The 144,179-nt window shown below is 36.9% G+C and overlaps 2 protein-coding genes and 3 non-coding genes across 5 annotated transcripts; 4 read left to right on the top strand and 1 right to left on the bottom strand.

Annotated features, from left to right (window-relative positions):
• The first annotated feature begins 19,385 nt into the window (after nt 1–19,385).
• On the top strand, nt 19,386–19,492 carry LOC145560965 (small nucleolar RNA R71). Its single transcript, XR_014093553.1, has one exon. It is a non-coding gene; the product is annotated as a small nucleolar RNA R71 (small nucleolar RNA).
• Nucleotides 19,493–38,384: 18,892 nt separating this feature from the next.
• LOC145559549 (zinc finger CCCH domain-containing protein 24-like) lies at nt 38,385–48,384 on the top strand. The gene is made up of 14 exons (XM_081620962.1): nt 38,385–39,066; nt 42,569–42,661; nt 42,748–43,041; nt 43,160–43,232; nt 43,643–43,775; nt 43,860–44,013; nt 44,141–44,230; nt 44,458–44,580; nt 45,778–45,951; nt 46,027–46,161; nt 46,470–46,565; nt 46,794–47,099; nt 47,669–47,712; nt 47,898–48,384. Exons 1-14 carry the CDS (start codon nt 38,518–38,520, stop codon nt 48,139–48,141), a joined length of 2,508 nt encoding a protein of 835 aa, XP_081477088.1. The 5' UTR covers nt 38,385–38,517; the 3' UTR covers nt 48,142–48,384.
• A 29,680-nt stretch (nt 48,385–78,064) lies between these two features.
• LOC145559548 (uncharacterized) lies at nt 78,065–87,646 on the top strand. The gene is made up of 8 exons (XM_081620961.1): nt 78,065–78,412; nt 80,558–81,028; nt 81,484–81,658; nt 82,569–82,866; nt 83,260–83,332; nt 83,414–83,504; nt 86,356–86,435; nt 87,084–87,646. Exons 1-8 carry the CDS (start codon nt 78,341–78,343, stop codon nt 87,339–87,341), a joined length of 1,518 nt encoding a protein of 505 aa, XP_081477087.1. The 5' UTR covers nt 78,065–78,340; the 3' UTR covers nt 87,342–87,646.
• Nucleotides 87,647–99,158: 11,512 nt separating this feature from the next.
• Nucleotides 99,159–99,265, bottom strand: LOC145560941 (small nucleolar RNA R71). Its single transcript, XR_014093532.1, has one exon. It is a non-coding gene; the product is annotated as a small nucleolar RNA R71 (small nucleolar RNA).
• A 42,875-nt stretch (nt 99,266–142,140) lies between these two features.
• Nucleotides 142,141–142,247, top strand: LOC145561003 (small nucleolar RNA R71). The gene has a single exon (XR_014093586.1). It is a non-coding gene; the product is annotated as a small nucleolar RNA R71 (small nucleolar RNA).
• The last annotated feature ends 1,932 nt before the right edge of the window (nt 142,248–144,179 follow it).

The following is a 144,179-nucleotide window of genomic DNA, read 5'->3' as shown; positions in this document are numbered from 1 at the left end:
CAAATAAATAAATAGACAAATTATTATGCGTGTGCACATCATTCGTATGAAATCCGAATTCCAATCCAATCAAAACCTAATTATTAAATCGGAGCAAATCTTAAACTCAATTCCGTTGTAAAATATTTGACACATGGCTCTAACAGTTACTTCTACATAAACTATGTTAGTAGGACTATCTAATAATTAATTAATGAGGTGATTTTAAATTATTGAAATTAATAATGATTCAGAAGATTTTAATAATAGTACATAATTATTTTAATAATCGTTTTAGACGCGATTTTTTATTGTATTATAATTCAGATATTCTGATCGGACCCAATTAATTAAATTAAAATTCAGATTGGATTGGGAGGCATAAACAAATCATATCGGTTTGGAGAATTTGTAAGCCATATTATATTTTGGATTGTAGCTGCTATGTGCTGCACCCAAGTCTATCTTGGTACTTTGAACGACTACAAATTATTACAATATCCCTGATCGATAAGCTGCCTATACGTACCAATCTTAGCACTTCTGACGATTGTTCGAACATTTAATCCCATTTCACATTTATTTAAAATGAAATGAAAAATGCACAACAATAGCTGAAAAGAGGTTCAAAAAGGGTTGAGATTGTCAATTTAAACTTATTTTTTACTGGTGAAGTTAGCGAAAAACAAAGTTGATTCAATTCATGCCCATGTTATAGATGTTGTTGGCTACCCAATGGTTTTTGACCAGTAGATCCCGAGTAAGAGGATTTAAGGGAACTGCCAGGGTAAATTGTTCTTTTACTTTTGTTCTGGGCATGACAGTAATGTTAATGCAGCCCAACCACTTTCATGAGTCCTAAGGGCCTATATAAAAAGGTGACCAAAAAAGTTAAGCAGGCATTCCTTTCTCAAAATAACAAAGTTATTCAAGTAATTAGTTGAGCTTGGGGAAAACTTCATGGAAGGTTCATCCTACAAAAGTGTTGAAAGAACTACTTAAGTGAAGTCCACTATTTTCGTTGGACCAAGAGATCGGTTGACGACTCCTGTGTTCACTGGATACGATCCAATTAGAGATTGGGGTTCTAGCCAAACGTCATTGGACTTTGACGAAATCCTGAGGGAAGGTGAGGAAGAAGAGCATGAGATAGGTGAATCGGAAATTGGAGAAGAGGAGGAGGAACATGGGGATATGATTACACTCAGAAACCTATTGTTGCTCCTTCCATATTTATCTCCAACGAGTGATTTGCCGATTTGTAGTATGGATGAACGTGATTGGGAATTGAAGATGTCTCCAAATTTAGAGGGACCAAAAACAAATTGGAAATGGGTCGCTTCCTACAAGAGTATGTGGTCAAGTGTCACTAGGAAACTAAAGAAAGTGCGTGTTGGTAAGGGGTGGAAGTTTAACCCTTGGTTGAAGAGGTCTCATAAGTGGAAAGAGTTGGACCATGTTTCCGAAGACGAAGACGGCGTTGCTAAATGCAAAAATACTGGTGGACATGGTCATAAGGCAAAAGGTTTGGGTTTCTGCGTGTGTTTCAAGGCTTGATATCGCATCTCTCATTAAAAAAATTGTAATCTATCTAAAGTCTTTGAAGTCGCACCTATTAAACATATTAGCATCATGTATGCGTTTGAACAATAGTGCTTTATTCTATATGTGAAAATTAGCGTAGTATTTTGCCTTGTTTATGTCCTCCTCCCTTAGTTATGTTTTATGGACTGGGCCGCTTTTGATGAATCATGTATCCTTTTGGTTTGTGGGCCTATAAACTCAAGAATCAGTATTGTAAGATACCCACTATATTACGGTTCTATGGGCAGACTACCTTCTATTTGTGTGGTTTATTTATGAAAATCAAGTTTGTGATTTAATTTTGTTGTTTTTTTATTTATTTATTTTTATCAGATTTAACTAATGGTATTTTCTATTACGTTAATTATGTTTAAATGGTTGTGTACGTTTGGGAACAGCTGCGTTCCTGGTTAATTCGACATACAATTCAACAATATTAATTAGGATTTTTAGCATTTTGGGCGGTGACGCAAAATATGAACTTCCTTTAGAACAAGATCATATCCATATAACACAAACAGATGAAATGGTCTGTCATGCTATTTCATTTTTCGCCTTGGTCTGTTGAGGTGGACTAACTGGATTGGGCCCAATGCAATGCAATGCGTTAAATAGGTTTCAAGTTGGGGTGGTTATTGGGAGGGTCAGTGCGGTTCGGTGCGGGCCATTGGGGGGGGGCGGGTCAATTGCGGGTCAATAGAAATAGTTAGTGGGTTAGGGTCGGGTAAGGGTCAATGCAGGTCAGGGTCGGTGAAAAACTGAAGCGGGTCATTAATGGGCCTTTACCCACTAAATGATAATGCATTATAGATTGGGCTCTTAGCCTTTTCTGTTGGTGACGATAAAAATCATCAAATCATGAAAAAACAAGAACCCTAACCCCTAAAATTCCAACAACATACAACAATGTGATTTCTAAAACAAAATAAAATGCGCATACATACCACTAGAATTACGCAAACGTACGTGGTAAAAAAATTGATGTCTGATAAACTGCTTCAAGCCTTCAATGGAGGAGATGAACTGCTTATGTTCTTATTGGGCTACTTATTAGATTTTCCTTTAATTAATGGGCTGTAATTTAAGACCCTATAAAAGCCCTATAAGACATGACCCTTTAAAAGCCCTGTCCATTAAAATTAAAAGGGTCAAAACCCTTTAATTATAAGCCCGACCCTTTTGCCATTGGGTAGCCCTGTCCAATAACCAGGCCTAGTTTAAAGTCAAGCAACTGTAACACATAAACAACCAATTTCAGTTTTACAGCCAGTAATTTAGAAACATACTTAGTGTCATATGATTACATAAATTAAACCAAAGAGTAGAGTCTACGCATAGGCTTGAGATAAACAGCGTAAAGAAGTTAAAGGTGATTACAATAAGCATTAGCGCAAAAATGTAAAGAGATTAAAGGTGCATTACATAAATTCAAAGTCGTAACACTGTCGTCTGTGGTCGCTTAAGAACGCTTGCTACGCCTTCCTTTTGGCCTCCCTCTGCCCTTCTTCGGTGGCACCGGGTCTTTAGTTAGGGAGACCGTATAATTAATCTCATTCGCTGTCGAACAACTAGCATTTGGCACCTGTATTATAAAATATTAATATAAATATTTGTTTTAAATTGTGAGGTTTTGTATGAAATGTTTTTGCTAATAATGACAAATAAGCAAAAACTACCTGTCCATTGTTGTGTCTAGCCTTTTTGTATCCCATACTAGCTAGGCCCTTGTTAGGCGATCCTTTCGGCCTCCCTCGGCCTCTCTTATTAGGCACCGGGTGTAAAGGAGCAGTGCTAGGTAAGAATGTATCAGGATTTGGATTATGCACCGTAGAAGTAGTCCTATTCTCAGACGAGCATCCAGCGTTCTGCACATGTAATCGAAAATAGTTTGAAAAATGTTGTTATAAATTGTGATGTTATGTAAGAAAATTTAATGCTAGAAATACAAAATGATCACAAACTACCTGTCCAAAGTTGTTGCTAGCCTTTTTGTAACCACTACTTGGTAGGCCCTTGTTACGCGATCCTTTCGGCCTCCCTCTCCCTCTCTTATTAGGAACCGGCTGTATAGGAGCATTGTTAGGTAAAAATATATTATGATGTGGATTATGCATCGTGTAAATAGTCCCATTCTCAGCCGAGGATCCAGCATTCTGCTCATGTATTCGAAAATATTTAGGAAAAAATTGTTGTATAGTGTGAGTTATGTATGAAAATTAAAAACAAAATAATCTAAAACTACCTGTCGATTGTAGTTGTTAGCCTTTTTGTATCCAATCTCAGCTAGTCCCTTGTTACGTGATCCTTTTGGCCTCCCTCTTCCCCTCTTTTTAGTCACCGGGTCTTTAGGATAGACTAGATCAGGATTTGAAGTATGCAATGTAGAATTAGTCCCATTCTCATCCGACCGCGTATGCTCAACATTGGCGGCACAATCGTCCGGTATTGTATTAGGGCCCGTTTGGTCCCTCTTGCGCTTACTACAGGCGCTAACCTTGGATTGAAGTTGATCTAGTGTTGTGAGAACGTTCTTAACCATACCATCATCCACCATTGCAGCCTCCTCGCAGATTTGCTCAAATGCATTCATCATCGTGTTATACCTTTTCCACACCCCAACCTTTGAAGGATCATGGTAGGAAACCTTAACTCTTGTGTGCTTCCTCAACAAGTCTTTTCGCCAGCATTTAAGAACATACCTTTCTGGAATGTCAACAACTTGATTAAGGTCAAGAATACGAATGACGTGCCTGCAAATTATCCCGTCAGTTTCAAATTTTCGGCAATCACAGCAAACTACTTTCGTTTCAGTATGGAACGTAGCCGAATAAAACCTCCTCCTATATGTGAGAACAGCCTCACTCTTACCCTCTGGAACAATCCAAACCCAGTCTTCGATCAGATACTGAACTAGGGTCTCAGAGAGTATATTCTCTTCACGAGGGTAGCAATACATCAATCTGCGACACTCTGTTTGGACTTCTTGGAACTTTATGTCTGTATATATTTTTTGGAATAACTTTTCAACCGCAAAACCGGTGACTAGTCTTCTAATGTACTTTCCACATTTAGCATCAACATCAGTCTCATCATCAATTCGCTTCTCCATTGCTTTGTCGTATTTTTGTGGAAACTCAAAAAGCTTTGTTTTTCGATTCAGAAATCCATCAAAAAAGCTGTTGATGCTCTCTACCCGTTGTGTTGTCTTCATACCAGCCCAGAAAAAGTCCCTCATAAAGGCCGGTACCCACATATGTCGTTCCTTGTACAATATTTGTAGCCACTCATTGGTTTCCAATGAGTATTTAACAACAAATTCACTCCATCTATTCTCAAATTCCTGAATGGTAAAGCTTTCATATATCAAACACTTTAGCTCGCTTTTAAAATCTTGATACCTGTAATACAAAACACATAATTCAACCATGAATACACATACATTTATTAGTAATAAACACTATATTAAACAATTTAATCTACTATGTTAGATCAACAATTACCCATCACATTTCCCTAGCTTTTCTGGAAGTTTTCTCATTATGTGCCATATGCACCAACGGTGTCTCGTTGTTGGCATGACCTCCTCCAGTGGTTGCCTCATCGCAGCTGCCTGATCAGTCAGAATTGCTTTTGGAGCATTTTCATTCATACAATGTAGCCATTGCTGAAATACCCATCGGAAAGTATCACAGTCTTCGTGTGATACTAAAGCACAACCGAGCAGAATTGATTGACCATGGTGATTAACACCTACAAAGTTGGTAAACGGGAGATCATAGTTGTTTGTCAGATATGTTGCATCAAAACATATAACATCACCAAACTCTTCATAGGCAGCCCGGCTCCGAGCATCCACCCAAAGAACGTCCTTTAACCTTCCCTCAGCATTTAACCGATGTGCATAGTAAAAATTCTGATTCCCGCCTTGCATTTGTTGAAAAAATTTCATCATTGCAACTGAGTCTCCTCCCTCCATTTCCAGCTTCCTACGCTTGTAGATCTCATGCTCAAGGTCCTTTACTGTGTACGGCAGAGGGTCATAGCCAGCCAACTCCGTGCCCATACACCCATGAATTTGCTTCACAGGAACCCCTTTGTCAAAATAGTTATATAGCGTCTTCCTGGCTCTTGTAGTAAAGTGTTTCATTCGATACTCTTTGACAAGACGAGCATCGGAAGGAATAGGAGCGTGGCCTGTATGCTCCAACTGCACTCTCCTAATTACCCATTGACCTTCCCGATTAATACTAGCATAAATATTAGCTTGACACTCACATTTCTTCGACCTTCGTTTACTACGACTAAGCTCATCATCCCCCACAACTCCACCAATGACTCCACCTGAACCACTCGCCTCCATAGCTTTTGCTCTCTTTTTGGCTTCTCGTTGCGCCCTCATATCAGGTCTGCCATAACACTCACACCTCCATGTCGTAGATATCCGATCCCTCACCTCACCCTTGGAATAGACACCTTGCACCCTACTTACTCCAAATCCCTTTTGCTCAGCATACTCCTTATAATATTCTTCGACCTCTTCCCATTTCCTAAATATCATCCCAATCTTTGGTTCTTCCAAATAACTAACTACACAGTCATGATTACTTGCTACTGCTGTTTGTACTGACTCAAATGTTTTGGTTGGTGATACGTATTGCATCCCATCATCATTGACTTCATTGGGTTGTGTTATCTCACCATCGAAAGAAGGAACCAACACACGACAGTTATCTTGACACTCGATCAAATCATCCTCCTGAACCAAACCCCTACGACCCCGAACACCACTACCCTTATCTTGGACTCCTACTTCATTGCCACCACCAATAGGAGGAGATTGTACACAATTCTCCATGTAACCAATTACTTGTATATTTCTGCACCTACAATGAATCACAACCATTTATATAAAACACACATGCTTGTTAGCTTTCAACAAAAATACAAATGACAGAATGACATAGCACTAAACAAGCAAATACTACATCAATAACCACAATTTCAAACCAAAGTACTAACCCTCGTCCATAGTATATATGGTCCAATTTAATAATTGAGTATATCAACATAATAATCTTGTTCAAAGTCACTGAATATTAAACACTGGCATGATTACTTAATATACTTGTTTACTAAAATTATTTAATAAAAAATTAAAATAGAACTATCCATATGATATTGCAACTTGTAAATAAGAGCTTTACCCTCCAGACCCTACAACAATATATGTCTAACTCTATAAGTAAGAAGTTAATTCAAGCAAGCACTTAAAATGAAGACACGAATGGCATCCACGAAAATGAAATTCATCTTATCGATTCACTCAGATAATAACACTATTTTGCATTGAAACTTCCCAACATCATCAGCATACAATAATGGCTACCACATAATCTACATGTTGATATGGTAGTCTCTACCCAAAAAAATCTTTTACTCCATAAATTTTAAGACACCTTTCACCCGAATAAAAACTAGCTATTTATTTGACAAATTTCTAATAATTTGTATATTCATAATAGTAGTCAGCTCATAATAAAATTACATAAATCGAGGTGTAATTCAGCTATATCCTTGCAATGTGAGTTAAAACTGACTAACAAGTTGCACAATTCAAATTATATCCGCATATAACCTTCACTAATGCACAATTACGAACAAATGTTGTAGATCTTACCAGCAAACTCGACTACACGTTTACAAAGCCATCATTGCGAAAATGTTCATGCCACCTTCCTCCTCAAGTATCGTTCGATATTCTAACACCCATAGGCATTGATAATCTTTAAGCTTTCCCCCCTTTCACCCGGATTTATGACACAACTACTAACCATCTTACCATGTGCTAATGACTTTTGGCAATTAATGAGACGTTTCACAATGTCAACGAAAGGCAAACAACCTTTACAAAATATTTGTAACGGAGTTTTATTAAACGTTTGCACATGAGTCACCACCACCTGCCTTAGTGTCCTCCAACATCTCTATTAGACATCCTACTTGTACATGTCACTGTTTGCATTAATTATGAGCATGCCACAAGATGAACAAGCCCCATTCATCATAAAGATGAATGGGGGCGCCCTCTTATTATTATTATTATTATTATTATTATTATTATTATTATTATTATTATTATTATTATTATTATTATTATTATTATTATTATTATTATTATATCTCAAAAACAAAAGTCATACAACCTACAATAAATTAGTGGGAAGCCGAGATACAATCTGGGCCCCTAGTTCTCTAGCTATAGCAAAGCCTACCGCCCTAGTAAAGATATGGCCTGCAACACGAGCCCCAATGTCTTGCGTCGTTGAGAACCTCTTAATCCGCTTCAGCAATGCAACAACCTCACTCTCTAATTATAATAAATTAGTGAATAGTGGTAGAAAAAATTTGGATCATATCATCAAAATATTGAATAATAATAATAACAATAATACTTCCTCTGTTAATGGTTAATTGCAACAAAGGAATATTTTATATCTTACAAATAATACCCCTTTGTTGCAATTAACCATTAACGGAGGAAGTAATAATAATTAAAATTATAATTATAATAATAATAATTATAATTATTATTATTATTATTGCTATTATTATTATTATTATTATTATTATTATTATTATTATTATTATTATTATTATTATTATTATTATTATTATTATTATTATTATATACAAAACCTCGGAGATTGCTAAAATTAAAATTGAAAAATAACTGTTAATAAATTACTATTTTGGTTAAATTGAGGATTTGGGAATAGTTGCACGCTCCGATAGAACTCAACTGTGCATGATGAGCTTACTGATAGGATCACCGATAGTGAGATAGTTGTCGATGGCCAGTCTTCTCTATTAATCGCTTCAGTTTTCCTATTATGTGAGTCATAGCTCATACGGCTTCTTTTTTAATATAGGGGGTTTTTGCTTGAACTCATGACCTCGTATAAAATTTTAAGTGCCAACACTAGTAGAAAAAACAAAATTGGCACCGGTTCAAAACCCCTCAATGCCACCGGTTTTGAACTGGTGCCAATTTGGAGGGTGTCAATAATTGCATTAAAAGCCACCGGTTTAACCGGTGGGAAAACTTGTTATTGGCACCGCTTAACCGGTGCACTCTAGTGCTAAAACTTATTGTGCCCAACTGCCATTGTTGTATGTTCTATAGCTCACTTAATTAGATCACAAATTAAGGAAAATATTGATGAATGCGAGTAGGTGTAAGATAAATTAAGAGAGGATGTAAAAAGGTGAATTTGTGTAAGTAAATGATGAATGAAATAAGAGAAAATATGAAAATGTGTAATTATTATGAGGTTGAAAGGTAAGATTTAAAAGAGGTATGCTATAAATTAAATAAAGCAAAGTGAGTAGAACATAAAGAACAATCAATCTAAATTGAAGAGTGAGTAGAAATAAAAGAACGGAGGGAGCATGAATTAATTTGGTAAAAAAAAAAAAAAAAAAAACCTTATAAGGATATATGCTTTTTACCTTATTGAACTTAAACTAATCCGAAGTGAACTTATTAGATCTAATTAAACCTAATAGAATCTTATTAGACCTTATAAAGCTAATTGAAAATTATTATACTTGATTGAACCTAATTTAAACTTGTTAGACTTAGACCTGGCAAATGGGTCATTCGGGTCGAGTCAATTCAGGTCGGGTCAAGTTCGGGTCAGCAAATGTTCGGGTCGGGTTGATTCGGGTTTCGGGTTAAATTCGGGTTTCGAGTTAAATTCGGGTCTGTACTTCGAGTCAAGTTCGGGTCGTGTCTATTAGGGTCGGGTCAATTTTTAGGATCAATTTTCGGGTCAATTTCGGGTCGAGTCAATTCGGGTTGGGTCTATTCGGGTCAAGTTTGTGTCGGGTCACCAAAATAAATTCACTTAGAAAAATAGTTGCAAAAATAAAGTAAAATCGTTAAAAAATATTAAAAAAAATCGTGAGTACTTATTACTTAGGAAAGAAAGAAGCCATAAACTAAGTGTTTAGGGTAATTTTACCCCGCCACGTGGTCCAATAAGAGAATGACACGTGTCAGTCTCAGGATGGCCCAAAGTGGACCAATCTCTGCTTGACACGTGTCACTCCAGAAAACAAGGGAAAAAAGTCGGCCTTCAGGCCCAAATCCCGAGAAAGCCGCAAAGCGGCGCAGCCCACCACTGATTAGGGTACAGTGACCTAATAAGGGGCACAAATCCCAAAGAACCTATAAATAGGGAGATATCCCTCTTTTTGAGGGGACGTTTTATCGTTTTATTACACATTTACTCTTTGATAGAGACATCCTGAGCTTGGAATCTGAGCAGATCCCTACCTAAATTTCCGCACCTTTTTCTACCTTTAAGTTTCTAACTTGTGCGTCGGAGGCGGAGCACCACCCAACTGGTGTCTCCGTTTGTTTTGCAGGTACAGCTCACCCCGAGGGACAAAAACACCCAAAACATTTGGCGCCGTCTGTGGGGAGAGTACCTCAAAGATGGTTCAAGAGTCTGCACCACCCCCTAACCGTCTGGGTGATGACCCAGAAGTTTTTACAGACCAGGAGGATGAGGATCCTCAGCTCAAAACCTTTACAGCCGAGGATGGCTCGCTCAGAATCAAGAGCATCCGGCCCAGAGATATTCTAGAGCGGGGTGCCTCCCAGGCGGGTCCGAGCAGACCCACTGGGCAGCCGAAAGGGGAAACCCAAACGGCAGCTGGATCAGCCCCTGTCACCCGAGACGAACTCATGAGATTCATGACAAGTTTCAAGGGTGAAATTAAAGAGTTGATCACCAAAAGCCGGGTTGGCCCAAGTAAAGGTCAGTCGGCGAAGAAGACTCCTCCAGAGAAGGGGAAGTCAGTCAGAGACCGGCAGCCCACTCCTCATCCAAAGGAGAAGGCAGCCGGGACCATTGATTGGTAAAAAATTCTCCTTCCTAGGAAGAACACCAGTAACACTCGCCGAACTCAGCAGCCGGTGAGAAGTAAAAAATCAACTCTTGATGCCCGGGAGATCATTAACCGGAAGAGAAACCAGTCGTTGTCTGAGTCGGCTTCAACGTCGAACTTTCCAGACAGCTTCAACAATACCTCTGCCGGGAATGCATCTTCCTTGCATGAGAGTCAGACAGGTGGTAATACCGTCCATTCTGGCCCTCATATGATTGGAGCTGTACCGTATGTGCCTACTCAGGTCTACGGCCAGTATCCCCCTCATTTCATGCAGCCGGCCCTCTTTGGAGGTCAGGCGACATATCCAAATGTCCAGCCATTGGACTGGCAGCTTCGTCTGCTGCGCCTGGGTGAACAGCCTTCTGCATTCACCCGGGAGATAACCAAGGCGGCCCAGCCGGCCAAGGTTAAGAATGTGTTGGTTGGTACCTATGATGGTACCACCAACCCGGAAGACCACCTTATGGATTACACCAACCTCATGTATCTGCAGGGGTTGGATGATGCCACTTGGTGTCGGTGCTTCCCGGCTACATTGAAGGGCATTGCCCAACAATGGTTTGGCAACTTGTCGGCCGGATCCATCGATAGCTTCAGGAAGCTCGCCTTCCTGTTTGCTTCCAACTTCTCAATGAACATCCCTGCTAAGAAAACAAGCCTTGATTTAAGCACTATTAAGCAGGGAGAGAGAGAAGGGCTGCGCTCCTATGTCAGGCGGTTCAATCTGATCAGAATTCAGATTCAAGGACTGTCTGACGAGGTAGCTTTTATAGACTTCTTCAAGGGTCTGAGAGACGGGTCGACTTTTAAGTTCGACCTAGTCAGAAAAGGGGCTTTCACCTTACAGGCGGCCCTGAGGGAGGTGGAAAGCTACATCCAAGCTACCGACCTCTGCTCGCCTGGTAACCAGTCGGACTCTAAGAAGTCCGACAAACAGAAAGACAGCCGGTCTGCTCAGCCGGTCAAAAACAAAGAAGAGAGCAAGAAAAGAAAAGATGTCTGGGCGGTTTCTGACTCTGACCAGCCGTCCCAGAAGAAAAAGAAAGTGTTTAAACCGTACATCCCCAAGTACGAGTTTAACAAAGACTGCAACTCCATCCTCATGGAGGTAAAGGACCGGCTGTCCATTGAGAAGCCGAATCCTATGAAGAGTTCTGTCCAGTCACGGAACAAAAATAAATTCTGTCAGTTCCATGAGGAGGTCGGCCATGATACCAACGACTGCTTCAGTCTTCAGCGGGCGTTGGACCGTCTGGCTGACAAAGGGCTGTTGAAGTCCTACATTTCTAAGTCCCCAGCCGGGGCAAAAAAGAAAAGCAAGGGTCAGTCCTCCAAGACTACCCCCCAGCCTGCTAGTAGCTCGGATACCGACAAGGAGCCGGTCTACACAATAGCAGGCGGGTTCTCCTGTGGTGGCCCTACCATCCGGGGCACCAAGAGCCATCTTCGAAAGATTTACAAGCAGGCGTCTGCAAGCACCTCCTTCCCAGACGTCTTGATTACTGAGAAGTATAGGGGCAGCGTCCGCCGTCCGCATGATGACCCGGTTGTCATTGAATGTAAGGTTGCCAACCAGCTGGTTGGACGGATCCTTATTGACACCGGCAGCTCATCAGACATCATCAGCCTCCGGTGCCTGCAAAAGCTGAAATACAATGTCAGCAGCATGCATCCGGTCACCCATCCCTTGGTTGGTTTTGGGGGTGGGATGGTCTACCCAGCCGGAAGAATTGACTTACCCATCCGGCTGGGAGAGAAGGGCCAAGGACGACACATTGTCGTCAGATTCTTGGTTGTTGAGGAGTTGACCGCCTACAACATTATCCTTGGCAGGCCAACCCTCAACGTAGCCAAGGCAGTAATCATCCCATCTCTCATGCTCATCAAGTATGAGAGGGATGATGGCACTGCTGGTTCCCTGAATGGGGATTAGAAGACGGCTCGAGAGTGCTATCTTTCAGCCGTTAGAGACACTGTAACCCCAGGCGGCCAGGAACCAATAGACCTTGACAATGTCAAGGATGCTAACCCAGCACCCGCCCCACCAACAGCCGGAAAGAAAAGAAAGGCACCTCTGCTGGTGGAGGTGAAGAAAGAGAAAAAATAGCAATCACTGACCGGTGAACGGTCAGATGAGCTCCGCCCTCAACCGGCTGGTGAAAGTATTGATCTCGTTCTGGATGAAAGCCGTCCAGAACGTACTGTAAAGGTTGGGACAGTTGCTCATGCTACTTTGGGTGCAGACTTGCACCTTCTGTTGAAGGAATTCAAAGACATTTTTGCCTTTGAAGTGGAAGAGATGCCAGGCGTCAGCCCGGATCTTGCTGTCCACAAGCTTGTCGTGGATCCTAAAAAGAAGCCCATCCGGCAAAAGAAAAGAAACTACGGTGAGGAAAGAAGTCAGGCGGCAGCTGCCGAAGTCAAAAAGCTGCTAGACGCTAGGTTCATCCAGCCTTGTAATTTTCCCGACTGGGTGGCCAATGTGGTCCTTGTTAAGAAACCGAATGGGACCTGGCGCATGTGTGTTGATTACACAGACCTCAACAAGGCGTGTCCAAAGGACAGTTACCCGCTTCCAAAGATCGACAGTCTGGTCGACTCTACAATCGGTCACGCCTTAATGAGCTTTATGGATGCCTACTCCGGCTTCCATCAGATACCCCTGTGGAAGAAAGATCAAGAGAAGACGGCCTTCTTCACTGATCAGGGGTTATTCTGTTATACTGTGATGCCGTTTGGCTTGAAAAATGCGCCTGCCACTTTCCAACGGATGATTAATACGGTCTTCATTAATCAGATTGGGAGGAATGTGGAGGCGTACATTGATGACATGATAGTCAAATCCAAGCTACAGACGGATCACCTTGCTGATCTCCGAGAAACATTCACCACCCTCAGGCGGCACAAGGTCAAAAAGCTCATCAATGAACATATAAAACATACTTCACCCCAATCAACAAATCAAAAGCCAACGATTCAAGGTAAGATTAAACAAACATGCTTCAACGTCAATCAATCTTATTCATCTAATCACCTTTCCTCCCCAACCATTGTCAAGTAGAGAAAACCACAAGAGCATATAGAATTCAAGACTAGTGCTCACACACTCGACTCTCGTTTATGTGGCGAGTAAAGAATGTACTCGATCGCTCTCCACCCAACCCCTTTAATGTGAACAATGCCCTCCCAACTCACACTCTCGTGTGTATAAAACAATGAACGCTCATTCCTACTAGTTGACTCGAAATATGCCAAGTCATAACTTGCATTGAAAAACAACACTTTCACATTTACACAACTTCCATGCACAAGGTCGGAAGGTCTTTTAAGCTTGTAATGTAAGGTTAGGGTAAAGGGTACGATACATTTGGGATCATGTGAGAGAAAAGCTATACATTAAGGGAGCCAAATCCTAATAAAACCCATGATAAAAAATAACGATCATACACACCTCCAACATAACCAACTCCAACATCAACCAAATATACTCCAAACAATAAAACAATCCCAACACTCACAAATTCACTCATAAAAATATGATAATGTAGAACAAGAGTGAATAACAAACTTTGAACTCATAACTTGAAATATTTACATTGAAACTCAACCCTTTTTTTTCTTTTCTTTTGACTAACCTTCACTTAGAACATTTGAACATCAAACATTTTTTTTCTTCTCTTTTTTTTTTAGAAGTTCACTTTCTTTTTTTTTTTTTTTCATATTTCTCACTTTTTTTAACTTCTTTTTTTTCCATCACACTTTTATTTTTCAAATATATACAACTTTCAAACTCATAAAAACAAAAATATGATCAAGAACAAATTACTTCTCAAAACCCACCCAAATTGTGCAAATAAAGTGCACACTACAAACTCCCTCACCTCACTCACTAATAGCTCCCCCAAGCCAAGCTTGGGACTAGTAACCAATGGGGCAATTTAGGCTTGTAATGCGGCTATGAACAATAAAAGGGCACAAGCAACAACATGGGTGACAAGAAGGGAACAAATGTATCTAAATATCTCTGAAGGCTACCTAAGGAACGAACGCCTTCGTCCTCCTCATGTGCATATTATAAAGTCATGAAACACTACTCATAGTTGCAAATCAATACTCAAATTCATTGACATACCAGGAATTATGGAACTATCACACATTTCCTAACCAAATCAACTAGTCAAGCACTATATTCACAAGTAGTTGGACAAAATTGACGCATATTAAGGGTTCAAGGCAATCAAACATCAAATCATGATCAACAAATCCACAATATTCATCATCAAATACCAAGAATCAAAACAATTTTCTCAAGTATGGGGCACAGGGAAGCATGATTTACAATTCATTGGAACGTATTTTTGAATTTTTATTTTTTCAATTTTTTTGTATTTTTATATATAAAGAAAGCAATAAAAACTACACTAGGAAAGCAAATAAAAACTATGCTAGAAAGCAAATAGAAATAAAGAAGGAAGAGAATTTCCAAGTGAAAGAACACCCCCCCAAGCCAAATCAAGCAATGCCCTCATTGACTTGGGATAGTAGCCTACTCCTCATCCTCATCCATCCTAGAGTACCCCCCACCGCGGCTAGAGCCAGCTCCTCCATGGCTAGAGCCACCACCACCATACCCCGAACCACCAGCATAGTAGTTAGGGTCTATAGTCCCCCCAAACCCACCATAAGGAGCATCGGCCCCATATCCATGGACCGATGAATAGTCCACATAAGTACCGAAGGCACTTGGGTCCGTGTAACCCCCTTGGGGGTATTGGAACCAATCAGGGGCAAGTGAATCGGGGGGAATAGCCCCCCGACGGGCATAATCATCATACATGGGGTATAAACCCCGCCCTAGGTTCCTCTCCACAACCCCAACCCTAGCATCTAGGGCTCCTACCCTAGAGTCCAAATTCCTAACCATACCCTCCATCCTCCCTTGCCCACTCTCTATCCGATCCAATTGGCTTCCAAAAGCCGAAAAGTCATATGGAGCGTTAGGGTCGATGTTGTAGTTGGTTGAGGAAGTGGGGATGTTATGTGTGTAGTGCTGGGGTGATGGTTGGTGGAAATGTTGTTGTGGTGAGGGAGGTGCTTGGTGGTGTGCTTGGGCCTCCCCTTGGTCTCCTAAATCAAAGGTATAGGAGGGAAGACCCTTCTCGAATTTGGTCGAGGCCGGGTTAGGCAAGGTGAAAGCGTTGTCTTTCCTACCCGACTCCCTATGAATTACCCACCAAGTCTCACCCCCTATCACATTGATCCAGTTAAGGCCTCCTAAGTAGGGTGCGTCCATTAGGGTTGGTCCGGCTACCTTACCATCATCATTAGGGGTCCAACTAAGGTATTTGACCGCAATGTGGGTTACTAACCCACCAAAGTAAATTGGGACCCTAGACCTACCCGATTCAGCTGCACTGGCCACCCTCTGAAAGTGTTGGGCCATCCTATGAACTATGTTAAGCTTGTCACTCTTAGGAATCATGTATGATCCTAATAATTCTAGTTCATCTCTCCTCACATTAGCCGGTTCGTGCCTCCCAAAGATGGTGAGGCCAACAAACCGTTGCCAAAGTTTTGGCACGGGATGTTGAATCCAAGTGCCCTTGGCATGTTGGAGATTTAAGTTGGGATTCCCTGTTAAAGCACGATAGACAAAAGTAATGTTGTCTTGGGGTGGTTCAATTGGTCTATCGGCTTTCAATTCAAACAATTTACCAAAATCCTTCAAAGACAATCTAATATCTTTAATAAACAAACGAAATTGAACATGAGAGATTAGAGCATTTGATTTTATGACGTTAAAACTAGAAATGAATTCTAAAGTCAAATAATCATATGTATCATAATGTAATTGGAACAACCCACTCATGCCAATTCCCTTGAATAATTTTTCAACATATTTATCAATTCCTAGTCTAGAAAGCGTAGGATGATGAATAAAACGGGTAGGAATTACCTGTCGCGTGACGAGGTTGAGCATTCTTTGCATTTGCTCTTGGGTGGTGATGACCACCCTCTCCCACCCCGGAATTTGCAGCTCCGGGTCAATGGTAGGTGCTTGTTGCCTCGATCCTTCACCCCGAACAGTCCTAGACCTCTTGAAAGCCATTTTTGAGTGAAAATTTTAGGAATTGAAGCTTTCTCTCTCTTAGGGTTTGAGAAGAATTTGAGAGAAAGTGTTGAAAATTTAGTGTAGATTGTAGAGGAAGATGAGAGGAGTTGGAAAATATAAGAATTTTTTAAGTTTGGATGGAAGAATTGGAAGAGCTCTTGGATTGAAATGTGAGTTGAAGGTATGAGAATGGAGGTTTTAGAGAGAGAAAGTGAATGAAGAAGATGAAATAAGGAGAAAATGAGAAAAGAAAGAAGAGAAAAGAAAATAAAAGGGGGAACGGCCTAAAGGCGCGCCCGATCGGGCGAAGTTGCGAAATTCCAGAATGTAAGTTGCGCGCCCGATCGGGCGAACCTAGCCCGATCGGGCCCGTACCAAGCACTGGAGTTTCTCCGATTTTTTTCTTCTTCAAAATTTTTCTAAGTCTTTATACCTGTCAAATCCATACCTGTACAACGACACTTAAAACTGGTGAAATATCACTCTCCTCACCTCTCTAAAATAAAAATAAAAAAATGAGAGAAAAGAAGAACTAATCTAGAAAGCATAAAATACGGGTTGCCTCCCGCAAAGCGCTGGTTTATATAGGTCCCGCACGACCTTCTTACCAAGTACAATTCTTAGGACCCTTTGCCTAACGCTTGATCTGGTGGTTTCCCACCCGGTCTAGTGATGTTTAGGCTACGATGCGGCTTCCTGACATAACATGTGGGACGCCAAGTTGCCTTATCTAGTGGATCCTCCTTGACTTGGGATGGGGGATCTTCAATGCTATGCACTAAAAACCCTTCTTCGATCGAATGTTGCTTCAACTTGTCATTGCGTTCAACACTTGCAACTCGATCTGGCGGAACACTTACCGTAGGCTCGATTCGCACAACTAGCTCGATCGGTTCCACTTGTTCATCCTCGAAACCAAGACCAACATTGTAGAGTGCTCCTTCTATTGCATCGACTTCCTTCTGTCATTTTTCTATCTCATCTTAAAAGGATGCAACACAAGATACCGCCTCCAAGAGATCTTTTTCAAGAGCTTGGGGCTTGTTAGAATAATTTACAGCCACATTAACACTGAAACATTTCTCCTCAGTCATGGAGCTTTTGGGGGTATTATTCAGATTAAAAACCACTTTATCGTCCCCTACTGATAGCGTTAACTTACCACTTCTAACATCTATGACTGCTCCTGCAGTGTTAAGGAATGGTCTACCCAGAATAATTGGGGTTTGCATATCCTCAGCCATATCAAGAACAACAAAATCTACAGGTATATAAAATTTACCTACTCTAACGGGGACATCCTCTAAAACACCTAGGGGTATTAGAAGGAACGGTCGGCCATTTGTAGAGTTATATTGGTAGCTTTTAATTTACCCATATTCAACTTAGAACACACAGATAATGGCATGACGCTAACACTAGCACCCAAATCACATAATGCATTATCAATCAGAAGATTACCAATATGACAAGGGATAGAAAAACTACCCGGATCTTTCAATTTAGGCGGAGACTTATTTTGAAGTACGACACTACACTCTGCAGTGAAAGCTACTGTCTCTACCTCACTAATAGACCTTTTCTCGTCAATATTTCTTTCATAAATTTTGCATACGAGGGGATTTGTGTGATCAATTCAGTAAAGGGAACTGTTACCTTCAAATCTTTAACCACCTCCAGGAACTTACCAAACTGCTTATCCAAGTTTGTCTTCAATTGACGATTGGGGAAAGGAAGTTTGATGATTGGCTTTGGAGCATTCTTATATTTGTCTGGAGTAGCCACCTTCTCTGGAGTTTTACCCTGCAATGTAGAATTGGATGTGTTAGTATTATCCCCTAGTCGTGCAGGGCTAGCAACTACATTGTTTGGTTTAATGGAATCAAGATTAGCATTATTTAATAAAATAGGTTCATCAACTCTGGGCATAGAGGGCCCTTCATAGTTTGAACCAATCCTTAGCGTAATTGCAAATGCTTGATCCGTAGGCCTAGTCGGCTGTGCCGGCAGGGCTCCCTGTTGGCGTGCTTGTAGAGTAGCGGAGAGTTGCGCAATTTGATTATCTACAATTTTATTATGCGCTAAAATTTGATCAATTGTCGCATCTCTGCTCTCCATGTGCTTTTGCATATTGACCAACATTGCTCTAATTTCCCCCAAAGAAGGGTCTGAAGATGAGGGGGGTTGTTGTGGTTGATTCTTCTGACTAGCATTGGGATGATAGTATTTCTGCTGCTGTTGTTGTGGCACCTGTGGTTCTTGTGGTGGTGGATTTTGAACATTAGTGCTCCGGTAGGAAAGGTATGGATGATTCCGATACCCAGGATTGTAAGTGTTGGAGTATGGGTTATTCTGCCTACAAGCTTGAAAGGCAATAACTTGCTCCACGGAACTCCTGCAATCCTGCTCCCAATGACCTACAATACCACAATTTTCACAGAAAGCCTCATTAGAATTATTATTAATTGCAGAAACATTAGCTACATTAGCAGTGCTCAGATTATCTAATTTTTGACAAATAGAGGTCAATTGAGCTTGCAAAAAGGATACAGAGTCGACACTATGTTTCCCCTTGTTAGCAAATCCTCTAGGATTCCCATATTGGGAATTGTGTATCGCCATATCTTCAATAACCTGACCTGCATCATCAACATTAAGATTCATAAATCTCCCACTAGCTGCTGAGTCTAAAATTATTCTAGAAGAATTTCCAATTCCGTTATAAAAGGCTTGGATTAACTGCCATTGTGCTAAATTATGGTGAGGGCATTCTCTTTGTAAGTCCTTGAACCTTTCCCAAGCCTCATATAAAGACTCATCGGCTTCCTGGGCAAAGTTCTGAATCGCACTTCGTAGTACTGTTGTTCTCTCTGCAGGATAATACTTGTTATAAAAATTCAAAACAAAGGTTTCCCAGTCAGTAATACCAAGTGTAGTTCTATTTAAGCCATTAAACCACAGTTTAGCTTTTCCAGTTAAAGAAAAGGGAAAGAGAATCTCCCTGATTTGGTCTTGAGTGACCCCGGCTTGCCTTATGGTGTTGCAATATTGACAATAGTCGGCAATGTGAAGATTCGGGTCTTCACCCTTGGCTCCACTAAATTGCTTCCTCTCTATCATCGTTATAAATTGGGGTTTGATTTCGAATTGAACCCCATCAAGAGCCGGAGTAGGGGTGAGATGTGGAAAATCCGTGAGCTTTGGTTGTGAATAATCACTAAGCTTCTTTGGAACCGCCATCTCTGATTTTGTGTCTGATGATACCTCTAAATCGCTAGAATCAGTTGGAGGATCGCGGTGATTATTGTTAGTATCACCAGAATCCGCCAGAATTTGCTTGTAGAAGTTTTTCTGTCTATGGAAGGAACGTTCGATCTCAGGATCGAATGGGATATAACCTGATCTGGAACACCTGGGCATAAACAAAAACTAGAAGCAAATATGAGATTTGTCTCAGAGAACTAACGCTCTCTGAGACAAAAAGGGAAATAATCTAGACTACAAAAACAATCAGAAATAAAAAAAAAATCGTCTCCCCGGCAACGGCGCCAAATTTTTACAGGGTAAAGTCGTATCCCCTAATAAAAAATAATTACCTAAATCACTAACTAAGGTAGATAGGGAAGTAGGGTCGATCTCCACAGGGAAACAAGTCTTTTTACTCCTAATTAAATATTATAATCTAAATTATTTAAGTAACCAATATTTATGAATGAATAAGAAACTAAACTAAAAAGAGTAGGAATAGGGAGAAAATAATATATAAAAGGATCTAGGGCATAGGTTCACCAATAAATAATACTCCGGGGTAAAATAGGGTAATCAATCATTGACATTGCATAAATAACATGATTAACAGGCTCTCGCAATTTATTAATCAACATAGATCTAACAGACTCTCGCAATTTACTAGATCTAAGTTCTTATTGAAATAGCCTTTAATATCAAATTAACATCTGCTCGATTCATCAATTTAATATTGCCATACTTTTACAAGCCGCAATTGTAAAACATTAAAACAATCCAATAAGAAATCATCATGCAATACCAACAATCAATAATAGTCAATCATCAATGCATCAACTAACCAGATTGTAAAGGGCTCACGCTACTTATTACAATCACACAATTAATTTATCGGTATTAAATCTCATCTCTCGATTCTTGACTTAACCATTTATAAATTAACTTGCCTATTGAAACTAGACCTAAACGTTAATTCTCATCTCTCGATTCTTGAATCAATATTGTCAAACTCATGCATAAAAGATAGGCCTAATCTAGTCACAGAGCATTAAATCAATCAAAAGGAAATTAATCTAGCATTGATAATCAACAACAATAATTTACCCCTTCATATTATTTATGAATCCCCACAAACCCTAGAAATTGAACTACTCACACATATTAAAAACTAAACTAAACAAAATAATATAATAAATCATGATGAAAGGAATAGAATAAATAACTAAGATTAAGGGAAGAGGAATCGTTACCAAAAAATAAATCTGGAATTAATTAAAGAGTTAATAACAAAGGTTTAGAGATAGAGTTTAGAGAGAGAAGTCTAAGTAGAGAGAGAAAACTAAGAGAAAGGATTAAGAGAAGAAGAAGAGGTAGAAGATAGCTTCCTAAAAATCCGTACAAAAACGTATTTAAACAAAACTAAGAACAACTCCTAATTAGAAACTAATTGCTCGTCCAAAAACACCTCTCCAGAAACACGCGCCCGATCGGGCTAGAGGCCGCCCGATCGGGCGCGCCTTTTTGCCAGTGCTCCTTCTAAGTTGCCGCGCCCGATCGAGCTAGCAGCTCACCCAATCGGGCGCGCCTTCCCTTGATGGCACTCCCACACATCCGCCCGATCGGGCGATTGCTTTCCCGATCGGGCCCGGTCTTTATCTTCAAGGCTTTGGACTTCGATTGGGCTAGATTTCTCGGCCCAATCCATATTTCCTCTCGGGTCTCGAATACATGGTCCAATTGCCTCGCGATCCAAATAACCGAGCCCTTAATCACCGACTCGATGGCTCTAACCGGCCTTGGGCTCCATAAGTGGTTGTGTTCTTCCAATGCTCGTAGTCGCTTCATAAAAATCCCGGGAAAATGCTCCAAAGGTGCAATTCCCTGCAAAACTCAACCAAAACTACGAAAACACTAGAAAACACACATTAGTAATAAAAGTGGCCCTAAAGGGCCAAAAACACTACTAATTATGACCAAGGGACGGGGGTAAAACACTATATAAAATAGACATATCATATGTTAAATCCTAAGAAATGCGTCTTTGGTGTTAAGTCTGGGAAGTTTCTCGGATTCCTGATTGATCAAAGGGGGATAGAGGCTAACCCTGAAAAGATACAGGCGGTGATAGACATGAAGTCACCCCGTTCTGTCAAGGAAGTGCAGAGGCTCACCGGCTGTCCGACTGCCTTGGGGAGATTCCTCAGTCGGTCAGGCGACAAGTGCCTCTACTTCTTCCAAGCAATCAGGAAGAAGACCAGATTTGAATGGGGGGAGGATGCTGAGGCGGCATTCCAGAGGTTGAAAGAGCATTTACATTCTCTACCTAGGTTGGTCAGTCCTTTACCTAGGGAGAAGTTGTGCATGTACTTAGCCGTCTCAGATCATGCCCTCAGTGCCGTTCTCCTTGCTGAGCGAGACGGCGTGCAGCTCCCGGTTTACTTCATTAGCCATGTTCTTAAAAATGCTGAACTCCGGTATTCCATGGTAGAAAAATTTGGCCTTGCTCTGTATATGGCTTTCAAAAAATTGAAGCCCTACTTTCTGGCACACCCGGTGGTGATTTACACCGACCAGCCACTCAAGCGGCCAATGTCTACCTTGGACTCATCCGGGAGAATGTTGAAATGGGCTATTGAAATGCAAAGTCTTGAAATCACTTACGAACCAAGAAAGGCAATGAAAGGCCAGGCGTTTGCCGACTTCATTGTTGAAATGACCCGTCCGGTGGCTCCGGATAATCTTGATCAGGTTTGGAAAGTGTATGTAGACGGGAGCTCTACTAAGAACGGCTGTGGTGCAGGCGTAATTTACGAGTCTCCTGAAGGGGACAGATTTGAGTAAACACTACGCTTCAAATTTCAAGCCTCTAACAATGAGGCGGAATATGAAGCCCTGCTAGCCGGCATTCTCATGTGTAAGGCGGCAGGGGCCATGAAAATTGACGCCTACTCTGATTCTCAATTGGTTGTTAGCCAGTATGAGGGAAGCTACGAGGCTACTCATCCGGCTACGATTAAATATCTTCAGGCAGTCAAAGAAGAGACCAAGGCACTTGAGGAATTCCGGCTGAGTCAAGTGCCTAGGTCGGAAAACAACCAGGCGGATGCATTGTCAAAGCTGGCATCTTCCGCCTGCCATGATACGCCTCGGTCAGTCTTTTGGGAAGTTCTTGAAAAGAGAACCATCTATGAGGATCCCATTGGAATTCTGGACCGAAGCTCTACCTGGATGGATGGCATCCGTGAACGAGTTATGTCTTCGATAAGCGCAATTACTAGATATATCAAGGATCACTATTATGGAGATAATAAGTTCATTCTATTGGGTCGTCAATGTTTGGTGCTAGATATGACAATTGATCGTTGGGCTAGCTAAATAGCCCAAAGCCTTATAAAATGGATCCTACAAGGTCACACATAAGAGTATTGGGTTAAACAAGTTAAGGCCCATTATTGGGCCTCATGAGTTCATGACATACCACATTGATATTTGGGCTTGGATAATTAGAAGAGTCTAATGGGTTTTAGACATGACATGGTTTTATTTCTAGATATGATCTATAAATATAAACCATGCCTGAGGTTGCATGACAGAGCAATTGACATACAGTAAATTGTCACACAAGCAACCAAGCATCCCAAAACCCCAATTCTCTCTCTCTCTATTCGGCCCTCACTCTCTCTCCTCCCTGTCCGTACGGCTCTCCCTTGTGGGCGGCGCGTGTGGTGGCGCGTGGGTGGTGGTGTGGTGTGTTCGTGACTCGGATCTCCGTTGAAGGTTGATTGAAGCGTTCAGTCATAACTAACTAGCATTAGTGGAGGTTTAATCCGTGCTCGTGGACTAAGTAGAGGAATCACACGTGGGGTTCTTGTTCTCCTTATTGTTCTTGCTCGATCACTTGTGGAATCACGCTTCAAAGGTATTATTCTTACTCTTTATGTGTTATGCATGAGATCCTTGGTTAGGTGCTATATGAATATGATTCATGATTATTTCCGCTGCGTAGTACCTATAATCCCCTACAGTGGTATCAGAGCCTCTTGTAATTACATATATTGAGTATTAAACCTTTGTTGATCCACAATTTCAATTCAATTAGGAGGGAGAATAATTTAATTATGGGTCAATTATTATATTAAATGTGATTTAACAATATAGAATCATTAAAGTTGTTTAATTTGCTCCATATTAGCCCTAATTTGATTCGAAAATTGCCCTAGAATATTCGAAAATTCGACCCCCCCCCCCCCTTAATAATTTCGAAATTTTCGAAATCATTAACCATAATTTGTGAAATTTATGTTTTTTGATTTTGATTTAATTCGAAATTTTAAGTTTAAAGAATTTAATCTAATTGATTTCATGATAAATTATGAATTTTTCATGATCAACCTATTTAATTTAAAAGTTAAATTGAATTGGGATTAAATTCATGAAGAACCCTAATTTTAAAATTGAATATGATTTAATTTTAAAATTAGATGGACCACACTAATTTTAATTTTAATAAAATTGTTTTGTTTTAAATTAAAAATCATCAAAAAAAAGGGGAATTGAGGTGCGGCAGCCGCGGCTGGGTGGCGCAGCCACGGCGACTGCCGCACCGGTGGTGGTCCAGGAGGGAGGGCGGCTGGGCACGGGTCAGTCGAAGGGGCAGCGCAGCAGTGCACCACCCCGATAGGTGTGCTGCTGCTGCTGTCCGCGCGTCGCTGCAGGGGCAGCGCACACCGCAAGGTGTGCGGCCACCGTGGCCGGCTTCGGCTGGCCACACCACGGTGGCTGACGCAAATTTTCAAAAAAAAAAAATTTTATTTTATTTTATTTTGAATAAAATCAGTTTTCAAAATTAAAATTAAAAGATAAGTTTTGATTTTGAAAGGATAATTAACAAAATTAAAGTTGTTAATTTTGTTAAGATAGGATAATTATGGAGCAAAGGATTCTATTTGGATAATAATTGATTAAATAATGTGATTATCCCATAATTATTTTAGGATATTAATTGATTAAAAATATGTGATTGGCAAGTAATTAGGATAGAATCTCCTAAAGGTTAGGATAATCATGGAAAATAAATATGATTTATCTTCCATAATTAAAATAAGATTTGATTCTATCTCATACCTAAATTAAAATATATGATATTTTATAATTGGTTATGAATAATATATGATATTATCTAATTACAGTAATTAATTAAAATATGAGATATTTTAGGAGCCATGTTTCCTTTATTGCGAACATTCGACTTTGTAGTCTAGGAAAGCATGATGAGTGATTTATTATATGGCATTTTATAATATATGATGTTATATCTATTTCTATATAGACTAGTATGGCCCATAGATTCTAAATACGATCTGCGCATCGTTTCGTATTTTTGTAATCTAAATACGGTCTGCGTACCGTTAAGTATTTTTGTAATTTATTTTATTTTATTTAAGTAGTAGATAGAATAGAATAAAAGTACAGGTTGCAGTTAATCCAAGAATCCATGGAGTGGAGGCCCAAAGGAGCAAGGTGGATGAGATCCACGAAGGTTCAAGTGGGAGCTTTTGCTTTATTAGTTTTCTTAGGATTAAGGGGCCATACTATGTCATGCTTTATTTATGCATTAGTAGATTATGCATGTTAGATTTTATTTATGTTGTTTGATGATGCGCTAGAGTTCACTAAATAATCACAACATAATAAATCTAGGTCCCAGTAATATTGAGGTAGCTTTTCCAATCAAAAACCCGATGAAACCTTTGATATTTATGATGGGTCATGCCAAAGCAGGGTGTCATATTATATCTTAGGGGAGTGGGGGTAAGAAAAATTTTACACTTTTGATTGGTTATACTCAACAAGGTTACCTAAAGAGTTTAGAACCTTGAAGCTAAGGGTAATAATTAAACATGTGATGGTTAATTATTCAACCAAGAATTACAAAGAGTTGTAATCAGTAAAGAGTTTACTCACCTTGAAAATGTAATAGTTGATGGTAGGGCCAAAGTCCGGTCAATTATTGCACAAATAAAGGATCTTGGAATCATTCTATTCAATAGGGATCAATTAAATTGAATGAATGTTTTAAAGTTACCAGTATTATAATCGCTTATGGTACTTTAAAAGTTTATTAAACATAATTATTGAACTTTGCCTCGTTTGTTTTTTATTTGTAGATGAATAACTTATACGACAACACAATTTTACCAATGAAACTTAACTTAAGGATGAATCTCAGAAACTTCAGGGAATGGGAAAAGGAGTTGAGAAATGTTCTCACAAGCCATGGGCTTGAATCTCGTTTATACATTCCTGTTGAGAGCAAATATACAGAAAAGTATGGAGCTGAAAGGCATGCTGAAATTGTTTCAGCTGCAGAGAAAACCAGAGAGCTCATTTTAGAATCTATTCCAACTTGTTGGAAAAGAAGATTCAGGAACTATGAGTTAACCATCTTGTACAAATGTCTTCGTGCTATCTGTCGAGGTGGCATAGGAGGATTAGGAAGTGGAGGCATAAATGATCAAAATGTAAGAGAGGTCGTTAACTCGATCCCTCAGATTTACTATTCCTGGACTGACAGTGTAAGGTATGAGGCTTACAATGTCCATTGTAAAATAATGGCTAAAAGACTCATGCCTGGTCAGTCAGTAAGGGCCCATGTGAGGGAATTGATTGAAATGTTCAATCAAATGGATGTCCTTGGAAAACCGATCGATGATGACTCTGCTCATGATATTATTTTGTTCTCACTCCATGATGGTTTTGACATTGTCAAGCTCACTCATAATGATGAGGGATCTTCGGTGACATTGATCAATCTGTTGCTTAACCATGCTGGGGAGTTCCTGAAGAGGAGTGGAAGCGAATGCTTCTTTTGCGGTAGTTGGCCATGCCATACACCAGGGTGTCCCCACTATACACCAGTGAAAACTGAAGGTAAAGAGTTACTTGATGTTTTCGTTGTAGAAATTAATCTTACTTCTTCTTCCACTTGGGTATTTGGTACCGAATGTGGTGCTCATATCGTTAATAACGTGCAGGGCTTGAAAGAAAGTAAGAAGTTGGCAAAAGGGGAAGTAACGCTTCGAGTAGGAAATGGAGCAAAAGTTGCTGCACTTGCTATTGGAAGCTATCATTTGAGACTTCCCTCTGGACTTATTTTGGTGCTTAATAACTGTTATTATGTACCAACAATAACTAAAAACATTATTTCAGTTCCTGTTTTAGATTCTGAAGGATTTTCATTTGAAATAAGAGACAAGTGTTGTTTTATTTCGAAAGAAAATATGTTATATGCCAACGCCAAATTAATTAATGGTTTGTATGTATTAGAATATACAACCCATGTCTACAATATTGATCATAAAAGGCAGAAAACAGATGGTTCAAACCCAACTTACCTATGGCATTGTAGGCTTGGTCACATAAACCAAAAGCGCGTCCAGATTTTACATAAGGATGGACTTCTTTTTTCATTTGATTATGAATCATTTGAAAATTGTGAGTCATGCTTGCTTGGGAAAATGACTAAGTCACCCTTCACGGGTATAGGTGAAAGAGCTAGTGATCTTTTGGGACTCATACATACGGATGTGTGTGGACCAATGAGTTCAAAAGCAAGGGGTGGGTTTAACTACTTCATTACTTTTACTGATGATTTAAGTAGATATGGTTATGTCTACTTAATGAAGAACAAATCGGAATCCTTTGAAAAGTTCAAAGAATTCCAGAATGAGGTACAAAACCAACTTGGGAAGACGATTAAAGCATTGCGATCAGATCGTGGTGGTGAATATTTAACCCAAGAATTTGATGAACATCTGATTAATTGTGGAATACTTTCACAGTTAACTCCTCCAGGAACGCCACAGTTGAATGGTGTGTCAGAAAGGAGGAACAGTACTTTACTTGATATGGTGAGGTCCATGATGAGCTTTACTGATCTTCACATATCGTTTTGGGGATATGCATTAGAAACAGCTGCCAGAGTACTAAACAGAAGCCCGTCCAAAGCAGTTGAGAAGACACCATATGAGATATGGACTGAAAAAGTTCTAAGGTTGTCTTATCTCAAGATTTGGGGTTGTGAAGCCTATGTAAAACGTTTACAAGGTGATAAACTACAACCTAAATCAGACAAGTGTTTCTTTGTGGGCTATCCAAAAGAAACAAAAGGGTATTACTTCTACAATCGCGAAGATAACAAAGTGTTTGTTGCTCGCGATGGTGTCTTTCTAGAAAAGGGATTCCTGTCTAGAAAGCCAAGTGGGAGTAAAGTGATTCTCGAAGAAATTCAAGACGAGCAACAAATGGATGTGGATAACACCACATCAGAGGCGAGGGCGCATGAATCGATTAATCATGCGTCGGAGCAAGCTAATTCGACTAGCAAGACTCCTATCGTCCCACTTGAACCTAGTTCTTATGTGGATAACACCACATCAGAGGCGGGGGCGTATGAATCGATTAATCATGCGTCGGAGCAAGCTAATTCGACTAGCAAGACTCCTATCGTCCCACTTGAACCTAGTTCTTGCGAAAATCTTCAAAGAGTTGGAGAGAATATTTCTATTATTGCTCCTACCCCTCGTAAGTCTGCCAGAATCAGAAACAAACAGTTTGTTGAGGTTCTGATAACTGAGGATTCTGAAATCTTCTTATTGGAGAATAAAGAACCCACAAACTACAAGCAAGCTTTGGCGAGCCCCAACTCAGATAAATGGCTTGAGGCCATGAAGTCCGTAATGGAATCAATGTCTGAAAATGAAGTGTGGACCCTAGTTGACTTGCCTGATGGGGTAAAACCTATTGGTTGCAAATGGGTTTACAAAATTAAAACAGACAAGGATGGAAATGCCTACATCCATAAAGCAAGACTGGTTGCGAAAGGATACAGACAAATTCATGGTATTGACTATGATGAGACCTTTTCCCCAGTAGCCATGCTTAAGTCCATTCGGATACTTCTAGCGATTGCTGCATTTTTCGATTACGAAATTTGGCAGATGGATGTCAAAACCGCCTTCTTGAATGGGTTCTTGACGGAGGAAGTGTATATGACACAACCTGAGGGTTTTGAGGATCCAGAAAATCCTAGTAAGGTATGCAAACTTCAGAAATCCATTTATGGATTGAAGCAAGCATCCAGGAGTTGGAATCTTCGTTTTGATGAAGCAATCAAACAGTTTGATTTTCTCAAAAGTGAAGAGGAACCTTGTGTATACAAGAAGTCTAGTGGGAGCAGCATAGTTTTCCTAGTCTTGTATGTAGATGACATACTACTCATGGGAAATGACATACCAATGCTTGAGTCAGTCGAGGAATGGTTGAAGAGTTGTTTTTCCATGAAGGACTTAGGTAACGCCGAGTACATTTTGGGAATCAAGATCCATCGAGACAGATCTCGAAGGATGATTGGACTAAGTCAAGAGACTTATATTGATAAGGTTCTTGATAGGTATTCCATGAAAGACTCTAAGAGAGGATTTCTCCCCATGTCTCATGGCATTACGCTCAGTAAATCTCAATGCCCTAACACGCCAGAAGAGATGAGACGTATTGTTGATAAACCTTATGCTTCGGCAATAGGGTAAATCATGTATGCCATGATATGTACGAGGCCGGATGTTGCATATGCTCTGAGTATGTGTAGCAGGTTTCAGGCAAATCCAGGAGAAGCACACTGGACAGCTGCCAAGAACATCCTTAAGTACTTGAGAAGGACTAAAGGAATGTTTCTAGTATATGGTGGCGAAAATGAGTTGGTTGTCAAAGGTTATACTGATGCGAGTTTCCAAACAGATAGAGATGATTTCAGATCACAATCTGGATACATTTTCTGTCTGAATGGAGGAGCAGTGAGCTGGAAGAGTTCGAAGCAAAGCATTGTCGCAGACTCTACAACAGAATCAAAATATTTAGTTGCTGTTGAAGCAGCTAAGGAAGCAGTTTGGATTAAGAAGTTCCTAACTGAGCTGGATATCATACCAAGTGCTCAAAAGGGAATCGAGTTGTATTGTGATAATAATGGCGCCATTGCTCAGTCAAAGGAGCCTAGGTCACACTTCAAATCCAAACATATAGAGAGGAAATATTACCTCATTTGAAAAATCGTTAACAGAGGAGATGTGAAGATGTGTAAAGTTCATACGGATGAGAATATCGTTGGTCCTCTTACTAAACCCCTTCCACTACCTAAGCATGAGAAACATGCTAGTGAACCTGGATTGAAGCAAATGATGTAATTAGAAATTGTATTTATTTTTGGAGAAAAATAATTTACATGTGTAATACATTCATTTGCAGAATTATGTTTAATCAGAAATTTTATTATTTCTCTTATTTAATGATGGTTTTCAATATTAAATAAAATGTCCAAAATAATTATGGATTGATGGGCTCATCAGGTTGATGACCTGGTGAATGAAACCCCACAGGTGAACAAAATCCATATATTATTCAAGTTCCTAGTTCAGAATCATTAAATTTGACATAAATGATTTCTATTAATGGACTAGCATGTAAGATTGATTGGATGGCGCAGTTTCATGGGCTATAGGAGCATAGTGAGGCTCGGTCAATCACATGGATATGCATGAATGATGCATGATTGAACTATAGACCTATTTGAAGTTCAAGTATAGAACTTCCGGATATATTAGTGGATTCCTTTGACATGAGTGGAACATTGATTTCACTCAATGGATGTTATGGCTGTGGTACACTCAAACGTCTGCCCGTAACTGGAGATTATAAAGGGTGTTTCCCGGTTATTTCAGAAATTGAGTGGGAGCTTTGGTTGCCACAAGATTGGATTGAGTCTACCTATTTAATTAGGAATGTGTCTTGGCCTCTTGAAGAGGGAGAGTTCAAAGAAATGCATGGCCGTACTCAAATGGATTACATAGTAATCAATTGTTTTGTAATTCTCACTCAGTTTTCAAGAAAAGATTTGTGGATTAATATGATCACGACATGAGATGCAATCATATTATCAAATCGACACACATTGACTTAAGGAATTTGAATATTGCGCACTTGTCCCAGACAAGTGGGAGATTGAAGGAGTTATGTCTTCGATAAGCGCAATTACTAGATATATCAAGGATCACTATTATGGAGATAATAAGTTCATTCTATTGGGTCGTCAATGTTTGGTGCTAGATATGACAATTGATCTTTGGGCTAGCTAAATAGCCCAAAGCCTTATAGAATGGATCCTACAAGGTCACACATAAGAGTATTGGGTTAAACAAGTTAGAGGCCCATTATTGGGCCTCATGAGTTCATGACATACCACATTGATATTTGGGCTTGGATAATTAGAAGAGTCTAATGGGTTTTGGACATGACATGGTTTTATTTCTAGATATGATCTATAAATATAAACCATGCATGAGGTTGCATGACAGAGCAATTGACATACAGTAAATTGTCACACAAGCAACCAAGCATCCCAAAACCCCAATTCTCTCTCTCTCTATTCGGCCCTCACTCTCTCTCCTCCCTGTCCGTACGGCTCTCCCTTGTGGGCGGCGCGTGTGGTGGCGCGTGGGTGGTGGTGTGGTGTGTTCGTGACTCGGATCTCCGTTGAAGGTTGATTGAAGCGTTCAGTCATAACTAACTAGCATTAGTGGAGGTTTAATCCGTGCTCGTGGACTAAGTAGAGGAATCACACGTGGGGTTCTTGTTCTCCTTATTGTTCTTGCTCGATCACTTGTGGAATCACGCTTCAAAGGTATTATTCTTACTCTTTATGTGTTATGCATGAGATCCTTGGTTAGGTGCTATATGAATATGATTCATGATTATTTCCGCTGCGTAGTACCTATAATCCCCTACAATCCGGGCCTACCTCTCAGACGGTACACTTCCTGATTCGCCACAGGAAGCAGCCGTCCTGAAAAAGCGAGCTGCAAGATTCGAGTTGAAAAATGGAGAACTCTTCAAGGCGGGTTTTCTTAAACCTCTGTTGAAGTGTGTCACCCCTGAAAAGGGGAAGGAAGTCCTCGAAGACCTGCATGCGGGATTCTGCGCCTCCCACATAGGCGGCAAGTCCCTAGCCGTCAGAGCCAGGCGACATTATTTTTGGCCCACTCTTGAGGCAGACGCCAAGGAGTTGGTGAAGAAATGTGACAAGTGCCAAAAATTTGGCAAACTCATTCACCGTCCGGCTACTGATCTGACGGCCATCCACAGCCCAATCCCGTTTACAAAATGGGGCATGGACATTCTAGGTCCTTACACGCCTGCTCCAGGCGGAAAGCGCTACATCTTGGTGGTTGTGGATTATTTCACCAAGTGGGTAGAAACTGAGGCGGTTAAAAACATCAAGACCTCAGACGTAATTTCCTTCATTTGGAAGAACATTATCACCCGGTATGGGGTACCTATGTCTATCGTGTTTGATAATGGTCCTCAGTTTGAGACGCCTCAGCTAAAAACTTGGTTGGGAGATCAGGGGATCTCAAGCTATTTTGCATCTGTTGGCCGGCCCCAAGCAAACGGCCAAGTTGAAGCCTTCAATAAACTCATCTCAGACGGCATTAAGAAGAAAATAGAAAGAGCCGGTGGCTTATGGGCAGAAGAACTAATCCATGTCCTATGGGCCATCTGGACAACAGCAAAAGGGGCAACCGGTGAAACCCCATTTCTCATGGTTTACGGTGCTGAAGCCGTCTTGCCCATCGAACATTACGAGTCGACTCTTAGAGTCATGCTATATGATGAAGAGGCAAACTGGGAAGCAATGCGCCTGGCATTGGATTCACTCCCAGAACGCAGGGGCAATGCCGCCTTGCGTCATGAGATTTACCGTCTGAGAATGACTAGAGCCTACAACAAAAAAGTACACAAGCGTCCCTTGAAAGTTGACGACTTAGTGTTACGAAAAATGGAGGCAACCGGTAGGGCAAATGAGCTGGGAAAGCTAACCCCAAATTGGGAAGGCCCCTACCGGATCTATGAGGAAGTGATAGACGGCACCTACCGTCTGGAAACTCCAGACGGCAGGCGCCTGCCTAGAACTTGGAATGTAGACAATCTAAAAAAGTACTACTTCTGAGAATGTAAACAGTGAGTCAATTAATGAAGATTCAGACTTTGTTTGCAAAATTGAGTTATTGTTTGATTAGCCATCCGGGTAATACCCAGATGGATTTTTCATTTACCTAACTAAGTTCGATACTTAGTAAAGGTTACATTTGTTTGAACGCCTGGGTAATACTCGGATATTCGGATCTCTTGTTTATTTAAGTTTGATACTTTGTTCATTTAACTAAGTTTGATTATCCGCCTGGGTAATACTCAGACGGATTTTTCATTTACCTAACCAAGTTTGATACCTGGTAAGATTAAATAATTGCCTGTCCGTCTAGGTAATACCCAGACAGACTCGTTTGTTTAAACAACTAAGTTCGATACTTAGTGTAAATTCAATACTTCGACTAAAAACTAAGCACAAAAACGTTTAGTGGTTATACAACCGGTCTCAAACAAGACCAAAGGCTAAAATGGTCGGATGGTTGCTCATTTTATAAAATCGCCTGTCCCGACATAGACAAAGGCGTCTGGCGACACCCCTCCGGGTGCAATCGTCGCAGAGAACAGACTTTGTCGGTTCTACGTACCCATGCAGACGGCAAAAATTGAACGACCAAATTGGTCAACTCATAGCCGCCTGACCAAAATGACCGGTGAAGAATGATCAAGTTGCCGAATACCGAATGCCCTGGGGCATCAGTCGGTCACCGGCTGAAGATCTCACTTGGTTATTTATTCCAAAATTGCAATTCCTACCTCTATTGGGGCAAAGGAGTCGTGCAATGGCTATGAAATCTCTACCAAGACAGATAAGAACCGTCTGGGTAGTGACTGGAACGCCTGTTGGTGTACGGCTGTGCACTTGGTTTGGGGAAATCACTATTGTGATTGATTGACTTGCAAACATATCATGCTCTTTACAACATCAGACGTTTTCAAGTCAATCAACCAACTCCACTTGAAACCAACCACACAGCCGTCCAGGGGCAAGGACAGCCGGACTATTGATTAGTTAGGCAAAAATGAAAAATCGCCGCATGCTTTTGATAAGTTGGGAAAAAATGAAAAATGAAAAATTCAAATTCAAATGCAAAATGATCAAAACCGACTCAGTCGGTGCATTTCATAAAGATCACCCAACCAAACGGTTGTGATGGATCAAATGTTAACCGGACCTCGTCCGGAAGAAAGAGAAATTGTTAATTAACCCGGCTCCTTAGCCGGTAAATACAAATATACTCGACACGCAGGCCGGAAAAAACAAGTTTTGGCATACTGCCGCTGAATAAAAGAAAGACAAAAAACAGAGTTTGGCATACTGCCGCTGAAAAGTCACTTCTAGCCTGCAGGCGGCTCCTCCTGGTCCTCCTCATCATCATCTGAGGGTATCTCCTCCGCTTCACCCGAACCAGGTAGCTGAGGCACGAGGGGCTCATTGTTGGCATTAACCCAGGCGTCGAAGGATTCAGGCTCTGGGTCACCCTTCTCTCTCAGGTACACCACGTCCTCGGCGTACCTATGAGCCAGTGCCCAGACGCCATAATCCGCATCCAGGTACAGGGCAGCCCAGGCGATCTTCATCCGAGCGTCATTATCAGCGTCATTCTCAGCAACTAGACGGTTTTGCTCCGCCTCCAGGGTTGCTGCAAAGTTTATCTGAGCCTGAGCAGCCTCCTTCTCCAGTTTTTGAACCTTGGTCTTCAGATTGGTGTTCTCTTCAGAAACACCCTGAAGATTGCCAAGGTCCGTCTGGGCCTTCTTGAGCGCCTCATCAGCCTTTTTGGCACTCTCAGTAGCCTTCTTCTGGGCCTCTTCCGCCTCCTTCCGGACCGTCTCAGCATCAGTCGCCCATTGCTTGGCCGCCTCCAGATCTGACTCCAGCTGCTGGATTCTAGACGCCCGTGTCATAATGATTGCTTTAGTTTCAAGTTCATTTACGATAGTTGAGTGTAAAGCAATATTGTCAGCGTCTTTGGCGGACTTCTTGGCCCTCTTTACCTCTTCCCGTTTGCGGGAATAAGGACGTTTGAGCCCGTCCACCCGCAGCATAGCCTGCAGAAAAGCAAGCGGTGTGAGTATTGCAGGCGGGATAAAACACTTGGAAAAATTAAAATTGAATTGACAAGTTTCTTACCTCAGCCAGAAGGGATAGAATGCGTTCAAGATTGAACGTCTCTATCCCAGGGATACTGTCTTTATCCCTCTTCCGGACGGCTTCCAGCATGGCCTTGGCGTGCTTTTGGACGTCTGGCCAGCGGGGAGATTGATCTGCACCACAATCAATACGTGATGAGTGCGAAACTAAGGCAACACCTATTTGTTGCCGGCCGTCTGAAGATGACGTCTGTTGAGAGTGGGATTTCACCCACAAAGGCCACCCCAGCTCAAGCGGGGATTCAAAAGGGTTCTTACCTTCAGAGCCAGCCAAGCGGGAACCGTTTGCAGGCGTGGAGAACCCCCCGGTCGCTGTTACGGGGTTAACGAGGCTGAGGCCCAGGCTGCCGCCTACCTTCTCGTTACGCCTCGCTATCCGCATTTGCTGATGCCCGGCTGAGGCGCCAGGAGTTGACGCAGAGGTGGAATTTTTGATTTTGTTGAGAACGGCAGGGGTCTCCTCCCTAGCCCGTTTGAGTTGTTTCTCAAACGACTTTCCAACCTCTCCTCCCTGCAAAAATAACCAAAGTTAAGGTTAGCATCCGGGAAAAATGATTTTAAAAGATCAACTTATGAAAGGGCCAGGCGTTTGTTACCTTGGCCTTAACCTCAGCCGCAGCCTTCTCCGCAAGCGCCTTGCGGATGACAGCAGAGGATCGCTTTGGGGTTTTCTCCGTCTGCAGCATGTTTAATGCTTCTTCTGCAAAAAGAAGGAAATTGGTCAATATCCTAAATCAATTCTAGTAAAAAGCTACTACAGACGGATATAAACTCAGGCGCATACGTTTGGTAAACATGTGCCCTAGCCCGCAGGCGGCTAGGAAGCACTCGTCCCTGAACCAGGAGCTCTTGGGGATCCAGTTCTTGGAGACTTTTATTGTTTCCCCGGTTGATAAGGTCGCGTCTGTGAGGCCAAAAAAGTCTGCCTCAATAATCTTGTCAAAGTCTTCCTCTGGGATCCGGGGAAGAGCACACTTCCGGCCCAGCAAGTCGGGCTTCTTATTGTATAGACGGAATTCATAATTCTCCCGTCTGGTTGGAGCTGACATCAGGAAGAACCTGTGCTTCCAGCCGTCGGATTTCGAGACCTTGTCCAAGGTCATCATATATTGGGGTTGTGTGGTTAGAGTGTACCACGCCCTCCAGCCGCCTGGGCTTCTGCTAAGATAGTGCATACTAGCAAAAGCCTCCCAGCCGGGGTTAAGCCCCTGGAACTCGCAGGCGGTAACATACCCCAGAATGTTTGTCCAAGAGTTGGGGGTAAGTGCCAGACTCCGAGGCCGTAGCCTCTCAAGATTGCCTTCACCGCCTGGTGAAGGGGAAAGCGGAGACCAGCCTTGAACGCCGCCTCATAACAGCCGAAATAGTTGTTGGCGTTCTCCTGATCGTCCTCCCAGGCGACGGTGCCATTCTCAGGCGGCACCCGGATCCTATACCCGTCTCCAAGCGGGTGCATTTTAGAGAAATTCTTCAAGTTCTCCTCCATTTGGATCCGGTCATTGGAGGAGACGTGGATGTTGAAGGGATCATCCTTCTCGTTCCACTTTTTTCTTTCTTCCTCCTCGCTATCCGGAAGCGGGGGTAGATCGTCACTGCTCTCGGAGGAAGAGGCGGAGCTGTCGCTTTCCGTCTCCTCCTCACTTTAACCCAAGGGGGCAGAGACGACCTCGTCGCCGCCTTGGTCACATTCCTCCAAGAAGGAATCAGTAGGAGTTGAAGGGGCGCGCGGAGGGGATCTCTCCAGAGCCGTCTGGTCTCCCTGACCAGACGTTTCTCCCTCAGGCGTTTGGCCGCCTGAGCCTTCGCTTTTGTAATTTGGATCAGTTGCCGTCTGCATTGTCCGAGCCATGGTGTCCTGCACAGACACATAACTGGTCGGAATCCGAGGCAAAGGGTGGTCCCAACACCCCGAGACGGCACTCCCAGTCCTAGACTCAGCCGTCCCTGGTGACCGGCTGGACTCTAACCTAGGTTGTGCCGTGTGTGTTGGTGATGCATCCATTTATTGCAAGAAATATGTACAAGCGTAAAAAAAGAAAAAGAGCTGAGAGAGGCAGAGACGGTACCTTTTGAAGAGATATCTGAAACTAGGCGGGTCCGGCTGGGTCTCTGGAGGACGAGCTTTCTTGCTTGCGCCTGACTCAAACGGATGACTTCTGCTCTCTCAAAGTTCTCACTAGAAATTTTTTTGTAAACGTACCAAAAATTATGAGGGTAAACGGCTATATATAGAGGGTAAATACGGGGGCATTTCCGTAATTTACCCGGAAGGTGAACGGTTACTCTTTAATGGTAAAAATTACCGCCAATCGGAGCGTGACACATGTCACAGATGCCACGTGGCGTGCCACGTCACATCTGTGAGGGGCAAATGTTTAGGGTAATTTTACCCCGCCACATGGTCCAATCAGAGGATGACACGTGTCAGTCTCATGATGGTCCAAAGTGGACCAATCTCTGCTTGACACGTGTCACTCCAGAAAACAAGGGAAAAAAGTTGGCCTTCAGGCCCAAATCCCGAGAAAGCTGCAAAGCGGCGCAGCCCACCACTGATTAGGGTACAGTGACCTAATCAGGGGCACAAATCCCAAAGACCCTATAAATAGGGAGATATCCCTCTTTTTGAGGGGACGTTTTATCATTTTATTACACATTTACTCTTTGATAGAGACATCCTGAGCTTGGAATCCGAGCAGATCCCTACCTAAATTTCCGCACCTTTTTCTCCCTTCAAGTTTCTAATTTGTGCGTCGGAGGCGGAGCACCACCCAACCGGTGTCTCCGTTTGTTTTGCAGGTACAACTCACCCCGGATCAGTCTTCGTGTTGTAACTCTCCCGAGGGACAAAAACACCCAAAACACTAAGTAATTCAGCATTTCACCCTATTCACTTAAGGACCCGAGTCAATTCGGGTCGGGTCATTATGGGTCGGGTCGATTCGGGTTAAAATCGGGTCGGGTCACTTCTGGTTTCGGGTCATTTCGGGTCGGGTCAAGTTTAGGTTTTCGGTCAATATCGGGTCGGGTAAAGTTTGGGTTCGGGTCGATACCGGGTCAGGTCATTCGGGTCATGTTCGAGTCAACTCCATTTCGGGTCAGGTTAGTTTGGGTTTGGGTCATTTCAGGTCAACTTTCGAGTTACAAATTGGGTCAATCAAGTCGGGTCAGAATTACCAGGTCCAGACTTGATTAGAACTTATTAAACCTTATTATACAACTAATACCCCGGCTACATAACTAACCCTCTATCCGTATTTGTTGGTTACGTTTAGAATTATGTTAGGAGAGCAAATGGTCAAAAACTCAAAACCTTGCCAACAAAAAGGAACCGAACAGTTTCGGACTCAACTCAATCATAGTTCCCTTACTCAACTGTACTACGGAGTACTAGTATTACTCCCTAGTCAGTTTCTCAGTTAACCTTAAACCCCAATTCCCTGAAACCAACTATGGAGACACCACAATCTAAAACCCCTTCAACAGACACCCTTAACCCTTCAACCACCCCAATAACCGCCGCTGAAACCACCGCACAACCCACTTCCGGCAACCCACCACCACCATCACCACCCAAGTCCCCTGATTCCGCCGTCAAGCGTAAGCGAGACGAAGAAGATATAGAATCAGAATCAGATGACCTAAAAAAGCCGAAACCCGCCTCGCTCCACCCCCTCCACAAAACAAGCCTTTGCTCCTACTTCCGCAGCAATTCTGGGTCTTGTAGTCATGGAGAAACATGCCGATTTGCCCATAATGAGGAAGAGCTTCGGCCTCGCCCCGACGGCTCGTGGGACCCCACTTCATTGCGGGTGAAGAGGAAGGAGAGTGAGGAGAAAAGGGATGCTGAAGATGATGAAGAAGGGGATGTTGAAGAGGAGAGAAGTGCTATGATGACTGAGGTTTTGGGTGATTCTGGTGATCCTCAGCTTAGTAAGTGTTTGATTCATTTGCCTAGGAAGTGGACTTCTGATCAGTTGAAGACTTATCTTGATGAGCAGGTTTGTGGGTATTTTTAGTTATTGTTTTTTAATAGTACGTGGATGTCAACTGGCTTAGTCGGTAAAGTTATACGTAGTATGTATAAGGGCGGTATGTATCATTGTCCTTCGTGGCTCGCTTTTTACTGAATTTGTTTTGATAATGAAATTTGTTTGAGTAGTTTTTGTTGGTGGATTGCAATGTTTCATGTAACTGTTGTTGAATGTGTAATTGAATAGAAGTATGAAGCTAGGACTTTTAATTGAAATATTTCATTGTTGAATTGTGAATAGTCTACCGTCTACTGTTCCTTAAATGATGAGGAAAAGAACCACCTTGAAACATAGAAAGATACCAATGATTTAGGAAGCTCATTGTTGCTAATAGGCTTATTTTTGGTGGGTGAATTCATTAGGGATACCCACCTTATTTTGTGGGGCAAAACCACATAGGTTGGTTTTGTGTTGATTGGGTTTTATTGTTTCTTTGTTAGGGAGATACACTGACTCAATTGAGTAGTGTTTAAGTGTTAATATTAAAGTTGTTGTACATTGACTTCAAATGCAGTGAGCGCATGTAACAAGCCCCGCAATTTGTCCAGGCACATTGATTTTCATATTGCTGGCCTTGCTGCATTTGCAGGGCCATCTCAATATTTTTGCTCAATAAAGAATAAACTGGCCTTCTGATTACTTAACTGTATAAGAGTAAATGCAAACATTCAACTATTGCCATTGTTAGCAAATTGTGGGTGTCATGTACCTTAGTTGGTAAGAGTCTTGTGGGTGATATACTCAAGGCACGTGTTAGATCAAGTGTACATCAATTTGCCCTCGTGGCTCTTTTTATAACACAACAACAACAAATCAAATGTGATTGTTAATTTTTGGTTGGAGTGTGTATGTCAGAACATTAGAAGTACAATAGTGAAGTGTAATCATTAGTGACATGGTGGCTTTCAGGATGAAGTCTTATCACCTAATCAAAAGAATCTCTAAAGTCCTCTAACTAAAGTAGATAGGGAAGTAGGGTCGATTCGAATTTACAGGGACACAAAGTCTTTCTATTCCTAAATAATTAATATAATCTAAATTATCAAGTAATCAAGTATTTTAATGAGAGTTAAACTAAGGGAAAATAAATAACTAATGCAAATAAAATTAAGGAGAAATCAATAAATTAAGAATAAATCAATAAATCAAATAAAGTAGGGTCATATCACAGAATTAATCTACCGGCATTAAATCGCATCTCTTGAATCGTGACTTAACCATTTCTAAATTAACCTATCTATTGAAACTAAGCCTAAACATCAATTTTCATCCGTCGAATCTCGAATCAATATTGCATAACTCATACAATTAAACTAATAAAATCTCATACAATTAAACCTGATAAAATCTAATTGCATAACATTAAATCAATCAAAAGGAAATCAATTAAGCATTGACAATCAACAATAATAAATTACCATTTCATATTATTTATGGGTCCCCAATAACCCTAGAAATAAACTACTCACGCATATTGAAATCTAAACTAAGCAAAACAATAAAACAAGACCTGATTAATCAAAGCAATTAAATTACTTAAAATAAAAGGGAAAGAAATCGTTACCAAAATAAAAGGAAATATTGAATTGCATAAAACCAAAAGAGTTGAGAGAACAAGAGTACTAACCAAAAGCTTAAAACTAAAATCTGGAATATAACTAATGAAAAAGACGTAGTTGTTTCGTTTTTCTCCCCCCCTCCCCCCTCTAGGCTGCAACCCTTGAATTTTTAATGGAAAATTTCTAGTAAAATTTTGAAGCAGGGCACTGACATTGTTTAGTGAATAATATATTTAACAACCTCTTTAAAGATGGCATGCTGTACCATGAGATGACATTTAACTTTCATTATGTTTAAAAATCCTCTGTTTTGTTATTCCTGAACTAGAGGGGTTTTTGGGGGAGTTTGGGTTATTTTGTTTATGGAGACATATACTGAAGGTCCAAGTCACCTTTTATGTCACTTTTTCTTGCAATTGATACCTCTAACTCTTACTAGGGTGCTCCAAAGTGGATTTTGAACTAAAATGTGTCCCCTGGACTTAGCATTGTTTAGAAGGTTTTGACTTTTGATTGAGGGAAAAGGTCATTACAGTGATATCCATGAAAATCTCTATAATTCTTCAATGCCAATCCCTCCATATAGGGAAGTTGAGAAAATGTGACTCTTATATCTGGGGTCAAAGTACTCGCTTCATACCATATCTTATATCCACCCTCTCCTTTTCAGTGCCTCTCATACTAATTGATGGGGTCTCAAAGCTATATATTGCTATTGGTTGAAAGGTTTAATTTGTCTTAAAAAAGCTCCAAGAAGGTGTATTCTCTGTTCCTGACAACCTTAACATTGTTATGTTTCATGTCTATTAATAATGAGAGATTGGAATTTATGCTTTTTGGATGTTAGAGATAGGAAGATCCCAGTTACTGAGAAACGAATATAGATGTTCTGAAACAAGCCAATATGGAAAATGTTGAGGCTATTTGGAAACAAAGAGAGTATTTGTTGAGGATTTGAGGTGCGGGAGGAAGGAGATTATAGGGATGCAAAGTTTGAGTTATTGTGCTTGAGTATGTGTAGGAATCTAAACCTAATTCTAAGTCCTTAATTTTTCATATTTGGTTCCTACATAAGAGTAATTCCCTTACATTACCTTTCTAAGAGAAAATGCAAAACTACATGTTGTGAGGCTAGTAAGTTTACACCACGGCAAAACGGAGTTGCTCACCAGCCAACTTCTTAGTTCTTGTTTGGGCTTTTTAGTGGACATATTAATTGCATCCCCTCCCACAATTTTGTACCCACGTTGTAACATATAAAGGTATTTTGTGTAGAAAAGTCCTCATAATCTCATTTTCTTACTATTAGTTATGATGATGTTCTTGCCTTTTGAGGTTTGCACAATATTTTTTAGGTTATTTGGGTTTGGGTAAATAAGGGTCTCGGGTCGTGAAATTAGAGTCCATGACCCACTTTTTCCGGGTTGGGTTTTAATGGGTTTATTTAATATATATATATATATATTTGTGCTTGTTACGTGAGTGAATATTGTGTATTAGAGCACTGATTTTTTCAAGATTTTGAGAACAAATATTATAAGTTGGGTTATGCTCCATCATGAGTGAAACTTACCGTAGGACATGATTTGCTTTTAACAATGTTCAGATCTGCTTAGTTTGATGGAGTTGATAATATTGACTGATTTCCTTGAGGTTCCAGGCTGAAGTTGTCTATTTGACATAGCGCTGATCAATAAACTTATTAGATATAACATTTAATTTTGGTTATATTCTTTAGCCGACCCCAGTTATGGGATTATGGCTTTGATTGATTGATTGATTTATATTCTTTTCTAAAAAGCAAACTAGTTATATAAATGTATAGTTCCTTTGTTTTGCAGTGTCTCTTTTGACAGATGGACATGTTATAGTGTTATACTAAATTTGTACATTGGTGCTTACATTTCTAGGGGGTCGTCTTCAAATTAGCTAAGAAGAAAAAAGGTATGTCAGTTGGGTTTCTGACATTTGAAGCTGCTGAACAAGTTAAAAGTGCAACAGAGGTATTCATATTTGTTATAGGATAGACCAGTGATGGGGCTTTTTCAGAACTTAAGTTTATTTCTAACTCACAATCTGATTGTTTTAGCTATTGGGAGGAAAATCTATTGGCAAGGAGAAACTAAAGATTGGGGATGTCATTCCACGATCGTATGATGAGAAGATAAAATCAGCCCAAAAGAGGTATCTAAACGGGATGCCTGGAGTAGCTGATGAAACAGAGGCTACTTTGGCTTCAAATGATACTGAAGATGGTGAAGGGAATAGTTCATCTTCAAGGGTAAAGAGTGTACGTGATGCAGTGACTCCTCTTGCTCACCTATCATATGCAGAGCAACTAGAGCAAAAAAAGAACTCCTTGACGCAAATGCTCAAAAAACTTGTTAGTTGTTTATCCTTCTTTTTTAAACTAATATGTATGTCTCTTTTGTTGCTTTTATGATCTTAGTAATGTCAAGATTTCATAAGTGAAGCATTGACGGACTTATATTATATTGCAGACTAGAAATGCACGTAAAGCATGCCCAAAAGATATTCAACTACCTGAGTGGGTTGTTAAATCCAGAGAAATAGGTGATTCACTTGTCTTATTAAAAAAATTTCTTTTGTTTGGATTACCCCTTGCTTTTTCCTTGCCTGTATGCTTTTAAGCTGGCATGGTTATATTTAGCAGATCAGTATATCTCCTTGTGTTTCTCATGTGTAATACTTCCACCATCCCTCAAAGATTGCCCAATTTTCTTTTTGATCCGTCCCTCAAAGATTGCCCCATACAATTTTTGTTATGTGATCCTCACATGTCTTACCTCGGTACAATATTAATTAATGTAGGAGAATGACAGACCTACCAACTCACTTGCTTTTATTTGCCCAACTCTTAAAAAAAGTATTTGGGACAATTGGTAGAGGACAGTGAGAATATTTTTTTTCATGATAGTACTTTATTGGATTTACAATGCCACTTCTCCACTTTTATGTCCTAGGTGGACTTCCATGCAAATTAGAGGGGATAATCGAGTCACCGCTTATTAATGGGTATCGTAACAAGTGTGAGTTTTCAGTTGGCCTTTCAGTACAAGGGAAACCTACTGTGGGTTTTATGCTTGGGAATTTCAGGTAAGGTCTAGTTGAGCTATTAATCTATGGGTTCTCTAGATCTGAGCAAGATTTTAATTTAACTTTACATCTCTGTCCTTGCAGAGAGGGCGTGACAGCAGTTGAGGAGCCTACAAACTGTCTGAATGTTTCTAAAATTGCATGCAATTACACCTCGTTCTTTCAGGAATTCTTGCGGGATTCGGCTTTACCTATTTGGAACAGATTCAACAATAGTGGCTTCTGGCGTCAATTGACTGTCAGTGATCTCTTTTTTAGACTTGGTGGTTTTACTCATATTGAGTCCTTGTTTCCAATGCATTGAAAAGAACCATTGAATGCAAACTTTTGTATGTTTGTTGGATGTATGTTTCTCTCATCAACAGGTTCGGGAAGGCCGGAATCCACAGAAAAATGTTGAACTGGAGGTTGAAAATCACGAGGCTAATATTACAGAGGTCATGCTTATTGTTCAGGTCTAATTCTCATACTATAATGTCTTTCTTTTGTATTCTGAATTGGTTTAACTTCTTAATTGTTCCAAAGGACTGGGGAAAGGAGTCTTAGCAAATAATTGGTGATGTGTTGGCTGTTATATGGACCTTCAGTACCAAAATTTTCTTGTGCATAAAGAAGTAAATTTTATCATTACTTGTGTAGTGAACAAATTATAAACATTTTTATAACCATTTTTGTCTTTTAGGTTTCGACAGAGGGCTGTGATGATGATCTCGTGAATAGTGAACTCGAGAAATTGACTCAAGCATTTGTCAATGGTGCTGCTTCAACATCTCCACCTCTGCCTCTGACTGTATTAGCTCTGCAGGTTAGTACTGAATTCTCATTCATTTTTTTATTTTGCATATGGAAGGATACTCCATCAATCCCAAGATAGAGTCCCTATTTGATCTTGTGGTCAAAGTTTGGTTGATTTGACTATTAATTTGTCTTAATTTTATGCGATTAACAGCATAAAAGTATTACTTTTAGATCTGCTTTCACAGGTACAATTTTTTTTTTTTAGAAAAGCTTGTCAATATTCGAGCTTTAAGTCCCCACAAAGTCAAGTAGGAAGTTTATTTTGTAAGAAAAGGAGTATATATATTTGTATAAGCAATCCACCTGTTGTGTGAAGTAGGCTATGTAATTATCATTCATCTATTTCTTACTCCTTTATCATGAGTTAAATAAAGAAAGCAATCTAGTAGCTTCACCGAGTTAATGTTACTTCCTCCATTCTTCAAATATTGTACTATAAAGGGATGCACAATTATTAAGGTGAAGAGAGAGACAATAGAGGGACCGTTGTGATGAGGAGAGTGATAGAGAGAAACATTTTCCATATAAGGTAATGATGCAATAACTTTGCAACTTTCCAAAAGGAAAGTGTTGTAATTTTGAAGAACTGAAGCATCTTGGCTAAATTCATACTTGTATGTTACTCCTATTTTTGAAGCATCATGGAAAACTTTGAAAGATGCTTAGCATCAGTATGATTTCTGGTTTGTATGAACACCTTCCTATTAGCTACTGACCTATGCTTTGTGTAATATTGTTCTTGCAACTGTTTTGTATTGCTAATTCTTGGAAACCTTTTTCAAGGTTTGGTTTGTAGGCCTACTGACCTAGGTCTCTGTGATATGTTATCTGAGAATTTTATTTTATTTTTTTGACGAGTATGGTGATTCCTCCTTGAGTCTGATTCTCTATAACGTTGAGTTCTAGATGCATGTGAGGACTTTAGAAGGATGATTGGTATCCACTTGTAGAATACATGCATTCTGCATTTTAAATATTTTTTGCTTATTTATCTGTTTATGAAGTAGTTGTTTTGGATCAAGAGATTAGAACTAGCCTCTTTGTACTGGAAAAGGTATAGCTATGATGAGTAATTACATTTCTCTCCAAACATATCCCTGGAAATACTCACTGTTGAGGCATTGGAGTAATGGTGGTATGGTGCATAGTATTGTGCACTCTGTCAGAAGAAACCTTTGAATTTGATTTGTTCCCACCTTTTCAGGATCACAAAGGCATATCCAATGTAGCTCCCGCTGATGCTCCTTTGCGTACACTACCAATACATACAACTCAATCTGGTTCTGATACAGAAGTGGTCATGGCTACCAATGAATGCAGGATTCATGATTACATTGGCAATCTTCGGTTCTCTATATCACCTACTGCATTCTTTCAGGTTTAGATCTCTTGCTTCTGTTTAATTTTACAATACAGATGATTTTATTGACAATAGCTATGAATTGATTTACAGGTTAACACTTTAGCTGCAGAGAAGCTATATTCTCTTGCAGGAGACTGGGCTGGTCTAGGTCCGGATACTTTACTATTTGATGTATGCTGTGGGACTGGCACAATCGGCCTGACATTAGCCAACCGTGTTGGTATGGTAATATTGTGAATCTTAACTTCTTTTATTTTGTCTCCTATATCATATTAGAATTCAGCTTTAGGCACTGTAGGTTCCTAATAGATGGTCTGACATAGCTGATGCTATTGGTATTGTGGTATATCCGTATATGTATCCTGCACCTTTTTTAAGCCTTAGGGATACTTGGTGAAATAACTGTTAATAATTTTCACAATACTTTCAGCTGCCCAGCAGTTTTCTGTGTAATTTCTTGTCTTTTATATTTCAATTTTAGTGATGATGTTAGTTGATTCCCACCCTCTTAAGAAACTGTGATCCATTTCCAGGTAGTTGGTATTGAGATGAATGCTTCTGCTGTATCTGATGCGCAAAGGAATGCTGAGATCAATGCCATTACAAACTGTAAATTCATCTGTGCAAAGGTGGGATCTCAATCCTTCTTGATGTGTAGGTTGTATGGCAGTTAAATGCTATATATAATTGTTTGGTTATATATAAGACTGTAAGTTATCGAGTTCTTTAGTTTGTAATGCCTATTCTGGTAGTAATGCCAATTAATATTCAAGAACTTTTAGCTATTGAAAATGTAACCCTATGCCATGGTTAACTAGTTTTCGCTCATTTTGTCTTTGTTTCTGCTGCTATATCAGGCTGAGGATGTCATGGGGTCTCTACTGAGAGAATACTTGGATGATACTTCAAATCCTTTGGATGGTGACGAAAAAGAAAATGGTGCAGCAGAAAGTCAGTCTGTATCATTGAATGAAGGAGACCCTGAGGATTGTTCGAATGAAGTGAATTTGAATACTAACCATGCATGTGGTTCTGATATAGGAGAGCAGGATCTGCAGAGCAATCTCAAGGACTGTAACACTAAAAATGGGATTGCCCTGAAGCAACACTTTAAAAACGTTGTTGCAATTGTTGATCCTCCACGCTCTGGACTTCACCCTGTTGTAAGTGTCATTGTCTTCGTTTTTCTTGTGTATCTTGCCTTGCAAATTTCAAGAAGTATTTTTCTGCTATCTTGCGTGTCTTTATTCTGTTAGCCACCATATCATTGTATGTTGAAACATGAATCTTTTTTATTTGAGATAAACATTAAAGCATCCCAAGTTAATTGTTACACTGGACCACTGGTCCCTGGTGATTGCATCTCCATTCAAAATCTGTAATAAATCTTGATTTCACAAGTCAGATTATCCTTGCATAATCTGTTTGCCTTTTGATGTCATCCACTCATGTCAAATTTCCTCCTACTGTTACTGATAGGTCTGTACTCTTGACAAGCTATCAAAGTGTCAAGTCTGCCTTTGACCTCTCTTCTATAATTTTTGGAATGAATTTCTGACAAATGGTTTAGAACTTTATGGACAATTTTCCTTTTCTTGGTGTATGGTTGCTGTGAGTAACGTTTACGTGTTGTCTCTCATCTGCTTATTGACAAAGTGTCATGGATTATTTTTTCAATCATAGTATCCATTGGAAACGAGCTGTATGTTCTAACTGTCTTTTATTGGAGTAGGTTCTAAAAGCTCTGAGAACTCATCCGCGTCTGAAGAGGCTTGTGTAAGTCCCTTGCTTTTCTGTACTTTTTTTTATTCCATTGGTCCTGTATTGTCTAAATTGCCAGCTTGATGGAAGGACTTTATTTATATATTTTTTTTTTAAAAAAATCTTTTGAAAGTAAAGTTGATGGAAAATGCGACAACTTTATAGAAGCCAGTACATCTAATGTTTATTTCCATCTGCAGGTACATTTCCTGTAATCCTGAAACACTGGTGGCAAATGCTATTGAACTGTGCACACCGTCCTTAGAAATAGCTGAGAAAGGTCGCAAAGGCCAGGGATGGAGGAACATGAGCAATGCTGGTTTGGCTCGTCATAGACTCAAGTCCATGCCGAAGTCTGAGCCATTTCAACCTGTGAAGGCAATGGCGGTTGATCTCTTTCCTCATACGCCGCATTGTGAATTGGTAATGTTGCTAGAGAGGTGAACGCCTTACTTGCGATCATAGTCCTCTCTCATGGCTTGTTTCCAGTACAATTTTGAAGGCAAGGTCAATTTTTTTATTTTATTTATTTCCCCTTTGTATACATATATTTTAACAGCGAGTACTTAGGGAATTTGACGAGAATATTACTACCTCATGCTGGTAACCTTTTTTTTGTGGTAATTTGTACTGTAATTTTGATACCTTATATCTCTTGCAGCTATAATATTTTTATTCCAATGTTTATTGTAGTTTAGTTTTAGCAGTTCAAGACTTCTATTGTAGTAACTAGATGTATAGAAATTGAACTCGTGTCAATGAATTAACTAATATGAAGGTCCTACTGTTAATCTAGTGTTATTCTTTACATAGGAGATTGTTTAAGTCGCCCTTATTGTTTGATCAAAGAGGACGAATTTAATTAATTATGTCTCCCTTATTGATCAAATATAATACCCCCCCCCCCCCCCCATTTTTCGCCCTCTTTGATAGGAACGTAATTGGGCAAGTCACGGACGCCCTACTTGATGGTTTATAGGAAGGTAAAATTCAAGTCGCCCTCTTTTCTAGAATAAAATCGCCCTCCTTGAGCTATCTTCCTTCATTATGTTGTCAACAACTAAAAAGCTTTCTGAAAATGGCTAGTTATGACGTGCGCGCGGGTTAACCACTCTAGTAGGGTAGAAATCTTTTCGTACTAGGTTTTTCTCCATTAAGCTTAGTTGCTTGCTTAATAGTCTTCAACGATGTTAATTATGTGGGTAATCTATCTATCTATATAATATACCTATAATAATGAGAGTTTTTTTTTTTTAATTTTTATTTTAGAGGGAATTTTCCCTCCTGAACTCTACTTTATTCTATTTTTTTAAAAAAGAGATATTTACAGAATTATTAATTTGTCTAAAAACTTTATTATCTAATTATTTATTGTTATGCACATTTTTCTACACACTTCTATATTAAAATTTCAATTACCATTAATTTTAAAAATCAAGCATGGGTGGGGAATTATGTAATTACAAACTAGTTATCGGTATGATTATCAAGTTATTTATATTTTCTCTTGAGAAACTTAAAAGCTACTGATAATGTTTTAGGAACCAATGTTTTATGATTAACATTATTTTATGCTAAAATCAATTTTAAATTGTAAAGACTTTGGTGCAATTATAAAAATTATAATTCCATATTTGGTAGGAAATGTCCAAAGCTAGTTGGTTATAAGTGGAAACTCCAGTCACCTTGGAGAGGGAGAGAGATTAGTAAAGCAACTTTTCTGATTCTATTAGAGAAGAATTCCATTATACGTACAAACTTTTTTTTGTTACAACTCATACTTGGGCTACAATGATACATAAAGTCTAGTAAAGCAACTTTTTCTTTCTAGTATAAGAAATGAACTTTGTATAAGCAACTTTCATATTATCCTCAAAACTCACTTTATTATCACTACCTCCGTTACAGGTTATATGCAACAATTTGACATAAAGAAGAGAAGAATGGGTCAAAAAAAAAAAAAAAAAAAAAAAAGAGAAGAAAAATGTCTAATTGTTGCACATAACCTGTAACGGAAGTATTATTATTATTATTATTTTTGATGAAGTAATATTTCTTTTAAAAATACCCCTGTTTATTGATTCCCTTGTTAGCAATACATGTACAACTTTCGTATTGCTAACAATAGTTTTCTTTTAATAGTTAGCAATACATGTACAACTTTTTAAAATAATTAATAATTATAATTTTGCAGTGCGGTTTGATTAGAAGTGCAGTTTAAAAAATTTACAAATTGCATTTTTGCGGCTTGGTAAGGTTTAGCATCCAAACCGCACTGCGAACACACCTAAATAAGGTTGTACATGTATTGCTAACTATTTATACTTAGTGTTCTCTAGGGTTTACAAGTATTTACAGAATATATTCAAATGAGGAAGATCTTCGTTTGATTATTCTTCTTTCCTTACGACATTAGGTATTTTTGGTATGCTTCCCTTGTTGCCTTGCTTATTGATTCCCTTTTCATACTTGATTTCTTGGCCTTGTCCTATGTCTTTTGGGATCCTTAGGAGTACGGGTCTAACAACCCTCTCCTGCCGTTTGTCTTTTAAAAAAGTAAGGTCTGATTATATTCACATTCGAACTATAAGATAAGTCAAGAATATATATATATATATATATATATATATATATATATATATATATATATATATATATATATATATATATATATATATATATATATATATATATATATATATATATATATATATATATATATATAAATAAAGGGTTTTCAAGTATTTTAAATTTGTTAAGTTCATACGAATTATAAGATAAATTTAGGAAAAATATATTTTTGAAAAGGGTGATAAGGGTTAAGTTTAAATTACAAATAAAATACATTTTATTAAGTTAAAATAAATCCTAATAAAATAAAATAATTTCAAATTAGTTGAATAGAAAACACCAGTAATATATATATATCTATCTATACTATATACTAAAGTAATCACCAGAGTTATCCCTTAAGTACACATGTCACAATCACAACAAAAATTTTCCCGCCCAAATATTTTTTAGCTTTTTTTTTAAAATTTCTTTTTTTCCCTTAAAAAATAACATGATAAAAAAAATTTAATGAAAAAAAACTTACAATAATTTATAAAATATTTTAAATAATGTATCTAACATGAGAATTTTAAGGATAGACATGATATGAATTCAAATTCAAAAATAAAAAATGTTACATATAAGCCATTTCATTTAAACTAACTCCATTTTAATTGAATTTTATTAATTAATTAATTTATTTTTATTTTCAAGTCTTATTATTAAATCCGTGCATTTGCACGGGGATAAAACTAGTATATATATATATATATATATATATATATATATATATATATATATATATATATATATATATATATATCCTATCACTACTTTAATATGTAAAAAAAAAAAAAAAAAAAAAAAAAAAAAAAAAAAAAAGAATTTTCTAAACCAGTATTCCCTTTGTCTCAAATTAGTTATTCAATATGTTCACATTATACATAAATAAATTCTTTTCCCTCCTTTCTCTCTCCAAAACCCTAGCCTCCATTGTTGAATTTTGAAGGGGCTTCCATCGATTTTAATCGGTGGAAAGCCCCAATCCTTGTTTCTTTATTGTTTTTTTTAGGTTTATAATAATACTTCCTCCTTTTAGGAGGAACTTTTTTCCTCGAAAGAAAGGGTTTCCGATCTCCTTCGAAAGACAAGGGTTTTTCGACCTCCTTCGAAAGACAAGGTTTATCTCCTCTTTTCGAGGGAGAAATTTCTTAGTTTTGAATCCATGGTAGCATATCTAATGGATTGTCGTGAAATTATTTCGTTGGTGAAAAAGTTATCAAGTTTTCGAATACGAATAGATGAATCAGAAGAAAATCATCCTCACGGCTACAAAGGATCGTTAGATTGTCTCTCCAACAAGGCTGTAATTTTCAGCGATATAAGCGGGAGATGCTCCGCAGTGCAAGATCTACTCGACGATCGTAGTATTTATGAAGGAAAATTCTATTTGATTCAATATCTTATGTATTTTTTAACGTTGAATCTCTATTGTAGATGTCGTATGACTTTTAATTAATGAAATATTTTTGCTATTCAAAAAAAAAAATGTTCACATTATAAGAAATCTAGTTGCATTAGCATGTGTTTTTAAAATATTTACTTTATATATATATATAATTTTATGGAGAGACAATCACAAATATAATTATTGATGAGGCGGTCTTTTATTAACTTACTAGATTAGGATCGTACGATGCACGATTTTAACAGTAATTTTTTTGGCTTTTTAAAGTGTCAACTATATGTACATAGTATAAATAATTTAAGCAAATCTAATAAATAGATAAATTAACAAAGAGTGGAAACCCCAATCCATATAATCTGTATAAAATATACGGAGTAAGTAGAAAAGATAATGTGTGTAAAAAAAATAATAATATGACCTTCCTTTAATTTCTCCTAATGGAAATTGTGTAATTAGTCAATTTAAATATAAAATTTGTTAGAAAATTTGTATAATTAATTTACCATTTTTAAGCTTTTGTTTAGGTTTTAAAAAAAAATAATGATGTCATCATTAATTTTGACAGGAATTTTTTTTTATGAGAAAGTGCCATGTAGGGTTTTAGGTACTTTAATTATATTTTTTAAGCTTTTAGTTAAATTTTTTAAGCTTTTGTTTATGTTGAAATCAATATGAGTAATGATATAAACGGTAAGTAATTTAGTTATAATATTATAACACGAGTTAAATTTTAATATTGTATAACACCGTTTTAAATATACATTATCATATTACAACTCATTTCTTTGGCTGACAATGATAGATTAGTAAAGCAACTTTTCTCTAAAATAAAAAAAAAAAAATACAAGATTTAATTATATTGTAATAACTCAATGTATCCCAAAAAAAAAAAAGCAAAACTATCAATGTATGTTTGGCCGACAATGAGATAGACTAATACACTGCATCAATAAAAGATACGACTTTTTAATTGGCACAAAAAAAAGATAGACTAATACACTAAAAAGAACAAATTAAATCCAGTTTGTTATCACTTAAATGTATATATTTGCAGAGGTTTTTCAGTGTGGCAAGTCCCATGGTGCGGCACGAATTACTTGGATTTTAGGGTTACTTGTATTTTGTGGTTACTTGTATTATGGGGTTACTTGTATAGGTTACTTGTAGGGTATTACTTGTATTATGAGGTTACTTATATGGGTTAATTGTATCGTTGGGTTACTTGTATTCTGAGTAACTCCTACAAGTAACTCCAAACCAAAATCCCATACCAAACCAGTAATACCCTACAAGTAACCCCTGATCAAAATTAGTAACACCCATACAAATAATTCCTATAAGTAACCCCTGATAAAACCAGTAACACCCTACAAGTAACCCCGACCAAAACCAGTAACCCATACAAGTAACCCCAGAATACAAGTAACACCTACAAGTAACCCCTGACAAAACCAGTAACACCCAAGTAACCCCGACCAAAACCAGTAACACCCATACAAGTAACCCCAGAATACAAGTAACACCTACAAGTAACCCCTGACAAAACCAGTAACACTCTATAAGTAACCCTTGCCGCACCATGTGGCCAGCCACATACAAAAATTTGTAATATATTTGTGGCTTTATTATCTAATGGAGATTAGGTCGTTTGGATATGATTAGACTTACACTAATGCTAAAAATGGACTAAGTTGTAATAAGCAGATTGTCTACGTGTCAAATTTATACAAAGTACTAAATTATTGTAAACGTGTCAAAACAACTCAAGGTATGTAAGTTTACAGCTAGTGGCGGATCTTGAAACATTTTCTTTCGGGGGCCAAGTTGTCAATTGATGGATATTAGTAAATAAATAAATAAAGATTGAGATACCAATCGTAAAAAACGTACTCTAACTTTCAAGTGAGCAATTTATCAACCTCATAACGTCTTGTATTCTAAAATTGGTTTTGAGTGCTCAAACTAATCAAAATAACAAATAAATTAAATTGAAAAAATAAAAATTGAAAACTGTTTTTTTTTTTTTTTTTTTTTTTTTTGAAACAATACGAAGTATAGGACATAATAATAATTAATAACATTAATTATTTAATGTAAAAAAAACAGGTTCAAGGTGCAAATATTTTATTAATTAATGGTTTAAAAGGAAAGAATAAGTGTAGAAAGAACTTTTAAGGGTTGAGAGTTCTTTAATGGCCTGAGAATTGGGTAGCTATAGACCTAGAGTAGTAGACTACAATAGTAGATTAGCAAATTAATACTTTTATTACTACTACGTTATTTCCCCTTCCTAAGGAAATTAAAAATAAATAAATAAATAAATAAAAAATAAATAAATAAAAAACAATTCATTTTATTGGGCCTTTTACCTACTACTGTATATTTTTTCCCCAAATCTTTCAATTGGTCTTAGGTGCAACAGGGAAGGCTTAAAACGCGCGGCCCAAATTAATAACCTAGACAACATATTCGCGATTCGTCAAAATCAACACTACGCTCTACAAAATAAACATTTAGTTAAAAAATATGAACATGAAAAAAAATGAACACGACAAAAAAATGAACATTTAGTACTTATAATGTATATGTTTCATAATCATATTATTTTTATTTCTTCAAATTTTTATGTTCATAATTAAATGCATTATATTCATAAGATTATTTTATATGTTCATATATAATTTCAAATATTCATAATGTAAATATGTGTTGTTCATGAAATATTAAGTAAATCTGTTTATGCATATGTTGTCTTTCTTAAATGTTTATGTTCATATTTTTTTTTCTTTTTTTTTTTACGTATATGTTCACCTTTTAAATGCTTATATTCACTTTAAGAAAACCAATGTTTACGTTCATATTTTGAAATGTTATGTTTACTTTCTGAAATGCATAAGTTCATATGTTTTATGCCTATCTTCACTTTCTGAAAAGCTAATGTTCACATTTAAGGAAACCTATGCATATGTTTATATTTTGCATGATTATGTTCATTGATAAAAAAAATGTAGAAAATCAGATAAAATTCAATTTATTAGAATTAAGAAAATCATATACTACCTCCGTTAACATTTAGTTGCAACTTTGGAATATTTTATGTCTCTCAAATAATACCCCAAAGTTGCAACTAAGTGCTAACGAAGGTAGTATAACCTAATCAATCGAAGTTAATCACAATGTCACCACATAAGAAATTGAAAATCACACATTTTTATGCCTATGTTCACTTTCTGAAAAGTTAATGTTCATATTTTTATGCTTATGTTCACTTTTCTGAAAAGCTAGTGTTCATATTGTGCTGTTGTTACACCTATTTCTAGGTGCATGAGTGTGAACCTAAGAATATGCGCAAATCTTTCAGGGGCCAAACCCCATTGAGCCCTAACAAAGGTTCGCCTCTGTTTACAGTCAAATCAATCTATACTAATATATTAAAACGAAGGGAAAAAAGGGGTTGGGATTCGAACCCTTGACCTTTGTCCTAAAAAGCTACACTTTCACCGGTAGGACGCGCGTAGTATAGGTTAAATATGAAGGAATTATGTCTTCGATAAGTGCAATTACTAGATATATCAAGGATCATTATTATGGACATAATAAGTTCATTCTTTTGGGTCGTCATTGTCTGTTACTAGATATGACAAATGATATTTGGGCTAGTGAAATAGTGCAAAGTCCAATAGAATGGATCCTATGTGGTCACACAACAAGGGTATTGAGTTAAACAAGTTAGAGACCCATTACTGGAACTTATTATGACATACCATGAATGGTGTTGGGCTAGAGTAGTGAGATTAGAGTTAGGAATTTGGGCTCTACTGATGTGTCTAATTTATATAGTGTTTTATCCCCATCCCTTGGTCATAATTAGTAGTGTTTTTGGGTCTTTAGAGCCATTTTTATTACTATTTGGTGTTTTCTAGTGTTTTTGTAGTTTTGTTTGAGTTTTATAGGAAATTGCACATTTGGAGCGTTTTCCGGGTTTTTCATGGAGCAACTACGAACATTAAGAGGACATGACCATCTTTGAAGCCCAGGACCGGTTAGAGCCGGTTATTAAGGGCTCGGTGTGTGATATCGGGGCATTTGGACCGAGTAATCAAGACCCGAAGAGGAAATCCGGATTGGGTCGAAGAATCAAGCCCAATCGAAGTCCAAGCCTCGAGGAAGAGACCGGGCCCGATCGGGCAAGCTTGTGCCCGATCAGGCGGGCGCGCAGAAGAGGGCATCAACAAAGGCGCGCCCGATCGAGTGAGCGTTAGCTCGATCGGGCGCGGCTGCCCATGAGAAATTTAAAGAAAAAGGCGGGCCCGATCGGGCGCGTGTTTTTGGAGGCACCTGATTGCCGAGATCTTAGTTTTCAATTAGGATTTGTTTTAAGGATGTTTAAGTACGATTTTTGTACGTAATTTTGATTTACCTTCTCTTTTAGATTTTCTCTCTCTACTTAGAATATTTTCTCTCTCTAAAACTCTCTCAACTATGTTCTTAATTTCATTCCTTAATTCAGATTACTTTTGGTAACAATTTCTTCTCTTTTAATTTTAGTTATTTTCTTTAATTCTTTCATCATGTTTTATTCTATTGCTTTGATTAATTTAGATTTAATTATGCGTGAGTAGTTTTATTTCTAGGGTTTATGTGAAGGAGTTGTGTCTTCGATAAGTGCAATTACTAGATATATCAAGGATCACTATTATGGAGATAATAAGTTCGTTCTCTTGGGGCGTCATCATCTGTTGCTAGACTATGAGAGATGATCTTTGGACTAATCAAATAGTCCAAAGCCCGCTAGAATGGATCCTATGAGGTCACACACAAGGGTATTGGGTTAAGCAAGTTAGAGGCCCATTAATGGGCCTCATGAGCAATTAACTAATCATGAAATGGATTGGGCTAGCATAGTTAGATTGGAATTAAGTTTTGGGCTTTTGACATGGGCTCTTATTTAGAGATGAGATCTATAAATAAGATCCATGCCTAGGGTTGCATGTAAGAAGCAGTCATAATTCACACACAGTGTATTTTGACATCAAGGCAACCAATCCCAAAGACCTTAATTCCTCTCTCTAACTCACGACTTTCTCTCTCCTCCCCTCGTCTGTACGGCCGGCCACCTTGGTGGCGCGTGTGGTGGTTCGTGGTGGTTCATGGTGGTTCGTTGCTCGTTCTTCTCCGTAGAAGGTCAATTGAAGGGTTCAATTGCAACTAACTAGCATTAGTGGAGGTCTTAATATGTGCCCGTGGACCAAGTAGAGGAATCACGCTTGAGGTTCTTTATCTCCCATTGTTCCTGCTCGATCGCACGTGGAATCACGCTTCAAAGGTACGATTATATGTTCTTTATGTGTTATGCATTAGATCTTGGGATTAGGTACTGTATGAATATGATTCATGTTTTTCCGCTGCGTAGTACCTATAATTCCCTACAGTGGTATCAGTTAGCCTGTTGCATTTACGCATATTGACTATAATTCTTTGATAGTTCACAATTTTAATTCAATTAAGAGGGAGATTAATTTAATTATGGTTCAATTATTATTTTAATGTGATTAAACTTTTAGAATCGATTAAATGTGATTTAATTATGCTCAAATAGCCATGAAGATGACCGGTTTTAGCCCTAATATGTTCAAAAATTTCGAACCCCCTAACCCTAAATTTCGAATTTTTCGAAAATCCTAGCCCTAAAATATGATTTTTGTGCTTGATTTTGATTTAATTCGGTTTACTTTATGATTCATAATTTTAATCGGATTGATTTATGCATAAAAATGTTTTATGTATGATGATCAATTTAATTTTAAAAGTTAGAATTAAATTGGGATTAAATTCATGAAGAACCCTAATTTTGAAATTGAATATGATTTAATTTTAAAATTAGATGGACCACATTAATTTTAATTTTAATAAAAATGTTTTATTTTAAATTAAATCACCAAAAAATAATTAAAGGGGGATTGAGGTGCGGCAGCCGCGGCTGGGTGGCGCAGCCACGGTGACTGCCGCACCGGTGGTGGTCCAGGAGGGAGGGTGGGCTGGGCTCGGGTCGGTCAAGGGGCAGCGTAGCAGTGCATCACCCCGTTGTGTGTGCTGCTGCTGCTGTCCTTGCGTCGCTGCAGGGGCAGCGTACACCGCAAGGTGTACGACCACGGTGGCTGACGCGGCTTTTAAAAAAAAAAACTGTTTTGAAAAATTATTTCAAGATAATTATGAACTATTTTGGGATAAAATCAGTTTTATTTTGGATAAGATAAAATATTTTGAAAATATGATCTTTTAATTTTAAAAGATAAAATTGGTTTTATTTGGAAAAAATATTTTATTTTAGGACAAAGTCAAATCTTTCAAAAGTTGGTATATTTAATATTATCCATATTTAAAGTTGTTAAATTGGTAATTATCCATAATTAAAGTGGTTAATTTTGGATAAGATTTGTTAGGATATTCTGAGCATATTCCAAAAGGATAATAATTGATTTAAATAATGTGATTATCCCATAATTAATTTTGGATAATAATTGATTTAAAATTTTGTGATTGGCTAGTAATTAGGATAGAATTTCCTAACTTTGTTAGGATAATCTTTGAGGATAAATATGATTTATCTTTTAAGATTAAAATAAGATTTGATTCTTTCTCATGAATAATATATGATATTATCTAATTACATTAATTAAAAATATGAGATATTTTGGTGCCATGTTTCCTTAATTGTGAACATTCGATGTTGTAGTTTAGGAAAGCATGATGAGTGATTTATTATGTGGCAATTTTATGATATATGATGTTATTTATTGCTATATAATGACTAGTATGGCCCAGTAGATTACTAAATACGATCTGCACATCGTGATGTATTTTTGTAATCTTATTACGGTCTACGTACCGATAAAGTATTTTTGTAATTTTATTTCATTTTATTTAAGTAGTAGATAGAATAGAGTAAAATTACAGGTTGCAGTTAATCCAAGAAGCCCATGAAGTGAAGGCCCAAAGGAGCAAGGTGGATGAGATCCATGAAGGTTCAACTGGGAGTTTTTTGCTTTATTAGTTTCTTAGGATTAGGGGCCATGCTATGCCTTGTTTATGCATTCAGTTTATTATGCATGTTAGATTTTATTGATGTTTTGTGATGATGCGCTAGAGTTTACTATTTAATCACAACATAATAAATCTAGGTCCTAGTAATATTGAGGTTGCTTTTCCAATTAAAAACCCGATGAAACCTTCGATATTTATGATAGGTCATGCCTCAGCTGGGTGTCATATTATATCTTAGGGGAGTGGGGGTAAATTACGTTCTACAATTTTAATTGGTTATACTCAACAAGGTTACCTAAAGAGTTTAGAACCTTGAAGCTAAGGGTAATAATTAAACATGTGATGGTTAATTATTCAACCAAGAGTTACAAAGAGTTGTAATCAGTAAAGAGTTTACTCACCTTGAAAATGCAATACTTGATGGTAGGGCCTCAGTCCGGTCAATTATTGCACAAATAAAAGATCTTGGAATCATTTTATTCAATAGGGATCAATTAAAATTGAATAAATGCTTTAAAGTTGCCAATTTAATTCGCTTATGGCACTTTAAATTTTATTAAACATAATTGAATTTTGCGTTTACTTACAAGTAACATGTCGTTCTAATTTTATTATTATATATAATCTCCTCGATTGAAAATAAAGTTGAGAAACGTTCTCAAAAGGTTAAAAGATAATCCATAAACCTATATTCCAATTTTGCTAAGATGGTTCTAAAAGGCAAGTTTTAGAAATCCATGTCACATGTCTAAGGTTGGTTTTATTCAAAATGTTTGAGTAAAATGTCAACACATCTTCATTTTGAAAATGTTTCAAGGGATATAATGAGATGGGAGGTACAAACCCTCTAAAAGACAAGTATAAAAGTCCAATAACATCTCTTATCTTCAATATGATTGAATATAAGAAAGTGATTGGAAATCTCTATGATCAAAAGTTGATCAAATGACGCTATTCTTCATCCACTTTATAGAAGAGTTAAATAGTTGATTAAACTCTATTATAAATAATGATTGAATAGACTTAGCAAAATCATGAAAAGTGCTTAAAGTAGTTAAGCAAAACATCATTTTGAACCTAAGAGAAGTGTTCTAAGTGGGTCAAATGAGAAAGGTTTAGGAATATATGAGGATTGCATTAAGAAGTTATAGGCCAAGAAATGCAAACAAGTTGCTACTTCTCAAACCTAGAACTACTTACATGCTAAAAGTTGTTATGAATAACAAATGTTTCAAATTAAATGGACCAATTCCAATTGATTAGAAACTACCTCATATAGTTGGAAGGTAAAAGAATGGAAATGTTCCAATTTAAGAAGTATATTATAGAAATTGATTTAGCACATTGATACTTCTTGAACATATGATGTCTTGTTTAGTTCTCTCATTGAGAATGAGGTTGAACTAAATGAAGAAGTATGGCTAAAGGAGAAATAAATCTACAAGTTTAGAAGCAAATGTTGCTACTTCACAAGTAGAGTCTACGAGTCTGGAAGCAAAAGTTGCAACTTTACAAGTAGAGCCTATATTTCACCTTACCTTGTTATTGGCTAGCATTAAATAAATGTTAATTATTCACTCTTGCCATTATAAAAACACCATTCAATGTTAGTAATGACTAAGCATCGAAGATTCAAAAACGTGGAATAAATGTTATTCTATGCTTCATTGAGTCCTAATGTGTTTTGAGATTGCTAAATAGGTTCAAAGTTATATATGATAGAAATAATTAAACAATTTCTATATATATAAATTGTCTCTAAAATGTCAATTAATTCGAATGAAAAATGAACATTGCATGCGAAAGATCCAAAGGGATGGACTTTCAATATCATTGGATTATGAATCCATTGATATATGTAAATATCATTCTAATTTGAAAGTATTGACAAAGTCACCATTTAGAGAAATGATGATGAGAACTCAAGGTCGAATACATGTAAGAAAACCAAAGGTTCAAAGGCTAGAGACGGACAATGAAACTTCATTTGTGATATGATCACATGTGCTTAGTTGAAGCATAAGAGTGAAAATTTTGAAAATGTTCAAAAGGTTCAATATGGAGTTCAGTATCAACTTGATAAGATAAATGTTTACAGTACAATATGATTGTAATTGTGAAAATTTAAGTCAAGACATGTACTTGGAAACACATTCAAAATATTGCGATATGATCGTAATAATGAAAATTTAAGCCAAGACCTTGATGAACATCCAAGAGTTGTGAAATCGTTTTACGACAAACTCCGAAAGAAAACCTTGTGAAGTGTTTATGAAGGGAGCTATCAATCTATATAAGATATATTTTGATAATGGATAAAATTACCTATCTTCCAACCATTAAGCAGGGGATATACTTTTAAGATAAGCTACAAAACTAAACAAACCTACATAGGTCAAATCAAAATGTAGCAAAGGCTTCATATGTGATATGGATAAGAAAAGTTCTTATTAAGTCTTTCTACAAAGCAAGGAATAAAAGTTGTATTAAATTGTTTAATGCACGACCAATTCCTATACAGAGCACAGGGTACTACTACACAAATCATACATAGCACAAAATGTTTGTTGCTCAAGTAGGTGCCCTTATGGAAATTGTTCCAAAAGGTCAAGTGGGAGTAGTGTAAATCTTGACAGAGTTCGAGAAAAGCAACAAACAAGTGGTTCAAACCATGGTTGGTTCACCTTATGCTAAAAAGTGCCTCCTCAAAAAGGCAAGTGGGAGTATAAGAATCTTGAAAAGTTCGAGAGCCCTCGAAAGAGTTCAAGAAAAATGATTTGAAAATCTTGAAGAAATCTTGAAGGATGAGCATGATTCACCTCATGTTACAAGTGACAACGCATGGTCTCATTAAGTGTAATGGGTATAATAACCATGTGTCGAAGGTAGTACATTCCAAGTGCACATCCTCAATTGTCGTTTCTCATTGAAACTAAACAAAGTTGTTGTATAAGTTTCAATTGTTGCATAAAAACCCACAATGATGACTAGCATATGTAAAACTTAGCCAAAGAAATATGATTTCATATTGAATAAGAGTTCTAAAATATTTATTTTGGAACATGATGATTATGCAAGTAACAAAGATGATTTGACAAGTTATAACTCCAAGTGGTTTAAAAAAAAAACAGGAAATCTGAAATAGATTCTAAGTCTGTAAGCAAGTGTATGACACTTGAATAATTTGCCTAATTGGGTGAGACCCATTATAAGCAAAACAGACAAGAAATAAAAATGTTTTCTAACTAAAGCAAAGACTTGCTAAAGGATTCAACAAATTCATAGTATAACTATGATTATGATGAAACCTTTACATTAGTCACGTTGCAAAGATCTATTAAAGATATTTTAGTGATTTCTACCTTATAAGATTTGGTAGATGGATTTCAAAAACGCCTTCTTGAAATTGTTCATGAAATAAGATTTGTATATGATACAATCAAAAGTTTGAAAATCCAATAATCCTAAAGATGCATAAAAGATCCTTTAATGGATTGAAGTTAGCATCATGGAGTTGATTAATGTTCTTAATTTTTGAGTTAATCAAATCGTTTAATGTTCTCGTAAAATGAAGAAAAGGTCTTGTGTGTACAAGATGTTTAGTGGGAGCCATGAAGTCTTCTTGGTCTTGTATAAAGATAAATTATTCATTGCTTGAAGGGTCAAGTAATGGCTGATGCATTTTGTATGAAAAACCTTGAAGAGAATGATGAGTACATTTGGGATTCAAGATCTATAGTGATAGGTCTCGAAGGATGTTTGAGTTTGGTTAAGAAGCTTATATTAATAAGATTCTTATAAGGTTCAAAATTATATTGAAAGGAGTTTCAATCCCATGTAACATGACACGTTGCTTAATGATTCAATGCTTTGAGAAAGGTTGATGAAATTAAGGTTTTGAGTGATGATCCTCATGCAATATGCAAAGGATGCATCATGCATGTCATGGACTATACTCGTCTATTTGATCACGTGTTTTAAGAACAAGTGATGATAGATTTCAGTCGAAATCCAATGTAACGTTGGAATACAAATTAGAAATTTCTAAGTTCCTTGTGAAAGGACGAAGGAAAATTCTTAGTGTATGGAGATGAAAATGATTATAAGATTTAGAAATTGCAAAATTCATGTTTATGAGAATGTCTCATGAACTCTACTTACTAAACCCCTTCCATTTCCAAAGCATAAGAAACATGCTAATGAAATTGGATTGAGGCAAATGATGTAATTAGAAGTTGTATTTGTTTTTGGAGAAAAACAAGTTACATATGTAATACATTCATTTGCAGAATTATGTTTATCAATTGAAACAAAGTTTCAATCTTATTTAATCGTGGTTTCAAGATTAAATAAAATTTCCAAAATAATTATGAATTGATGGGCTCATAAGGTTGATGACTTGGTGAATGAAACCCCACAGGTGAACTAAATTCATATATTATTTAAGTTCCTAGTTCGGAATCATTAAACTGGACATAAATGATTTCAATTCATGGACTAGCATGTAAAATTGATTGGATAGCGCAGTTTCATGGGCTATAGGAGCGTAGTGAAGCTCGGTCAATCACATGGATATGCATGAATGATGTATGATCGAACTATAGACCTACTTTGAAGTTCAAGTATAGAGCTTCCGGATATATTAGTGGATTCCTTTGACATGAGTGGAACATTGATTTCATTCAATGGATGTTATGGCTGTGGTACACTCAAACGTCTGCCCCGTAACTGGAGATTATAAAGGGTGTTTTCCGGTTACTTCAGAAGTTGAGTGGGAGCTTTGGTTGCCACAAGATTGGATAGAGTCTACCTATTTAATTAGGAATGTGTCTTGCCCCCTTGAAGAGGGAGAATTCAGAAAATGCATAGTCGTGCACAAATGGATTACATAGTAACCATTTGTTTTGTAATTCTCACTCAGTTTTCAAGAAAAGATTTGTAGACTAATATGATCACGATATGAGATGCAATCATATTATCAAATCGACATACATTGACTTAAGAAATTTGAATATTGCGCACTTGTCTCAGACAAGTGGGAGATTGAAGGAGTTGTGTCTTCGATAAGTGCAATTACTAGATATATCAAGGATCACTATTATGGAGATAATAAGTTCGTTTTCTTGAGGCATCATCATCTGTTGCTAGATTATGAGAGATGATCTTTGGATTAGTCAAATAGTCCAAAGCCCGCTAGAATGGATCCTATGAGGTCACACACAAGGGTATTGGGTTAAGCAAGTTAGAGGCCCATTAATAGGCCTCATGAGCAATTAACTAATCATGAAATGGATTGGGCTAGCATAGTTAGATTGGAATTAAGTTTTGGGCTTTTGACATGGGCTCTTATTTAGAGATGAGATCTATAAATAAGATCCATGCCTAGGGTTGCATGTAAGAAGCAGTCATAATTCACACACAGTGTATTTTGACATCAAGGCAACCAATCCCAAAGACCTTAATTCCTCTCTCTAACTCACGGCTTTCTCTCTCCTCCCCTCGTCTGTACGGCCAGCCACCTTGGTGGCGCGTGTGGTGGTTCGTGGTGGTTCATGGTGGTTCGTTGCTCGTTCTTCTCCGTAGAAGGTCAATTGAAGGGTTCAATTGCAACTAACTAGCATTAGTGGAGGTCTTAATCTGTGCCCGTGGACCAAGTAGAGGAATCACGCTTGAGGTTCTTTATCTCCCATTGTTCCTGCTCGATCGCACGTGGAATCACGCTTCAAAGGTACGATTATATGTTCTTTATGTGTTATGCATTAGATCTTGGGATTAGGTACTGTATGAATATGATTCATGTTTTTCCGCTGCGTAGTACCTATAATTCCCTACATTATGGGGATCTAATAAATAATATGAAGAGGTAATTTGTGATTGTTGATTATCAATGCATAATTATTTTCCTATTGATTGTTTTAATGCTATACAATTAGGTTTGGCCAGATTTAATTGTATGAGTTTAGCAATATTGATTCGAGATTCGAGAGATGAGAATTGATGTTTAGGCTTAGTTTCAATAGGCGGACTAATTTATAAATGGTTAAGTCGAGATTTGAGAGATGAGATTTAATACCGGTAAATTAACTCCGTGGTTGTAATACGTAGCGAAAGCCCTTTATAATCTAATTAATTGATGCATTGATGATTGCTTATTATGATTTACCCTGGAATATTGTTTATTGGTGAACCTATGCCCTAGGTCTTTCTTTCATTAATTTACTTCTTATTTTATTTCCTTCCTACTCATACCTTTAATAGTTTAATTACCCTTTTTATAATAATTTGGTTACTTGATAATTTAGATTGCTTTTAATTAATTAGGAATAAATTGACTTGTTTCCCTGTGTTTCGACTCTTCTTCCCTATCTACATAGTTAGTGGATTTAGGTTTTATTTTTTATTAGGTGAATACGACTTGATCCTATCATCTACATGGACTCTTATTTTCTAGATATGATCTGTAAATAAAGTCTATGACTAAGGTTGAATTAAGTCACAATTTACAAGTCAGTAAATTGGGAAACAAGCAACCAATTCCCAAAACCCGAAGCTCTCTCTTTCCTCTCTCACTCACGGCCCTCCTTTCTATCTCACCCCTCCGTACGACCGGCCACCCAAAGGTGGTGTGTGGTGTTCTTGGTGGTGGTTCTTGGTTGGTTCGTTTCTCTCCTCTCCATAGAAGGTTGGTTGAAGCGTTCAATCACGACTAACTAGCATCAATGGAGGTTTAATCTGTACCCGTGGACCAAGTAGAGGAATCACGCTTGAGATTCTTTATATCTCATTGTTCTTGCTCGATCGCACGTGGAATCATGCTTCAAAGGTACAATTATATGTTTTTTTATGTGTTATGCATTGATCTTGGTGTTTTGATGATTATAAAAATGATTCATGCAATTTTGCTTATAGTATCTAAAGTCCAACAAAATATTTGCAACATTTAATATTTAACCCAATTTTTATTTTCTTATAAAAAAACCTATTCGTTTTTTTAGGGAACCCATACTGGAACTGCCACTGTACGTCTGTACCTGCCAGAGTGGGGATGAATTTTGGACCTGCCACAAAGATGGAGTTGGGGATGGGGATGGAGATGAAAATGTTAGGTGGGGATGGGGATGAAAAGACCAATATCCGCCTTGCATCATCGACATCCCTATATCACAAGATCTAATTAAAACATCAATGTGGTGCAACTTGGACTACACACTAGTTTAGAATCTTTAGATTAGTGAAGATGAAGTTTTCTTCACTAAAAGAAAAGGTATGTGATAGGCTAAAGTCGTATTACCTAATCAAAAGAAATTCCTAAATCCTCTAACTAATGCAGATAGGGAAGTAGGGTCGAATCCACAGGGAAATAGGTCTTTCTATTCCTAATTAATTAAAGCAATCTAAATTATTAAGTAACAAATTAATAATATGAAAGGGAAAATAAACTACTAAGATTAACGGTAGAGAAAATCAAGGAATAAAGGCCTAGGGCATAGGTTCACCAATAAATAATATTCCAGGGTAAAACATAACAATCAATAATTAACATCGCACAATTAACATGATTAACAGGCTCTCGCAATTTATTAATCAACATAGATCTAATAGGCTCTCACAATTTACTAGTTCTAAGTTTCTATTAATAATAGCCTTTAATATCAAATTAACATCTACTCAATTCATCAATTCAATATTGCTATACTTTTACAAGCAAATCACATCTGCTCGATTCATAATCTGGTTGTAAAGCGTTAAAACAATTCAATAAGAAATTATCATGCAACATCAATAATCAACAATAACAAATTACCCCTTCATATTAGTTATGGATGTCCATAAACCCTAGAAAGAAAACTACTCAGACATAATTAAAACTAAACTAATCAAAGCAATTAAACAAGACATGATGAAAGAAATAAAGTAAATAGGTGAGATTAAAGTAGAAGAAATCGTTACCAAAGTAATCAGAATTAAGGAGTTGAATTAAGAACAAAGCAGAGAACAAAGTTATATAGAGAGAAAATAATCTAAGACTAAGTAGAGAGAGAAAGTCTAAGATAAGAAGTTCTAAACCATAAACATTAAATCGTATTTATACAAAAATAATTACTCCTAATTAAAACTAAGATAAATCACCGAAATCAGCTCCTAAAAGCCTCGCGCCCGATCGGGCGAAGGGCCGCCCGATCGGGCCCGCCTTTTTTCCAATATGGGCATCTCTCGCGCCTGGCCGGGTGCGAACTCGGGCGCTGACTCTTTTTCTTCATTAACCCCGCCCAGTCGGGCGCGCCTCCGTGCAGGAGCTTACTAGGTCGGGCCCGGACACTTGGGCAAGTTTGGACTTCGATTGGGCTCTGTTTCTTCGGCCCAATTCGGATTTCCTCTTCGGGTCTTGAGTATTCGGTCCAAATGCCTCGAAATCTCAAATGCTGAGCCCTTAATCACCGGTTCGATGGCTCGAACCGGCCCTGGGCTATGAAAACTGGTCATACTCCTCCAATGCTTGTAGTCACTTCATAATATCCCGGGAAAATGCTCCAAAAGTGCAAATCCCTACAAAAGTCAACCAAAACTACGAAAACACTAGAAAACACCAATTAGTAATAAAATTGGCTCTAAAGAGCCAAAAACACTACCAATTATGACCAAGGGACATGGGTAAAACACTATATAAAATGGACATATCAGTATGCAAAATTTCGGCTTGGCAATGCAATAGTTTGCACGCGGTTGTTAAACGATGAACTGCGAATGGCAAAAAATGAGAGTTACCATTACCTTAATAGATTTTTTTAGGCGAAGATAATGTAGAAAGAATCTTTCTTCGCAAGGGTTTTGGAGGGAAAAAAATGATAGTTGGTTGCCTGACCTTGGGAGAGCGGCTACATGATGATGCATGGTTTAAAGAAAAAAGGAAAAAAGATTTATAATTGGCATTATATTCCTTGGTAGACAAACTAAATGGTGCCGAAAATTAAATTTGGTTTGGCATCTCTTTAATTTGTAAATATATTACATGCCGTAATACAATGAATTGTGTTTCTCTAAAATGGTAAGGTACTAAGGTTGACAAACACTTGGTACATAAACTACATGTGGTGCTGATAGGTTAGTTTTCTTGCTTTCTAGGTTAGTTTTATTGCTTTCTTATATATGAAAAATACAAAAAAAATTGAAAAATAAAAAAATCCAAAAATACGTTCCAATGAATTATAAATTATGCTTCCCTGTGCCCCTTACTTGAGAAAATTGTTTTGATTCTTGGTATTTGATGATAAGCATTGTGGATTAGTTGATCATGATTTGATGTTTGATTGCCTTGAAACCTTAACTTGCGTCAATTTTGTCCAACTACTTGTGAATATAGTGCTTGACTAGTTGATTTGGTAAGGAATGTGTGATAGTTCCATAGTTCCTGGTATGTCAATGAATTTGAGTATTGATTTGCAACTATAAGTAATGTTTATATGATTCATTATTATGCACATTGAGAAGGACAAAGACATTTGTTCTTTTAGGTAGCCTCCAGATATTGTAGATACATTTGTTCCCTTCTTGCTGCCCATGTTGTTGCCTTGACTTTTTGTTGTTTATTAGCCGCATTACAAGCCTATTTTGCCTCATTGGTTACTAGTCCCAAGCTTGGCTTGGGGGAGCTATTAGTGAGTGAGGTGAGGGAGCTTGTAGTGTGCTTATTATTTGCACAACTTGGGTGGGCTTTTGAGAAGTTGTTTTGTTGTTATTCATGTTTATTTTTGATGAGTTTGAGAGTTATATTTTCTTGAAAAAATAAAGCATGATATTATGAAAAAAAAGAGAAGTTCAAAGAAAAAAGATATGAAAAAAATAAGTGAACTTCGAAAAAAAAATGTTCAAATGTTCCAATTGGAGGTTGATCAAAAGAAAAATAATTTTGAGCCTCAATGAAAAAAATTCAAGTTTGGAAAATAAAGTTTGTTTATTCACTCTATTTCTTCATTATTATATTTTTATGAGTGAAATTGTAAGTGTTGGGATTGTTTATTATGATTGGAGTATATTTGGTTGATGTTAGAGTTGGTTATGTAGGAGATGTATGATCATTATTTATTTTGATCATGGGTTTTATTAGGATATGGCTCTTTTAAGCATAGCTTTTCTCTCACTTATTTCCAAATTTATCCTACCCTTTACCTTAGCCTTACATTACAAGCTTTAAAGACCTTCCGACCTTTGTGCATAGAATTGTATGAATGTGAAAGTTTTGTTTATCAATGCAAGTTATGATTTGGCATATTTCGAGTCGACTAGTAGGATTGAGCATTCATTGTTTTATACACACGAGAGTGTGAGTTGGGAGGGCATTGTTCACATAAAGGGGTTGGATGGAGAGCGATCGAGTACATCTTTTACTCGCCATAAAAATGAGAGTTGAGTGCGTGAGCACTAGTCTTGAATTCTATATGCTCTTGTGGTTTGCTCTATTTGACAATTGTTAGGGAAGAAAGGTAATTGGATGGACTTGATTGGTTGACTCTGTAGCATGTTTATTTGATTTACCATGAATCGTTTGTGCTTGATTTTTACTTTTTGGGGTGAAGCATATTTATTGATTCATTGATGAGATCTTTGCTTAGGGACAAGCAGCTGATTGTTTCGCTCCTCTATCTTCCAAAAGGAAAAAAGATTTCTGAGAGTTATTTCCTGGATCCGAAAGAGAGTACTTGGTTTCTTCCAATAACTAAAAAGTGTATCATGCCTGAATCTAACCGAGGTTCGCGGTGGTGGAGGAATTGGATCGGAAAAAAGAGGGATTCTAGTTGTAAGATATCTAATGAAAACGTCGCTGGAATTGAGATCTCATTGAAAGAGAAAGATATCAAATATCCGGAGTTTCCCTTTGTATATTACATGGATGATCCGATCCGCAAGGACCATGATTGGGAATTGTTTGATTGTCTTTCTCTTTTTTTTAGGAACGTATCGAGAGATAATTGGATTTGGCTAGACAATGTGTGGTTGGTAAATAAGGATCGGTTTTTTAGCAAGGTACGGAATGTATCGTCAAATACTCAATATGATTTCACAAGATCTAGTTTTGTTCAAGTAACGGATTCTAGCCAATTGAAAGAATCTTCTGATCAAACAGGGTAAAGTCGTATCCCCTAATCAAAAGTAAATACCTAAATCCTCTAACTAAAGTAGATAGGGAAGTAGGGTCGATCTCCACAGGGAAACAAGTCTTTTTACTCCTAATTAATTATTATAATCTAAATTATCTAAGTAACCAATATTTATGTTTGAGTATGAAACTAAACTACAAAGAAAAGGAATAGGGAGAAAACAATATATAAAAGGATCTAGGGCATAGGTTCACCAATAAATAATACTCCAGGGTAAAACATAGTAATCAATCATTGACATTGCAGAAATAACATGATTAACAGGCTCTCGCAATTTATTAATCAACATAGATCTAACAGGCTCTCGCAATTTACTAGATCTAAGTTCTTATTGAAATTAGCCTTTAATATCAAATTAACATCTGCTCGATTCATCAATTTAATATTGCTATACTTTTACAAGCCGCAATTGTAAAACATTAAAACAATTCAATAAGAAATTATCATGCAATACCAATAATCAATAATAGTCAATCATCAATGCATCAATTAACCAGATTGTAAAGGGCTTTTGCTACGTATTACAATCACATAATTAATCTACCGGTATTAAATCTCATCTCTTGAATCTCGACTTAACCATTTATAAATTAATCTGCCTAATGAAACTAGACCTAAACATTAATTCTCATCTCTCGAATCTTGAATCAATATTGTCAAACTCATGCATAAAAGATAGGCCTAATCTAGTCACAGAGCATTAAATCAATCAATAGGAAATTAATCTAGCATTGATAATTAACAACAACAAATTACCCCTTCATATTATTTATTAGATCCCCATAAACCCTAGAAATAAAACTACTCACACATATTAAAAACTAAACAAATCAAAGCAATAAAATAAGACATGATTAAAGGAATAGAATAAATAACTAAGATTAAGAGAAGAGGAATCGTTACCAAAATAAATCTGGAATTAAAAGTAGAATTAAGAGCAAAGGTTTAGAGAGAGAATTCTAAGAGAATTATTAAGAGAGTAAAGAAAAAGTAAAGAGGAGAAGAAGAAGAGATCCTAAAATCGTATTACGGAGGAGTATTTATACTCCGTACAAAAGTCCTAAACTAAAACAAATTAAAACGACATTAAGCGTCAACTAATAAAACACGCGCCCGATCGGGCGAGGCACCGCCCGATCGGGCGCGCCTTTTTGATCATAGTACCAATCTCGCGCCCGGCCGGGCGCTTCACTGGGCGCCAGACTAAGCTTCTTCCGCCCGGCCGGGCGCGCCTCCGGGCGCCAGCCTCTTTGGCCGGGCGGCTCATTTAGGCCACTATTTGGACTTCGATTGGGCTCCAATTCTTCGGGCCAATCTGGGTTTCCTATTTGGGTCTTGAATATTCGGTCCAAATGCCCCGGTATCACCTATACCGAGCCCTTAATCACCGGTTCGATGGCTCTAACCGGCCCTGGGCTATAAACTCTGGTCGTGCTTCTCCAATGTTTGTGATTGCTCCAAAATATCTCGGGAAAATACTCCAAAAGCATAAATCCCTGCAAAAGTCAACCAAATCTACGAAAACACTAGAAAACACCAATTAGTAATAAAAGTGGCTCTAAAGAGCCAAAAACACTACTAATTACGACCAAGGGACGGGGGTAAAATACTATATAAAATAGACACATCAAAGACATAAACGAAAGTTTGAATTTGATTTGAAGCTATGTCCGGTGAATAGATTAGCTTGAATTGTTTGGTGGTGACTGTTGGAAAAATACCTGTTGAAATCAAGAACAAAGACAAGAAATACCGATACAACTGATCAAGATCCGTCCTCCTTTGGTTGTGTTGTGGTTTGGAACCCACTGACTTAGAAGCGAACTACGCCTGGTACAAATATCCTAGTGATGCACGTCCCCCCCCCCCAAGTTTTACACAACGACCTCCGTACTCCGTGTACCTGAATTTGAATGTTGGAACTGCTCAAAAACTTTTCAGGTCTCAAAGGGTAGGCTTTTGTTTAGGTTTCTTATTTATGAATGAATAAAATCAAGAAGAAGACAATACTTATATTTATACGTGTCCCAAAATAGAAGACAAATAACACAAACATACCCAAAAAATAGGCAGGCCCGGTCGGGCAACTGGCCGCCCACTCGAGCGCAAGTGCAAGCCTCCCAGACTGAGCTGTCATGTCGATTAGGCCATGACCATGCGATCGGGCGATCTCAATTCATTAGCCAAGAAAACCCCGGCAAACAACCGGGCACCTACCGCCCTTTCGGGCTCATAAACTTGCAGTCCCGCCACCAGTTCAAGCGAACCACCGCTCTATTGGGCGCAAGAGCACTCCTAATTCCTGCAGTCAAATTCACCCGGTTGATCAGCAATGCTCACCCAGTCGGGCGCCATCATTCCTTGGAACATTTAATCATCCCGCTCGGGCACAGCTCGCCTGGCCTAGCACGATTGTGGATTGTAATGGTTGCAACTCATCTGATTGCATTACCAGTTCCAACATTGAGTACATCACAACCCACCCATTGATGAAGAAGAGAGAAAAAGAGGAAAGGAGATCAATATATTCATCATCATTTGATGGTGTCGACAACATGTTTTGGGGTGTAACTATGGAGATGATATGTGGGATAGCAGAAGCGTAAAAATTAGATCAAAAGCTTATGATACCATGATAGAGTTATGAAATAAAATGTTGGAAATCTCAAAGAGAATGTGAGAAAGCTTAGAAAGTATAAGCGAGAGCTCTATTATATTGATGTGATTCTATGACTACCATATAATACATGAGTTAGGAATAAAATACTACTAAATACATTTGAATAAATACATTAGCTAAGGTAGAGATATATTTGATTAGCAATCTAAAAAGTAAGTCAAAGAATTACAGAAACTATAAATGGTAAAAGTAACTAATAATGATAATCATCATTATCCTTTAGCCTAAACTTGTTAGCCAATTCTATTCATATTATTTTGTGATAAAAGTAGCCAAGACAGGTCTTGTAGGTTGGCAGTGGTACAATTCATTGAATATTATTATATTTGTATTGGGCACCAATGAATATTACTGTAGTATATTACTCTATAAGAGTGCATTGAGAACCAGAAGTTGGTGATTAATTTAATAATTTTTTATTACACTTTTTAATCTATTATTTTTTTGTAGAAATCTTCAAAATAAAATCTATAATTGAGTGGAAAAATTATTTGCGTAAAATGTTTTTTCATTAAAGTTAAATAGATCTTATACATAAATTTGTTGGCTTATCTAGCTGTTGCCTCGCTTATTAAAAGGCCAAGGAAGTACTATTTAAAATTTTGGTAACTTTGTGAAGCTCAATGGGTGGCTAAGATTGGACTCTTGAGGATTGAGGAACAACGAATTGAAATACCGCTCCAATTACTTCAATTTTTGGGTATGATTAGGGGCTTAGGGCGGCTAACTAGTTTCATTCCTAGTCATTTTCAAGGAGCTCTTTCGATTTTGACTTATGTCATAAACTTAGTTGTTGACAGTTAACATTGATGAGAAAAAAAAATGTCCAAGCAAATATTTAAGAGTTATAAAGGTCCGCACATTATTCATCATAGTTAAAAAAAGAGACATACATTATTTATAAGTAAACAATTTTTTTTAAAGACATAAATGACTACACACTATTTATAAGAGTTAGGATTACTTTACTAGTATAATATACTAATTAAGAATATAAATCCTCCATCATATTTAAAGAGTAAAATACTGGTAGTACTAGTAAAACTTGATCTAATAGAAAAGTTTACATCTCACAATTACGAGATTATGGGTTATATTCCTAGCATGGACGGAGATTGATGGGGATTATAAGCATAATGTTATTGTCATAGATTCATGATATGTATTGTGTAAATATATAATTGTATAGCTTTATTATCTTATGGTGCAAAATATATACTTGTCTATATGTATAGTTCTAAAATTTTATACTACTTAGATTTATCACTGCGAACAATTCAAACTTAATATTTTTCTTTTTGAAATATTAATTCACTAATAAAAAAAGTCATAAGACATCTACACATGAAATATAAATTTACGAAAGATATTAAAACAAATCAAACAAAAGTTTTCTTCATTGAAGCCACGATCATTCGTTTAATAGATCTTGCATTATAATACATCCTTCGAACACATCGTTGGAATATATAGCTTTTTCGAAAGGACGGTCTAACAATTCTTTGTAGCCCAAAGGATGAATTTCATCTAATGCAATTGAACATATTTGAAAACTTGACAACCTTAGTAATCCCGCATGATTCTTCGACAACGAATCATTAATTCATAAGGCAGAAGAAGATATATTTTTTGATAAACCCTAACCCACGATAATTCCCTATATAAGAACGAACAACTACACCAACGACCAACAACTTCACCATAGGGAGACTGGTACATCTAAATTACTCGTGAAGATTTATTGAAATTAACAATGAAAATTTTAAAGTAAAATAGTTTAATTTTCGACAAATTCAAACGCTGGAAACTTGATATTTTGTTCGGAATTCGTCATTAAGGTGTCATTTATAAAATAAAATTTAACTCAACGAATTTTTTGACAAATAAAAGGTACTAGTTTGCAAATTGACTTAAAAAAAGGTATTATATATATCCCCTCCGTACTTTATTGCTTGATCCACTTTCCTTTTGCGGTCGTATTTTATTAGTTACTCCATTTCATTTTTATAAATTTTAAGGAAAATGATAAACATAGTCCTTAGGGATATGCATAAGAGCATCTCCAATGGCAAGCTACAATGCTTTGTAGCTTGTTTTTCCACATTAATTTTTAAGTTACAACACTTTTTAGCAACAAAGTGTTCCAATGGTAAGCTACAACATTTTTTAGTTTGTAAAAAATAAATTTTACAAAATAAATAAGTAATTTTACACATGTTACAATATGAGTGGAGTTTATTTGTCTATTTTTCAATCAAGCATGTAGCTTGATTGAGCTACAATTGTTAGCATGTTGTTCAATTTTTTGTTCTCCAATGGTAAGCATGTAGGTAGGAATTTTATTAATATTGCAAGCAAGTCCTTGCAATTAAACCATTGGAGATGATCTAAGGAGCTAAAAAAGGAAATATTAAGGTTAAATTTACATTAATCACATCGATTTGCGCGTGATTTTGTCATGAATTCCCAAATTAATTCAATTTTAGAAGTATATTTAATGCTTATATATAGCCCTAAGGGCTATATATATCATTACCCAAATTTTAAATAATACTCCCTCAGTTTTTTTTTTTATAAGCTAGAGTTACTATTTTCGTTTGTTTTTTTTTATAAGCTAGAGTTCCATTTTTGGAAATCTCTTACAATTTAATAATATATCTTTAGCCACTAATGTCTCCACTCTTTCATACTATATCATTTCTCACTTCTCCAATGGTCCCTACTCCTTCTCATACCATTTTACTTTATAATAAAATCTAATATATATATATATAAAGGGGAGTTTTTCTCCGAGTTTTTAAAGAGCCACGTAGGATTTAATTTTCTTAGTGCGCCGTGCATGATTATAAATTTAAGTTGTAGCCAATCAAATAAGAGATTATTAATTTCTTTTACAATTAAATAATTCAAATGTCACGTAAGCAAAATTGACGAATAAGATTCTAAAGTTTATAATAATTAAATACAAAATATTATCTTTAGAGATTAGAAATTCTATCTAATATTTTAAAACTAATATAATAACAATTTAATCACATAAATATGAAAATATTTTTTTAAAAAATACTAACAAACCGTGCATCGCACGGGTTTCATCTAGTAATTTTATATACTCTACTAACATCTTATTTTATTATACCATCTAAAATTCGCGCAATTTCATCTCTAGCTATAAAAAAATGAGGGGAGTACTTCAAATTTTACTGTTTTCCTCCCCACTAGTGGTTTCCCATATCATATTTTAGTATTTATCATATCTTTTCTCCTCCCTATTTATACTTACTTTTTGCTTTTTTTTAGAATATGTAAATATACTAAAATAACAACGGCTGATATTATCACTTTTTAAATTGTACATATGTCAAGTTGTTGTTAAAATTTTTCCAGCCTAAATCAATTGCCGACATCATATTTTTATTTATTTATTTTTACCTTAAATTATTACAATATTTTTTTGAAGACAATTATTATTATTATTATTATTATTATTATTATTATTATTATTATTATTATTATTATTATTATTATTATGAATTTATAAGTGACTATCTGACTTCAAAATATACTCAGTAATACATAATTTGCTTAAGCTTTTACACTTCTTCAAAATTAATAAGATCTAAATATCATTACAAATGACAATTAAGGATTATGTTTTTTATAATTTATTTGACATATATAAAATATAAATTTATTTCAATAAATTTTTTTATGCCCTGCATTGCACGAGACTTATTTAGTTATTTATTATTAAACCAACCTCACATCAACGTCAATTTTATTATATATTTTTTTAAACTATTTTTTCTAAAATTCTACGCATGGAAAAATAAAGTAAGTAATAAAGTACATAGAGAATAACAATTTTGTCAAAGATAATGTAATTACAATTGCTATACGTAGTATAAAAACTTGTAAAAACGCCTTAAAGGTGTCAATTATTTTTCAATGGAAGAGTACTATAGTGAAAGGCCAATATTGTCACAAACTCACAAGTCACAACCCAATCCAAATGGCGCGGGAGAAATAGAAATACCAATACAAGCAGCAAATCCAGCAATGGTAAAGTGTCAGGGGGTGTTTGGTATCAAATTAGTAAATGTAAGGGAATGGAAACAAATTAGAAGGGGAAAGGGTAATATATAGTGTTACCCTTACTAGTTGTTTGGTATTACTAAGGAAACGTAAACAATTGTAATCAATCCCTTTCCTCTTGTTTGGCATAGATAACTTGGAAACAAATAGTTTTCCTATTGTAACAACGCTAATTATATACCACATCCAATACATCATCAACATAATAATAACCATTGCAATTACTATTTGTATTTGTTTTAGCTTTTTCTTCCTTATAGAACGCATAAGTCGAGGCATTGTACAAGAAACACAGAAAATAAATGGCAATTGAACCTGATAAACGACAAAACAATAGTTATATCAATCTCTAGTTAATCAAATAACAAATATTGTCAACCAAATCATGAGGAGTAAACTAGTCAAGAAACAAGCAAAATTAAGCAAAAAACCATGGTCTATATACTCAAAATAGTAGCAGTAACTTTCTCACTGTAATGCATACACATATGGAGCAAAATAAGACATGTATAGCACCAGAAAACCATGGTCTATATACTCAAAATAGTAGCAGCAACTTTCTCATCGTAATGCATACATATGGAGCAAAATAAGACATGTTCAGCACCACCAATAATCTATTACATTCATAACATAGATATAATTACCAAATGAAGAAATTATACAAAACTCCAATGTTTGTTAAATAATTTCAAATGAATTGAAGCTTAAAACAATAACATTCGTAGCTGAAACTTGAAGTAATTATAATAATACAATCAAAAATCAAACAAAAACAACTTTCTGAAGACTGCAATTGAACACGCAAGTTATAAATTCATACCAAAAAACGCAAAAATTGTTACTACATGAACCCTAGAAATTGAATGAAAACAACTTTCTGAAGTTGCAATTGAACACGCAAGTAAGAAATTCATACCAAAAACGCAAAAATTAATACTACATGGACCCTAGAAATTGAATGAGAGAAATGAAGATGGCAAACCTGTTATAATTTCTGAAGATTTGTAGAAGAAAATCGAAAATTTAGGAGTAAGATCTGGAGAATTGCAGCTTCCTCGTAGAATCGTCGAAATTTTTTGGGAATTTTCAGAGAATTATCAAGCAAGTGAAGAGGAGAGAGAAGAATTTTCTTTATTTTTTGTGTTAGAGGAAGGAAAGGGGATTTGTTTCCTCACCTATTACAGGGGAAACAATTGGGTGGATTGGGTTACCCCTAACTAACGATTTGTGTTACTTTAGTCCGTAACCAAACACAATGTAACGGAAACGCTAATATGATTCCGTTTCCATCCCTATAAAATCCCTATACCAAACACTCCCTTAGTGGAGAAATTTAGGGGTAGGCCCTTCAACGGGTCCCTCTCCCTCTCTTTTACCTTGTTTCTCAATACTCCCCCTCTACCATCAACATCCTTCCTTTGCCTTAAATGCCATCTTTTTCTTCCCTTTATTTTTTTTTTGGAAAATTTAATTTCCTGCTTCACTTACTTCAAAATTATTTATTATCCTTACCCTTCCAATTTTTCTCTCCTCTTTCTAAATTTCTGGGTTTTTATTTTTCTTCTCTTCGATATAGTAATTTATATGAATTTTTAGTTTATATTTGTAAGTTATATATAGTATTTTTTCTTGTTCATATACTTCATGGAAATTGAAGAGAAGTTCATAGCTGCTGATTCTACTTGTGGAGATCACCATGTTCTTCAAAATCGAAAGGTACCCTTTTAGTTTTAATATTATCTTTTTCATTTCTATTGATTCACCTTGTTTCGAATCGATCAGTAGAAATATTAAACTTGAGTTTGGTAGGAATTCGAAAATAAAAGTAGAAAACATTGAGTTCGATATAATAGTTCTGTGATCTTGTCATGTATTTCTAAATTCAAATATTGTATATATACTTTGTAAATTGTAATTATTTATATTTATATATATAGTCTCTTACAAGTTTATATTACTACCTCTGTTTTTGAATACTTGTTCCATAACTCTTGGGCACTTATGCCGGTGTTAAACTTTAATCAATAATATTTTTAATTATCAATAATTATATAGCCTATGTATTGAGACGATTTAAATAAATATCCACAAGATTATATTTTTTCTTATGTATAAATAAAAAAATATTAGTCAAAGTAAGAAAAATAAATAGTACAAAAATTAGAAATGAAGCAAGTATTTAAAAACGGAGGAGTAAAACTTTATTTTTAGTTACTCTATTACGAAGTATTTCATTTTCGCTGTTTTAAGGGGTTTTAGGCGTGTTTATATGTTACACTAGATCACATGATTCTTCCCTTTTCTTCTTTACAGTTTACATGATAATAATGTTTTTATTCCCATCAAATAAATAAATAAATAAATAAGTAATGTTTTAAATTAATTTTTCAGCTTTATTTTATACTTATATCATTATATGTTACGGAATATTGTTTTTTATTTGGTATAGTAAGTTATGTAGGTAGTTGAGTTTGTTAGGTTGTAACAGCATTTTATTTGATTATGGCCTCCAAATAAATCGAACGTTTGTGTTCGAAACACGTGTCTTATCATCATTTTTATTTTATTTTTCTTTTGAGTACTGGAAAATTCAATGTCCTAATCAATTTGAAAATCTCATATTTCATTTCACATGAAACTTTCATACCTGAGTTTTGGAATTTTGTTAACATGAAATTTACGATTCAGGAGTTTGCCAACATGGGAATCTTGTGGCTAATTGATAAGTTATCTGTTTTTGTTTAGATGGAGACTTGAAAGGTTTTGTTTTATAGTGTGTTTGGTTATATTCTTTCCGTTTCATATTGTTTTTTATATTGAGAAATTTTTGTGTGACTAAATTGGTTAAAATAGGAAGAACAATATGAAACAGAGGAAGTACAAAGTACTTCGAAGGAGGATAGAGTGTATGAAAGACGAGGGAAAGAGCGACCTTCCATTTTCTTTTTACCCGAAACTACCTAACTTATTAAGTACACATGGGTGTGTGTAGGCGTATTTGTTCTAATAGTGGAAGAAGTCTGTTTAAGGGGAAGGGAGAAAGGATACTTTTAATTTCTTTTCTTTTCCTTAGTTTTAATTCCATATCCAATTTCCAAACATAAAATTCGGATTTTTGTTGCTCACTATATAACTACAGTACATTACTTCTTGAGATACTAAACAGAGAACATTTTTTATAGAGCCACGTTAAAGTGTCTTATATTGATAATTTATCCATCAATACATAAGGAGAGACCTCACAAGGGCTATGGTTCTCCCAAATTTGCTCGAACCAGAAAACATGTCTAGAGGTGGAGACGCATTACTATAGATATAGCCATATGCCCATATGGATAGTTAGCGAAGCCTTTTAATATGAGGGAATGAGTATGTGATTACCAATATGACATTACTGCCTATCAAATGAGCCGTTATGGATCATAACTAACAAAGCCATTTTATTAGGTACATTCTCTCAGGGTGGCATAATATGCTAGGCAACTGCTGATTTGTTTTGATTTGATGATCACCTTTTTAACTGATTGTAATTCATCATTGTTCGTTTGACATTTATTGTGAATGTATCTTCAATATACTGTCATCACTAGGTTGTAATGCATTATTGACCCTTAAGTTCAGCACTTCATCGTGCCTTCCTCATCAGCATATGTTCATTTACTGTTTTGGTGTTTCATGTAATCTAGCTTCAAAAATAATTCTAGTTACTTGAAAAAAATTAACTGAGGAAGTGAACTTGTTCTCCTGAGCGTAAAGACTAGTTGAAAGCTTGGAATAATTGCATAAGGAGAATAAAGGCGTAATTGATAATGTGCCCATATCATTTGTATCTTTATTCAGTTACTACTTGTGATGTTTCAGGTTGAGAGTTCCTCTGCAGAAAATGTAGACACAGGACGTGTACCCAACTGGAAAAAACAGAACCTTTCTCTCGACATTCCTACAAGAAAAATTGATGGCCCTCAAGATTGTGTTAAAATCAAGATGCCTCCTACACCAAAGAGAGTCAATTTTGTTTTGACACCAACCTCCTCTGATGTAAAATCTTATGAATCTCCTGGTCCTTCCTCAGTGAGAGGGCGCTCATCATTAAAAAATCTTCTACCAAAATTTGCCTTTTATCGTAGCTCTTCAGATGTTGATAAGGCTGTGTGCACAGCAAGTGATGTTCCATTATCAACACCACGAGAGAAGACCTCCATCCCCAGGTCAACATCAATTACAAAGATATTTACACCAAGGATCAAGCGAACTTCATCCCTTCCGGTCACCCAAAATGAGAACCCAGTACCTGTTCTCTGTGGAAGCACCAGTGGTTCACTAAATTCATGCGTAAGCTCCTCTAATTTATTTCTGAAATTTTTAACTGCATAATCCTTCAGCTTACAGCTTACTGCTGGTGATTTTGTGTCACTAAACAGCATACAGGCCAAAGTCTAGATTTTGTAAGCATTATGCTCTTAAGAAAGCGTGATGCACAAGAATTCCTACACTGTTTACACGTCTATAGCTTATTATTATGCCCAAATGTGATAGATTATACCCTTCAAGAGTAAAATACTTGATGTACATACAGATCATCCTCTTCTTCGTTAGTGGAAGTAGTTATTTTATAAATTTCTTGTAGATGTCTTTGCTAAGAGTCTAAGAATCTTCTAATCTTATGTATAAGCTAGACACTGAAGCTGAACTTTTATTTTTCAGTTTTTCTTTCACATGTACGGAACAACTCAATCTCATGTCCATCTATTTTTGGGGTTCTTCCAAAATTCTTACTCATATTGCAGGCAAAGGGATCTCAAAAACATGAAGCTGAGGTACACATTTCTCGTTCACTTTCAGTTCCCCTCAATAAAGAATTGCGCACTAGAAGAATGGATTCTTTTATTCGTGTAATCCCCTCTCCTCGGGTGAAGGCAGGAGATCTTCATATTCCAAAAACAAGTGAGCCAGTGAAAACTGGTTAGTTCTTTACTTTTATTTACAAAATTCCCTAAAGTCCATTCACCAAATTCATACTTTGTATGTCATTGACCTTGCTGTTACTATGTTTGCCTGACTTGGAATGAGAAACTTGTCTTGACTTTTCATGACACCTTGATTATCCTTGTTAGAATTGTTACTCAACAATTTGTCTAAAGTATAGAACTTGACACTTCATATTTGCCAAAATTATGCAAACTTCTCACTTTATAGCCAAGTCAAGCACTTAGATTTGTACCTATGAGTCTATGACCCACACTTATAGCAAGTCCAAGTAACGTAGTTTCTAATAATTATAGTCAAGTTTTATTCATGCTTATATAGCAGAAATGATAATGTTGCTTTCTATATAAAGATTTCTAAAGGAGAGGGGTTTTTTGGCTGAAAATTTTTTCCAAAGGTAGAATTATTTTCTGGGCATTTCACATTTCATCTGCTGATCTGATGGACTTTCACAATTTAAAACCAGTATGAAGTTTGACGACCCTGGATCCTACTGATTTTTCAGTACCCTATCATTGTCAGCAACATTAGTAACTTTTAAACTTGATGCATCATGATGAGTATGAAAGGAAACTTTTCTATACTCTATTAAAACAAGTAATGGGTATTCTCTTTAACTTATTTGTTCTTTGGATTTCCGATTCAAGGCATATTACTTTTAGCTGAAAAAGTGTAGCACTAGAAGTTACAACCAAATATTATCAGAGTTGTTTCGCTTTGTATATATAATTCATCGCAAAACCTGAAGGAGATGACTGTCTAAACTTGAGCATTGGTTGAATGATGACTCTCAAGTCCATTGTGAATCCAAGTGAACATCAGAACCGTCCAACTAACCTATCTTCCTCCAGATTCTGTTCCTAACTTATTGTTTCTCTACTTTCAGAAAATGCAGAAGCTGATAGTGAAGATATACCCGAAGAGGATGCTGTTTGTCGAATTTGCTTGGTTGAATTATGTGAAGGCGGAGAAACCCTGAAGATGGAATGCAGTTGCAAAGGTGAACTTGCTCTTGCCCATCAGGAATGTGCCGTGAAATGGTTCAGTATTAAAGGGAACAAAACATGTGATGTATGCAAGCAAGACGTACAAAATCTGCCTGTCACTCTTCTGCGTATCCAGAGTACTCGTGCAGCAAATGCTGCAACAACTAGAGCTCAAATGATTAACATCAATGATTACAGGCAAGTCTTCTTTCTTATTTTCTGCTTTTTTCTTCAATCGTGTAGGACAACAATCCACTTTTGGTGTAGACTGTAGAGAGAAACGTTTATGCATCGCTTCATTATCTTCAGTTGCCACATATTTTTAGTTATGCATTTTTGTCATTCTATATAGAACCTTTTGTATGCACATTATTATTATATAAATCAAGTACCAGAAGAAAATTACTGAATTCAGTGTTCCCACATGCATCAGTGCATAATCTCGGATCCCTTCCATATACCATCCCGGTATTGACATATTTTCCTTGTTTAATTTGGAATTTGAGGAATGGATGCCTAGACTGCCAACTGATCGGACATAGAATCATTCAGTCACTGCTTTCTTAATCCGTTCGTGTGAATCATTTGCAGGGCTTGGCAAGAAGTTCCAGTCCTTGTAATTGTCAGTATGCTGGCCTACTTTTGTTTCCTGGAGCAACTACTTGTAAGACATTTTTATTCATGCTAATAAATCAAGTTTGCTAACAGATTTTGACTCTTACAGCATATTTCTGTTTCTATTCAGGTTGGGAAAATGGGCACTGGAGCAATTGCTCTCTCACTTCCATTTTCTTGCTTGCTGGGTCTACTTTCGTCAATGACCTCATCAACGATGGGTAAGTCTTCCAGGACACTCAAGGACATAGTCTTGTATGTTTTCTTTCAGTTTACATAATTTGGCAATCAGGAAGAGATTAGTGGTCTATTCAATGTTGCATGAAATGAATAGGGTTTAAATGAAGACGAGAACCTTCACTAGGATTAAGGTAATAATCTGTGAGTGGCTCGTACTTAGGAGGAGGAGGGGTAACATCGCCTTCACCCATCGCACCAAGTCACGAGCACACAAACTTATCAACACGTCGCAGCTCCTAAAAAAAACACCACACACACACGGCAGCGCGCACACACTTGTAGTGCACCACACTGGCACACCAACACTTTGCAGCACCCAAAGAGCACTACACACACCTAGCAGCACCACACGCACACTCGGCAGCACCCAACAGAGCAGGACACACACTAGCAGCATGCATACACCTGTAGCGCACCACACACTCGGCAGCACCCGACACACACATCACACACAATATGCGCACCCGACACACACAACCCAGCACACCACATACTCGGAAGCACACCTCAACAAGCACCACGCAACACAGCGCAGCACACAACCACATGCACCGCAATAGCAGCACGTACTAACCAACACAATTAGAGTTTGAGAAACCCTAAATTAACGAATTAATTGTGTAGAAAATTGAAACAAAAATTGAAGCCCTAATCTCACTTTAAAATTGCGGAATATTTGTAATTTGATGAACAAACCAAGATCGAAAAAAAAATCTGTAGAAATTAGAGAGGCTTTGATACTATGTTAAAGTGGAGAAAGATTGGAGAAAACGGTTAAGCCTTGCATTGATTATCACAACAATATGTATACACAATACAAAGGAAATCTAACTTGCCTAAACTCCTAATAAGATAGACTTAACATAAATACCTGACTTCTAATATATACGGACACGGGAAAATGGATACTGTAAAATGTGAAACTTGGATTGTTGAATACAACAGAATACATGTTTTTTTGGTTCATCAAGGCAAGATGTAATTTGAAATTACAAAACTGAGACAAACACAAGTATATTCTTATACATATATGGGTGAAAAGATAGGCAAATTCTCCGTTTCTAGTCTAAGTTTGTGAAGTCTGACTTTTAAACAGTAATTTGGAAATTTATGTAGGGTTAGTGGAGTTAATATATGGGATTGCATAATATATATACGTAAATGAATTACTTAGTGGATTTTTCAGTGATTTACCAATACTTGTTACTTAAAAGAGTTCATATTAGGACATTTTTTAGTATCTCAGCGTCTAGTTAATGTTAATGACTGTCGAATCTCTGCCCATAAGTCTAAATCACACAGAGAGGATTTTTTGTGGGCTTGAAACGTTATGCAATATTATATTCGTCCTCTGCAGTCTGCATGTCCTCTGTCGAACATATGTGACACAGATTCGCTAGTTGGTTGGTGTGTCTGCATTACCTGGGTTTGAACTAGTCTTTTGACCACCCAATAGGTAAGTATTTAGTCTCTATCGATTTAATGTAAGATCCTCCTAATATATGATCAAACTTGGTAAGTTATTGTTTGGAATGTTGTTTGTTGTTAGATTTCGGGAAAACTCCTCAAATTGGAGTGTGTACCATTGATCACTTTATATAATGTTACAAGATGATTCCTAGTCACGTTAGGAATCTAATAAGATAATTATACAAAATATATACAAATATATCCGACAAATATTATCTAGAAAATAATATCTATCACACCCTCACAGTCGAAGCGGTAGGAGGACGAACGCAGAGACTGGATTTGAAGTCTAAAAATAGCTCCCTTGATAGGCCCTTAGTGAAGATGTCCGCAAACTGAAATCGTGAAGGCACATGTAGAACCCGAACTTCACCCAACGCTACCTTTTCCCGAACAAAGTGGATGTCCAATTCCACATGCTTGGTGCGTTGGTGATGAACCGGGTTACTAGAGAGATAGATTGCACTGACATTATCACAATAAACGATTGATCACTTTATATAATGTTACAAGGCGATTCCTAGTCACGTTAGGAATCTAATAAGATAATTATACAAAATATATACAAATATATCCGACAAATATTATCTAGAAAATAATATCTATCATTTGTGAGTACTGAGGTTATGGGAAATTCCCTGTTTCTCATGGTGAGAAACGAAATTTGTTTCTCATGGTGGCATTTTCGTGAATAAATCAACAACTTTTTCATTATTGTGGGCTCCACAGTTAAAAAAGTTGAATAAAGTAAGTTGTTGGTTTATTTACAAAAATGCCATGTGAGAAACAAAATTTGTTTTTCACCATGAGAAACTGGGGCATCCTCGTGAGGTTATAGCTCCTGCCCTTATTTCCAGCTAAATTGAAAATTTGTTGACTGACCTATCTTTGCTTCACATAAATTCATCTTCATTTTAATAATGGAAATAGATGTTTAAGGACCAAAAAAATACTATTGAAAAGAAAGAGGTTTTCAAAATTTTAACTGACGTAGTGTAAGCATCTTGTCACTCAGTGCATACATTTGAGAAGCCTGGCCTTATGTGCTAAACTGCGAATTGGAGTACCATCTAGAATTGGACTGATCGATCATAGACTTCTGTTCTTCTGCTCATGCATGTGTAATGTGCTTTAGCCATTTCAATTATTAGTCAAAATTGAACCTTCTGAAGTCAAATTTGATCTGGTACTCTGAGATAGGAGGTACTAATAACACCAGTGGGTAGATTATTAATATTAAAGTGTTTTTAAGGGTTCTTGTTTTTACAAAGCTATCAAATTTAATTTTACAATGCTTGAACCTAATTTACATTTTAACGACATTTTTTGTTTGTAAAGCTAATTCACTACTGCACTTTTCAGCAACGAAACGATTTGTGTGGCTATATGCTTCCATGCAATTTGTTCTGGTCGTCATCTTTGGCCATATTTTCTACACAGTGGTAAGAGGTTATATCTATGAATTTTTTTCCAAAAATATAAACAGATAACTGAATGCATCTTTTCTTTCTTATAATAGCCCTTTTTGATTGGGAGGAAATGGGAGGAAAAGAAAAGAAAGGAAAGGAAAGGAAAATTATGGCTTCCTATATTTGGTTGTAAAAATTAACCAGAATTTGATAGGAAATGGAGAGAGATTATTATATACACTTGGGTGTATGGTACACCCAAGAGTATTTATTTGTTCATTTGATGATAAAATGAGCAATAATCATCAAAATGAGCAAAAAATATCTTCGGTGCACCATACATCCGGGTGTATAAAACAATTTCTAGGAAATGGAAGGAAAACTCCCTTTACAAAATCTTCCCTTTCCTTTCCTCCAAAACCGGAGGAATTTGAGAGAAAAGGAAGAAAATAAATCTATCAAGTTAAAAATAAGTTTGCCCTTCCTTTTCCTTTCTTTACTAATTTCAATTCATACCAAACAATATTCCTCTCTTTTCCCTTCCTTTACTAATATTAAACCAAACATTACCCTCCGTACCTTAATTAAAAGCCTAGTTTTTTTCTTTTCCCTTCTCTTCCTTTCCCTTTCTCTCCTTTACTACTGTTGGACCAAACAAATATGATTTCTCTGGCTTTGCAGGTCCATTTACAAGCAATCATATCAATTTTGCTGGCGACATTTGTAGGGTATGGTATTGCCATGAGTGTTAGTTCTATCATCGTCGAATTTTTTAGATGGAGAGCAAGGAACGCCCAGCTACATACACGGCAAGATCCTCAAGCAGCTCATCAGCCAAACAATCAAGAAGAAGAAATCTCATCTCCATTGCCTTGGCCAGGTTATCCAAACCGTCTTCCAGCATATCCAGATAACCATGAGACGTTTAGTCACACCTGAACTGTAATATGTATAGTTTTTGTTTGAGTAATGTAAGATATGCATGCTCTTGTCCAGGTTCAAGATGTGTAAATCTTGTTGACTTATCAGTCGATTGTCATTAGTATTGTAAGTGAGAGAGTGGTTTCGAGTGATCTGAGTGTTTGAGATGTAATTTAGCAATGGTTGGTAAGTTGAAATACCATGAATACAAATAGCTTGAGTTTCCTGTGATGAAGAGAGGGTTCAGGTGTTCAGCCACTCATGATCCTATTGTAAGTGAACTCTGTTTGTAAAAAGCAAAGAGGCAGAAGTTTTTTTGGTAACTTTTTGTTGTTCAGTTGTTGAAAGTAAGAGGAAGAGCCGAAGTATTCAAGGGTTTTAAAATTTCGATTTTGTCGAAAACTACCTAAGTTCTTAATACCTTTAAAATTTAGTATGAATCTATTTGGCTAACACGATCATCAACATTATCGTATTGAGAATTCTGATAATTTTGCAACCTTGAACCCTCAATAATGACAAGTTTTCTAAATTGATTGTGTTAGAAGTAATAACAACTTGATGTTGAAGTAATAATAGCATGTACTCGCTCGTACATGTTTATGTCCTTAGAGCAACTCCAACCGTGTAAAATTAGGACTACCTTGCAATTTATGAAACTAATAAATAATTAGCTTAACCGTTGAGATTGCATTACGAACTTAGCTGGACAAAGCTATTCGCTTAGCTAAGCGAATTCGCTTAGGAAAGTGTGCCAAACAGTAAAAATAACAAAAAGTTGCATCGTGTATCTCACGCTAACAAGAAATAATGGGATGAATGTCAAACACCAAACTACTTTTCTCAAGTTGCATTTTTTTTATAAACAATTTTAATTACATTTTTACACTTAAATTTATTTGTTTTTAGGTACTTTTGTCATTATCCTATACTAGTTGACTACTTTTGCAGCTTTTACACTATACACTTTATATATGGTAATTTATGTACTACTTTGTAGGTAAATGGTTATATCTTTGTTATTTTATACATGAAAATTGCAGCGGTGCTATTTATCAACTTTATTTTTTTTTGTTTTTACGTTTTAAACTTTGGTTTCAAGATTTTTTTGGCACTATTTTTCACTAGTAGAGTGCTTTTAGCATGGTTGTTATATCATCAACTTAAGGCTGATATGATCTAGTGGAACATATATGGAGTTGTTTTGGAGGCCAAACTCTTAATTGAGCATCGTTTATTATTATGTTTAATTTCTTAGTTTTCTTTTCATGGAATGTCTTGTATATTTTGTTTACGCTATTGTTAGAATAATGTTGTAGTTTTGCCTTCCAAAAATTATTTCATTGTTAAGTCTTCTTGTTTTAAATCGAATACCGTATTTTGAATTAATTGAATGTTTAAATATTTTATTATACGAAATTATTAATTTGAAATTAGCAAAGTAATTGTTACGATACCCTACCTATTATACCCAAAAAAAAATACTGTAGTATAAAACAAATTAGCTAGTCTGTATAAAAAAATTAATAAATAAATAAAACTTCTAGGAATTAAAAAAATTTGAACAAAAAAAATTTTATTGGAAATTAGCTTAACCATTGTAGGATAAAGTAGCTAGAAGGTAGATTAGCTTTGCAATCCTAGGTGGCATGACAAGCTAATTTAACAATTAGCTTGCCATTAGAGTTTCTCTTACTCAATATGACCAAATCCGCTATAACCACCAAAATCTGATTACAAACTAACCAAAAGTTTACCAAATTATTGTTTAGGGGTATAAAAGAAGAGAGTTAAGCACACAATTAGGTACTCAATTCTTTAAAATTTCACCTTTTAGGTACTCAATTATTTTTACTTTGCTTTTGGGTACTGAGTTAAGAATTCAGGCCAAAAAAATTAAATCAACCAAAGAATTGAGTACCTTGGGTTAAAGAATTTAGTACCCTTGGTTAAGTATGTGGGCCCCACCTGATTAAAAAATTAATATTTATATAAAAAAAATTGTATTAAATTAGACTAAGAAACTAGCCGTTGGTTTCTCTATTTAAAGAGGAATGAACCTGGCAGAAAATTCATCAAAAACAGCAAGAAAATTCATCAAAAAATTTTCTTAGTGTAAACCTGCAGGCATTCGATTAAAAGAAACAGATGGGCAGTCCTCCATCCACAGCTGCTCCTCAATCAAATTGAGGGAAAGTTTCGCTTAGAATATCATCCACAACTACCTTATTACAAGTTCTAGATTGAAAAGAAAAGCAACAAACATCAAACAAACTAGCCATGCTTAGAACATCAAACAGACAGCAGCAAGTTGATTAGATGAAGGCATTCCGAAGAGGCCTTCAATCTCCTAAGCCCAGCATCATACGCATAGTTGAGGCCAAAAAACATGGCATGATCTTCTGCATTACAAGCACCAATTGAAGGGGCAAAAAATCCAAAATTTATATCAAATTCACACATAAATGATGAGAAATTGAGCTTACCTCAAAAAAATGGCGGCTTTTGGTGTCGTTTTCACCAGATTCGAGCACAAAGAAATCTTCTGGTGTCGTTGTTCTTCGACAGTGGAGTGCGCAGCAAATTTCCAGAAAAGGGAAAAAATTAACTCGCAAAAAGGGGAATAAAGAAATAGAAAGGGAAAAAAATGGGTTGACCCTCGAATTTTTTAATCGGGTGGGGCCCACATACTTAACCAAGGGTACTAAATTCTTTAACCCAAGGTACTCAATTCTTTGGTTGATTTAATTTTTTTCACCTAAATTCTTAACTCAGTACCCAAAAGCAAAATAAAAATAATTGAGTACCTAAAAGGTGAAATTTTTAAGAATTGAGTACCTAATTGTGTGCTTAACTCAAAAGAAGAGGGATCAAGATTTGTGGGAAATAAGAATTCTTATGTTCGTTTCTAGGGATAGGGATTAGAGAGGAGGATGACACATGAATTAAAACCCCCCCTTATTCCTCAATATAATTTTCAAACCTAGTGAGACTTTGGCAAAAGGGATAAGGATAAGAAAGTAGGATAAGGATGGAGAATTAGTAGATGCGATAAGGATAGAAGATTATATTATCCATTGTTTGCTTCGACGTCATGAAAAAAACTTGTGTTGACCTGGTTCACAATAAATTACCGCAGACCCAAAATCCATACGCGCGTACCTGACTTTTTTTTTTTGACATAGTGACCCTAATTGTAACCATGGTAACCTTAATTTTAACGTAGTAATCTTTATTAAAACTTATGTAATCCCCCGTATTTTTAAATATTTTATAAATGAAATTTTATTTTATTTATAATATTTAATTGTACTTTTTCGGAATTTAATTTCAAAAGTTTCAAATTATTAATATAGGTCGAAAATTATTTTAGCACAAACTATTTTATGAGCTTATATTCTACAGTTCATGATCATACAAACAAATCCTAGTCCATTTCATTTACCTAATTGACCCATTAATTTTATAAGACCCAATCTTCTTACTTACCCTATAACATTTTCTCCTATAAATACCCCATTAATCCCCAAAATTTCTCCTTACAAAAGATTAGTCTTATTTTCTTTCCCCTTTATTTTCTTTATTTTATTTTTCCTTTATTTTTTTTCTTTTTTTTTTCCTTTTCTTTTTCTTTCTTTTTCCTCCTTCACTTGAGGACTCAAGTACTGTTGCTGCTGCCTTACTACTTCTGTCCGCTGCCCCTACCTGCCGGAAACCGGCGCCGACTACCCACCGCCGGCCACCTGCCGTGGCCATCCTTCCCTTTATTCCTCCTTTGTTTTTACTACTTGTTTAATTATAAATGTATTAGTTTTAGGTTTTGATTTTATAGTATAAAAATTATATTTTTAGTATCAAATTCATGTTTTTGATAGTTTAAAGTTATAGTTTCAGATTATAATTATGTTATATATTTTCAGATTTTATAATTTTAAAACCTAGGGTTTCAACTTATCTAAATTGGGATTTTAGGGTTCTTACGATCAATTAATTTGGGGTTTTTGTTTCTATTGGATTTCTATTGATTAATTAAGCATAAAAACATGTTTTAAAGGAAGTTTTTAGGAGTTTTAATCAAATTTATATTGCTGGAATTTTATTTAAAGAAGTAGTGTTGTGATTTTAATGAAAGGGGTTTGACTACCCATTAAAAGAGAGATTAATTAAGAGTTTTAAAATAATTTTCAAATTTTATAAAGTTTTAAACTTGTTGTAACTCCATTTATAATTAAAAAAAAGAGTGTATTTTAAGGTTTTCATGAAGGAAATTTAAAGAACTATATATAAATTCTTGATTTTAATAAAAGGGAAGGTTTAATGTTGTATATTAATTGGATTTTAAAGGTCTTAAAGTAAGTTAATATTGCTGCAATATTGATTGAAGTTTTATTGTTTGGTTTAGGAGAGGAGTTTATTGAAGGTGATTTCTAGTTAGTAAGGTGGCATACCAATTTGTTTATTATTCAAGGTACGTATGAGTTACAAAACCTTTTTTAGATGCATGTTTAGGGACAGATCGAGAACTTAGTATCATGTATAGAGAAGAATGGGCTAAATTGTTTGGTTATACATTGTGATTTCCGTATGTTGTGCACCATTATATATTGCAAGTATTGTTTATGCTCTAATTATGTAAGATGCGCTTAGAAGCAAAGGTATATGATTTGGTGAAATGATTAAATTATTACTCGTTCATGATCATGGAGATAGAATGAGTAAAGGAGGAAATTTGAGTCTTATAAAACGAGGTTAAGTTTGTGGGGTGCTTTAATTTATGCACTCAAGGTGTTTATACACCGAGGTAGTTAAAGGAATAAATAATAAATGTTGCTTGTCACTAATAAATCAAGAATTGAAATTGGAAGTTTGCTTTTACTTGATTGAATTGATATTGGATTGATTGTATTGTTTTGCAAATTAGTCATCACCAAGTTTAAATTTGTAAATCACGTAAAGTGCAAGATGGATGATCAATAAATTAAAACTCTGGATTTGTGCACATCTGGAGTAATGACAATCAGGGGTTGGGGTACACGGGGTATTAGCCGTGCACTTTTCTTGAGGCCGTCTGATCTACAAGTCTCTTATTTCAAATACTTTTCAAAAACTAGAAGTTAGATGAGATCTCATACTAGCTACGGTCACGGAGTCACGCCTGTGGTCGTTGGATGTTTCCAAAAGGAGGCATGGGGTTTTTCTTTTATTGATGTTCCAAATGGAGCATGGGTTGGACAACCTTGTCTATTGCTTAATCCAATGAATAAAAATGATGAGTTATCTACTTTGAAATAGTGAAGTCTTAGTAAACTGATAGTTGAGTCGCGTGTTGAGTCTATAGTTCGATAATGTGTGATGATTGAATATTAGTAGCATGCTAGGGATTTCTTATTATGTTTCCCAGCTTGTATGTACCCAACTTTGCTGATTGCGTGCTTTGTGTGTTTTTCTTTGGTCATGGACTTCGCCTTTCAATGATCCTGTGACGATCTAATTTTTACACTTGTAATATTGGGGAGCAGATTAACCATAGGTTCTTACATACACATTCAACATTCGCATCAAGGTTGTGGGATTTTGAGTGGAGTGTTGGTTACTTTTCACAACTTATTTTGCTACTTACTTTTGAATTCATTAAACTCAATTTCATTTTATACTATTTTAACTAATTTGGGTTTTGAATAAGGGCCTCAATGGTTCCAAGTTGTAAGATTTAATTTGGTTTTGTTTATTGGTTTGAGACTCATTTATAACTGAATTAGTTTTTTCGCTTCTAATTTTCTGATATAGCCTTAATGTTTGAACACGTGGCGGTAGCACACCAGTAATTCTCTTGAATTTTGTTCAGGGTACTCACATGTTTAAAGAGAGAATTATTGGGGTGTTACAACTTGTGTGACATTTAAATGATTTAATATTATACGACCCTAAAGTACTACATTATGTTAAACATAGTAACTCATTTTAACATAGTGACCTTTATTATTCATATTTACTAGTATATTTAAAATTTCATTATAAAAATACATTTTATAACCTTTATAATATTACAATGACTTTTATTTTTTAACATAGTAACCTTTTATGTTAACATAGTGACTTTTTTTGTAAAATAATCGTGACATCTCTAATATTAGTAGTTCACAATAAATTAATGTGAACCAGGTCTATATAAGAATTTGTATTTTGTATTATTTAGGAATTAAATTGGGATACGTAACCCACCAATAATAGGCGGGTAGCAATTTCAAAATTAAAAAATTTTAAAAAATTTGAATTATCCTCCCCTCTATTTTATCCCTATCTCTTCTACATGGGATATCTTGTATTCTCTCAACCAAATAAGAGATAATAAGATATGAGGGATTTTAAATACTTATCCCATTAATAATCCCCACAAACAAATAGGTTGTAGGCGTTTGTGTAAGGGAAAATTGGAGATTATAATTGAAAATAAATATATACCCTTTATGAAAAGAAAAGAAAATAAAAGAAAAGAATAAAGTTAGTAAGGATATATTAGTAACTTTATTACTTATTCTACTTGTATCCTTAACTTTTATCAAATGATAACACTTTATTTTATTCACACCCATAATTCTTTTCTTATCCACATATTTTATCCATATCCCTCATACCAAATGCCTCGGAAAAAGAGATTAATAGAGACAAGATGTAAGGGATAGAAAAATATGTACTCCCTTCGTGTTTTGAATAAGTGTTACATTTTGATCGACACATAATTTTAGGTAATTTAATTGACTTAAATAAAATAAGAGATAAGTGGAATAATTGCATTATTTATAATTTGTAAAAGAAAGGGGTAAATTCAAGTTTATCTCTGAGATAAATTTGTGAATAGATCTCCACTCACAACCTAATCAGTTTCTTTTATTTTTTAAATGATAAAAGTAAAGTGGCACAAAAATCAGTGCATAAAATTGTGAGAGGAGATAAACTAGAATGTTAATCTCTGATATTAACCCGGGCTCACTTGAAAGAACGATAGTGCGGTTAATAATTTATTGAAAAATAATGAATGTGAGAGGAAAAAAATAATAATAAAAAATATTGGGTTTGTGTAGGGACCACGAGAGGAGAGATATATAGTATTAAAATGTGTATAATTGCTAAAAAAGAAAATGTAACACTTAATAAAACACGACCGCGTGCGTTTGGTAGGTTCATTTAGGGGAATGAGGATTAAAAAGGGATGGAATAGTAGAATTTGTTATATACATGATATGTCCATTTTATATAGTATTTTACCCCGTCCCTTGGTCATATTTAGTAGTGTTTTTGGCTCTTTAGAACCACTTTTATTACTAATTGGTGATTTCTAGTGTTTTCGTAGATTTGGCTGATTTTTGTAGGGATTTGCACTTTTGGAGTATTTTCCGAGATATTGTGGAGTATCTACGAGCATTGGAGAAACACGACCACTTTTTATAGCCCAGGGCCGGTTAGAGTCATCGAACCGGTGATTAAGGGCTCGGTATATGTGATACCGGGGCATTTGGACCAAGTATTCAAAACTAGAAGAGGAAATCTGGATTGGCACGAAGAATTGGAGCCCAATCGAAGTCCAAGGAGTAGCCCAAGAGTGCCGCCCGGCCAAGAGAGCTGCCGCCCGAAGGCGCGCCTGGCCGGGCGAGGAAGAGTAAACTGGTGCCCGAACTCGCGTCCGGCCGGGCGCGAGAGAAGCTATTACCGAAGAAAAGGCGGGTCCGATCGGGCGCGTGTCAGCAGTAGGAGATTTTAAGCGTCGTTTAAGTTTGTTTTAGTTTAGGAATCTTGCTTAATATAAATACTTTTCCGTTAAGCAAGTTTAGGATCTCTTTTTACTCTTTCTTATTTTCCTCTGTTAGACTTTCTCTCTCTACTTAGCTTTTAGATTAGTTTCTCTCTCTACAACTTTGTTCTTAATTCAACTCCTTAATTCTGATTACTTTGGTAACGATTTCTTCTACTTTAATCTCAGTTATTTACTTTAATTCTTTCATCATGTCTCCTTTAATTGCTTTGTTTAGTTTATATTTGATTATGTCTGAGTAGTTTCCTTTCTAGGGTTTGTGGGGATCCATAAATAATATGAAGGGGTAATTTATTGTTGTTGATTATCAATGCTACATTAATTTCCTATTGATTGATTTATTGCTCTGTGACTAGATTAGACCTGATCTTTTATGCATGAGTTTGACAATATTGATTTGAGATTCGAGAGATGAGAATTAATGTTTAGGTCTAGTTTCAATAGGCAGGTTAATTCATAAATGGTTAAGTCGAGATTTGAGAGATGAGATTAAATACCGGTAAATTAATTATGTGATTATAATACGTAGCGAAAGCCCTTTATGATTTGATTAATTGATGCATTACCCTGGAATGTTATTTATTGGTGAACCTATGACAAGGTAGAGTCGTATCCCCAAATCAAAAGTAATTCCTAAATCCTCTAACTAATGTAGATAGGGAAGTAGGGTCGAATCCACAGAGAAACGAGTCTTTCTATTCCTAATTAACTAATATAATCTAGATTATGAAGTAACCAATATATTATAAACAAAAGGAACTAAACTACGAAGATTAAGAATAAGGAGAAAACAATGAATAAAAGTAGGGGTGTTCAAATCCGGGTACCCGCATTTTCGGGTACCCGAAAATGCGGGTACCCGGATTATCGGGTAGTTTCACAGCCGACCCATGTCCTGACCCGAGAAACTCGGGTACCCGAATTTCTCGGGTCGGGTCATAGGGTACCCGCTTTCTTAAATTCTCGATTAAGCAAAATCAGAACAAATTACTCCATCTTTAAAGATGAAGATTAAGCTGTAAAACAATTAAAGTAATTAAAAAAAAATTGCTATAAAATTCTAATTATTATATCTATTACTCAATCATCAAACAAAAATTGAGTTGGACTACTACTTGTAAAATCAAAAATTCATAACACATTCAATCAAGTAATCAACAACAATATTCACCCCCCAAAAAAAAATCAAATAAATCAAATAAATTCTACTACGTAAAATTTAGGAACTAAAAATCCCAAAGTTGCTTTACACATTGAACTACAAACCCACAAATCCACAATTATAATTATACACATATTAAATTAAAAAAAAAGCTAATTTAATAAACCAAAGATCTAAAAACACCGTCGAACTCGAAAGCACGTCCACCGGACGCCGCACTCGGAAGCACCACATTTTATGTTCATGACTTGACGGACATGGGCCTCAATCACTTTAAAAAAATGGGGTATATTTGGGAGATAAAAGGAGAAATTGGAGAGTTATAAGATAATAACTCTTCAATCTAGAAATAAGATGGAGGAGAGATTGTAAAGTTGTGAGAACTGAGAATTGAAGAGCATGGAGAAGAGGAGATGGCGGCTGTAGCAGGAGAGAGAATAGAAGTGAAAATTGAAAAACATCTTACCCTAGCTCTTTAAAAGAGCTGCTAAAAAAATCTAACCGGGTAATCGGGTACCCGCCTCCTTTACAAAGCGGCCCATGACCCGACCCGAGGACCGCTGAAATTCCCGGGTCGGGTACCCGTCCCGTTAAATATAAAAAAAATAAAAAATACCCGGTTAAATCAAGTCGGGTCAGCGGGACAACGGGTCGGGACAACGAGTCGGGTTTTTTTTTAACACCCCTAAATAAAAGGATCTGGGTATAGGTTCACCAATAAATAATATTCTAGGGTAAAACATAATAATCAATCATCAATTCATACATTAATCAGATCATAAAGGGCTTTCGCTACGTATTATAATCACACAATTAATTTACCAGCATTAAATCTCATCTTTCGAATCTCGACTTAACCATTTATAAATTAACCTGCCTATTGAAACTAGACCTAAACATCAATTCTCATCTGTCGAATCTCGAATCAATATTGTTAAACTCATGCATAAAAGATCTACGCAAATCTAGTCACAGAGCATTAATTCAATCAATGGGAAATTAATCTAGCATTGACAATCAACAACATTAAATTACCCCTTCATATTATTTATGGATCCCCACAAACCCTAGAAATATAACTACTCACACATAATTAAATCTAAATTAATCAAAGCAATAAAACAAGACATGATCAAAAGAATAAAATAAAATAACTAAGATTAAGAGAAGAGAAATCGTTACCAAATAAATATGGAATTAAGAAAAGAGTTAAGAACAAAAGTATAAGAGAGAGAAACTAATCTAAAAGCTAAGTAGAGAAAGAAAATCTAAGAAATAATTAAGAAAGAGTAAAAAGGAGGTAAAGAAAAGGGTGCTAAACTCGTTTTACGGAGAAGTATTTATACTTCGTAAGAATCCTAAACTAAATCAAACTTAAACGACGCTAATCGTCTCCTAACGATAATACGTGCCCGATCTGGGGAGGCACTGCCCGATCGGGCGTGCCTTTTTCCATCAGGTACGTTTCTTGCGCCCGGCCGGGCGCGTCTTCTGGCGCCAGCCTTTGCTTCCTTCGCCTGGCCGGGCGCGCCTCTGGGCGCCAGCCTCTTTGGCCAGGCGGCTCTCTTGGGCCACTGTTTGGACTACGATTGGGCTCCAATTCTTCGGGCCAATCTAGGTTTCCTTTTCAGGTCTTGAATACTCGGTCCAAAAGCCCCGGTATCACATATACCGAGCCCTTAATCACCGGTTCGATGGTCTAACCGGCCCTGGGATATAGAAACTGGTCGTGCTTCTCCAATGCTCGTAATTGCTCCATAATATATTGGGAAAATGCTCCAAAGTGCAAATCCCTGCAAAAGTCAACCAAATCTACGAAAACACTAGAAAACACCAATTAGTAATAAAAGTGGCTCTAAAGAGCCAAAAACACTACTAATTATGACCAAGGGACAGGGGTAAAATACTATATAAAATAGACACATCAACCTATGCCCTAGGTCTTTTATTCATTGTTTTTCCTCTATTCTTATTCTTCTCTACTTTTACTCTCCGTAGTTTAGTTTCCTTTCACCATAATATATTGGTTACTTATAATTTAGATTGCTTTAATTAATTAGGAATAGAAAGACCAGTTTCCTTGTGGATTGGACCCTACTTCCCTATCTGCATTAGTTAGAGGATTTAGGAATTACTTTTGATTGGGTGATACGACTTTAGCCTGTCAAAATTTGGCGCCTTTGCCGAGGAAAAAATTTTATTTTTAATTCTGATTTTTTTTTTCTGTAGTCTAGGTTATTTCTTCTTGTCTCAGAGAACGTTAGTTCTTTGAGGCAAGTCTCATATTTTCTTTTAGTTCTTTTTTTATGCCCAGGTGTTCCAGATCAGGCTATATCCCAATCAATCTTGAGATCGAACGATCCTTCCATAGACAAAAGAATTTTATAGGCAAATCCTGGCGGGTTCTGGTGATAATAATAATCGCCGAGACCCTCCAACTGATTCTAGCGATTTAGAGGTATCTTCAGATCCAGAATCAGAGATGGCGGTACCTAAGAAGCTCAGTGATTATTCACAGCCAAAGCTTATAGATTTTCCACACCTTACTCCCACTTCGGCTCTTAATGGGGTACAATTCGTGATTAAACCCCAATTTATCACGATGATAGAAAGGAAGCAATTCAGTGGAGTTAAGGGTGAAGACCCAAATCTTCATATTGCAGACTACTGTTAGTATTGTAATACCATTAGGCAAGCTGGGGTCACACAGGACCAAATCAGAGAGATTCTCTTTCCTTTTTCTTTATGTGGAAAAGCCAAATTATGGTTTAATGGATTAAATAGAACTGCACTTGGTATAACTGACTGGGAGACTCTTGTTTTAAACTTTTATAATAAATATTATCATGTAGAGAGAACAACTGTACTAAGGAGTGCAATTCAGTTGTTTGCCCAAGAGGCCGATGAAACTCTATATGAGGCTTGGGAGAGGTTCAAGGATTTACAGAGAGAATGCCCCCACCATAATCTAGCACAATGGCAGTTGATCCAAGCCTTTTACAATGGGATTGGAAATTCATCTGGAATAATATTAGATTCTGCAGCTAGTGGGAGGTTTATAAACCTTAATGTTGATGATGCAGGTCAAGTTATTAAAGATATGGCAATACATTATTCCCAATATGGGAATCCCAGAGGGTTTGATAACAAAGGGAAACATAGTGTCGACTCTGTATCCTTTTTACAAGCTCAATTAACTTCTATTTGCCAGAAATTAGATAATCTTAGTACTGCAAATGTAGCTAATGTTTTTGCAATTATTAATGCTAATGAGGCTTTCTGTGAAAATTGTGGAATTGTAGGTCATTGGGAGCAAGATTGCAGGAGTTCCGTGGAGCAAGTCAATGCCTTTCAAGCTTATAGGCAGAATGACCCATACTCTAACACCTACAATCCTGGGTACCGGAATCATCCATATCTTTCCTACCGGAGCACCAACGTTCAAAATCCGCCACCTCCACAAGAATCACAGGCGCCACATCAACAACAGAAATATTACCACCCCAATGCTGGCCAGAAGAACCAACCACAACAACCTTCCTCATCTTCCGACCCAGCTTTGGTAGAAATTAGAGCGATGCTGGCTAGTATTCAGAAGCACATGGAGAGTAGAGATGCCCAAATTGATTCGATCATAACACATAATAAAATTGTAGATAATCAAAATGTGCAAATTTCTGCTACTCTGCAAGCCCGTCAACAGGGAGCCCTACCAGCACAGCCAACCAGGCCTACGGATCAAGCTTTTGCAATTACTCTAAGGAGTGGTTCACACTATGAAGGGCCCCCTATGCCCAGAGCTGATGAACCTGTTTTAATGAATAGTGCTAATCTTGATTCCATTAAACCTGACAATGTAGCTAATAGCCCTGCGGGGCTAAAGAGTAGTACTAATATTTCTGATAATACATTGCAGGGTACGACTCTAGGGAAGGTAGCAGCTCAAGATAAGAGGAGTAATGCCCCAAAGCCAATTATCAAACTTCCATTCCCCAATCGTCACTTGAAAACAAATTTGGATAAGCAGTTTGGTAAGTTTCTGGAGATGGTTAAAGACTTGCAGGTAACAGTTCCCTTCACTGAGTTAATTATACAAATTCCTACATATGAAAAATTCATGAAGGAAATATTGATTAGAAAAAGGTCTATTAGTGAGGTAGAGACAATAGCTTTCACTGCAGAATGTAGTGCCGTACTTCAAAATAAATCTCCACCTAAACTGAAAGATCCGGGTAGTTTTTCTATCCCTTGTCATATTGGCAATCTAATGATTGATAATGCATTATGTGATTCGGGTGCTAGCGTTAGTGTCATGCCATTGTCTGTGTGTTCCATGCTAAATATGGGTAAATTAAAAGCTGCCAATATTACTCTACAAATGGCCGACCGTTCTTTTAAATACCCCTTAGGTGTTTTAGATGATGTTCCCGTTAGAGTAGGTAAATTTTATATACCTGTTGATTTTGTTGTTCTTGATATGGCTGAGGATATGCAAACCCCAATTATTTTGGGTAGACCATTCCTTAATACTGCAGGAGCAATTATAGATGTGAAATGTGGCAAATTGACACTATCAGTAGGGGATGATAAAATTTCTTTTAATCTGAATAATACCCCTAAAATCCCCATGACAGAGGAGAAGTGTTTTAGTGTTAACGTGGTTCAAAATTATTCTAACAAGCCCCAAGCTCTTATAAAAGATCCCTTAGAGGTGGTATCTTGTGTTGTATCCTCTACAGATGAAATAGACAAATGGCAAAAGGAAGTTAATGCAATCGAAAGAGCCCTCTACACTGTCGGTCTTGGCTTTGAAGATGAGAAGGTGGAAATAAACAAGCAAGTTGTGGAAATTGAGCCTACAGTAAGTGTTCCGCCAAATCGAGTTGTAATTGCTAAATTTAGTGACAATTTGAAGCAACCATTGATCGAAGAGGGGTCTCTAGTGTGTAGTATTAAAGAACCCCGATTCCAAGTCAAGGACGATCCACCAGATAAGGTGAATTGACGTCCCACAGGGTATGTCAGGAATCCGCGTCGTGGCCTAAACACCGCTCGTCCGGATGAAAAACCACCCGACCAAGCATTAGGCCAAGGGTCCTAGTTTTTAAACTTGGTAAGAGGGTCATGCGGGACCTAAATAAACTAGCGCTTTGCGGGAGGCAACCCGTATTTTCTTGCTTTCAGTCTTCTTTCTTTTTCTTATGAGAGGAGAGAGGAGGGAAGTTAATGAGTTTATTGATGTACAGGTTTGGAAAGAGTTAGTCAAATTTGGAGATAAGAAAAAAAATCAATCGTCAAAAGTTGCCTCGGGCCCGACCGGGCAAAGCTCGCCCAATTGGGTGCGAGAGTAAAGGAAGAAAAATTGGCAATTTTTGCCCGATCAGGCACGAGATTTGACAAAATACGGAGATTTTGATCGCCCGATCGGGCGAAGGGCGCCCGATCGGGCGCGAGAGTAGAAGAAATTTTGGGTAAACGCTCGCCCAACCAGGCTCGAGAGCAACGTAAATTTGAGTATTAGATCGCTGGACCGGGCGCGACAACACCTTACCCGTGCATTTCTTCTTCCTTCTTTTTCTCATTTTCTCATCTTTCCTCCATAATTTTTCTCACTAAACCTCCATTTTTCTCTAACTTCTCTCTTAGTTTCCCTCTCCATCTCTTATCCAAATCCAATGATTCTTACATATTCTTAATCCTCACTTCACCCTCTACACTTTTATACCAAATTTGCCCAAATTCAATCAAATATTTTCATACCCATTTTTCTATTATGGCTACAAAGAGGTCCCGGTCGATCTTTGGGAGGGGTTCTAGTTCAAGGGAGGAGTATGATCTGGATTTGCAACTTCCTCATTGGCTAACAATCCGAATTGCTACCCAAGAGCAAAAAGAACGACTAGAACACCTTTGCGGGCGTGAGGTAATTTCTTCACGGTGGTTACACCACCCTACCCTTGAATCTTATGGTTTATATGATTTTGTTAAAAGTTTTTATAACGATATAGGAATGAGAAAATTTGTTGACATGCATTATCCTACATATCGTGAATGAACGTGCGAATTTTTGTCCTCTTTGAAAGTTGTAAATAGTAGAAATGGGCTGAACTTATTTTGTAGGTTGAACAATAGGAATATTAGTTTAACCTATGTTGAATTTTGTAAAATATTTGATTTGAATTCTGAATTACCTCATCAATGGCATGCTGATTATAAAATGGGTGATATTTATCATGTTTTAACTGGTTTACCGACCCCGACCCCCAACATGCTAGTACGAAACCTATCCATTACCCTGTCCCAAAAATCTGGCAAAGATTTGCAGGTTATTGTTTTCTTGGTAGGTACGAGCCTCATAACGCCCAAACCAACGAACTAGCTGTTATTGGACACTATGTGTATGAGTTTGGTAAACTAAACATAGGTAGATACATCATCCACCATTTGAGTAGACATGCCACGGCCAATACCCAGTCTAGTACCCCTATTCGTTTAGGAGGCTTGATCACTAGGATAACAGTTAAAAAGGTCGGTTTTGTTGAGAATGGATGTAACAACCCCAAAATTCGAGTCCTTTTTTTTTAAAAAAAAAACAAACAGAGTAACCTTTAACTTTCAAAAACCCAACCATCGAACTCTGGGAGTGTTACTGCTACACTTATTTTCCGTAGAAAATAAATGCAAAGCAAAAATAACATAATATTTAGGTTAATTTTTAAATTACCACCCAAAAATGTAACCAATTTCGAACTAACCACCCATTTAATTTTTTATTTTAAATTACCACCCCTTAAATTAAATAAATGCTCAGATTACCACCCATTTCAAAAATCCGGTGGATTTTCCGTCTGTAGGCCCCGCCTAACAATTATTTTGGCCCTTTTGACTGATTTTTTCCCTGAATTTTCTCTTTAAAAACGCTCTCTAAACTTTAATTCATATTTCCTTCACCAAATTCTACCAAATTTCAAAGAGAAAATGTGAATTGAAGTTAGGAGAACGTTTTTAAAGAGAAAAATCGAGGGGGAAATCAGTCAAAAGGGTCAAAATAAGCGTTAGGTGGGGCCCACAGACGGAAAATCCATTGAATTTTTAAAATGGGTGGTAATCTAAGCATTTATTTAATTTAAGGGGTGGTAATTTAAAATAAAAAATTAAACGGGTGGTTAGTTCGAAAATGGATACATTTTTGGGTGGTAATTTAAAAATTTTTCCTAATATTTAAATAAACTAAGTGGTCTAAGTTGTGGCAAAATAATATAGTCATTACATCAAAACTGCAATTATTTGAAACTAATAGTTGAAAGGAAATAATTAAATTCGGAAATAAACTAAATTGTCTTAACTACGTGATATTATAACGTCTTCTCACACGTAACCAAGTACCCTGTTACCAACCTGCAAAATAAATCAGAAACAAGAAAAGAGAGGAAACTCCCAAAAATCAGATAAACTAAGTAATTCCAACTCCATCCCGTAAAATAAATAATTTTAATTCAAACATTTTATACATAATATAGTCTCATAAATATTTTAATACTTGTAGACACCTAAAAATGTCTCCCCAAAACCAAACCCGTTGATGAACACCTTTCACCGCCATTATTGGTCGAGTTGAGTATTTAATCTTTGGAGTGCTTAAATCCATGTTCTATCCAATATATTTCATGAACCAATCCAATTTCTAGCTCATTTCCCTAAACCATAACCTATTTTCCACTTTTCGTGTCCACATCGCAAAACTGAGAGAAACTGATTTTATGGATATAAAATTTTGATCCAATTATTATTTTGTTGGATAGGCCTTTAAATAAGCTTTCCAACCATATATCATAAGCCCAATTCCGAGCTATAACGAAAAAGATATGAGCAAAACATTAAACTCGGCCCAAAACCGACACCCTTCTACTAAAACAGCCATATCTTAAAATCTAAAAATTATTTTGACCTGATTCAAACTGGGTTGAAAATTAGACTTGATAAGCTTTCCAATGATATATTATATGCTTTATTCCGAGTTATGGATCAAAAGTTATGATGATTTTAAAAACGGGTAAAAAACTGGAATTACCGCGCAGCAGCTAAAATGCCGCGACGTGGTAAGATCTGACGTGGCACGGGAGAAATTCCCGTGACACGGTAATTTGGAGGGCATTTTCATGTTTTTTAGTGCCCCGTGACTTGGCATAAGTACCGTGACCCGGCGCCATATGCCGTGACACGGTGGACTTTGCCGCGTCACGGCGTTTTCTGCCGTGTCACGGTGGGTTGCTGCCGTGTCACGGTGCTTAAAACTTTCCCGCGTCACGGGGAACTGTGCCGCGACACGGGACAACTCCGTGTTTTTTCCGCGTAATCCCTTCACGCGTTTTAACTCCCGTAGGTCAAATATTTCCCGAGTCACGCTAATTTCCCCCGTGACACGGTAGAGTCTGACCGTGTCACGGTACAGTTTGACCGTGTCACGGTACAGTCTGACCGTGTCACGGTAGAGTCTGACCATGTCACGGTACAGTCTGACCGTGTCACGGTACAGTCTGACCGTGTCGCGGTAGCCTTTTTTAGGGTTTTTATCTTTTTAGGGTTCCGTGTGTTCCCTCTGCTCATTTTCCCTATAAATACCCCCCTCCTTTCTGCAGTTCGGGGCAGCAATAATCATTCTCTCTCACCTTGCACCAAAAATCATCCTCTTCTCCCTCTTTAACCTAATTTCTAGCCTCCTTATTCTTCCATAATAATTCCCCTAAGCACTCTAAGGAGTCTATACTTAATCCGAGGTTCCGTCCTTAAACCAAGGCGTGAAAGGTACAAATAACTGAGGGTTTGGACCAAATCAATTCTACTTTTTATTTAATTTAATTTTCATTTGCTTTATTATTTTTATTGAAGTTACTAACAGTTTATTCATGATGTAGCAATTTAAAGGAACGTGCGAAATGTGAGTAATTATTAATTAATTTAATTACTCTTATTTTATTTTCTTATTGCTAGTATCATGATTAGGTTATTTTATATTTGATTTGACTAACTCTATTATTGTTGAATTGCTTCCAATATTAATGTTTATTTTATTATATTTATGATCACTATATTGCATGTTTAAAGGGAATATGTAATTGAAAATCACGCCTAATAAGATAATTTGGACAACCGGTTTAGGTTCCTTTTTAATCTTGTTATTTAATCAAGTGAATATTTTATTGTATGCCTTTGAGATCACAGGAATGCTTTTCACTATAAGAATCGAGTAGAGGCCAATACGGGCGAATGTGACTCCATGACTCACTTCGTACCATCATCCCCGATCCTCCTTTCGTGGTTCCGAACCATATGGAGTTAATAATCTCATGGATTATGAATGGGGTGTAACCTTCACGGGTCAATCGTTGTTGCCTATCGTTGTCCCTTTATCGTGGTTGCCTTTTATGATCCGTGAACGGTTTACAAGTTCCTAAAAAAACTTGTTGGCGGCTCCCTACTTTATTTGTCCCTAATCGTATATGTCGATTCCCACTTCCTATGAGTGCCAAGCATATTCACAACATGCTTTTAACGTAGGCGCACTTCGAGCGACGCCTACAATACTCAACCAAGTTCAAATAGTCACATAACATATTATTACTTTATTTAAGAAAGGGAAAGAGAACGCCAGTAAGCCGGGATTAGTCCCTGTCACCACCTACTTTACTGAGGGTCGCGCGTAACCCCAATTGACCATAAAATAAAACAGAATGTCCCTAGTGTGCACACCCCTCACTAATACCCAGTGATTAGGAGGAAGACTAACAACAATATACAATAATTTAAACCAACTAGTAGCAACCATAACTACTAGTGGGCAACCTGTTCTTCACCCTTACGGGTTTCATTTCCCTTCTTAAATTAAATTTCACTGTACATTTTATTAGATTATATCATCCAATTACACTGTACACAAGTATTGCACAAATCAATTTAATCCCAAGTAACAACATTTCAATTTCAATATTATCTGAACATAGTCATCCTACATGACATAGAAACTATCAATCACATATAATCCATCATCCAATTCCCAAGATTTTATTTAATTTAAAAACTCATACAATAACAAATAATCAAATTTTTCGAAAATACATATACTAGTACACAAAATAGAAGACTCGTATATAATATAATTCCATAATATCATACTATAGCACACTCATCACATATAATTACGTAAGCACATATTTGGCACACAATATTTCAAAACAATTTCTTAACGGCATTCTAGAGATGATGGACATTAAAAATTACCTTGATCGTGCGTAAAATCTCAAGGTAATTAATCTCCGGAACGTTCACCTAGTAGCATCCGTCTACAAATAAATGGTTCTAAGTTAGATAATTATACGAATATATAAAAAAAAAAAAATTGAGCGTGTGATTAATTTATCACAACCCATAATCTAGTCACCTACCTACACAAACGAAATATAAACAACTAATTATAGAGTTAGATGAATCGTATTATATCATCATCATCACCATCATTATCATCTATGATTATTTAATCAACTAATTAAATGGTGCCATCATCATCACCATCGACATCCATCATCATCATCACCGACATCTATCCATCATCATCACCGACATCCCCCAAACCCAAATCCCAAAACCCACTAAAAATCCATACGAATTCTTTTTTTTTTATTTAGAAATCGATAAGCACAAAATCCAATGGACCAAATACTAAAACCGAAATAATGGAGTGACGAGTTGCAGGTGACTTCCGAGCTCAGCGTTGGAATTTTTTTTATTATTATTATTATTTTTTAGAAGAGATAGTTTACCTAAGAAAAGATTGAAAGTACGGTATTGAAATTTGAGGTTAAGGGGAGGGGTTTATATAATTGAGTTGTTTAGCTTTGATTCTAGAAGTTTCACAAGATAAAGGTCAAACTTATCTTGAGTTTGTTACATAATCTCAGTAAACAAATTTTCAAAATTCCTTTTTATCAGCTTTCAAACCAATCTCTGTATGTTATCCAAAATCATTTTTTTTTTTTTTTTCAAATCCGAAAATAAAAATTATAATATATAAATTTGAAAATAATTGTAAATTTAAAATTTGTACTAGCAAAATTGTTGACTAAATATGCTAAAAAATTTGGGGTATTACATCTACTCCCCCTAAGAATGAAAGTTTGTCCTCGAACTTTAAAGTTAGCTCTTAAATAAGGCTCACACTATGACCAAAGATAAGTTAGTATTACATTCTACCCCCCTTTAAGAGTTTAGACCTCGAAACTCAGCGTACTTGCTCAAAAAGTTTTGGGTAGCGCTTTTTCATATCATGTTCCGCTTCCCAAGTCGCTTCTTCAGAATTCTGATTAGACCATAACACTTTAACTAACTTTACCGCCTTATTTCGAGTACTTCTCGTTTTGGTGTCGAGAATTTTCACAGGGCGTTCTTCGAAAGTTAAGGTCTCATCTAGCTCAATAGTCTCGGGTTGGATAACATGGGTAGGGTCATGGACATACTTTCGGAGTTGGGAAACATGAAAAACATTATGAATACTGGCTAGCTCCATGGGTAAGGCTAATTGGTATGCTATTTCTCCAACTCTCTTCAATACTTCATACGGGCCAATGTATCTAGGACTCAACTACCCTTTTCTACCAAACCGCATGACTCCCTTGGTAGGTGAAACCTTAAGTAAAACTTTTTCCCCAACTTCAAATTCCACTATTCTCCTATTCTGGTCTGCATATGACTTTTGTCGATCCTGAGCCGCCTTCATGTTTGCCTGGATAAGCCTAACTTGCTTCGTTGTTTCTTTAATCATTTCTAGCCCCAAAGTCAAAGACTCACTGATATCGCTCCAACATAAGGGACTGCTACATTTTCTCCCATACAACGCTTCATAAGGTGCCATTCCTATGCTCGCATGATGGCTATTATTGTATGAAAATTCGATAATAGGTAATCTTTCGTCCTATGATCCACCAAAGTCCATCACACAAGCTCTTAACATGTCCTCCAGGGTCTAAATTGTTCTTTCTGTCTGTCCATCTGTAGCAGGATGAAATGCTGTGCTAAACTTCAAGATAGTGCCAAATTCTTGCTGAAACATTTCCCAAAACTTTGATAAAAATCTTGGATCTCTGTCTGAAATAATATCTTTAGAAACTCCATGTAGCCTCACAATTTCCCTCACATAGGCATCTGCCAACTGGTTCACATTCCAAGTATCCTTTATTGCGATGAATCTTGCTGTCTTCGTATTCTTTGCTGCCCTTGTAAGTGGTAATCCCATCACAAAATCCATAGAGATAGACTCCCACTTACAACCTGGCACATCTAACAATTGCAGTTTCCCTCTGGGTCTCATATGTTGTATCTTCACCTTTTGGCATGTAAGACACTTTTCCACGAACTCGGCTACTTCACGCTTCATGTTCGGCCACCAAAAATGTTGCTTAAGATCCTTATAGAGCTTATCTCCTCCCAGGTGTACAAAGTACGGGTGTAGGGAATATTTCAAGCATTATCCCTAGCTTGAACCCCATTGTGATCATACACTAAAGTACGGTGGCGTCCAAAGGGAAAGAAGATAGAGCAAAAGAGTCGCCAACAAATTTTAGGAACTTGTAAATCGTTCACAGGGTGAAGGTTACACCCCTTAACGATCCAGGAGATCGTCAACTCCAATAGGTCTGGAACCATGACTGGTAGTTCAGGGATGAAGGTACAAATCCAACCTAAAAGAAATTAAACCTGCCCTAATTATAGGCCTCTACTTTATTCTGATCGTATTCATGTGCGCTTTATCACTAACATGCAACCAATAGGTTTACCCCTAAACCTGTTTATCAATGCTGGTTGAATATTAATGCACAAATAAACTATTATTGGCGATCACTTGAATTATAATCATATTAACCCTAAACAAGATTATTAATTATCTTATTAAGCGTGATTAGAAGTACCAATTCCCTTTAAACATGCATAAAAGGTGTGATCAAACAATAAAAATAAATATCAAGCAACATAATAATAATCATAATAACAATAATCATAATTATAATAATTAAAATAATCATAATCATGTTAAAGCATAATAATAGCAAGATCCTAGGCATGATACTAACAAGATTAAAGCATGTCACTAAACAATAAAGATCAAAGCTTTAACCCTAACATGATACTAACATGAATATTAGGAAAGAAAATAGGAAGCATCGCAGGAATCACAATTGTCATATTTGATATTAAAGTTACCCTAAACATGATACTAGGAAGATCAAAACGCCCTAACATGACATTAGGAATCATAATAACAACCTAGACATGATTTCTATATCATAATAACAATGAAACCAATTAAAGCACTTACTTGGATGTCTCGTATCTCTTTCTAATAACAAAATACACGCGTTTGTAACTTCAAATAAAATAATAATTAAAACAATTAAACTAAATAATTGAAAGAGAGATTAGGGACCAAAACCTCAAAAATTAAAACCTTTCACGTCTAAGGCGAAGGCAACTTCGAACTTGGCTAGGTGTTTCTAGTGCTAATGTATGAGGAATTTTGATTGTAAAAGGCTAGGCTAGAAAAGAGAGAGAGAGAGAGAGTAATCAAGAGATTCTTGATGAGAATTGGTAAGAATTAGATGAGAAGGATTGATGAAAATTGATGATTGAAAAAGGGGAGATATGACCTCTATTTATAGAGAAAAAAGAGGGTCGAAGAATAAGAAACGAATCCAAATTCGAATCGAAATAAAATTCGATGGACAGCAGTTTTTGCGGATTTTGTTTTTATCATATCTTTTGATCCAGAAGTCTAAATAAGGCATATGATATGTCTTTGTAAAGCTCTTAAAGTCTAATTTCCAACCCAATTATAATAAGATTAAAATCTTTTGTAGATAAAAAGATATGACCGAAATAGTGGGAGGGTGTCAGTTTTGGATAGAGTTTCATATCTCATTCATATCTTTTTCGGTATAACTCGGATTTAATATTATAATATATCATTGGAAAGATAATTTCAAGATCTATCCAACCATATAAAATTTGGATAAAGATTATGAGGAACGAAAATAAAATTTGACTATCTTTGAACATCTTTAAATTCGAATAGAATTAGGATTTAAGAAAAAGGAAAGTTTTAAAAAAGGAAAGTTTTTATTTAACTCAAATTCTTTAATCTTATCTTTTCAAAAAAGATAATTAAGATCTTTTAGAAACTTATAGAAGCTTCTAATTAATCTTAATTATTTAGGAATAGGATTAAACCTTTGGACCCTCCACATGATCATTGGGTCGTAGGTAAAATCCAGTTTGGGCCCAGTTTAGTATTTTAGTCATAACTTCCTCATTATTCATCATAATTGGGCTTATAATATATCGTTGGAAAGGTCTTTTCAAAGCCCATCCAACTACACCATTATTGAACCCTTATCATGGACCAAACTAAAATGGAATGCACGTTTTTCATAAATAAGGTAAGAAAAAAAATATTTTAAAAAAATAGAAAGAAGAGATATTTTAATAAAAATATCCTCATCACTAGACTTTTCACACTTTCGCTTTGCTCGATAATCAAATGACATGAAAGGTATTCATCACTGGGTTTGGTTTTGGGAAGACACATTTGGGTGTCTACAGAAGCCCCCACTTTGACCGAGTTTGGAGAAACGCAAGTTTCGAAAACGAAAGTCAAAGTAGCGATAGGGACGGAGAATGATTCAGAACTTTTTGCGATCCTAAATCATTCTTGTAACGCCCCTGCAAACTAGTATTAGTTAAAACAGATAAAAGAGTTAAGAAACGCGTATCTTGCACCATCGAGCACACGTCTCTGAAGTAACCGATTTGTTGCTGCTGCATTGCTGTTGTATTTGTCGTGATAACCTTCCACAATCTAGGGAACGCCATCTTTCTGTTTTGACGATCTTCCGCAAGCTAGAGAATACCGCCTGGAGACTGCTACGCCTGTAACTGCCTCCAATTTCCGCTGTGATAGTCTTCGAAAAGACCACTGCTTGTTGATCCTTAATGCTGCTATGCGAGTACGTCGGCCCTTTGCTGCTTGTGAACCAGTATGTCGGTGCTTTTGCTGTGATGACAATCCTCTTTTCTTTTGGAATAGTTGCCAACACAACTCTTGTATGATGTATGACAATCCAATTTAGGGAAAGTTGTCAATGCTTCGTAATAATCCGTCGTTAGAAATGTTGCTACGATGAAGCGACAATCCGTAATTCGGAAAATTTGCCAAAGTCCAATTTTGGGAAAAGTTGCCAATGCTTCGTAACAATATGTCGTAAGAACTTTGCTCTGATCGACAATCCACATCTGGGAATATAACTCTTGAAAGCAATCCACCTTGGAAACTTGTCAACGCTATGCGACAATCCTTTTAGGAAAATATTACCACAATTGATAATCCGCGTCTTGGAACATTTGCAAAAAAGAGTCGACCAACAATCCACTTCGGATAAATTTGCCACTTACTGAAATGAATGACAATCCACATTGAGGAACCTTTGCCGAAATTTATGATGAATAGAGACCTACAACAATCCTTTGGGAAATTTTGCCATAGGGAACTGGGTGTATGACAATCCAATCTCGGAAAACTTGCCAATGAGTCGATTAATGTATGACAATCCGAACTTGGAAAAACTTGCCAAATAAAGAAGGAGCACGACAATCCATGCTTGGAAACTTTTCCAGAGATGACAATCCAATCTTGGAAAAATTGTCGTTTGAAGAAGATGCGCGACAATCCATATTTTGGAAATATTGTCAGTTGGAGATGACAATCCAATCTTGGAAAAATTGTCGTATAAGTGATGCGCTTGCTTTTGAACCAATCTCTTGGTGTTTGTAATGAGCCAATGCTTAGGTGCTTAAGCTAAGTGAGACGATTTTTTGTCAGGTCAATCACTTACTACGATTGTAATCGAGTCGACTACTAATCATGTCAATTTGCTTATAGGGGCTAACTGGCGTACCAAGGAACCCGAAATTGCTGTATGAGGTCGAAATAACCATTCTGAGAGGCTTCGAGCTCTGTCGCTGCTGAAATATCGCTGTCGCCAAGAATTGGCTCTGTCGCCAGGCGCTGAACTCTGTTGCCAGATGTTGTTGCAAGATGACAGAATTGTCGTCTGGTGCTGGAGTCGGGTCTTCCCTAATCTGCTCTTGCTGCCGCTATTGCTTGGTTTTGCTCTAAACTTTGAGCTTGGTCATTTCCTTTCAACCAAATTCGCTTAAATCTTTTGTAAATTAAAGCTCTTCATCTCTAATTTACTGATCCATGTAACTCCTCTTATCTTGGAGGAATCTCCTGTGTTATATTCGCGGTTTTTTCGAAAAAAATCCGGGAATGTCCTCGCTTTCTGGGATGCACCTGCATTTATATCTTTTATCATAGGACTTTGCCTTCTTTCTTTAGCATTGACCTAAGACTTAGTGTTGACTCAATGTGATAATAACCCGACATGACTCAATGTGTACATGACTCGTGTGTGCATTGTAATGTGATCGTGCGACTCTAAAATGCAAAAAAACAAAAAATTTCCGTCATTTTTGTGGAGGGTACCGACTTTCTCCCGAAGATGAAAGACGCGAAAAAGAATCGAAGTTATTGAAGGTGCATGTTGAATGAGATTAGTCAAATGTTGTTTGATACTATCTCTCAAGGTGCAAGGATTAATCCATCCTAGGCTATCTCAATGGTTGACTTGATGATGAAAGTATTTGGGTAACTTAGGCACGGAGGCTAAGCACTTCATACTTCGTGATGCAATGACAATTATGATTGATGAGTGATTTTGATGTGACAATACATGCTTCAACGTTGTGTTAAGATTTCATGACAAAGGGTTACTAAGGGAAAGTATATTTGGTCATGTATCTGTGCAGTGTGTGAAAGTGACACTAAAGTTAGGCCGCAAGGGCTAAGTGTGTGGAAAGATATTATTTTTTACAAGAGTCAAATGGTGGTGACTCTTAGGCTAGGTAAGCTAATGATGTAGGGATCAAGCCCCCAAGTCTAACTCTAAATGATTAGGGATGAGCACAGGAGATCCCTTGATATGACCATGATGTGTGAATGTGAATGTGAATATGAATGCATGTTTATTATGGCCGTAGATAATTATACGACTATATAAAAAAAATGAGCGTGTGATTAATTTATCACAACCCATAATCTAGTCACCTACCCCCACAAACAAAATATAAACAACTAATTATAGAGTTAGATGAATCGTATTATATCATCATCATCACCATCATTATCATCTATGATTATTTAATCAACTAATTAAATGGTGCCATCATCATCACCACCGACATCCATCATCATCATCACCGACATCTATCCATCATCATCACCGACATCCCCCAAACCCAAATCCCAAAACCCACTAAAAATCCATACGAATTCTTTTTTTTTTATTTAGAAATCGATAAGCACAAAATCCAATGGACCAAATACTAAAACCGAAATAATGGAGTGACGAGTTGCAGGTGACTTCCGAGCTCGGCATTGGAATTTTTTTTTATTATTTTTTTCTTAGAAGAGATAGTTTACCTGAGAAAAGATTAAAAGTACGGTATTGAAATTTGAGGTTAAGGGGAGGGGTTTATATAATTAAGTTGTTTAGCTTTAATTCTAGAAGTTTCACAAGATAAGGGTCAAACTTATCTTGAGTTTGTTTCATAATCTCAGTAAACAGATTTTCAAAATTCCTTTTTATCAGCTTTCAAACCAATCTCTATATGTTATCTAAAATCAGTTTTTTTTTTTTTTTTTTTCAAATCCGAAAATAAAAATTATAATATATATATTTGAAAATAATTGTAAATTTAAAATTTGTACTAGCAAAATTGTTGACTAAATATGCTAAAAAATTTGGGGTATTAAAGTGGACCCCACCGGATGACTAACTGTGGACCGGATACCTATATGACTGCTAGGTACTTTGAGGAGTTGGGTTGGGTACGATTGGATGGTGAGCAAACCCCCCACTGGTGTATTAGGACAGGGACCGAGCAGCCATTACCTATCTTTCCCTTACCTAGTCCTGACTTGACCGCTTTTCTCCCCGGGCAAGCATCCTACACATATGACCTATTAGTTTCCCACGCTAGGGGGCAAGCACCACCAGTCCCACCACCAGTTCCACCACCCCATCCTGAGCCCGAGGTAGTGCTTTCACCATCTTGCATGTCTCACTTTGTCCCCCATGGTGACTCTGACCCAGTTTGGGACCTCCAGAGTATAGGTCAGGCTTTAGGTCGTATTGAGCATTTCCACACTGAACTTAGGAGGATGGTAGGCTCCATTGACCATAGATTAGGGTGCCTTGAGAGGAACTAGGGTATAGCCCTCTACCCTATGTATGATGATTATGCTCATCGGGGCAACATTCCCGACGATGCCATCTACCCCGACTGGTTTTAGCCTCCACCCCAGGGATACGATAGGGATCCCACTTCCTATGGTATTTATACTAACTATTCTACCTTCCATGGGTACGGCCAGGACATTCCTTTTGGGGGACCGCCAGGGGGGAGTTTTGACGCTAACTATTTATTGGTAGCTCTATTGGTGTTGGTGGTGCAGGTGGCAGCGGAGTAGTAGGATTTGCCTCGATGGATGAGGATGATGAGGATTAGCCAACTGGGCTAATTCCTGAGCCAATAAGGATATTGTCTAATTCTGGCTTGGGGGAGATTTTCGATTTGGTATCTTTCTTCTTTTCTTTTCTTTTATTTTTGGTGTGTTTTCTTAGATTAGATTTTTTGCTTTCTAGGTTAGATTTATAGCTTTCTTATATGAAAAATACAAAAAATAAAAAAAAAATTGAAAAATAAAAAAAAATCCAAAAATATGTTCCATTGAATTGTAAATCATGCTTCCCTGTGCCCCATACTTGGAAAATATTGTTTTGATTCTTGGTATATAACGAAAAGCATTGTGGATTTGTTGATCATGATTTGAAGTTTGATTTCTTAGATGTCCTAACATTCGTCAATTTTGTCCAACTGCTTGTGAATATAGTGCTTGACTAGTTGATTTGGTTAGGAATTGTGTGATAGTTCCTAGTATGTCAATGAATTTGAGTATTGGTTTGCAACTATAAGTAATGTTTATATGACTCATTATTATGCACATTGTGGAGGATGAAGGCATTTGTTCTTTTAGGTAGCCTTCAGATGATTTAGATACATTTGTTCCCTTCTTGCTACCCATGTTGTTGCCTTGACTTTTTGTTGTTTATTAGCCACATTACAAGCCTAATTTTCCCCATTGGTTACTAGTCCCAAGCTTGGCTTGAGGGAGCTATTAGTGAGTGAGGTGAGGGAGTTTGTAGTGTGCTTATTATTTGCACAATTTGGGTGGGTTTTGAGAAGTTATTTTGTTCTTGGTCATAGTTATTTTTGATGAGTTTGAAAGTTGAATTTTCTTGAAAAAATAAAGTATGATGTTGTGAAAAAAAAGAGAAGTTCAAGAAAAAAAAGTGAAAAAAAAATAAGTGAACTTCAATAGAAAAAAAAAAAAAAAGAGAGAGAGAGAGAGGAAAAGAGAAAAAAGTTTAATGTTCAAGTGTTCTAAGTGAAGGTTGATCAAAAGAAAGGAAAAATTGAGTTTCAATGAAATAAATCAAGTTTGAAGAGTTAAAGTTTGTTTTTCGCTTAAGTGCTACATTGTTATATCTTTATGAGTGAAATTTGTAAGTGTTGGGATTGTTGTTTATATTTGGAGTTGTATTTGGTGAACTTTTGTTGGAGTTGAGTATGTTGGAGATGATTGGTCATCATTTATTTTTGACCTTGGTTTTATTAGGATTTGCTCCCTTAAGCATGGCTTTTCTCTTAAATTTTCCCAAATATTTCCTACCCTTTACCCTAGCCTTACATTACAAGACCTTCCGACCTTTGTGCATAGAGTTGTATGGTTGTGAAAGTGTTGTTTATCAATGCAAGTTATGATTTGACATATTTCGAGTCGACTAGTAGGTTGAGTGCTTGTCTTTTTAAACACACGAGAGTGTGAGTTGGGAGGGCATTGTTCACATTAAAGGGGTTGGTTGGAGAGCGATCGAGTACATCTTTTACTCGCCACATAAATGAGAGTTGAGTGTGTGAGCACTAGTCTTGAATTCTATATGCTCTTGTAATTTGCTCTATTTGACAATTGTTAGGGAGGAAGAGTAATTGGATGGATGAGATTGGTTGATGTTGAAGCATGTTTATTAGATTTACCTTGAATTGTTTGTGCTTGATTTTTACTTTTTGGGGTGAAGCATATTTATTTATTCATTGATGAGATCTTTGCTTAGGGACAAGCAAAGGTTTGGCTTGGGGGAGTTTGATATGTCCATTTTATATAGTATTTTACCCCCGTCTTTTGGTCATATTTAGTAGTGTTTTTGGCTCTTTAGAGCCACTTTTATTACTAATTGGTATTTTCTAGTGTTTTTGTAGATTTGGTTGATTTTTGTAGGGATTTGCACTTTTGGAGTATTTTCCCGAGATATTATGGAGTATCTACGAGCATTAGAGAAACACGACCAGTTTTTATAGCTGACAGGCTATAGTCGTATCACCTAATAAAAAGTAATTCCTAAAACCACTAACTAATAATAGATAGGGAAGTAGGGTCGAATCCATAGGAAAACTGGTCTTTTTATTCCTAATTAATTCAAGCAATCTAAATTATAGAGTAACCAATATATAAATTTGGATATAAAACTAAACTACGGAGATTAAGAGTAAAGAGAAAACAATGAATAAAAGATCTAGGGCATAGGTTCACCAATAAATAATATTCCAGGGTAAAACATAATAATCAATCATCAATGCATAAATTAATCAGATCACAAAGGGCTTTTGCTACGTATTACAATCACATAATTAATCTACCGGTATTAAATCTCATATCTCGAATCTCGACTTAACCATTTATAAATTAACCTGCCTATTGAAACTAGACCTTAATATCAATTCTCATCTCTCGAATCTCGAATCAATATGGTCAAACTCATGCATAAAAGATCAGACCTAATCTAGTCACAGAGCATTAAATCAATCAATAGAAAATTAATCTAGCATTGATAATCAATAACAATAAATTACCCCTTCATATTATTTATGGATCCCCACAAACCCTAGAAAGGAAACTAATCACACATAATTAAATCTAAACTAATCAAAGTAATAAAACAAGACATGATCAAAGGAATAAAATAAATAACTGAGATTAAGAGAAGAGAAATCGTTACCAAAGAAATCTGGTATTAAGAGTAGAGCTAAGAACAAAGTATTAGAGAGAGAAATTAATTTAAAGCTAAGTAGAGAGATAGAATCTAAGAGAAGAATTAAGAAAGAGTAAAAGATCCTAAACTCGCTTAACGGAAAAGTATTTATACTAGGCAAGAATCCTAAACTAAAACAAACTTAAACGTCGATAATTAACTCCTAAAAATAACACGCGCCCGATCGGGCGAGGCACCGCCCGATCGGGTGCGCCTTTTTGCTCATCAGGTACATTTCTCGCGCCCGGCCGGGCGCGAGTTCGGTTGCCGACCTTGCTTCCCCCGCTCGGCCGGGCGCGCCTTCGGGCGGTAGCTCCTTTGGCTGGGCGGCACTCTTGGGCCACTATTTGGACTTTAATTGGACTCTAATTCTTCGGGCCAATCTGGATTTCCTCTTCGGGTCTTGAATACTTGGTCCAAATGCCCCGGTATCACATATAACGAGCCCTTAATTACCGGTTCGATGGCTCTAACTGGCCCTGGGCTATAGAAACTGGTCGTGATTCTCCAATGCTCGTAGTGGCTCCATAATATCTCGGGAAAATGCTCCAAAAGTGCAAATCCCTACAAAAGTCAACCAAATCTACAAAAACACTAAAAAACACCAATTAGTAATAAAAGTGGCTCTAAAGAGCCAAAAACACTACTAATTATGACCAAGGGACGAGGTTAAAATACTATATAAAATAGACATATGAAACTCCCCCAAGCCAAACCTTTGCTTGTCCCCAAGCAAAGATCTCATCAATGAATAAATAAATATGTTTCACCCCAAAAAGTAAAAATTAAGCACAAACAATTCAAGGTAAATCCAATAAACATGCTTCAAAGTTAACCAATCAAACCCGTCCAATTACTCATCCTCCCCAATAATTTTCAAATAGAGCAAACCATAAGAGCATATAGAATTCAAGACTAGTGCTTACACACTCAACTCTCATTTATGTGGCGAGTAAAAGATGTACTCGATCGCTCTCCAACCAACCCCTTTATGTGAACAATGCCCTCCCAACTTACACTTTCGTGTGTATAAAAAGATGTACGCTCAACTTACTAGTCGACTCGAAATATGTCAAATCATAACTTGCATTGATAAACAACACTTTCACATTCATACAACTCTATGCACAAAGGTCGGAAGGTCTTTAAAGCTTGTAATGTAAGGCTAGGGTAAAGGGTAGGAATCATTTGGGAGCAAGTGAGAGAAAAGCTATGCTTAAGAGAGCAAATCCTAGTAAAACCCATGATCAAAATAAATAATGATCAAAATCTCCTACACAACTCAACCCCAACAATAATCCACCAAATACAACTCCAAACAATATAAACAATCCCAACTCTTACAATTTCACTCATAAGATATAATAATGAAGAAGTGGAGTGAATAAACAAACTTTATTTTCCAAACTTGAATTATTCATTGAAGCTCAATTTTTCTTCCTTTTGACCAACTTCCATCTAAAACATTTGAACATTGAAGAATTTTTTTTCTTTTTGCTTTTTTTTTCTTTTGAAGTTCACTTATTTTTTTTCTTCTTTTTTTTTCATAACATCATACTTTATTTTATCTCAAGAAGATTAAACATTCAAACTCATCAAGAATAAACTATGATAAAAAACAAAATAACTTCTTAAAACCCACCCACATTGTGCAAATAATAAGCACACTACAAACTCCCTCATCTCACTCACTAATAGCTCCCCCAAGCCAAGCTTGGGACTAGTAACCAATGGGGAAAATCGGCTTGTAATATGGCTAAATAAACAATAAATAGTCAAGGATAAAACATGGGTAGCAAAAAGGGAACAAATGTATCTAAAATCATCTGGAGGCTACCTAAAAGAACAAATGTCTTCGTCCTCCTCAATGTGCATAATAATGAGTCATACAAACATTACTTATAGTTGCAAACCAATACTCAAATTCATTGACATACCAGGAACTATCATACATTCCTAACCAAATCAACTAGTCAAGCACTATATTCACAAGTAGTTGGACAAAATTGACTCATGTTAAGGTTTCAAGGCAATCGAACATCAAATCATGATCAACTAATCCACAATTCTTATCATCATATACCAGGAATCAAAACAATATTTTCCAAGTATGGGGCACAGGGAAGCATGATTTATAAATCATTATAACGTATTTTTGGATTTTTTTTTATTTTTTTAATTTTTTTGGATTTTTTCATATATAAGAAAGCAATAAAACTAACCTAGAAAGAAATAAATCTAAACTAAGAAAACACACCAAAAACAAAAGAAAAGAGAAAAATTGAGCATACCATCCTAACCTAAAGCTGAAACCAGTCAGGGTAAATGGCACCGTCGGGAATGTTGCCCCGACGAGCATAATCATCATACATAGGGTAGAGAGCTCTACCCTGGTTCCTCTCAAGGTACCCTAACCTATGGTCAATGGAGCCTACCATCCTCCTAAGGTCAGTGTAGGAATGCTCGATACGGCCTAAAGCCTGAGCTATACTCTGAAGGTCCCAAACTGGGTCATAGTCAACATGGGGGACAGAATGAGACATGCGAGGTGGAGAAAATGCTACCTCAGGCTCAGTCCGGGGTGGTGGAACTGGTGGTGGTAATGGTGGTGCTTGTCCCCTAGCGTTGGCAACTAAAAGGTCATACGTGTAGCACGCTTGCCCGGGGGGAAAGGCGGTCAAATCTGGACTAGGTAGGGAAAAGATGGGAAATGGGTGCTCGGTCCCAGTCTTAATACACCAGTGGGGTGTCTTCTCACTATCCAGTCGTACCCATCCTAACTCCTCAAAGTACCTAGCAGTCATATAGGTATCCGGTCCACAGTTAGTCATATGGTGGGGTCCACTCTCAATAAAGTCGGCATTTTTAACTGTTATCCTAGTGATAAGGTGTAGACACCCATTGGTGTCTCCCCAAAATCAAACCCAGTGATGAGTACCTTTCGCATCGAATCATAATCGAATGAAGTGAAAGTGTGGAAAGTTTAGTGTTGCGGATAGTTTTAATTTCTTTTCTCTTCTCTCTGTTTTTGAAAAGTTATTTTAAGAAAACAGAAAATCCAGTTTGGTTGGTCCATGATATGGGTCCAATAGTAGTGTAGTTGGATGGGGCTTGACAAGAGCTTTCCAACGATATATTATAAGCCCAATTCCGATGAATATTGAGGAAGTTATAGCCAATTTACTAAACTGGGCCCGGTTTGAGCCTTATATGCGGCCCAATGATCTAGGGGAGGGCCTAATATAGATTTATCATTCCTAATGCAATTAGGAATGGTTTTAGTCTTCTATATTCTTCTAGAAGGTTCTTTTCATTCCTAATTCAATTAACATTGATAAATTGACTTTTGTTGACTTTTCAGAGTTTTAATCAAAATCAAAGAACATTTTTGAGGAAAATATATGATTTTATCCTCCTGTACAGAAAAATATATCTGATTTTAGAAAACGCGTCAAAAACAGGTTTGGCGTCCAACGCCAGCTATTGGCGCCTGGAACCATGCCTGTCGCCTGGCGCTAAGGCTGGCGCCAATAAGCTGGTGCTGGCGCCAGCTCTGTTTTTCGTGCGCCAATACTCTGTTTTGTTAATTTTATCTTTTTGGCTGATTTTCTCTATAAATAACGTATTAAAAACTCCGTTTTCATTCACCAATTCTCATCAACATTCATCTATATTCACCTACAACCAGTTTTCAATTCTCTTTCATTCTCTCATTCTCTCTTAATTATCCATCATCTCTTTCTCTCTCTTTTTCTAAACCTAGGTCTTTACATACAAAATTCCGCATTCGCAAGATCTAGAAACACCTAGCCATATTCGAAGTTGCCTTCGCCCTAGACGTGAAAGGTTTAATTTCTGAGGGTTTGGTCCCAAATCTCTATTTCAATTATTTAATTTAATTGTTTGTTTTATTATTTTCCTTGAAGTTACTAACGTGTGTATTTTTTTATTAGAAAGAGGTACGAGGCATCAAAGTAAGTACTTTAATGGTTTTTATTGGCTTTATGATGTAGACATCATGTTTACATTGTTATTATGATATTCCTAGTATCATGTCTAGGGTAACTTTGATATTAAATATGATTTTTATGATGCTTCCTATGTTCTTCCTAATATTTATGATTGTTAGTATCATGTTAAGGTTAGAGATTTGATTTTTATTGCTTAGTGACATGCTAGGGTTTGTTATTAATCTTGTTAGTATCATGCCTAGGATCTTGCTGTTATTATGCTTTAATATTAATATGAACATGATTATGATTATAATTGTTATAATTTATAATTATTATCATGATTATTATTTATTATTATCATTATGATTATTTTTAATTATGATTATTATTATGATTATAATTTTATTGTCATGATATTGATGATTATTTGTTATGTTGCTTGATATTTATTATTTATTGCTGGATCACGCCTTTTATGCATGTTTAAAGGGAATTTGTACTTGTAATCATGCTTAATAAGATAATTAATAATCTTGTTTAGGGTTAATTTGATTATAATTCAAGTGATCGCCAATAAAAGTTTGTTTGTGCATTAAATTCAACCAACATAGATAAACAGGTTTAGGGTTAATCCTATTGATTGTATGTTAGTCAAAAAGCGCACATGAATACGATCAGAATAAAGTAGAGGCCTATTATTAGGGCAGGTTCAATCTCTTTTAGGTTGGATTTGTACCTTCATCCCCGAACCCTTATTTGGTTCAAGACCTTATGGAGTTGACGATCTCTTGGATCGTTAAGGGGTGTAATCTTCACCTCGTGAACGGTTTACAAGTTCCTAAAACTTGTTGGCGACTCTTTTGCTCTATCTTCTTCCCTTTTGGACGCCACCGTACTTTAGTGTATGATCATAGTGGGGTTCAAGCTATGGGTTAACGCTTGAAATATTCCCTACAGTTTTTGGCGACTCCGCTGGGGAGGATTTCTATTTTAATTCCTGAATTTGTTTCGGCAATGATTTAGAATGAGTGGATGAGACTCGAAAAGTTCTAAGTATTTCATGTGCGTAATTTTTATTAACATTATTGTCATATGCATAAAAAAGATCTCATTGGAAAGACCATCCGTAATGAGTTAAAAACATAGGATTTTACACGTAGGAAATTTGAGAAATATCTTTCACAACTATGACCGAAATAACACCGCGCGAAACTGGAAAATTTTATCGAGCACAGAAAGCTGCTGAGGCATGTGGGAAGTAGCACCAGAGGCCATAACTTGGCGCCAGACTTTTAGCCGTAGCGCCAGACGCCAGCATTGGCACCAGGCGCTACAGTTAAAAACTGGCGCCAGTCTCTGATTGCTGGCGCCAACTTCCCCCAATACCGAGCCAGAAATATGCGTTCTAATTTCGACCAGTTTTTCGTATTGTTTGCTCGATCCTACTTCCTTATTGAATTTTTTCTCACTTTTCTGAAACCCATATGTGTTCTACATATGGACATAACCCTCTGGGAATTCATGCTCCATCTACCCGATTGAACGCTCCGTGCAACAAAGGGTACATCCGAGATTGTTGAATTCACCAAACCATGGAAGCGAGTTTTTTCTAAAACTCGCGGTGTCCCATCCACTCGCGCCAAACCTTCACGGTTAGGCTTCCGCGCGGTGCATCCGGACAATTAACCATGGACCCTCTATTGACTAAACCATATCTCAAACTTTAGAGAACTAGAGCCATGGTTAGGTTGCGAACTCATTGCATCATATTGTGCCTACTTGACTAATTGTGCATTATTTGTTGCGCATATATATTATGATTTATCTTAACCGTTTGTTTAACTTGTGTTGAGATTAAATAAATTAATGACTTAAAGAACTTTGCCTAATTAATTAATTAATTAATTAATTAGTTTGAGTCAATAAAGTCTAATATTTTAATCGGAATTGACCTAGTATGACTTTAGGCATACCCCAATTGATTAATAACACCGAAAACAGTCCCAGATTGAAGCTCCAATATTGGCGCCAAGGTCTGAGCTGTAGCGCCACACTGTGGGGTGTGGCGCCTGGCGACAGCTCTGTCGTCTGGCGCCAAGCTTCACATTGTGACGCCAGTTCTGTCGTTTGGCCGACAGTTTGGATTATTGGTCGAGTCATCACCTAGTGCATAATTAATCAGCTTGCTAATTAATTCGGTTAAGTTCTGCTGTCAATAGTACTTGTTTGCGTCGTTAATCGAGTTTAGGCAGTAAGTCCCATGGTCTTACACAAGATTCCAAGCATGTCACTTACACTCAACGCACACACCAATACACATACTTTGACCATGTCTAAGAGGGTCTTACATGCGCGTTTTTTCCGTCATTTTTTTAAGGGGGTAAGTCGGATATTAATCCTCCAATTAAAAAAAAAAAACTATACTTAGTCCCCTAAAAATATGTACATTATTTTTGCCAAAAACATGCACCCATTATTTTTTTTTATTTTTTAAAAATAAACCGTAAAGTCAAGTTGATTCGAGTCAAGTAATTAAAACGCAAAATGGTTTAATTTACAGCACGTGGTCAAGAAAGGAAGGACGATTAATCAAAGACAACTTTTTCGTACAAGTCCAACTTTTCGACAAACCCATAGCTCGTAAGAGGAAAGCTAAGACTATAATGGCAACATAAGAAGAAGTCAATGATCTTAGGAACCAACTGGTTACCGTGACTGAGACACTGAAGCTTCTCGCACTCAAGATCGATGATCCCGTGAAGCAACAACAGATGGACCTCATGCAAGAGAGTCTAAGCAAGCTGTCTAGCGACTACAAATTTCAAGGGCTTACATCACAAGGGGTCTCGGTGGACAAAGATCTTCTTCTGTAGAAGTTCAATGCCAACGACATCCCAAAATTCAGAGCAACTGATAACCCTTATTTTCATTTAAGAGCATTCGATACAATAATGAGTATTAAGGGTATCGATAAGAAGGTTTTCCCCTCTTTGTTCTCACTATCTCTCGAGACCGTTTGCCAACAATGGTTCTTTTCTCTCGAGAAAGAAAAGACCTCTACCTAGGAGTCCATAGCAAACGCTTTCGTTGATAGGTATAAGTGCAACATTTAAGTTGAGACTGACCATAGGGAAATTGAAATCCTCAAGCAGAAAGAGAATGAAGGCTTCACCTCTTTCTTTAACAAATGGAGGGAAACCTCGGCTAAGATGATTGAGGTGCCCAGTGAAAAAGAGTCTGTGAGGTTGTTCATCAAAAACCTCTAAGAAAAATATTCCAAGCATCTCAAGTATCAAAATAATCTCCATACCTTTAAGGTCGTCTATGACATTGGAATCAATATTGAAGACGACCTGGCTAAGTTAAAAGCTGCCAACAATAGCTCCAACAGTGGCTGGAAAGGAAAGAAGAACGACAATCCTTCTTCTTCCAAAACCACCCACTCAAACCATGTTAGCACTTTTAATTTAGGTGAAGTCCTTGCTAAGAACAATCAAGGACAGAAGAAACCATTTAGGAGGAACTTTACTCCTATTGGCATGAGTTATGACACCGCATTTGATCGATTAAATGCAAAAGGTCTTAAAACTCCTATTGGATGATTTGGGGACCCACCAGTCGAGAAGAGGTCGGCTAATTGGAACCCCAATGCACACTGCAAGTATCACCAAGGTAGGGGCCATCTCACCGAAAACTGTTGGAAGTTTAAGGAAGCTATCCAAGACTTAATCGACAACAACAAGCTGTCGTTGCCCCCTGCCAGTAAGAAGCCAAGCATTGGTAATGCACCTCTCGCTCATACCCTGGCTATCTCTGATGAGGAAAACGAGGTTGAACCCTCGTCTCTCATTAGACCTATCAAAGAAATCTATGCCATAGAAAAAAGAAGAGGAAAACTTTTTCGATGTCAAGGATAACCATCAAGAACCGGCAAGTAAGGAAGATATACAATGGCTCACACTGTCTATGATAGAGGTATCGCATCTACTACGTGAAGCTCTCAAGGCCATAAAGGAACCCCAAAAGAAGTATGACGAGGTCCCACTTCTGAAAGATAAACCTAAAAGAGAATTCACACCCATAGGAATGACCTATGATGCTACTTCTGATCATCTCTATGATCAAGGACAAATCAAACCTATTGGTCCAACACCAGAAAAGCGATCTCCGAGGTGGGATCCCAAATCATACTGCAAGTACCATCAAGGAAACGGTCATACCACAAATGAATGCTACAGGTTTCAAAACCTTATCCAAGATCTTGTGGAAGCTAATAAGATCTCATTACCTCTAGCTAGCAAGGGAACGACTTATGAGGCAAAGTGTTTTTCCTTACAAGTCAGTGAAAAACCCAAGAAGAGTAATAGAATCTACACTCCAATTGGGATCCCATATGCACAAATGTTCGAAATGCTCTCCGAAAGTGGCGAGATCAAACCTCTCGAACCGAGACCATTCGAATCATTGAAAAGGACGGATATATATTATTGTCAGTATCATCAATCAGGAGGTCAGACTATAGAAAACTGTTTCAAATTCAAGGATTTGGTTCAGAAAATGATTGATGAAAAGAAACTAGTCCAAGTTCCACAAGAAGACGATGCAACTATTAATGGAGTTTGGGACAGTGATGAAGAAGATGTCTATCTAAAGGACATGGTAGAACCTCCACCTTCGGTGTCATATGCCATGGATGTTTTTTGGGTTGAAGAAGATCCATCAATAGACGTCCTCACAAGGTCCAGGAGAATGCAACCTCCCGTTTCAACACAACCTATGCCAACCACACAACAAGTTCCCATACCTATCATTGAAGATAATGATATTGTTAAGCAGTTTAAGAAGACAAAAGTTGAGATGAATGTATGGAAACTTTTGGCAACATCTCGAGAACATAGATTGGCTGTAATGAATGCCTTGGACAAAATTGGGATAGATTCTGACACTACTCCTGAGGGATTAGCCAACTTCCTCACAGGTGATCTTCCTAGTTCAATTAATTTAATCACCTTTTCTGACAAGGATTTACCCCCGGAAGTTGACAAACACTACAAGGCATTAAACCTCACAGTAGTTTGCAAGAGGATGAATGTTCCTATGACTCTTATAGACAATGGATCGGCTATCAACGTCTATCCACTTAGAACTGCGAGGATGCTAGGCATAAGGGACGAAGATTTAACTTCATTTACACAAGGAATAAGGGCCTATGACAACACTCGTCGTCAAGCTCTTGGCAAAATTACCCTGAATGTAACGGCAGGAGCAATAGAACATGCTACTACGTTCCAAGTAGTAGACATTAAAGCTTCCTTCAACTTGCTGTTGGGACGCCCTTGGCTTCAGGATCTAAAGGTCGTCCCTTCATCTCTCCACCAACATGTAAAAGCTATAGTTGGGGGAATTCCTATCACCATCGATGCTTCGCCTATGAGGATCAAATCTATAGAGAATCCGATCATTAATGTGGAGCACGACGAGGATGATGAAGATTTATGGGGCTTTAGCGAATAAGTCTCCTTAATCTAGGAGGATGAAAGGACCCCTCTTTGCCATGACCCCCATTCCAACATGATTGTAAATGCCATGCTGAAGAAACAAGGACATTTTCCTGGGATGACCCTAGGAAAGAAGAAAGGAATGGCAAAACCGCTGGAGTCACCTGGCCTCCCTAAGTTAGACACTTTCGGACTTGGTTTCGAACCGACTCGGAAAGATCTCAAGCGAGCCCAGGAAAAGTCAAAGGTAAGTAGGGACGCTCGCATTCAAAAGAAAGCAATCCCAATGGATCAGTACCCTCTTATGCTTAATGGTCAATTTATAAAAGAAGGAGAGGACTATCCATGCCATGAATTTCCCGAGCCGTTTGTTGTAAACGGCATAAGACAACCGGGATTTGAGATTTTCTTGGCTTGCTACTTCACTGATGAAATCCCAACTCCTGTCCACAAGGAGAAAGAACCCCCATGCTTTGACTTTAACGTCATGGGATTACTTTTTGGGCGAGAAAAGAATGAGCCAACTTATAAAGAGGATAACTCCTCGCTCATTCAAACAGTCCTACAAAGCGAAAGCTTCGATCCCTCGAAGTTAATCACTCCAGCTAAAGGGTCACTACAAGGGTGGCGCAAGACTATCAAGGTGACTACTCGAAGTGGAAGGAAGATATCCATCACGACAGGGCAAGGGCCAATGTTTGAAGAGTCGTCAGAGTCTGAGTCGAAGTCGGAGTCTCTCCCCCTAGAGTCTTCTAAGTCTTTAGTAGTAGCACCTTCCCCCCTATTTCTTCTCCTAGAATAGTTAGTGATCAAGTCCTTGAGGACATATCACTCTTTGATGTAATGATCTCAGAGTATAATAATATTTCTCCTTCTCCTTATTTCTCGTGTTCTTCTCTAACCCAAGATGACGAGCATTGCTTAACTAACAATGAAAAAGACAAAGATATTATTAAAGCAATGGAAACACTCGAAAAGAAAACACCGCTAATTGAAGAAACTGAAACGGTTGATATCTCAAATGATTCAACCCATAAAAGAGAAGTTAAAATCGGATTAACACTGAGTAAACAAGAAAGAACCGATTTAATTAACTTACTTAAAAAATTTATCGATGTATTTGCTTGGTCATACGAAGATATGCCAGGCATTAATAAAGAAATATCTCAACACACTATACCACTAATTCCAGGAATGAAACCCGTAAAACAAAAGTTACGTCGAATGAAACCCGACGTAGCTCTTAAAATAAAAGAAGAAGTTCAAAAACAAATAAATGCAGGTTTCATCAAGGTATCCAAATACCCCGAATGGGTCGCCAACGTCGTCCCAGTTCCAAAGAAAGACGGAAGGTTAAGAATGTGTGTCGACTATCGAGATTTAAATAAGGCAAGTCCAAAGGACGACTTCCTTTTGCCACACATCGGTATTCAGGTAGATAATACGGCAAATCACGCGCTTCTCTCATTCATGGATGGGTACGCAGGTTACAACCAGATTCTCATGGCAGAAGAAGACATGGAGAAAACAACTTTTATAACACCATGGGGCACTTACTGCTACACGGTAATGCCATTCGAGTTGGAAAAACGCGGGTGCTACTTACCAACGTGTAGAAACTGCCTTACTCCATGACATGATGCATAAAGAAGTCGAAGTATATGTCGACGACATGATTGTAAAATCAAAAGACCGTCCAGGCCATCAAGTAGCCTTAAGGAAATTTTTCGAAAGGCTAAGAAAATATAATATGAGGTTGAATCCAGCTAAGTGTTCTTTTGGAGTCACCTCAGGCAAGCTTTTGGTATATGTCATAAGCTCTATAGGAATAGAGATAAACCCAACCAAAATCAAAGCAATCATGTTAATGCCACCGCCCAAGACTGAGAAACAGATTCGAGGATTTATTGGCCGGTTGCAATACATAAGTAGGTTCATATCAAAATTGACGACAATATGTGAACCAATCTTCAAAAAGCTCAAGAAGAACGTACCAGTAATATGGGATGACAAGTGTCAAAAAGCCTTTGAAAATATCAAAGCCTATCTCGCAAATCCTCTCGTATTAGCACCAGCACTTCCCGGAATACCTCTTAGGTTATATTTGACGGTTACCAAAGAGACAATGGGAGCTATGCTAGCACAAGAAGTAGAAGGCAAAGAGAATGCAATCTACAATCTAAGCAAAAAGATGCTCGAATACGAAGCACGCTATACACCACTCGAGAAGTTGTGCCTCGCCTTGGTGTGGGCCACAACCAAGTTAAGACATTACATGCTAGTGCATACCGTCTTCGTAGTCTCCCGACTAGATCCACTCAAGTATCTATTTGAGAAATCTACACTCAATGGACGCATATCGAGATGGATAGTCAATCTAGCCCAGTTTGATGTAAGGTTCATGCCACAAAAAGCTATCAAAGGATTTGTGGTGTCGGACTTCCTAGCATATTTTCCAATAGAAGACTCGACGCCAATACAAGACAATGAATTTCCAGATGAAGACTTAATGGTTACTGAAGATGATACTTGGATCTTATACTTCGACGGAGCCTCAAACCAAAAGGGATGTGGCGTTGGAGTGTTACTAGTATCACCTAAAGAAGAGCATGTCCCAATCTCCATAAAGCTTAATTTCGACGTTACCAACAATGCTGCTGAATATGAAGCATGCGTGGTAGGCCTTGAAACAACTTTGGCATTGGGAGTAAAAAAGATAAGGATATTCGGAGACTCTTCTTTAATCATCAATCAAATATCTAAAAGGTGGAAAGTAAGGAGCGAAAGCCTAGCCCCTTACCAAACCTATCTGGAAACTCTTACCGATCAGTTAGAGAAGGTAGAATACACATATCTACCTAGAGAGGAAAATCAATTTGCTGACGCCTTGGCAAGATTAGCCTCAATGGTTAGGATTCCCACGGAAATCGAGCAAATGCCTCTAACTATAGAAAAAAGGCACAAACCAGTATAAATCCAGGCTATAGAAGACAACGAAGTAGTCCAAGGCAAAGAAGAAGAAGAAGAAGAAGAATCGTGGTACACGGACATACTCAATTATGTCACCAAAGGAGAATACCCTCCTCATGCTGACAAAAGAGCAAAACGAGTATTAAGGCTTTTGGCTTCCCAATATGTACTCATAGATAACGAGCTACATAAAAGGGTACCTAAGGGTCGAGCTCTCTTATGTGTAGGAAAGAAGGATGCACAAAGAGCAATGAGGATAGTCCACGAAGGAATCTGTGGCACACATATAAATGGAAAAATGTTAGTCCAGAAAATAATGCGAGAAGGATATTATTGGACTACAATGAATAGGGATTGCCATCAATACATAAAAAGATGCCCTAAGTGCCAAATTTATGCCAATTTACAACATATTCCTCCATCCTTGCTCTACACCTACACATCGCCATGGCCATTCTCTACATGGGGAATTGACATCATCGGCAAAATCACTCCCCCAAGAACAGGAGGCCACGAACATATCTTAGTAGCAATTGATTACTTCACAAAGTGGGTCGAAGCGCAATCATACGCTAAACTCACTGCAAAACATGTAGCACTCTTTATCGAGAGAAATATTATTTGTCGATACGGAGTCCCACATGAAATGATAAGTGACAATGGAACTCACTTTCAAGCCGAATGTGAAGAATTGCTACAAAAATATAGCATTCAACATCACCATTCTTCCCCTTACAGACCTCAAGCAAATGGAGCAGTTGAGGCAGCTAATAAAAACCTAAAGACTATCATCGAGAAAATGACGGAAAATTATAAGGATTGGCCTGACAAACTTCACTTCGCATTGTGGGGTTACCGTACGTCAATCGCACATCAACAGAAAATACGCCATTTTCCTTGGTATATGGAATGGATGTCGTACAATCGGTTGAACTAGAAATACCATCTCTACGCATTGCGTTAGAGAGTAAACTCGATGAAGTTGAATGGACTAGGGCAAGATATGAAGAATTAATTCTACTCGATGAGAAACGACTAGAAGCTCTGCATCACACTCACTGTTATCAAACTCGCATGGCTAGGCATTTTAATAAGAAGGTCAAGACAAGAAACATCAAAGTAGGTGACTTGGTGTTAAAAGCACTAAGGAAAAATGTTTTAGATCCAAGAGGAAAATTTAGACCTAATTGGTCTGGACCCTACATTGTCAAAACAATCCTGTCAGGAGGTGCAGCAAAACTAACTGATATGGATGGCAATGAGTTCTCGAACATGACAAATCTTGACCAACTTAAGAAATATTACCCATAATTACTTGAGTAGGATACTCAAGAGAGCTACGTTTGGCCTGATTCCTTAAGAAAGGATACGTAGGCAACCCTTTACGGGTGCGGCCACCTTATTTTTTGACATCCCCACGTCCCAGAATTAGTTAAAAATTCGACAAAAGATCGGCGAAATATTGGCGTCGCAGAATAAGCTCTAGCGCCAGCCAAAAACCATCAACGCCAGCCGATGGAATTGGCGCCTGACGCCAAACTGCTCTGGCAGGCGCCAATTGCAAATAAGCGGCGCCAATTTGCAGATAAATTCTGGGCAAATTTCGGTGTTTTTCAGAAAATTTTCGACTTCCGTACTCGAAGAATTTCTGGAAAATTAATTTTTTTCGGTTTTCATTGCTTTAATAAAATAAATTTAAAGTACATAATTTAATTAAAAGCTGAAATTTCATTAATAAAATAAAATTACATTATTGATGGAATTTTAATAAAGCTGAAATAAATTAACTTTAAATAAAAAAATATAAACTAAGTCTAATAATTTGAAATTAAGCAATGCTCCTAATCTTTCTTTTCTTTCCTAGCCCTTTTCCAATTTTTGTCTGCTTCCTCCTCTTCATCCATAACCTTAGCTAGTAGGCATCCTTTAGAGGACCTACATTCAATATTAGAATAGATAGTCTCCCCTTCAGCTAGGACTTCATGCTTCTTTTCTACCCAAGCTTTCTTCTCTGTGGTGTCAGCTTTCCTTTTTCCTTTATCCTTGGTAGTACTTTTCTTCCTAGGCATTGCAGGTGTTTTGAGTTCAACTCTTTCACCTAAGCATTCTTTGGCAGGAATCACTCGGTCACCTAGACGACTCTTCACATCAGTTTTACTCTGATCTTTCTTCGAATCCTTCGAAGGTTTCTTCAGCAACCACTTCTTCACATCATTGGGAAAAGAAGGAGGAACCTTTTGGGTAATCACTTCCCATAAAGTTCTAGCACTCCAGTAAGCATCAAATCTGTCTACTTCCTGGGAAACAGGGTACTCATAGGGAAGACGAATATCCTCGGAAGTAATATTCTGATGCAAGTCGTATTGTCTTTTCACCCTGCAGGGATAGTAATAAGTCATACGGGACAAACTTGGAAGACGACAGAAAGGTTGCTTGTTAACACCAACCATCCTTTCTATTTTCCACCATGGGACGACTCACTTGATAGCAAAATTGCGAGATTCGAAGACCTTTCTCCACCCATGGCACCGAATTTTAGGGAAGTGTTTCTTCCTCCTCACGAAGCAATTGGGAGTATACTTTTCGATGTTGTCCGGAGGGCTAATTAATTCTAGCCTTTCCATTAGCCACATCTGTAAAAAATTGCAATGCAAATAAATTATTATTACAATACAAAAATATATTTTTTTATTTCTGTAATTAAAAATATTATTTTTGTACCTGTAATAAAATTAGAGAGCCGCGAAAAGGTGCTTTTGGGTTCCTTTTCAATTCATCGAGACTAATCATGGTCTCTCCAACTATCAATGGCATCGGATTTCTCCCTGATTCAATTTGTTCTAGAACGGTGGTTATAATTGATTGGCCTTCATTATTTTTACCACTACTAAGAAAAAATTGATTAAGCATGCAAAATAAGAACGCTCTTCTTCTATAAATTATGAAAAGATTCAGAAAAAGGTTTATCAAAATAATGGCGTGCAAATTCTTTCAAATTAACTATATTGCCATCTACTATTTTTGATAAATCCTTTTCTTTTAAATTAAAGAAGCACTCAAAATCCTTATAATAATATGCATCTACTCTGCGGATTACTATGAGGTCTATTGCAGGGAAGCCTAAAATAGCACCAAATTCTTGTGGCAAAGGGCTAATCTCATCATACCCTATTCTAAAGCAATGAGTATCAACATTCCAAAATTCTAGAGCGGTATGTATGAAATCTAAGTCAAGATCTACCCCTTTGATGCCATAAATTCCCCCCAAGTGAAACAAATCTAATTCTTTTCTGTCTCTAGCATTAAGAGATTGACACCATTCATGAGTGTATTGGGTGAAAGTTTTGGTGACTAGAGACATAGTATTATTTTCTTAAGGCAAAGAATTATTTTATTTGCTGGAATTATGAGAAGAATCGGCTGGGCAGGGGGCTATTTATACACAAATTGCGAGCAGTTTTAATCAGGATGAAATACGGAATCAGCGCCAATTGGCGTCAGGCTCCGCAATTGGCACCAGACGCTAGCGCTTGGCGCCACACGCCAAGTGTAGCGCCTGGCGCTACACACCATTGCGTGGCGCCAGCTGGCGCCAAGTTGCCACGTCAGGCGCGCTTGCTTAAATCGCGTTTTTACCTTAAACTCGAGTCGGCTAATGACTTTACGGCTCCGATTATCTTTTCTAAACATCTTTTTATCCTTTTTTTTTAATTAATTAATATAGCTATTATATTAATTATATTATTCTTTTTTTTGGATTTTATTTAGATTAATTTCCAAGTTTTTTATACACCCGACATTTTATTTGGTTTTTCATTTTTCTTTTTGGGGGAGAGAGTCGAATACCCTCCATCAATACTAAAAATGACGGAATTTTTGCGCAAAATTGTTTTTCACATTTTTCTTGCACACACAATCATCCACATAATAATAGCAAACATAAATAAACTCGTAATAGTATGTATATACAAAATATGTCTAAAAATGAGTTTAAGGCAAAGTTCTATACAGTCAAATAAATAATAAGCACAGGTACAAATCACCTCACGCGAGAGCTTTCAAAGAATCCATATAATAGATAGACATACGGGATGACCCGAACTCAGCAGCATCATCCGGACAAAGCAAAACCAAGTCAGTGGAGCATTACTTGGGGGCTACTTAACGAAAGATAAGAGCTAAAATCGTACCGCAACATTCTCAAGAACTGGAGCTAACAACAGGCAGTAGCTCCTCTGCATAGCATCGCCCAGGGATCATGCAAGATCACCAAGGGGGACTAGTTCCCTCTGACATGCTCAAACAACTTCACGGCACTTGGACACTCAGCCACTCGGTCGAGTTGTTCTATCTTTTTGCAATGTATTTTGCGTTTCTTAACTCTCTTATCTGTTTTAACTAACGCTAGTTTTGCAGGTATCCGCGTTACAAGAGTGGTTTAGGATCACAGAACGTTCTGAATCATTCTCCGTCCCTATCGATACTTTGACTTTTGTTTTCGAAACTTGCGTTTCTCCAAACTCAGTCAAAGTGGGGGCTTCTGTAGACACCCATTTGTGTCTCCCCAAAACCAAACCCAGTGATGAGTACCTTTCGCGTCGAATCATAATCAAATGAAGTGAAAGTGTGGAAAGTTTAGTGTTGCGGATAGTTTTAATTTCATTTCTTTTCTCTTCTCTCTGTTTTAGAAAACTTATTTTAAGAAAACAGCCAATCTAGTTTGGTTGGTCCATGATATGGGTCCAATAGTAGTGTAGTTGGATGGGGCATTACAAGAGCTTTCCAACGATATATTATAAGCCCAATTCCGATGAATATTGAGGAAGTTATGGCCAATTTACTAAATTGGGCCCGGTTTGAGCCTTATATGCGGCCCAATGATCTAGGGGAGGGCCTAATATAGATTAATCATTCCTAATGCAATTAGGAATGGTTTTAGTCTTCTAGGTACTTCTAGAAGGTTCTTTTCATTCCTAATTCAATTAGCATTGATAAATTGACTTTTGTTGACTTTTCAGAGTTTTAATCAAAATCAAAGAGCATTTTTGAGGAAAATATACGATTTTATCCTCCTGTACGGCAAAATATATCTGATTTTAGAAAACGCGTCAAAAACAGGTTTGGCGTCTGTAGGGAATAATTTCAAGCCTTTAAAACCCACTAGCTTGAACCCCACTGTGATCATACACTAAAGTACGGTGGCGTCCAAAAGGGAAGAAGATAGAGCAAAAGAGTCGCCAACAAGTTTTTTAAGGAACTTGTAAACCGTTCATAGGTTGAAGGTTACACCCCTTAACGATCCAAGAGATCGTCAACTCCATAAGGTCATGAACCAAATAAGGGTTCGGGGATGAAGGTACAAATCAAACCTAAAAGAGATTTAACCTGCCCTAATAATAGGCCTCTACTTTATTCTGCTCGTATTCATGTGCGCTTTCTGACTAACATTCAATCAATAGGATTAACCCTAAACCTGTTTAATCTATGTTGGTTGAATATTAATGCACAAATAAACTATTATTGGTGATCACTTGAAATTATAATCACAATTAACCCTAAACAAGATTATTAATTATCTTATTAAGCGTGGTGACAAGTACAAATTCCCTTTAAACATGCAATAAAAGGCGTGATCAAGCAATAACAATAAATATAATCAAGCAACAATAATAATAACAATGATAATAATAATAATCACAATAAAATAATTATTATTAAAATAATAATAATAATAATAATAATAATAATAATAATAATAATAATAATAATAATAATAATAATAATAATAATAATAATAATAATAATAATAATAATAATAATAATAATAATAATAATAATAATATCATCATAAATTATAACAGTCAAAATAATAATCATATTCATGTTAATATTAAAGCATAATGAACATAGCAAGATCCTAGGCATGATACTATCAAAATTAATAACAAACCCTAGCATGTTACTAAACAATAAAAATCAAAAGCATCATAGCAATCATATTTAATATTAAAATTACCCTAGACATGATACTAGGAATATCATAATAACATGATAAACATGATTTCTACATCATAATGTCAATAAAAACCATTAAAGTACTTACTTTGATGCCTCGTAACTCTTTCTAATAACAAAATACACACGTTAGTAACTTCAAGGAAAATAATAAACCAAACAATTAAATTAAATAATTGAAAGAGAGATTTGGGACCAAACCCTCAGAAATTAAAACCTTTCACGTCTAGGGCGAAGGCAACTTCGAATATGGCTAGGTGTTTCTAGATCTTGCGAATGCGGAATTTTGTATGAGAAAAACCAAGTTTAGGAGGAGATAAATGAGAGAGAGATGAATGATTAAGAGAGAATTAAAGAATGCTAATGAATGAATGATGAATCTCGATGAATGAAAACTGATTGTAGGTGAATGTAGATGTAGATGATGAATGAAAACGGAGTTTTTAATACGATATTTATAGAGAAAACCAGCCAAAAAAGATAAATTAACAAAACAGAGTCTGACGCTCAGGAAAAAGAGTTGGCGCCAACCCTGGCTAGCTGGCGCCAGCACTAGCGCCAGGCGCCAATGGCTAGCGCCAGGCACCAGGCCTTGTTCCAGGCGCCAAGGCCTGGGGTTGGACGCCAAGCTTGATTTTAACGCGTTTTCGAAAATCCGATAAGTTTACCGTACTGGAGGATGAAATAATATAATTTCTTCGAAAATGCTATTTGATTTTGATTAAAACTCTGAAAAGTCAACAAAAGTCAATTTATCAATGCTAATTGAATTAGGAATGAAAAGAACCTTCTAGAAGAATCTAGAAGACTAAAACCATTCCTAATTGCATTAGGAATGATAAATCATATTAGGCCCTCCCCTAGATCATTGGGCCGCATATAAAGCTCAAACCGGACCTAGTTTGGTAAATTGACCATAACTTCCTCAATATTCATCGGAATTGGGCTTATAATATATCGTTGGAAAGCTCTTTGCAAGCCCTATCCAACTACACTACTATTGGACCCATATCACGGGCCAACCAAACTGGATTGGCTGTTTTCTTAAAATAAGTTTTCAAAAACAGAGTGAAGAGAAAAGAAATAAAACTTTCCGCAACACTAGACCTTCCACACTTTCGTTTCATTCGATTATGATTCGACGTGAAAGGTACTCATCACTGGGTTTAGTTTTGGGGAGACACAAATGGGTGTCTACAACGTCCAACGCCTGCCATTAGCGCCTGGAACCAAGCCTGGCGCCTGGCGCCAATAAGCTGGTGCTAGCGCCAGCTCTGTTTTTCGTGCGCCAATACTCTGTTTTGTTATTTTTATCTTTTTGGCTGATTTTCTCTATAAATAACGTATTAAAAACTCCGTTTTCATTCACCAATTCTCATCAACATTCATCTATATTCACCTACAACCAGTTTTCAATTCTCTTTCATTCTCTCTTAATCATCCATCATCTATTTCTCTCTCTTTTTCTAAACCTAGCTTTTTACATACAAAATTCCGCATTCGCAAGATCTAGAAACACCTAGCCATATTCGAAGTTGCCTTCACTCTAGACGTGAAAGGTTTAATTTCTGAGGGTTTGGTCCCAAATCTCTATTTCAATTATTTTATTTAATTGTTTGTTTTATTATTTTCCTTGAAGTTACTAACGTGTGTATTTTGTTATTAGAAAGAGGTACGAGGCATCAAAGTAAGTACTTTAATGGTTTTTATTGGCTTTATGATGTAGACATCATATTTACATTGTTATTATGATATTCCTAATATCATGTCTAGGGTAACTTTGATATTAAATATGATTGTTATGATGCTTCCTATGTTCTTCCTAATATTTATGATTGTTAGTATCATGTTAGGGTTAGAGATTTGATTTTTATTGCTTAGTGACATGCTAGGGTTTGTTATTAATCTTGTTAGTATCATGCCTAGGATCTTGCTATTATTATGCTTTAATATTAATATGAACATGATTATGATTATAATTGTTATAATTTATAATTATTATCATGATTATTATTTATTATTATCATTATGATTATTTTTAATTATGATTATTATTATGATTATAATTTTATTGTCATGATATTGATGATTATTTGTTATGTTGCTTGATATTTATTATTTATTGCTAAAGAGAATTTGTACTTATAATTATGCTTAATAAGATAATTAATAATCTTGTTTAGGGTTAATTTGATTATAATTCAAGTGATCTCCAATAATAGATTTGTTTGTGCATTAAATTCAGCCAACATAGATAAACAGGTTTAGGGTTAATCCTATTGATTGTATGTTAGTCAAAAAGCGCATATGAATACGATCAGAATAAAGTAGAGGCCTATTATTAGGGCAAGTTCAATCTCTTTTAGGTTGGATTTGTACCTTCATCCCCGAACCCTTATTTAGTTCAAGACCTTATGGAGTTGACGATCTCTTGGATCGTTAAGGGGTGTAATCTTCACCTCGTGAACGGTTTACAAGTTCCTAAAACTTGTTGGCGACTCTTTTGCTCTATCTTCTTCCCTTTTGGACGCCACCCTACTTTAGTGTATGATCACAGTGGGGTTCAAGCTAGGGGTTAACGCTTGAAATATTCCCTACATAAGGCCTCCTATACGAATAGGGGTACGAGACTGGGTACTGGCTGTGGCATTTCTACTCAGGTGGTGGATGATGTATCTACCTATGTTCAGTTTCCCAAACCCATACACATAGTGTCCTATAACAGCTAGTTCGTTGGTTTGGGCGTTATGAGGCCTGTTCCTACCAAGAAAACACAATCCCGCAAATCTTTGCCAGATTTTTGGGATAGGGTGATGGATAGGTTTTGTACTAGCATGTTGGGGGTTGGGGGTAGGTAAACCAGTCAAAGCATGATAAATATCACCCATTTTGTAATCAGCATGCCATTGGAATTGTAATTCAAAATTCAATTCAAATAATTTACAAAATTCAACATATGTCAAACTAATATTCTTATTGTTCAACCTAAAAATTAAATTCGGTCCATTTCTACTATTTACAACTTTCAAAGAAGACAAAAATTCACAAGTTAATTCACGATATGTAGGATAATGCATGTCAACGAATTTTCTCATTCCTATATCATTCAAAAATCGTTTAACAAAATCGAACAAACCATAAGATTCTAGAGTAGGGCGGTGTAACCACCGTGAAGGAATTACCTCCCGCCCGGCAAGGTGTTCTAGCCGTTCCTTTGGCTCCTGGCTAGCAATACGGATCGTTGGCGAGTAGGAGAGTTGCAAATCTGGATCGTACTCCTCCCTCGAGCTAGAACTCCTACCGAAAATTGATCGAGCCCTCTTTGAAGCCATAGTATAAAAATGGGTATGAAAAATTATTTGAATGAAACTTGAAAATTTTTGTATAGGTTTGTAGAGGATGAAGAAAGGATTAAGAATATGTAAAAAATTTTGGATTGGGTTGAGAAATGAAGAGAAGATCTTAGAGAGAAGGTAGAGGTTTTAAGGTTTTAGAGAGAGAAAGTTATGGAGGAAAAGAGAAATGAAGAAAGAAAGAAGAAGGAAGAAGAAGAAGAAGAAGAAGAAGAAGAAGAAGAAGAAGAAGAAAAGGGACGGTGGTGTCGCGCCCGGTCGGGCGGGCTATCGCCCGATCGGGCGATCTGATTTTTTTATTATACGATGCTCTCGCGCCCGGTCGGGCGCCATTCGCCCAATCGAGCGATAAAAATGTCCATATACGTCAATTTTTCGCGCTCGGTCGGTCGAAAATTAAGCTTTTTCTAACCTCGCTCTCGCGCCCGATCGGGCGAGCTTCGCCCGGTCGGGCCAGAGGCTAATTGGATGATTATTCTATTTTCTTATTTTCTTCAATTTTTGGCTAACTCTTTTCCTTCAAACCTGTACAAAAACTCATAAAACTCATTAAATTCCCTCCTCTCTCCTCTCATAAGAAAAAGAAGGAAAAACTAGTCTAAAAAGCATTAAAATACGGGTTGCCTCCCGCAAAGCGCTGGTTTATCTAGGCCCTGCACGACCTTCTTACCAAGTACAAGAACTAGGACCCTTGGACTAACGCTTAGTCGGGTGGTTTTTCACCCAGTCGAGCGGTGTTTAGGCCACGACGCGGTTTTTTAACATACCCTATGGGACGCCAATTCACTTCATCCGATGGATCTTCCTTGACTTGGAATGGGGGTTCTTCAATTCTACGCACTAAAGATCCCTCTTCGATCAATGGTTGCTTAAAATTGTCACTTCATTTAGCATTTGCAACTCGATCTGGCAGAACACTTATTGTAGGCTCAATTTCCACAACTTGCTTGTTCAATTCCACCTTCTCATCCTCGAAGCCAAGACTGACAGTGTAGAGGGCTCTTTCTATTGCGTCAACTTCCTTCTGCCATTTGTCTATCTCATCTACATTAACACTAAAGCACTTCTCCTCTGTCATGGGGCTTTTAGGGGTATTATTAAGATTAAAAATAATTTTATCGTCCCCTATTGATAGTGTTAATTTGTCACTTCTCACATCTATAATTGCTCCTGCAGTGTTAAGGAATGGTCTACCCAAAATAATTGGAGTTTGCATATCCTCAGCCATATCAAGAACAACAAAATCAACAGGTATGTAAAATTTACCTACTCTAACAGGAACATCCTCTAAATCACCTAAGGGGTATTTAAAATAACGGTCGGCAATTTGTAGAGTAATATTGGCAGCTTTTAATTTACCCATATTTAACTTGGAACACACAGACAAGGGCATGACACTAACGCTAGCGCCCAAATCACATAATGCATTATCAATCATTAGATTGCCAATATGACAAGGGATAGAAAAACTACCCGGATCTTTTAATTTAGGTGGAGATTTATTTTGAGTACGGCACTACACTCTGCAGTGAAAGCTACTGTCTCTACCTCACTAATAGACCATTTTTCTTGTCAATATTTCCTTCATAAATTATGCATATGCAGGAATTTGTGTAATTAATTCAGTGAAGGAGACTGTCACCTGCAAATCTTTTACCATCTCCAGAAACTTACTAAACCGCTTATCCAAATTTGTTTTCAGGTGACGATTGGGGAATGGAAGTTTGATAACTGGCTTTGGAGCATTATTTCTCTTATCTGGAGTAGCCACCTTCCCTGGATTTGTACCCTGCAATGTTAAATCAAATATATTAGTACTATTCTTTAGCCCTGCATAGCTATTAGCTACATTGTCAGGTTTAACGGAATCAAGATTAGCATTATTTATTAAAACGGGTTCATCATCTCTTGGCATAGGGGGCTCTTCATAGTTTGAACCACTCCTTAGAGTAATTGCATAGGCTTAATGCGTAGGCCTGGTCGGCTGTGCTGGCAGAGCTCCCTGTTGGCGGGCTTGTAGAGTAGCGGAAATTTACGCAATTTGATTATCTAATATTTTATTGTGTGCTAAGATCGAATAAATTTGGGCATCTCTACTCTCCATGTGCTTCTGCATATTAACCAGCATCGTTCTAATTTCTGCCAAACAGGGTTAGAAGATGAGGAGGGTTGTTGTGGTTGGTTCTTTTAGCTAGCATTGGGGTGGTAATATTTCTGCTGCTGTTGTTGTTGTGGCGCCTGTGGTTCTTGAGGTGGTGGTGGATTTTGAACATTGGTACTCCGGTAGGAAAGGTATGGATGATTCCGGAACCCAAGATTATAGGTGTTGGAGTATGGGTTATTCTTCCTATAAGCTTGAAAGGCATTGACTTGCTCCACGGAACTCCTACAATCTTGTTCCCAATGACCTAAAATTCCACAATTTTCACAGAAAGCCTCATTAGCATTATTATTAATTGCAGAAACATTAGCTACATTTGCAGTACTAAGATTATCTAATTTCTGGCAGATAGGGGTTAATTGAGCTTGTAAAAAGGATACAGAGTCAACATTATGCTTCCCCTTGTTAGCAAAGCCTTAGGGTTCCCATATTGGGAATTATGTATCGCCATATCTTCGATAGCTTCACCTGCATCATCAACATTAAGGTTCATAAACCTCCCACTAGCTGCAGAATCCAATATTATTCTAGATGAATTTCCAATCCCATTGTAAAAGGCTTGGATTAACTGCCATTGTGCCATATTATGGTGGGGGCATTCTCTTTATAGGTCCTTGAACCTCTCCCAAGCCTCATATAAAGTTTCATCGGCTTCTTGGGCAAAGTTCTAAATTGCACTCCGTAGTACAGCTGTTCTCTCTGCAGGATAATATTTGTTATAAAAATTCAAAACAAGAGTTTCCCAGTCAGTTATACCAAGTGAAGTTCTATTTTATCCATTAAACCATAATTTGGCTTTTCCAGTCAAAGAAAAAGGAAAGAGAATCTCCCTAATTTGGTCTTGTGTGACCCCAGCTTGTCTGATGGTATTACAGTACTGACAGTAGTCTGCAATATGAAGATTTATGTCTTCACCCTTAGCTCCACTAAATTGCTTCCTTTCTATCATCGTTATAAATTGGGGTTTAATCTCAAACAGTACCCCATCAAGAGCTGGAGTGGGAGTAAGGTGTGGAAAATCTGTAAGCTTTGGTTGTGAATAATCACTAAGCTTCTTTGGATCCATCATCTCTAATTCTGGATCTGAAGATACCTCTGAATCGCTAGAATCAGTTGGAGGGTCTCGGTGATTATTATTATCACCAGAATCCGCCAGAATTTGCTTGTAAAGATTCTTCTGTCTATGGAAGGATCGTTCGATCTCAGGATCGAATGGGATGTAACCTGATCTGGAACGCCTGGGCATAAACAAAGAACTAAAAGAAAATATGAGACTTGCCTCAAAGAACTAACGTTCTTTGAGACAAAAGGAAATAACCTAGGCTACAAAAATAATCAGAAATAAAAAATAAAACCGTTTCCCCGGCAACGACGCCAAATTTTGACAGGCTATAGTCATATCACCTAATAAAAAGTAATTCCTAAAACCACTGACTAATAATAGATAGGGAAGTAGGGTCGAATCCACAGGGAAACTGGTCTTTCTATTCCTAATTAATTCAAAGCAATCTAAATTATAGAGTAACTAATATATAAATTTGGATATTAAACTAAACTACGGAGATTAAGAGTAAAGAGAAAACAATGAATAAAAGATCTAGGGCATAGGTTCAACAATAAATAATATTCCAGAGTAAAATATAATAATCAATCATCAATGCATAAATTAATCATATCATGAAGGGCTTTCGCTACGTATTACAATCACATAATTAATATACCGGTATTAAATCTCATCTCTCAAATCTCGACTTAACCATTTATAAATTAACCTGCCTATTGAAACTAGACCTAAATATCAATTCTCATCTCTCGAATCTCAAATCAATATGGTCAAACTCATGCATAAAAGATCAGGCCTAATCTAGTCACAGAGCATTAAATCAATCAATAGGAAATTAATCTAGCATTGATAATCAATAACAATAAATTAACCCTTCATATTATTTATGGATCTCCACAAACCCTAGAAAGGAAACTACTCACACATAATTAAATCTAAACTAATGAAAGTAATAAAACAAGACATGATCAAAGGAATAAAATAAATAACTGAGATTTTAAGTGTCGCTTAAGTTTGTTTTAGTTTAGGATTCTTGCTTAATTTAAATACTTTTCCGTTAAGCAAGTTTAGGATCTGTTTTTACACTTTCTTATTTTCCTCTCTTAGACTTTCTCTCTCTACTTAGCTTTTAGATTAGTTTCTCTCTCTACAACTTTGTTCTTAATTCAAGTCCTTAATTATGATTACTTTGATAACGATTTCTTCTACTTTAATCTCAGTTATTTACTTTAATTCTTTCATCATGTCTCCTTTAATTGCTTTGTTTAGTTTATATTTGATTATGTCTGAGTAGTTTCCTTTCTAGGGTTTGTGGGGATCCATAAATAATATGAAGGGGTAATTTATTGCTGTTGATTATCAATGCTACATTAATTTCCTATTGATTGATTTAATACTCTGTGACTAGATTAGGCTTGATCTTTTTTGCATGAGTTTGCGATATTGATTCGAGATTCTAGAGATGAGAATTAATGTTTAGGTCTAGTTTCAATAGGCAGGTTAATTTATAAATGGTTAAGTCGAGATTCGAGAGATGAGATTTAATACCGGTAAATT

Source organism: Chenopodium album, chromosome 9 (genome assembly GCF_948465745.1).
Source record: "Chenopodium album chromosome 9, dcCheAlbu1.1, whole genome shotgun sequence".
NCBI lineage: Eukaryota > Viridiplantae > Streptophyta > Magnoliopsida > Caryophyllales > Amaranthaceae > Chenopodium > Chenopodium album.
The sequence above is the reverse complement of the archived record's forward strand: the minus strand, read 5'-3'. Positions and strand labels throughout refer to the sequence as shown.

Coding starts and splice junctions, on each gene's coding strand:
- LOC145559549 (XM_081620962.1), top strand. CDS start 38,518: ATGGAGACACCACAATCTAAAACCCCTTCAACAGACACCCTTAACCCT. Junction 44,014..44,140: donor GCTTCTGGCGTCAATTGACT/GTCAGTGATCTC, acceptor TCTCATCAACAG/GTTCGGGAAGGCCGGAATCC. Junction 47,100..47,668: donor GCTCTGGACTTCACCCTGTT/GTAAGTGTCATT, acceptor TTATTGGAGTAG/GTTCTAAAAGCTCTGAGAAC.
- LOC145559548 (XM_081620961.1), top strand. CDS start 78,341: ATGGAAATTGAAGAGAAGTTCATAGCTGCTGATTCTACTTGTGGAGAT. Junction 81,029..81,483: donor GTGGTTCACTAAATTCATGC/GTAAGCTCCTCT, acceptor CTCATATTGCAG/GCAAAGGGATCTCAAAAACA. Junction 86,436..87,083: donor GCCATATTTTCTACACAGTG/GTAAGAGGTTAT, acceptor CTGGCTTTGCAG/GTCCATTTACAAGCAATCAT.